General features: G+C 38.9%; 1 protein-coding gene and 1 long non-coding RNA gene across 3 annotated transcripts; both read left to right on the forward strand.

The window, feature by feature from the left end:
• USP25 (ubiquitin specific peptidase 25) lies at window positions 9,255-101,857 on the forward strand. 2 transcript variants are annotated; one of them, XM_021403404.1, is made up of 26 exons: window positions 9,255-9,405; window positions 27,816-27,893; window positions 28,896-29,040; window positions 37,673-37,796; window positions 43,232-43,394; window positions 60,492-60,578; window positions 65,153-65,290; window positions 65,798-65,874; window positions 66,598-66,671; window positions 68,171-68,319; window positions 71,999-72,126; window positions 72,931-73,026; window positions 73,402-73,563; window positions 75,367-75,575; window positions 76,296-76,366; window positions 80,524-80,752; window positions 82,108-82,305; window positions 82,930-83,069; window positions 85,866-85,979; window positions 87,831-87,926; window positions 91,516-91,694; window positions 92,543-92,621; window positions 94,500-94,579; window positions 99,326-99,449; window positions 100,131-100,326; window positions 100,814-101,857. In XM_021403404.1, the coding sequence occupies exons 1-26, from the start codon at window positions 9,361-9,363 to the stop codon at window positions 100,984-100,986; spliced, it is 3,354 nt and encodes a 1,117-aa protein (XP_021259079.1). In that variant the 5' UTR covers window positions 9,255-9,360; the 3' UTR covers window positions 100,987-101,857. The 2 variants fall into 2 exon arrangements, with proteins under 2 accessions (XP_021259079.1, XP_021259072.1); XM_021403397.1 differs by lacking the exons at window positions 85,866-85,979; window positions 87,831-87,926 and having other exon boundaries at window positions 9,256-9,405.
• Window positions 115,754-117,521, forward strand: LOC110401946. The gene is made up of 3 exons (XR_002440707.1): window positions 115,754-115,894; window positions 117,056-117,216; window positions 117,465-117,521. It is a non-coding gene; the product is annotated as an uncharacterized LOC110401946 (long non-coding RNA).

The following is a 144,179-nucleotide window of genomic DNA, read 5'->3' on the forward strand; positions in this document are numbered from 1 at the left end:
ACCTTGCCAGATGAGTCCTCAGATCCATGACTGCTTACACCAAAATTGACTTTACAGTCCTTACAGCTTGTCTTCAGGTGTCCAAAGTTTTCCTTCCACCATATTCCCCTAATGAAGACCCAAACATTTGTCATTACTTGAATCAATAGGTACACCATTTGAATCTTAGAAGTTTATGCTGAGATGTTTCATTTGTGTATTACACCAATCATAGAATCATAAAATGGCTTGGGTTCGAAGGGACCTGAAGGATCACTGAGTTCCAGCCCTCCTGCCACAGGCAGGGCCACCAACCTCCAGATCTGGTACTAGTCCAGGTTGCCCAGGGCCCCATCCAACCTGGTCTTGAACATCTCTGGGGACAGAGCATCCACAACCTCTCTGGGCAGGCTGTTCCAGCACCTCACCACTTTCTCTGTAAAGAACTCCCCCCTGACATCAAATCTAAACTTCTCCTCCTGGAGCTTAAAACCATTTTCCCTTGTTCTATTGCTGTCAACCCGAGTAAAAAGTTGATTCCCCTCCTTTTTATAGTCACCTTTTAAACACTGGAAGGCTGCAATGAGGTCTCTTCACAGCCTTATCTTCTTCAGGCTGAACAAGCCCAGCTTCCTCAGCCTGTCTTCATAGGGGAGGTGCTCGAGCCCTCTGATCATCTTCGTGCCCTCCTCTGGATCCTCTCCAACTGCTCCACATCTCTCCTGTATTGGGGGCCCCAGACCTGGATGCAGTACTCCAGATGGGGCCTCACGAGGGCGGAGTAGAGAGGGACAGTCACCTCTCTGTCTCTTCTGTGCCTTTCTGCAGAGACTAGAATAGAAAAAAAAGGCTTAAATTCTCTTTTACCATGTAAAACAAGCAAAACAACAACAACAAATCCCCATACTATATAAGATACGTTTACATGAACTTATCACCTTATTGCATACGTAGATTTGGTGGGAAGGGGCATTTTGTGTCTCTTGCTCTGTTTGTCTTGCTCTGTCATTGTGTGCATAGAACTCATGTTTCTAGTGTGGCACCACGAGTTCTCCAGCACCACATGAAAGTGTCCATTTGGGAAGCCTCACGGAGCAGGGGAAGAGCTGTGGTGTCATGGCTAAGGCCACCCAGCCTGGGGCACACAGAGTGCCTGCCCATTGTCCTCTACTGCAGGGATTTTTCCCACAGTCTCTCACTGACATTGTGTAAGACCTCCTACAGTTTACGTATTGCCACCCCTTTGTACTATTTAGCCATGCCTTGGCTAATAAAAATAAACAGAACCCTCAGAACTGATAGCTCTACTTCTGTTTGGTAGATGCACCACTAAGATAAATATATGAGACTTCACTGACCTGTAATGCTGACTTGCTACAGTTAGAAAATTTTTTCAGTTTTCCCTGCCTTCATGCTTAGATAATTAACCCATACCCTCTTCATGTGATGGATGAGTTCATTGTCTTAATTTTGTCTTTTTTTACATTAGATTTAAATTTTACATGTATAGCATGCTTGAGCAGTGCTGCACAGTGTCCTGGGTGCTGTAACACTCCCCCCTTTCTCTACAAGCTTTGACATTCATGCCACCAAGGCTGGCCCCCAGAATGGTTTTCCTTGGAAATGTGTAATAATTGTGTAATAGTATAAGAAGCTGAATAAAGTTTTAGCAGGTTTTTTATTAAACATTCTTCCAAATGCTGCGCAAAGGATAGTCAATGAAAGCCCCCACTGAGAAGCAAGTGCCACTGGAGATCATGTGTCATGCAGTATGACTAACACAATTTATGACCCCATCTCATCTCATCAGGCTCCAGTTTTTCAAATGTGTCACCCTTTCAGTCTTATGTTTCACCCCAGCTGTTCGTGTTTTAACATTTAAAGCCTTTGCGTCTGCTGTCTGATGCGGTAGTATCAGTGAAGGTCACTAAACTGAGTGTACTATTAGATGGGTTTCATTTCTGTTACCAGACGTGATGAGGAAGAGTCATAGTCAACTGTTCACAAGATAATCTTAAAGGGTTTCACGTATTAAGTGATTGACTTCAGTTGGTCTGTTCACTTCAAGTGGGACTAGAAATCTCATTAGAATATATAAAGTGACAAATTCTGTGGTGCCAGCTGTACTCTTAGTGACCAATATTGTCCTTCATGTGAATACAAAGAGAAAATCATTGCATATTTGTTTAAAGCCTGTCATCTGTCATACAGCTATGTCCAGAGTGCCCAATGGCATCAGCAGCAGTTCTGCCTCTAAAGAGGCTTTTAAAGTGCAGTTTTATATTGACTAAAAACTTTCTTTTTCTTTCCTTTTGGTAGGTAACCTTCCCAATATAGATTATTAAAATCTTAACTATTTAATCAGCAAAATGGACACTGTGCCCAGATAAAAGAAGTCAGATCACAGAATGACAGATCTGTAGGGGCTGGAAGGGACCTCAGGAGATCATCTTTGTCCAACCCACTGCTAAAGCAGTTCCTACAGTAGGTTGCACAGGAAATCATCCAGGCAGGTTTTGAATATCTCCAGAGAAGGAGACTCCACAACCTCTCTGGGCAGCCTGTTCCAGTGCTCCATCACCTTTACAGTAAGGAAGTTTTTCCTTATGTTCAGATGGAACTTTCAGTGTTCCAGTTTGTGCCCATTGTCCCTTGTTCTGTCACTGGGCACCACCAGTGATAGAGCCTGGCGCTATCCACTTGACACACGCCCATCTGCACTTTATTTATAAATGTTGAAAAGACATAAATACAGCAGAGATGTGAAAATGATCTGTAACTGTCAGCATTGTTCTGTAAAAGTTAACTGAACCAAGCTTGTTGATTAAAACCATGAGAAGAAAACAAATATTATGTCATTTTCTCAGAAGCCCACTGCCTTACAAAGCTGCTGTTGTGGCAGACAGTAAATGCATTTAGATACCATGTGTCATTGAAGTAACATAAAGAATATATTATTTCCTGCCGAAGCGAAACAAAAACAATTTGAAAAAAAGTAATGACTGCATCTAGACTGGATAGTGAGAAGTTCTGTGTGATGCAGACCGAGGACTATTAATTTTAAAGAAGCTGTTAAGCTGAGGACATAGAAATCTTATGCTACAAAAATCCTATAGTATTCTAGAATGTTATACATCCTTAATAGGCTTTTGTTGTTGTTGTTGTTGTTGTTTTAATCCCTTGGAAAAATAACTGAGGTCATTTATGAGAACTGTCCCAATTGTTGTCGATGTTTCTAGTGGCTCAACCTTTTGATTTACCACAACAAACCTTTTGCTCCACCACCATATTCTCTATAAAGTTACCTGTCTGCAGTTAGTTTGATTGAAAATATGGATCTAAAAGCAAAAAAAAATCAATCATCCCACCTAAATTTTAACAATGAAGTCTCCTAAGTGCAGGTGAAGGTCTGTTTCTGTGATGTGCTTCCATCCTGCCAGGGCAGAGTGCAGTTTTCCTAAATGAGAAGACATGTTCCTCAGTTCACCTTTCCTGAGGCTGCTGATAGGTGTACTTTGAGCATGCTGGCAGGAGTGAATCAACATGACACTCAGCAGCCTTGGGTGCTTACATGAAAGATACAGACTGCAAAGGAGCTGGTAATGATGTTTTTTTTTCTTAATTTCATAGTGTTTCAAGTCTTCTCTCAAGAGGTGGAAAGATGTGGGTGCTGTGTCCTCCTACATCACCAATAGTTTGGAGCCCTAATTCCAGAAGAGTTGCCAGATATGGGGGCTGTAGACTGTGCTGCGATAAGGAAGTGGTGTGGTTGGAGGTGGTTATGAATCATTAAGTGTGAGCTGTAAAACATGAATTTGGACATAGAACAGCTTCCCACCTGTCCAAAAGTAGATTTGCAGTCTGTGGTAGGGGTAGGATATTAGGCTTGTGCCTCTTTCAGCATTTTAGCAAGTCAGAGTTTGTCATATGCTGTAGATCCCATCTTGTGGTATCTAAATTCCTTTGATATCTAGAGCAGGGAAATTAGGTAACTACTTGAAGATTTTTGGTTACCCTGAGAACAGAATACCTAAACATAGGTTTTCATCTATTCATGTCAATAAAATAATGCACTGCTCTGGATCCTTTCATCTCTCTACCCTTAAGTAGCAGTTTATGGGTGATAAGACAAACAGGCATCAAAAACTGACAGAAGCAAAAAATATGAATTTTATACTGGTCCCATCAGCTTTGCCTTCTGGTTTTAGCTGTCAGTTACAGGATCCGGATGGAGAGCAACCTTGTTTGTCCACATAGGCCATCAAACCTAAGGTCATTGGCTAATGAAGCAATTATCTTTCATTATTTAAGGAACATGTAAGTTAAGTGCATGTACGTACATGACTGTGTGCATGGGAAACTTGTCCAGGAGGTACGAGAGGGTGTCATTATGTTCAATGAGTATTTACTTGAATAGAAAGCAAGGAAATAACTGAGAAGATGAGAATGTGACATTTTATTCAGTTGAAAGTTCTGCTATTTCAAAAAAAAAAAAAAATTCAAAGTACAAATAATTAATAACAAATGATAATTTTCTGCATAACTGGTTTAATTATTCTGTAATCTAATAGAATTTGTTTAGACCTTGCATATGTGAATGTTAAACACTCATGATGCTAAAAATTTTAAATGTTTGAGCTGATATGCTTTCAAAGTAAACACTGCAAAGAATCATTAGCTGAAGTTTCAGAAAGGTTTTTTTTTTTTTTTACAATTATCTTATTATTATTTTAGTGCTATTTGTATTATTTATTCATTATTTATTGCTATTGAATTTCAAATTCAATTGAGATAATAATCTGCTGTGAAATGTCTTCCATTAAATAAGTTACCTTTTCAATGAAAGAAGCATTTTAGGGAAAGGTTCTGAAATTTTCTGTTGCTTGATAAATAATGGGTAATGCCTAGTGGAAGGACTGGTTTTCATCGTTGAGCTCTAAATTACCTTTAGCCACATTGGAAAAAACCTTATTGCTTCTCAAGAAGGCTGTGTGAAATATATGATCAATGCACAGGAGTGGTCAAGAAAGTAAATAAAATGTGAAGATGACTAAGGTTAAAAGTAAGGTGCCTGAAGCAGGTTTTCAGGCTCTCTGAGAATCCACAGGTGGATTCTGTGGAATTCAGCTGCGGTTGTTTTTTCTGTTTGCTTATTCTGAATGTAGTACCTGACTCTTAGGAGGCATACGAATAGACAGCTGCTGTCTAGAAGCAAGTGGAAGGTGAGAGACCTTCACATTTAAAATATATATATTGTAGAATATGTGGCTCTGTTTTGTACAGTAACAAAGCCTACATTCATATCATTTTAGTTTTACTTTTGTTTTTAAAAGGCTTTCCTGTGGTGATTGCCCTCTTCCATGAGTTACAGCTTTAGTTACCTTTTGGTTTGATTCCCGCAGACAGTAACCAACGGGAGATTTTGTAGGCACAGAAGCAACATTTGAACACTCACTGGTGATACAGAGAGTAATTGTTACATTTTGGTTTAAAAGGTGTTGCACTTAAAAGGCTTCTGGAGCGGTGTTGCTTTTGTTTCCTGTGACAGAACTATTTACTGCAAAGATAAAAGATCTAAGTAAAAGTGTTCCAAAACAGGCTTTATAAATGCAGATCTATAGAAGCTCTTCTCTAGGGTTAATGCTGTGTGTCTTCGTAGCATTTACTGTTTCATAGCAGTGCTTTCTCATGGCTGATATAACAGGTCACACATTTGGGAAAAGAAAACCAAGAAGTTCTGACTTGTACTTCCTCAGCTGTAACCAGTGTAGCTACAGTATAATTAAAGTCCTTAATAAATGATGTGCTTAAAGACAAAAACAAACCTACTGGAAAAAAAAACACACAGGAAATAACGAGCTATTTCTTGTTGTACGCAAACTTTTTATGTGACAAAGTGTGCTAAAGCATTTGTGGTTGGCTGGGGCCTTCTTCTCTTTTCATAAAAATGGGAAGGTCATGAGAATTGTGAGCAGGAGCACAGTGTGTGTCCAGTGGGCAGTCTGCAGACAGGCACAGTCACCGCCTGGTTTAAGAAATGGGTGAAGCAAAGCTCAGTATGTGCTATTGCTGAGCCTGTGTCACCCTCTCTTTTGGGCTGGCACAGCTGTTCAGATGCCAGCCAGTGAACCATTTTGGGGAAGTGATCTAGCAGAAAAACAACCACTGTGGGGTGGTGGAACTGCAGCTGTCCTTCAGGTGGACCTGCTCTCCAGGGGGCTGGTGGGCAGGGTGAGTGCACAGGACAGCCTTCCTGAGGGCTGCACCCAGACACTGTGCAATGTGGTTGCCAAATGCTACCCTACCCTGGGACAGTGTTAAAGGGTGAGGAGAGACTAAGTGGAGATAGGATGAACTTCCAGGACAGAAATATTTAGCTATGGCTTGTACTATTTAAGATATTAAAGGTACAGTAAGGTACATTGCCCAACCTGTAGCCAACACTATACGGAACAAGGAAGGGATAAAAAAAAGGAAATAAATTTCAGCTCTTGAGACTCGTATGCAAACATAATCACACAGCCTTCATTTTTCTGTGGACCAAAAGCTCCCTTTATGACCACTTCTCATGTCTGTGCACTGTCATCAATACGGCTAGCAGTAAACACTCCCAGCTCTGGACGTGTGACAGCTAAATGATCGCTGCAGACTAGCAGGGGGAACGTGGAATGTTAAGGCTGTGGGTTCCTTGTTAAGGTGGCACATCTCAGAAACAGTACTTCTTGGGTACAGTTCTGTGAGAGGTTAGATGAAATTACATAATTTACAAAAGCAACCACATGTATGATTGTTTTCATGCAGTACCTACAGGAATGACAGTTTGTGGACATAGAGTTACTGCGCTGAATTCTCTGTTGCTCATGCAAAATGAATCTGGGTTCCAGTCATTGGGATTTGGAGGTAGAAAAGGAGTGAAGGGTCCCTAGAAATCAAGCAGCCTTCTTGCTTAATTCCTTCCGAAACAACAGTTCCTTACATATACTAAGGAATACTATCACTGATTCAAGAGTTCTTTCTAAACGTGGTCCTGATAAAATCATCAATGTTTTATGACAAAATACAAATTCTAGTGCTAACTGTACCTCATGTAGAACTTATGCCACAAATGCAACATGATACTCAATTCCACCAGTATTCCTGGGCTATGGCCCAGGTTGTGTTTCAGTTGTAAATCCCTGTCTCAGGAGTGTATTCATCAGACTTTTTTTTTCTTAAAGGAAGTGGCACAGCAGGGAGGAACCCTCAAAAATGATCATTTTTTTATTTTTGTGTTTTTGTTTTTCTTCTTAGGGCGAGGGGAAGATGGGTGAAGGGAAGAAGGGAGAAAAGGGAAGGAATTTAATGGAAGATGATACTTTGTCATCCTATCCTAATTTAAGTTAAATTGGGTAAAAAATAAAAATTGTTTTCAACACCTTTTTGGATCCGTTCTGGGATCTGTTCTACCAGGGAAACAGACTGGAGCAAATTTTTGCAAAACAAATTCTGATATTGTTTTTAGTGCTACACTGATGTAAATACTTTCAAAGAATATAAGCAGTTAATACCTTTGGTGAAAGTTCTCTGATTATGAATAGTGCAGCATACATTAAAAAAAAAGTGTAGAAAAAGCTGTAAAATAATATAAGAAAATCTATATTTTGGAAGGGGACATGAACTGCTCCAGCACTCTAGACCATCAGTACAACAGGAAACTTCTCTTAAAACAAACCAAAGTCCTGCTGTTAGCAGTCTTACACAAATACACTGGTCTAAGAAGAGATAATTTCTGCTTATTCCCAGAAAAGTAATTTGTAAGCTGTTTTTGATCTCATTATATCATCTTCATTGTTTCTTGCCTTTTGTGCAATAAACTCTTTGGGAACATTAATTTTAAAAATTGCTTTGTATTTTGAAGCATAAAAAGCAACAGCATTAAAACTGATACAATCTATGAGCACCAAACTTAGAAGAGGAACTATTGACCAAATTGCAACATCTCCTGCTCAGAAACTGCAGTGAATTAAGGCAATATTTAAAGGTTGTCATGAACTTTGCAAAAACCAGCGCTTTTCTTAAAGACCAAGAGCTTGCAGAGATGTCATTGCCAGATAACCTCACCTTTCATGGGGGAAGGAGTTGAATTACTGGGTCATAAAAGGCTCTGTGAGGCGGACAGGCAGCACACAACTCATTTCAATGAACTGGGCTCACAGCTGCAGAGCTTTTGGTACATGGGTGAGCCACTCTCCCAAGCTTTTCTCACAGGCCAGGCTTCACCAGTGTGAGAAATCCACCTGGGACAGAGCTACCATCCCCCGGGTTGTACGAGGCCCGCAGGCCCATCCCTGCAGCACCAGGGGCTGCCAGGGAGAAGCAGCTGCGGCTGTAGCCAGCCAGGCCCGCGGCCTGCAGCGTGAGGAGGGCAGCAGGTCTAAGTACCCCCCCTGCACTTCCTATGACTTACTTTCTCCTGGCTGCAACGATGCTCCAAACTCAGCTTCTTGTCGTTTTCTTGACTCCACAGACTGGTCTTTAATAAATACATATATTTTTTTTTCCCTAATGCCGTTTACCTGAGGTGCCACAATTTGCTGATCTGAACACACACACACAGCGTCATAAGCAGCTCCCATTTGTTCCCATTTACCCCTCGCGCTGACTACGGCCACCTCTCAGCCCTGCCGGTCAAACGTTACGGGGAAGGTGAGGCGCGTCCTCAAGCCCCGTGTCAGGACACCTCCCGCCCGGAAGCCGCTGTCCGGGCAGCAGCCGGGAGCAGGTGGGTACCGCTGCCGCCAGGCCCTGCACGGAGCCCGTTCTCTCGCGGGCGTTCGCCGGGCTGCGGCAGCTCCCGCCTCTCCCAGCCCTGGGCCGGGGAAACCGCAACCCCCGCGCGGAGACATCGCCGGGCCGAGCACCGGGACCGCTCCCCCGCCTCGGGCCGGGCCGTCCCGTCCCGCGGGGGCGGGCGCGGCCTCCGCCGCCAAGATGGAGGCAGGCGCTGCCGGCAGCGCTGCCCGCTAGGCAGCCGCGGGGCGGCCGGCCCGGGCAAGGGCCGCGAGGCTTCGGCGAGGCAGGTGCGCGGGGCGGCACCGCCGGGAGCCGCGGCGGAAGGGCTGAGGGCGGGACCGGCGGCGAGGCCGCGCTCGTGTCACGTTGGGCAGCGGCGGCCGCGCTGGGAGTGACGGCGGGGCCTGAGCGGATCGGCGCTGCCCCATGGCGGCCGCCCGCCTCGGCGGCCCGCCCGCCTGGCGGTGACTCGGGCTCCCCCTCCCGCCCCTCCTCCTCCTCCTCCGCCGCCTCCTCCCGCTCCGCTCGCCCAGCCCGGGCCCGGCCCAGCCGCCGCCACCGCCGCCCGCCCGCCGAGCCCGGGGCGCAGCCGGGAGCCGCGCGGGGGCCATGACGGTGGAGCAGAACGTGCTGCAGCCCGGCGGCGCCGCCAAGGTGAGAGCGCGGCCCGGCTCCGCAGCGCCGAGCCCGGCCCCGAGCCCTCCGCGCGCCCCTGCCCCCGGCCGAGCCCGGGCCTAAGCGGGGCCGCCCTGCTCCCTGCGGGGCCGCAGCTGCCCGCGCCACCGCCCTCCCCGCTCGGGGAAGCGTGGCCCCGCCGGCAGTCAGGCCTGCCCGCGGACGCCCCGGGGTACGGTCCCTCGCGCTGCGGGGTCTGACCCCAGCGCCGGCTGCGGGGAGAGCCCTGAGCCGGCCGGGCGCTGCCCCGGGGTGGGTGTGCGCCCCTGTTGCGCTCCTGGCTGCGGACGGAGGGGGAAAGGCGCGGTGCCGAGGTTGCGGGAGGGCCTGCCCGCAGCTCCGTGCGGGTGGAGGATGCTCGTGTACGCGGCATGTTGAGGCCGAGCAGTGCGTGCGAAAGGTGACAGCTATTTTGGGGCTGTGACACATACATGGCCGTGACGCTCTCTTGCTGAAGTAGAAAAGTGGTGTATTTAGGGGCCGTATTAATGCACGTTATGAAATAGGGGTGAGCGAACGGCAACATTACACACCTTTTAATGTGGACCGGGGGTTGCCGAAAAATCTCTTCAGAAATGGACACCCTCTGTGGCTCTTTGCATGTAGCTAATGGGACTGGCAAGGGGAAAAGGATCCTGGAATCCGACCACGGGGCTCTCAGTTCCCCCCTGAAGGTAACTGTTGCTGGCTCGTGTACCTGCCGTGCTTACAGGATAGACCTGCCTCCTCTCCCGTGTTGTATTTTTTTTTTCTGCGGCATGTGATGCTTCCGTGGGATTGTGGAGGTAGATTTGCATTGGCATAGTCAGGGTGGAAGTCTAATGGCAATGGTCACGCTTCATAAGCAGTGATGAAGGTGTAATTGATCCAGTTGGTGCAACTTGTATTCACAAAGCTCTCCTGGAGGGTAAGGCAGGTATCTCCGGGCTGCTCTCAGCTGGGAGCATGTATTTCGGCAGCCTTGGTAGGAAGGAGAGGGCTGAATGGACGTTTTTGTCCCTTCCTTCCTTTGTTGATACAGATTTCAGTTGCAGAAAGCTGTCAGACTGCGTGCCAGGCTTGTGCTGGTAGGGCTTGTGTTGTGCCCTCTGTATTTAAACACTTCTTTATTGCTGCTATTTATCTGACAGCTTTCCTGAGAAGGTGGTCTTCTGCAAAATGCTCTGTTGATGCTTTACTTAAATACCCCTTAATTAGTGTATTGGACATTCTGTTACATAATCCTTGCTGGGCACTTCTAGGGCTGGACAGTCTATCAGCAGTGCTACAGAAGAAATGTTATGGATAAACTATTGCTTCCAGGTCAGGAGTTCAGGAGGATTACAGTTTCAAGAACTTCTTTACTGTGAGGGTGACAGAGCACTGGAACAGGCTGCCCAGAGAGGTGGTGGGGTTTCCCTCTCTGGAGATATTCAAAACCCGCCTGGGCACTTCCCTGTGCAACATACTCTCAGGAACTGCTTTAGCAGTGGGTTGGACAAAGGTGGTGTCCAGAGGTCCCTTCCAATCCACCTTTACAATTCTGTGTAATGAGCTTAAAAATTGGTTGGGGATAGGTCGCTGGGTGCTTTATGCTGGAGCGGAGAATTTAAGTCAGCAAGAATTCTAAAGCTGACATTTCTCTATGAATGCAAATTACTGAAGTATCTACAGAAACTGTATAAAATTACAAACTTTTTTTTCATAGCACAGGTTTATATTTATTATTTCTGTTGAACCATCTGATTATTGTACTGTCTGATATTCCTTATTTCCTACTTTATCCTTAGTTGCATTCTGGGGAGAGGGAAACAAACTTGACAATATTTTGCAAAAAATAGGGTTTGACACTGAAGTGTACCATTACTTAGTAAGGCAAACAAACAGCTAACTGAGTGACAAAATTTAACATTCTGCAGTTTATTCTCATTTAAAAAGAAAATTTATGGAAGTACAGTGGCCTGAGGCATGGTTGGAGGGATTACTGTGCCACTAGCTCATCATCTTCCCTCAAAAGAAGAAAATCCCGTGCTCTGTAAATAAAGAGAGTTTGTTCTGCAGACCTCAAAGTTTGTCATGCTTGTTTTCTGTTAGTGTGAGGAGACCACATCTAAACAGAAGAATATTGGATTTCCAAGAGATGGCTGAGTCACCAGCATACCTTATTCACAACTCTGGTTCCCAACATTGTTCATCAGATGTTTTCTTGTTGTCGTACAGGAAGTATGTGTCAAGCTTCAGCAGCACTGGGAGATGCAGATTTTTATTAATACCCCAAGTACAAACAGACCACTTCTCACTGAAGCTGTCTCTAGTTTACTGTACAGTCGAAGAATTTGGATCTGTTCAAAAGAAATTCTTTCATGTTGAGTGATCATCTTGACTACTCATTGGAAGTAGTAATTTATCTCCTGGAGCAAATAATCAGTCTTGTTACTCTTGTCACTCTCAGCTCCCGTGTGATCCTGTGGTGTGGTGGGGTGTTTGTAGGCTGTCTGTTCTCACCACGTGAAGCCCAGAGAATTTGAACGTGGCTGCAGACTGTGTCTTGTGCTGCAGAGGCCCTTCTCTGGTCTGTGTCCCTGGAGCAGTGGGTGCAAGAGCAGGGGTGGGGCTAAAGGTAATTTTCTAGTGATTGGAAAAAAAAATGATGTGGAGAAGTCAGACATGCTTCAGCAGTGTGTCAGCCTAACCATAATTACTGCGACGGTCATCTTGTGACAACAGATTGGAGAAACTGGATTTCAGAGGGCAATAGCTGGCATCTGAGCTATGTGTGTCATCGAGTTCTACTGCTTTTGGAGAAGGGCTGAGTGTTGGTGCATACATGGACTCAAAACGTACTTCGTCAATCCTTTTGTTTCCCATGAAATGAAAGGATATTTGTTTCCACTCCACTGCTATTTCAGACCTGTGATTCAGCACTATATTGGCGGTTTAATCACAGGAGTAGTGGAATAAAGTTAGAGGTATCAGCTTTTTAATTTTTTTTTATATTTTAGAGAAACACATACCTTTGAGGATGTTTAACGTTAGAAACAATGCATGGCATTAAGCAAAGTCTAATACTATTCACTTCTTCCCTTTTGCTCTTTTTCAGGATATTGAGAAAACTGCTAGCTGGTGTATTTACTTCTACTGTGCTTGACCTATGTATTCGATGTCCTTATTGGAAGAGTGTAGTGCTATGGGAGTGACAGCTTTTCTTTGCTGAAAGCAATAGTCACTAACTTCTTAATGCTGTGATGTTGTCCATACCTGAGGTGATGCAGTCACATGTCTCCAGCAACAGAGATAGTGATGTTTATTCAGTTCTGAATGGCAGGAGGTGATCTCAGAGAATATCCCCTCGGCATTTGGTACGCGCAGAAAGTATTTGAGAGTTGTGCTGTTTTTCACCTTGATAGATGATGATCTTCCCAGGAGCCATACAACCTTCGTAATCTCAGTGTTATGATCAGCTGAGCTCAGGGCTGCCTGACCTGCCATTTGCCCCCTGGACCCATGTCTCCTCATGTGACCAGAGCCTCTCTTGCAGGTGTTCTCCATCATCTGAAAAGTGCACCCTGGGCCACGTAATAGGGCCTGATGATGCATCTCTCCATGTGCAGGCTGCCTCTGTTTGAGCTATATGGCAGGCCAGCTAGTCACAATGGGCTTGAATATGGGGAGTTAGACCTGCTTTGGCTGACACTGAAAGTTTTGTGACCTCTTTTGGCAAGAGAAAGTAGAATAACCAGACTGATGTACTACCTGTGTTGTCACCAGCTACTGAGTAGTTTTCAATGATTATTTGGAGTGTGCTGTTGAGTCACCAATTTAGATGTACACATCTTGTTACAGAATTTTAAAAATGTTCATTAAAAACCTTCATGTCGAACGCAGCTACACCTTCTGTCCGGACTCGGGTTTGTGTCTTCTGGAAGTCAGAGCTGGGTGCAAAGACCAATGACACAGAGTAATTTTGGAAAGTCTCCTCAGGCTGGCATGCTGAGTACTTCTCATACTATGAATGTTCTGGTGGGTTTTGCTGGCATTTCGTGAGCTGTTAGAATTATTATCGTTTTGGTAGCTATGCAGTTTTTTGATTCCTGTGTTTTTTTTCTTGCTGCTGTTGCATTAATATAATATGGTACAAATCTGCACCTTTTTGAAACCTTGTGTGGTAGCTTAAAACGTACTGCGTTCTAGAAAATCTTTCACAAATATTCAATAATAATTTGGTGGTGGAAGCAGGAGCTTACAACTATAATACTATCATTATCAGCTGGCTGAAATAGCATCTTTTAAGAGCTGTAGGTCCCCACTTTGTAAAGAAAATTCTACTTCAGAATATTAAAAGGTAAGGCTTATACATTTTTTTTTTCTGTTAACCCTTTGCAGTAGTTTAAAATGTCTTTACTGCTTCCCAGACAATCTTCAGGATGACCCCATATCCTCAGCTACTAGGAACGGTAGCTACAAAAGATGACACAACCCATCAGCTTCTGTGAAAAGGTCAAAAAGCAAATTACTCGTATCTTAAAATAGCAAAATATTTCACATTTTTAAAAGCTCTTTGTAAAGATAAGTGGGAGGATAATAGAACTGTTGCTTTTTTGATCTCTTACGTCTGAAAAGATTTGTTAAGGGAGGAAGTAGCGTCTCTCTAGTCCTGTGAAATTGTCAGTGTTCATGGGCCTCTCTAACTGAAGATATAATGAAATAAGCAGGTTTGTCAGACCTGAGTTCTGATCACAAGCAAGGAAGGGAATATTGTTTTTTAAAACTTCTGTTCTTGTCTAAATCTTCTTTTATTTCTGGCTGAAGATCATACCTAAGCTTTACCAGTCCATCTATTCGGTTAATCCATGGGAATCTCACCCCATAACTTCAGTTTTTAGAGGGTCATAGAATCGTAGAATGGCCAGGGTTGAAAAGAACCTCAAAGATCATCTAGTTTCAACCCCCCTGCTGCAGGCAGGATTGCCAGCCACTAGAGCAGGCTGCTCAGAGCCACGTCCAGCCTTGCCTTGAATACCTCCAGGGATGGGGCATCCACAGCATCCTTGGGCAACCTGTTCCAGTGCGTCACCACCTTCTGAGTGAAAAAAATTCCTCCTAATATCTAACCTAAATCTCCCCTGTTTTAGTTTAAAACCATTCTCCCTTGTCCTGTCACTATCAACCCCTGTAAGCAGTTGTTCCCCTTCCTGTTTGTACGCTCCCTTCAGATTGGGACGAGTTCAGCCTTGTGGTCCTGGGGCTGGTGCAGGTGTGGAACCACCCCGACACCCTACCCAGTTCAGGGCTGCCCTGTCAGGACAGATCCAAGTCTTGGTAGAGCTGACAGGGGTGCCCAAGATGAGCATGGCTCACGGTGGAGCTCCGAAGGTCAGCCCAGTGGTGTCAGTGATGGTGTTTTCTGGGTGCCTCTGGGTTCTTCTGTTTTGCTGTTCTTTGCTTTCTGTGGTGAGGAACTGATCTGCAGCTCCCAGAGTCTGGCAAAAGCCGAGAGCCACACATGACATTCCTAGAGTTACTCAGCAGAAAAAGTAAACCAGAACCTTAAGGGCAGTGTCTTCACTAGCATGTTTTCACGTAGGAAGATGTTCCTTTAAAAGGTCAACTTTTTAAAAATACGATTTTTCTTGTTGACATCTTGTGGTTCACTTACTATGGCTCAGGGATCTCAAAATTTGGAGTGATGGGGCAGTGTGTCTTGTCTGTCTTGCTGGGGCGTGGGCTGAGACAGGGAAGTCTGTCCTTCTCTCACATTGAGTTGGAAAGACCTTTGCGAGAGCAGCTTTGCTTTCCTGGAAAATGAAAGTGTCCTGAGTGCTTTCACTTTCTTGTTCTCCTGCTCAGTGCAATTGTGCAGTATGGCAAAGGTTGCATCAAGGCAGAATGAAGTCTATGTTTTTTCATTCCTTTCCTTTTAAAAAAAAAAATTATTTAACGGACATGCTAAACTTCCCTGCCAGTAACCAGTGTCTGAGCTGCCGATGTGATATTCTCTAGTCAGCAGTCAGACACCCGTAGTTTGTGAGCGATCAGCCTCTCCCCAGAGGGCTGCTGTCTGTCCCTGGGGTGAGCAGAGCAGTGACATGCTGCAGTAGCAGGCTGGAGCACCAGGAGAGGCTGCTGTGAATGAATTTGGGATAGACTTCAGTTTTCTTCCTGCCAGGAAATAAAGGCTACTTCCATTGGGTGGTGATTGCACTTCATCAGCTGGGGTACTGCTGAAGAACCTGCCCGAGAGTGGAAAATATTTGGCTGGAGTGCATGTTAATTTCACTGAACATGATTAATGCAACGTGCGCACAACTTCTGCCTGAGAACTGTGTGCACAGCATGTATAGGGCGGTAGCTGAGGCTGTCCTTATGACGTGTGGTAACTTCTGGTTAATAAGGCAAGGGTAATTGATTGTGGAAAGCTGGTAACCTGAATCATAGTATGTAGCTTTATGTAAACAAAGAGTGAAGTTGGAACTTGCCTGGTATACTCCACCTTTTCTATTTCAAAAAAAAAAAAAAAAAAGGATTATTTAAAAATACAAGAAGATACAGTGACAAAATAACTTGAAGCTGAGGTTGAGTGGAATAGTGGGGGCATGCCTTGCAAAATGGGGCAAACTCAGGCTTTGTGATAAGCAAAGGCAAGTATTTTTACTTGCATCCACTTGGCAAATGGCATTTCTTAATGGTTTTTTTTTTTTTTGGTGAACACTTGTAACTCTTAAATTGGCAACAAGGTGTTCTGAACAGTGTATGTGAAGGTCTGAAGTATGAGTCTTACCAGGAGCAGCTGATGAAGCTGGGATTGCTTAGTCTGAAGAAGAAGAGACTCCGGGGAGACCTTATCTCTCTTTACAACTACCTGAAAGGAGGTTGTGGCAAGGTGGGAGTTGGCCTTTTCTCCCACATAACTAGCAGTAGGACAAGAGGGAATGGCCTCAAGTTGCACCAGGGGAGGTTCATGTTGGATGTTAGGAAAATCTTACTCTCAGAAAGAGTTGCCAGGCGCTGGAATGGGCTGCCCAGGGAGATGGCGGAGTCACTGTCCCTGGAGGTGTTCAAGGAACGTTTAGAGGTTGTACTGAGGGACATAGTTTAGTGGAAAAATATTTGTGGTAGGTAGACGATTGGACTGGATGATCTTAGATGTCTTTTCCAACCTTGGTGATTCTATGATGGCTCAGATTTTTAATGTCTTCAGCATAACATTAATATAGGTAACAAATACTGCCAAAAGCTGCATTCTGCTAATGCACCTTAGCTAAGGTTGTAGAAAGCAGCCTTTGTTTATGCTGTGGTTGAATTCAGCCACTACCTAAAATGTTGCACTCCTACAGCATTAAGAATTCCATGTTCTCATGGAACTGTGGGCTTCAGTTTCTTTGGGGCATCAAAACTTGCAGTAGATGGACTAAGGTCTCTACAGGCCATCAACAGAAAATTTTTATGCAACTTTTTTAGAATAACCCTGCCAGTTTTTAGAAATGAATAAAGGAAAAGTAAATCTGTTCATGTGTGCTGGGAGTGACTGAGGTGCACGCACTGCCTTCTGGTGAGAGCTGTGGGGCTGTATCTTCTCATAGATGACAGTATGGTGGTTTTCTTGGTGAATGTGGTGATGTCTGTGGTTTTAGACTCAAAAGTCTAAAACATTTTAAGTCAATAGTAACATTTCTGTGAGGGTAGAATTTGATCCTAAGGTGGTGTAAAAGAGAGATTGACACAAAATGTCATTGCAGTAATTTCAGTTGTCTGTAGCAATCCTAGTGAGTTCTTGTCTGTGTGACTGTGGATTTCATTTCCATGTATTTAGGAACATCACTGATTTCAAGCATTGTAACGTTTTAATCAATGTAGGCTTAGAATCTTGCCATTTAATAAGGCATTCTTTTTTTTTTTAGTTAGGTTTCATAGTTGTTATTCTTTTGAGACTATACAAAGAACGGTGCTGCTCTGAAAGTAATGCCTCCTATTTTATTATCTTGGCCCATGATGTCAGAAGCAGATGGTGGTGGTATGGCAAGAGAGGCTGAACTTTCCCACCAACATTCCATCGCATTTTGTTCTGTGCAACAGATAGCAGCAGAGGGGCAGTCTGACAGAATGGTGTCTGATGTGGAAGTCTGGATGAAGCAAAGGTGTGTCACTGAATTGCCCATGCAGAAAAAATGGTACCTGCTGACATTCATTGATGCTTGCTGAATGTTTATGGAGGCCAACCAGTGGATGTGAGCACAGTGAGGTGGTTGATGGTGCATTTCAGCAGTGGCAGCAGCAATGTGAAAGACAAGCCATGTTCTGGACAGCCACACACAGCTGTTGCACACCACAAAATGAAGAACATCTCAGTCAGCTCATCTATGCAAGTCGGTTAATGGTGGTGACTGTATTGAAAAATGGTGTTTTGTGGCGGAGAATTTGCTCTATCAAATAGTATTGCGATGCTCTTTGTATCTCATGTTGTCGTTCCCATGAAAATAAATAGATGTTACTTTCAGAGCGACCTATGTGACTAGTTGAAATTCTGGAGCATGTTGAAAGCCATCAGCATGAGAGTTTTCTTGAAACCAGGTGTTGTCTTATGATGGGACTGTTGTGAGAGATTGCAACATTGAGTTTTTACACTTTTAACAGAGCTCTCCTAAGTAAACATGTTAGAGAAATGGAATCCAATGAATGTGTGATGTGGAATAATTTGAAGGCTGAAGTGCAAGTAGGTTAACTCAGGAAGCAGCACCTGACATCAATTTGTGTATGTAAAATATTTTTTTTAATGTAGCAGAAATAGCCGTATGCAAATTTTTTATTCTGAAGCATGCAGCTTTGACTTGATGCTTTTGCTTATTGTAGATTTTTGAATAATTTTAATTGGTAGGTTCTTGCTGAAAAAAGCATACACTGCATGGCATTTATTTTAAACTGTTTCTTATCAACAAAATCAATTTTATCTAGTTTAGTTTTCAAGTAAAGGTAGATCGTAGTTATAACATCTTTAAAACCTTCTTAGCCATGTAGTAAAAGCATGTACATGTGAGCAGAAAAATACACAGACAGAAAAATACATTTGATGTATTTAATAGAAGATTTTCAGAGAGCAGTGCCGTTTTAAAGGCTTGTTACATTGCTGTTTAATTGACCTGTATATCTTGACTCCATCTGGGGGGAATTTGTGGAAATTAATGCATGCCATATAGTGGCATTATATGTCTCTGTAGCTCCTTTCTACCAGTTAAGTTGTCGTAATTTCGTTTGTGTTGAACCCCATAATCCGCATGGTTCCCTTTGATTTAAACAGGCTGTTTACTTGTCATTAGGGTCTGAGGCCTGAAAGTTTTGAGCTGTGAATTGTGTAGCTATGCTTAATGCCGTTTATTCCTTTTGATGACTAGTGAGTGCTAGGCTTGAGGTTTGCACATGGTTTCTGTGATGGATGCTCTTCTCACAACTGTACAACCTCAAGAAAAGTGAAGTGCTTGTCTCTATTCTAAGACTTAGTCTGAATTTCAATAAAACTGCTTTTTCACTTAGAGACTTTGCCACTAGTGTTTTCTCACATTACATTACATAAGAATCTCCTCATTATTTGATGGCAGTCATCTGCAAGCTTGTTTGATTCAAGAACCTAAGTTTATAGCTTTTTCTTTTTTATTTTACATAGGATACTGGAATTAAGCCTTCTCTTCACCTCAGTGTTGCTTTATTTGTTTGGAAATGGAGAAACATCTCCCATCATACTGGAAGGCTTTAAAAGTTCACTCTAGTCCTGCATGTGTTTTATGGGAGTCATACTGAAAGGCACAGAACATGTATTGTGACAGCCCTGGTTGAGCCATAATCACCCCTCACCTGAAGCTGACTGGGCCTGCTGCATTAAGTACCAGTCTGTTGTCCTGCTGGACAACCTCTGGGCTTCGTGATGTTAAAGATGGACAGAGCTCTCTGTTCATCACCAGTTCCAGATCCTGTTGCCTTGGCATGGTGCCTTGGAACTTCTAGAGGTGTTGTAAAGAAGACAACTGGTAACTATGCCACCTCCTTTCTGTTGCTGGCTGAGAGTGTGTGTGCTCTGTAGAAACACTGCTGTGTTACTTGTAGACCAAGGAAGGATTTTGCAGCTGCCTTCTACTCCCAGCAAACACGCTGAAGGCTCTTTTGCTTCTGAGTGGAAAATGGTTGACCATTTTGCTGCTGGAGTTCAGTATTTCTGTTGTTTGATGGGGAATGTGTTGACATCACGCTGTTGGTAGGAAGGCAATGCAGTTTTAATTTGCATAGAATCATAGAATGGTTTGGGTTGGAAGCAGGGCTGCCCCCCACCAGCTCAGGCTGCCCAGGGCCTGAGCGCCTCCAGGGATGGGGCACCACAGCTTCTCTGGGCAGCCTGTGCCGGTGGTAGCTTAGGTGCTGTCACAGGTTGTGGATGACTTGATGCTATCAGGAGTCTTGCTCTTCTGCAGAATTTCCCCATCCTTTCCACCTCCGTCAAGCTAACAAGGTACATTTTTTCAGGATGTCTTTGAATATGGTCTGTAGGGGCAGGATACGCTATGAAATAATTTTACTGATTGCTGCAAATAGTGGCAACTCTCCTTTCTGATGGACTCTGTTTGATAATACAACCCAGGTGAGAAGTCGTGAAGGTGGGAAGAGACCAGCCAAGGCAGCCATGTCCTGGGAGCATCTCGAGGCAGTGCCCAGCCTCCTCTGTGTGCTGCCTGCAGGGTAGGGGCCAGCTGCTGCTGCTGCCCTTCTGCCAGAGCTCCAGAAGGGCGGGAGCACTGGGGATGCAGGGTCCTCTTCTTTAGGCAATCAGGTTAGCAACTTTTTAATTTAAATTGTACTAAATGGAAAATCCTTTAATGAAGGGCTTTCTGTATTTTTTTTTTTTCCTCCTGAAATCGGGTAGTGGAGTGAAATTGCTTTCCCTAAATGTCTTCCTGCTATTAGATACCGTGGACTGTTTGTTATAAAGATTGGTCTTAGAAAGTGCAATTTAACTTTTTATTTAGGATTCTCATGCTGTTCTATTCAGAAAGACAGTTGAGTCTGTGAAATCCTTCCTGATCTCAGGGAGCTTACGTGCAGTGTGCTCTTTGATGTTGGTCATTAACAGCTGCAGTCGAATTGATCATTCTGGACTGGAATACTGGACAGCATGCAGCTGCAGTATGTGCCGGAATGGGCTTAGTATTTGCCTGGTGTGCAACGCACTATATAGCTATATCAGGAGTATTAGATCACTGCAAGTGCTGTGCTGCTGTATTAATTTTACGTTCATCTTTTGTTGGAGTAAGGTTTCTGCAGTAGTGCTGAAGTAGGGCAAAGATTGTGAGAGACTTTTTTCTCCTCAGTTTTTCTCACTCAGTTAAAAACGGGATTAAAAAATGAGGCAGAGAAACAATTCAATCTCATAAGACTATTGTTTGATCCAGCCTAAAGAGTTGCAACCTTGGTCTTATCCTCTCTCTTGGACCAGCTCTGGCTCTCACGAAGTCAGCAGGAAATAAATTAAAAATGAAGAACAGTTTTCTGCTAGCGTAGCAAGAGCCTGTGCCAGGCTGCTGGAAGTTCAGGCGATGGGCAGCACTGGCTGACAGGAACGAGAGGATTGCACCTGGCCGCACACGAGAGGATTGCACCTGCATGGCCTGGCAGGAGCCACAGCCTGGAGAGCATAGCTGCCTTTTCAGAAACTGCTTGCGGTCTGACAGTACCTCAAGACCTTGCAGACTGGGGTCTTGCTGGCTTGAGCAAACTCAAGGCTTCCAAAGTTTGTCTGTTTATTCCTAGAGCAGTTGTTGTCATTACTGTAATGGCAGAGTTCAAGAAGAAAGGAATCACCTGATGTTCTTTTTGTGGGATCTCTTCCCTACTGTGCAAGCAGGGTGTGAAATCATGATGGTTCTCTGGGAAAAAGTCATTTAAAAATCATTTAAACAAAACCCTGACCTGCTGCTGTGAGTTGAGATGTAGGTCTTAGCCTTTTGGTGACAGATGGATAATAAATGAGTGATGATAGGGCTGTAAAGTCTCTCAAACATGAGCTAAAATAACTCATGTTTGGCATGAGATATTAAACTGTGGTTGAGATGCAAAGAAAAACATCTCAGAGCAGGAAGTTAAAAATGTGCGGCGTTGTCTTAGACTTCAGAATGACAAGTTTTCATGTTGTTGGTTTTTTTTAGACATTCAGAAAGACTTTTGTAATGATCGATACAGTACAATTATGATATCCTAGGCAATAGTTTTTCCTATGAGGAGCCTGTACCTCAGTGGTGCTGCATGGGCTAATACTGTAAAAGTTAAAGTTTAGCCATGATGATGTGTATATATATACATGAATGGAAGGGGAAAAAAATAGAAAAAAACACTTTTACAAAAGAAAATGACCAGGAGTCATTATAATAATAATTGGAATTTATAATGATATATACCTGAAGATATATATCATTGGCTGCATATCTGTCATCTTCTAGCCTCTTTTTTTCCTTCCATGTATATAGTGTTGCCAGACATTGAGCCCATCTGTTTTAATTTGCTGTGGCTTGCATGTACTGTTGGCAGCTCTCTTGATGCTTGGGTCCAAATACGTGGATGTATGATGAGGACATGAACTGGGACTCGAGCATTCTGTCAGGATGGGCATTTGCACAGCAGCTGTCTGTGGTCAGGTTCCCTCTGAATTTTATGTAGTTTGCTGATATTTGTGCTTTGGAAAGCCCACCACCAGTAGCTCTTATAACCCAACAGATTTGGAGAGGAATACAGAGATTTTTGCTAATTATTGTCACAGTTATCAGAGTTTGTAAGAATCAAAAGTGATCTCGTGAAGAAGCAAACTTTTACATGGCCTTTTGATTGACTGTAACTTGAAGTCGAACTTAGAACTAGTTAAATGAGTGTGCGGATCTCATTGGTGTTGCAGTGATTAATTTTTAGAGTTGATGTTAGTATGAAAACAGGAGAAGGGTAAGCAGTAAAGACCTGGCTTGACACTGTTTTGCTGGGAAATTCTTTCTGTTGCACTGAGCCGAATGTGAGAAATCATGGTCACAGAATCACAGAATGGGTTGGGTTGGAAAGAATCCAAGTAATAAAACTGTAGGGCAATGGAGTCGGAATATAGAGCTGAGTTTCAGTGCTCCTGTAGTCTGTTAGGAAGTGATAGAAAATCCTCTGAACGTGTTTAAGGCAATGTGTTTCTGTTGCTTTCTGTGTGCTGTGTTACAGTATGTATATGCTCAGTAGTACCTAAGCATTTTCCTGAGAAGACCATATTAGAAGGAGATACTTCCCTCTTCTTTTACTCTTCTCTCTCAGCAGCTGCGTAAGAAATCAAATTTTGGGGTTTCCTTCCTTTTCTGTTCTGTCCAGGGGAATGTGGAGGGGAGGATGTGAAACCACTTGGCCTGCTTAGGGATAGAATAGCCTGAGAAATCACCAGCTGTGAGCTGACAGGGTTTTCTGCTTTTTGCAAGGATGGCTGCTATCTAGGTGATAAATGTGGCTCTTAAAATCTTATTTGGAAGGTTTAAATAAATGTGAATGTTATATTTAGAAGAGAGTAAATGGAATCATATAATCATAGAATCCTTAGGGGTGGAAGGGATCTCTGACGGCCATCTAGTCCAACTCCCTTGCAACTAAAAGGGACATTGAGGCTCAGAATAGTGAGTATTTGTGTGAATGCGTGCTCCCTGTTGTGTAGAGTCCTTCAAGTCAAATCCTGAAATTCATTGCAAAGTCACTCAGCATTTTCAATTGAAGTAGTGCATTTTTGTGATTCTCCGTGGAAACTGTAGAAGTGCAGTGAGTATTCTTGAGTGTAGTCTTACGATGAATATAGGCTATATAGCACTATGACTAAATGGGATCCTGCCTTTAACTTTTCAGGGAGGACTGTATGTACGGAAGTAATGCACTCAAGCATTTTCCCCCATTAAACTTCTGTTTGATCCAGGCTGTGGTTGGTTGAAAGTTATTGCTGTGTCCTTCTGCTTCCTTGAAGTACATTTGCTTTCAGCATCAGCTGCTGCTGTAATTGGCAGCCTTGGCAGAGCAGTCACAGGCTGAAAACCTCCAGCCTCTGTGCACATCCTTTTCTCTCTGCAGGTGATTTTTTTCTTCCAAGCCAAAGCTGGGGTGCATTTTGTGTGTGTATAAAAATAAAATATTTTTACTTACTTTCTTGACAGATACGATGTCGTGTCAGAGGTTTCTCTTTTCATGACTGAACAAAAGGAAACCCAGTTAGGAGATACCAAGCAGGGGAACCCTACTACACTGTGCTTTAGGAGGGTGCTGTAAGGATGAGCAGGTCAATGCCAGTGCGGAGATTTAACTTCGTCTTTGCACAAGCCAAATATTACATTCTTAAGTGTGTGTGTGTATAGATCTATACATACGCACTTCAGAATTTATATATTTATGTACGTTTGTTCTGTGTACGCAGAGAAGGAGAACGGTAGGACCAGGGATGTGCAACAACACCTTCTGGAGCTGGCTGTGTGTTATCCCAGTGTTGAAATGGGGATCTTTATGGAAGGGACTACTTTTTATTTGCCTATGTGGAACTTGGCCAACAGCTTATCTAGAGGATGGTTAATGTGCGGTGTCTCTAGGGGTTTCTTCCATCAAATAGCTCTTTCAGATCAGTGTTGCTTCGGAAAGAAAAGCGAGTGGGTTTTGTGTGGAGGAAATGAGTCAAGGTGCTGTTCTCGGCATTTGTCTGTGATTTTTATTTCTTTTTTTTTTTGTGTGTGTGTGTCTGTCCCTAGTATAAGTGTACATCCCTTGGAAAGGAAAGGGTGCAGTAGTTCATTTTTATGTACTGTTCTTCAAATGACCTGTGCAGTGAGGCAGTAGGTCCCACTTTCTGTTAATAATGGTTGGACCATCTCATTTATTTCAAAACATACCATTTCTTTATTGGAAACTTGCATGGCATGCTTTTTTGTCTAAGTTTTAAAGTGCTTGTGTTGCAAATACAAATATTTCAATGTTGTCATGAATAAAGCCAAAGCTTATATGTACTTCTTTAGGAGTTGTGGAGATGAGAAAATAAACGGCTTAAAAATGGCTATTTTTAAAATTCATTTGCAGTGTAATTCAGAATTAGTTGTTTTTTGAGATTTACCTTATCCAAATAAGCATTGAGACATTGTCAGAGTTTACAGTACTGTTGCGGAACTAATTTCAGCATAGTATCTTCCTAAGCAGATAATAGTGTAGATCCTTTTCTGCTTCACTAGCACTGGCACAGCTACTGAATGTGCTATTGTGTGAGGTTATAAACCAGATAATCTTAAATGGGCGTTTCCTGAGAGGAAGAGAGGGATGGCTGAAAAAGGAAAGAATTGGAAATAAGGGCATGCATTCCTAATGTACAAATCTGGCATTTGTCCAGGAAAATGTAAGAATTTCCTGTTAGTTTAAATCTGCCATGAGCTGAGAGCCCTGAGATACATACCACGTACCTCAGAGACGCAGAGGAAGGGGGAAGGCTGGGAAAAGCTCACACATGAAAACCCTGGGGAGCTGACTGCTGCATGACGTGATGGGGCAGAGGGCTGCAGGGCTGTGAGCAGCTGGGGATTGGGGCATCAGTAGGTCTTTGTTGGCCATCATCTCCTTCACCCCACCCAGGATTTGGGTTACCCTGTAGCACTTAACGCCAGCGGAATCTGATGGCATAGAGCAAGTCCTGGAGTCGTCTTAGAGCTTAGTCAAATGCTATTGAAGTGTGTGTATATATGTATTTTATATGTATGCATGTACAGTGTAATATGTGCAGTGGTACATGTACGATGCGGGTATGTGTAGAGTTCTTACTAACTAAACTGCAGGATCTGAATTATAGATCAACTGTGGAACCTATCATGTAAATTTGGAACTCCAAGGGCGAGGATGGCAAACAGGAGTGGACGTAGGCAACTAGGAGCTGAAAGGATTGAAGTGGATCTCTTAGCACCAGTGGCTGTGTCGGGCTCTGTTGACTTCGATGCAGATTCTACTACAGATGCACTAAATTAGAGTGTAGTTTTGAATCTTTGAATACAGATACGATTGCATTTCTTAAACTTCTTATGTGAGTGGAGAAGCAAAAAGAAAATGAAAACTTATCCACCGATGAATGAGGAAATGGTGTGGCTGTTGTTCCTAGATATTAATTGTCTGCACTGTCATTTGTAATGAAAAGGAGCAGAATGACCTGTATCAATACAGGCCTGGGGCAGCTCCCTGTAAGGCATCCAGGATAACTGTTAATTTTCCTCTTAATTTCCATCATTTGGATTTCACTTAACTACCAGCCAGAAATTCTGGATCTGAGTGCCTAATCTTTTGGCCTTTATATATCTCTGTATGTATTTAGATATTTAAGTAATATCTTGATGACGAAGGAGCATCTCTGGGCCTGGTTCTGATTTTTGAATTGCCCATGTCCTTGGGCAGGGGGCCTTGAAGTGCAACTTTGCATCAGAATCCTGGAATCTGGATATAAACTGCAGATGTCTAGGTTTAAATGGCACAGCTGTGCTCATAAATTAACAGCCAATATTTTGAGCTGCTAAGAGATTGTTTGTTGGTAAACTGTCTCTTCTGCCTTTTTCCAGTCTCTGTGAACAATTGAATTATCCTTCAGTCTTCTTCCTCAGCTTTTCCAAGTGTTGTATATATTGTGGAAGATACAGGAATTGGTCGTAACTTTGTGTTGTATTTTCTATTACAACTACTAATCATCTTGTCGGTAAGAATACAAAAGCAGTTCTGCTGCTGTTCACTGCCCTCGAGTTGCTCCTGCCAGTTTTAATACTTTTCCAAGATATTCTTTTTCATATTTCTCCTATTTTTTTTCTTTGCTTTTTACCAGACTTTATAAGGGAAACAAGTCTTGCCTTTGTACAGTGCTGTGAAATGCAGGGAGTAAACAAATGAGGGGGCGGGGGACAGGGAGAGAGTGGGAGTTTGTTTGCCTCATCACTTCTCTTCCCTTGTGCCAATAGCAGGGCTTTTAAAAAGAAAAGAAAAAAAGCAAATTGGATTGTTAGCAGCGTCCCTTAGGATCATAAATGAAGGGAGGATTGTGTATGTAATTCATAAACATCCTGAACTATACGCCTTCTATTTCAACTTATTAGGGCATGAAGTGGTGCCTGCCAGGTTAATTTCACACTGGGGAGTTCAGCATTCATGCAGCACTTAATTTCCTCCTCTATACAAAGCTGTGATAAGGAGAGAATAAGGCTATTTGAATATTTGATTCCAAATAACTCAGAGTAAAGAAAAGTGTCTTAGAAGTGGTCGCAAGACAATTATAGTTATTTTTTTAATTTGAGTCTGGAGAGTAACATGAGACCATTTATTTGTCACTAATAGGAAATATGCCTTTTGTCGAGCAAACCAAACCCTGTATTTGACAAAATCTTCTTTTTTATAGATGAAATTATTGTTTGGAATTCAGCATGTGGTGGACAAGCAACAAAAAAGAAAAACCACTTGCAAATACCACCAAGCTCTTCTCTTTTTCTCATCTTCCAAAGGAAGAATGGAATCGTTTAGTTTGGAACAATGGTCAATCTTCTGTGTTTTCATGGTTTTAATTGTTAAGATGGTTTTCATATTTTAGAGAAGTGCAAGGACTGTCCCAGCCTAGTGCCTATTTTTGCTTCTGTGATGCGATATCTGAACATGAGTGGAGAGAGTCAGCTGTTGGCTGTAAACAGGGCTGGGAACAAATTTTTATTTATATTTATATCAAAATTCGTATGAAGTGAATGTCTAAGTTACAACCTTCTAGCGCTCTGTTCTAACTACAAGAGTTGTTTGAAGACCTACCGTGGATGCTGACTGAGTTGGATTCAGCTAGTCTGGGAAGATGGTTAAGACTGATTCCTAATGTTTTCCTTTAGTCTTTTTCTTAAAAATAAATCATTTTTATGACATTTCTTCTAAAAAATTTTGGTGTTCAGTAAATATGACTTTCCAAGTTTTGAGGTGTGAATGGCTAGAAATTGCTTATGTTAAGGAAATGCGGAGTTGAGAGTAATGAAGAGTTGAAGAAATTAGTTTTGGTGGGAGTACAATAAACTATTTCTCCTACTGCCCTTGAAAACCAAGGTAAAATTTCATTTGTTTAGGAGGGCTAACTGGGGCTTTGCGTGGGCTCCTTTCACCTGTGTTGTATAACTCATCTTTTTTTTTTTTTGTAAAAACAAACAAAAAAGACTGTTAAATGTGAGAATTAATTGTCCAAGTTGCACAAACTAAAAGAAAGTAAAGGCTCTCCCACTTCGTGGTATATAGAGCTTATACAGAGATATTTTTTGATGTTTGTAGAAAAGCATGCCCATCAGTAATAGTGGTTTTGCTGTTATTTGACTCTTACCTTATTTTTTATCTGCTTCTGTTTTTAGCATCAGCAGACATTTTTGAATCAGCTGAGGGAAATCACTGGTATCAATGACATCCAGGTACTACAACAGGCACTGAAGGTAAGATGGCTGTTAGGAAGTTTCCTACATGTAGCTAACTGTACATCTTGTCATTAGCTGATGCTGAAAGCCAAGAAGTGCCATGCTTGCTTTCTTTTGTCTTCCTTTCCTTCCATCCTCAATCTGAATTACTTTTAGATGTATTTTAGGGGGAAAAAAATTAATGATGACTTATTCACTTCAGAAGCAAGCCTGATCTGTTTTGGTACTGAGATTAAAAAAAAAAAAAAAAACTAATCTGGTGATCAAACATGAAAAGACATGAATGGCATGGCTTGCCTGGAAGGCAACCTTTGGCTAAAGTGTTTTGAGTACTTTGATGCTAGTACAGCGGCTTGACACCTGGTGAGTTACACTCTAGTTTTCTTATCAAGGGGTAGATAAGATTTTCTAGCACGGACGGATCCTGCTTAGTGTGCAGAACAAAGAACTCTTCCTGAACTTGTCACCTTTTGCTATTTTGGCATTGTTTGCCTGCTTCTGCAACCATCACACATTCCTTCACAACACAAGATGATGCAAGAATGGCAGATTTCTCTGTGTTCTCTTTCCCCGAATAGATACAAAGAAACATCCACTCTTTTAAGCAGAGCTTTTTAGCCATTTATAAATGGTTAATGAACATTTAGTCTATTTAAAACATGGATATAGTTGTTGCTTCTGATTCAGCTTAAGTAATGTACACAATGCCTTTCAAAAGCTAGTATTTCTGGACTTAAAAATGAAATAATATGTTTTTGGAAGAATATGTTTAATTGCTGTTGAAATCTGTGAGTGTGGTCATTATGCTAGTTGGTGGGTTGACCTATGCTACAATGTCCTTATTTTTATAGAATGCTTTATATTTATTTTGGTTAGAAATTGTGAAATATGTGGAACATACAAGCTTGGAAACTTTGTTTTTTAATGAATATTTCACCTAAAAATATGATATGTCATTGATCTTTGAAAAAAAAAAAGTGGAGAAATTCTCACTTTTTTTTTTAATATATATGGTTAAAGGACAGCAATGGTAATTTGGAGTTGGCTGTGGCTTTCCTCACTGCAAAGAATGCCAAGGTACCCCAGCAAGAAGAGGCAACTTACTATCAGACAGCACTTCCTGGAAATGACAGATACATCAGTGTGGGCAGCCAGGCAGACACGAGTAAGTATTTTCTCTTTTTGTAAGTTTATTTTAAAGGCAAGGAAATTAAAAACTTGCCTGTAAATTGACTGATAAGTCTTACTTAATAACTCTGAGACTATTACTTATTGTTTCATTCCTTATTTCAACATCTTGGTTATTTTTTAAATTTTTTTCTACTGATATACTGATCGGAGGGTGAATACCTGGGTCTTCTATCTTTTTTTTTTCCTTTTTAGAGGGTTTATTTGTGGGATATGCAGTACATAAGTAAAGGCAAAAACCCAGTAGTCTGACAATTCAAAAAAAAAAAAAAATTGTTTAGAAGAGTCTGTGAATGTGTTTCTTAATGTGCTTAGGAGTAGATTTGCCCTGGCAGGGGTGACTTTGCCAGGGAGACCGATGCGAGTTTAGATTTGCATTTTGTAGTGAAAAAGTAGGTATTCAGTATGTGAAATTAGTATTGAAAATGTTTCTTTTTAAACAACTTAATGTCATTGATATGTGAGGTCTCACAAAACTATATTTTCCTGAGCTTTGTCGATTCAATTACTTTGCTTAGGTGGGTGCATAGCTAATTTTATGGAGAAAAAATAAAGAAGAAACGTTAAAGTAGCTGCACTTTTTATACAATGGTGATGAGAAAACTACTGATAGGAAAAGCTCTGTCTTGTTGTGGTTCTGCATATTAACTGCATGTTAAGTTTGTTCTGCAAGTAAATATAGGAAATAACAAAAGCAAACTTGAAGTTTTGCAGAAGGATTGTAAAAGTTAAGTTTATTGATGCTGTATTTCCTTTCCAAAATTTTAAACCTTGCCATACAATATTTTTCATTAAAATATGTATTAATCCTTTGACTATGTGGGTAGTACATCTCTGTAGCTTTTATGAAATTAGTGGAATATTTAGCTTCAGGCACAGCAGGACCTTTTTCCTTTATTTCACTATGATTGGGTTGGCTATGGTGGCACTATTTTTTTTTTTGTTTAAGAGTTTATTTGTAACTCGTTGTTCACTGTACAATTATCTTTTTGTCCCTGACACCTTGAAAGAAACACCTTTTAAAAAATGTTCTTTTTTTAAATTGGGGTTGAGTTTATTCTCAACATCTCAGATGTGAAAACTGTGTTTCAGTTGTTCTTACTACTAGCATCCCTGTATAACATGCACTTAGGAAGTTGTATTATCCCCTCACTTTTAAAAAGAAAACACACATTAAATCCCACATCTGCTCAATATGTAGTGTCAGAAAATCAGTTGAGTAAGCAGAGACTATTTTCTATGGACTTACCACTGTTGACGTGGTCTCCAGTAATGAAGATCTCCTGTGGCAGTAGAAAAGTAATCTGGAATCGCTTGCAGTCTGCATTTGATTAGATTTATTGTTAATCCCACTAATTGAAGTATTTTGCTTTGGCATCACTTGATGTGTTATTCAACCTCATTAAAGGTATGAAGTGACAAGGTATATAAGACAAGGAGGAGTCAAGCTTGCAGAGTCAACAGTAACCATGACTGATGGTCAAATTGAAAAGAATAAGTCTTTAGTTGCAGATTCCAAACTGGATTTCAGGATATTCTATTTTCTAGAGGGCTGAAAGCAGGCCTGAATTCTTTACTATTCCATAGCACTGCAGGCCAGTAGTCAAGGCATCCTGGCCAACTCTTCTTCACATTGGAGGGGCCCTGAGGCAAGAACTAGATGTCTAAATCAGTGCCGAAGTCTAAACCAATCTGATGATATAGCCCCTCTCCATCTGTAGAATGGAGTTCTAGTAAAAGCTTCTTGTAGAAACTTGCAGTTCTCTCATTATGTTTTGTTTGCCTGCAATTATTTTGATTACGAATCTCAAAAATGCAATCTGTTTAAGATGGACAAGTTTCAGGGTCCTACGTTGGTAGGTAGTGCCAGATTAGGGAGTATGGTGAAAGGCTGTGGATCATTCAAGAGAAGAGAGTAGAAGGCTAGATATGGATGGGAAAATATTCAGTAATGATGGCTTCAGCCATCAACGCTCCCTTCTATGAAGAATGTTATTACCACATCTCAGTAACTATGTGGATCTGCTGACAGTATCTTGCCTTTTAAATTTGACTCTCTTTTACTATCGCACATAATTGCATGAAGATAATTATAACTCACTCTTATCATTCCTTACTGCTTAACTATGTGTATGTATTTGGCACTTAGGAAGTTATGAGTCACCTAGGTTTGCTGTGCCACCAAGTTAGATAATTCAAGCTGAGGATGAGACAGTAATAGGTAAATATCAAAGCTGTTTTTTCTACCACAAAAAACCCTCCAGTCACTTATGGAAGTTTTTGAATATATGCACTGCATTAAAAGCATATCTAAAATATTTAGTGGGCTTGATTGACGTTTCTTTGTAATGGTTACTTAGTTAAGGGGTAAAATAAAAGTGTATATAACAGGAAGTCGTATCTTAACAATCAGCCTGGATTGTGCTGCGTTGGCTCTTCCAAAAACTGATGATGGTCACTCAACTGAGCACTTAAGGTGCATTCAATATGTTAGGAGGTGTAAAGAAAATCATTTTTTGTTGTTAGCTTATGTAGTATTTCAGCAGTTGTGAAAAGTGGGGAAAACAGTTTGCATAAATATTTAGTCTCTTTAAAATCAAAAAGTGACTTGCAGTTATTGTTATTCACGATACTTGCCTTTTTGCCTGTTCAAAACAGTATGTGCAAGCACCTGCAAGTGCAGCTTTTTCATGCCAAATGACGCATGCTTCCTCTGATCCCCTTGCAAAGGTGGTATTACTCTGCAGTCTGTTAGAGAGCAGCAAATGCTTAAATATTAGCATTGCAACATACATGTGAACAGCTTTTAATCTATGATCACTTTAATGTTCTGCTTAGTTATGTAAATCCTAGGCACTGTATTTAAAACAAAACAAGAGAAGTAGTAAAGTAGTACTTTACAATATTTTCACTTCATTGATATCTCCAGAAATTTTTATTTGCATTAATTCAGTGTAATTTCATCTGTGGCTGCACATTAGAATTATTGCATTGCCAAGTGTATATGAATTTTCTTTCTCATTATTTGAGAAACTTGCAGAACCCAGGGTTAAAGGAAGCAGCAGAATAAAAAGAAGACAGAAGTATTGTCTTTGAATGAAGCAACTGTCAGGACAAATTCTCTTTCACTCTTCTTTTGAAAACTCAGGAATTCTTTGTTGAAAAAAATGAATTGCCCATTCTACAGCCAAGTCAAATAATTTGAAGCCTCTTTAGAAGGACATAGTACAATTGTAAAATGCCACACACCAGTTCTAGAGAGTTCATTCCTTCTAGGGACCTGTTTTTTGTATCTTCATGTTCCTTCACAGTGGTTTCAAAAAGTCGTTCAATCAGCTGATGTTTATATAACCTGTTTCTTAATAGCTCTTGTGTTCTAGAGTCTCTGAAAAGTTTAGAGCAACACGTTTTGGCATTTCACAGATCTTTCTGACTGCTAATATCTTACATAAATTCCTCTTTTTCTTCACGTTTAGCTCTTTTGCTCTTTGTGGTAACCCCTGTGGAGATCAGAGTACAGTTCATCCTTTTTGTCTTAGCTGAAATGTTGCATGGCTGAAGATGATACATCTTGGTGTCTTCTCTGAGTTTACTTAATTTAAGAATGAGAGCCCAAATTTTCCAAACCATTGCCTGCATTCTACACCTAGTGCTATTTTTTTTGCCTCACATCTAGATCCTCTCTAATCGTTCTTAAACTGCAGCACTCTAAACAAGAACCAAGATAGCAGCTGAGTTCTTATAAAAAATGGAGTAATTTCTTTAAGTGTCTATATACTATTCTGTTGTTATTATCTCAACGGAATGCTTCATATTTTCAATACTGTGATGATGTGAACTGCAAGGTGAGAGTGGATCAGCTGTAGCTTCTAAGTCTTTCTTGGCATGAGTCCTAGTCAGTTTCTGTTCTGTAGCTGTGCGTTTTACTGTTTCTGTGAGCAGAATTTTATACTACTTCATTCTGTCACCTTAGCCAATTTGGATATCACTATGTGTCTTCAAGACACTTCGATCTATTTCAGGGGTTATTTGTGTCATCTCCCATTCAGGTTCCTGGTAATGTCTCCAGCTGGGTGTGGCAAGGTACCCTGCTTCAACAAAATGTCAGGAGTCTTGTACCTCGAGGCTCTCTTTTCATCTTACTGATTCACTTGTTTCTTTGCTCTATGGCTATGTCTCTCCTTCCCATTTCTGCTGATGTAAGAATCATCAATTCACTGTGCTATGATCCTGAGATAGTAAGGATGGAAGGAACAGCTGAGATGAAGAAATTGATATGAGATAGCGGTGGTTCATATTTGCTAGCTGTTTCATTAATGGGCAGTTTTTGTCAGACCTGTTTGGGTTGGCTAAGCGCGTACCAGGGTGCTGTGTGTTCTTTCCCCATCCAGTTTTAACAGAAATTGGCAAGTACAGCCAATTAAATTCCTTTAATCTTCTCTTAGGAACCCACGTCCATCATGATGTTTAACACTGCATAGTAGATGATAGAATACATCTTGCTTAGCTCTGCAAATGAAAATAATCTTACTTTTTCTTCTTGTAATGTTAGTGTGTTGAAATTGCAGTCTTGCTGGATTTTTGTACTGGGCACCTGCCTGTTGAACCCATCAGGCCTGCCGTTCCATTTTCCTTTCTGTGTGCTCGCAGTTGCATCACTCTGGTTGTTTATCGCTTGTCCTTGTGTTTAATTGCTGCTCCAAACCTGTCCCTCATGCTGAGTATCCCTGCTTACTTAAGTTTGAAGATTTTACTCTCAGCCTCCTCCTGGTACAAGTAATAAGACGATAAGACAGTAATTATTTTAATGACCTAGGCAATTACCAAGTAAGAAGCGTTTATTTAAATTATGATAGAAACTTCCTAAGTAAGCAGAACGATAAGGTTTTATCAAAAAGATAGATGTGGGTGTATATATGTGTGCATTTACTATGTATACTAGTATTTTTGTCACAAATCTCTACATAGAGCTAAAAATTGCTTTTTCATATAATTACAAGCTGGCTTTATGGACCAGAAGTATATGTTATTGTGTAACATTTTTGTGGAACAAAAATACCTCAGTTAGTAGAACAGCTTATTAATTCTACATGCTAATTTTGTTAGAATAAACACCATAAGTATGCTAAGCTGAACTGTTTTGATGAGTAGTTTTTCCTTTCATAAAGACTTTTTCAGAAGCAAACTGTCCTTCTTTGCTTTGTAGTCATGGCTTAATTAAGAAAGTTTGCATTTTCGAAGGTGGTGATTTACAATAAAAAGTACTTTTATGAGTTTAAGCCACTGAGAACTGTTCTTTAGCCTAATGGAGAGGGATAAACAAAATCAAGTTAAAAACCATGTGACTGAATTTAGAGAAGTGTCATTTTTCTTCTTACCTTTATGAATTCCATCCTTCAGACCAAGTGATTATATAGGTTAACTGCTGAAAATTGGACATCTTTTCACAAAAGAAAAAAACCTCTCTGTAAGAATTAACAAAACATAGTTACTAAAACAAAGCAACAGCAACAACAAACCTGCATGAATTTCAAGTATTATAAGTACATGCGTATTGTCTATGACTTGCTGACAAAGAGGCAAACTGTGCTGTTGTGTAAACTGATTTTTTAAAAAATTAATTATTTTTCTTAAAAGAGGAGTTTTGTCTCAGATTGTTCCCCTTCTATTATTGCTTCTATTGAGATCTCTTATTTATGCTTACGATTCAAGTCATACCTGAGCTGTTGTAGCTTAATGAGTTACTGTGTCATCTGAGTTGTTGAAAAAGATCTTGGACGTGCTCCAAGACCAGCAAACAAGCTAAAATACATTGGCCTAAATCTCCAAAAGATTTTATTTTACATTTGCTACAAGCTAAGAGCTTACATGCAGCAGGTTACCCTGGATCATCTGACACTGAGAAGTTTATTTTTCTGACATAAGTTAACAGTAGGGAAATTCTGTGAGACATACATCTATTGCACTGATCACACGTAGTAGTAGTATCTGGCAGCAGATCTTCACCATGGTGTCTTTTTTTTATGCAAATCATGAACTCTGTATTCACAAGACTAACATTTCTAGAGAGAATCCTCCAATCCTTGCATGCCAAAGAAAACTGTTCTGTTGACTTTCTGAAAGAAAGTAAAAGTCAGGGATTTGGGGCCTTAATATTTAAAAGGTATAATCGCTGTAATATGAATGCAAAAATGTTTTTAACACGTAAGATTGTGGTATAAATTAATAAAGAGTGAGGAGCTGGGGAGTTGTAAAGAAATTGAAAAAAATTAATGGAAGCTTGAGTTGGATTTGACCTTGCTAGATTTTCCTGTGTTGGTTTTTATAACAGTGGGAGCTTTTGCTCACTGCAAAACATTCAACTGTGTTATGAGTTCTTTTCTGGAAAATACTGTCCATCTTTCTTCTTTATTGTTGTATAAAAGTTTCATCACTCTTACTTTAGAATAGGCTAGCTAATGGGTTCTTCTTCTCCATAATCAAATGATTAGAGTAGTCCTCTACTTCACCACCAGCACGTGTGGCTAATAGCTTATTTCATGTTCAGTTGTGATCACTATTGTAACTCTCAGAAAAACAGGTAGTCTCCAGTGGAGATGAGGTGTTCATGTGGAACTACCTGCGAATGCGTAGAAACTAGAACATAAGCGATGCGTTTTAGAGTGTAATAGGTAGCATGCCTAATCACAGGACACTATCATTGCTCTTGACCTTTGTACCCTTGCTCCTGCTCACAGGCTGTAGAACAAAGGTATGCCTGTGTATGACCCAGGTTGAGGTACTATTTTAGTCTAGATTATATTGTTCTCACCATGGCTGCTCACATATCAAAACCCCTGTGAACTCTGTTGATGATTCCTATAGTACTTAAGAAAGAGAAATTCAGACATCTGAGTTAAAGTATCCTTCTAACGTGCTGGAATGTCTGAGCTGACTGTATAAACCATAAGAACGAAATTATAAAGTGTGGACTTAGTGTTTTTTCGTACTTTCAGATTGTGACATTTCATGGTTTAATTTGCAGGTAAGAGGACTTCCTTTGAAAGCTCCCTAAGTGAAATTGATATTCAGTCATCACTGTTCGGGAGAAGAAAGGCCTAAGTTGAAAACTAGTTTTTAAAGATGCTGGTGTTAACAGAAAAGTTCCTTTTACAACTTCTCCTCAGTTTCAGCTTTCTGTTAGGACAAGCCATCACATTTTCTATTAACACACAATTATAATTTTTGTATCATGAGTTCAGTGTGAGAAGCGTCAGAGAAAATTAAGCCTGAGGACACAGTGCAAGCTGTTGTGCAACAGTGCAAGTCTGAAGCAGACTGATCCATCCAGGGAAAAAAATCAGAATCTAAACAGAGAAGCTCTTTGGGAATTAATTCATCTCTCGTCATGACTAGCCATCGACTTTGAATATGTTTCTCTTCCTCCTGTAGTCTTTCAACTTCTAACATTCAAACCCGAGGCTAGAGAGCAATCCCTTTTGTAGCTCTTTAGGTAAACTTCAGCCTTTGAGTAGCGAAGGAAACAGGCAGGGTGCCAGTGGTCCATGTGGGTCTGTCTGCTGTTGCAGTTGAAAATCACTTTTGCACTTTCCCCTTTCTTTCTCTCTGGCTGACTTGCAAAATGCAATTTTTGGCCCTTGAAATCACAATAACCAATGACCTTGTTTCTTTCTGAAGGCCCCTTACAGCTGACAGGCGGTCCTCTTGGACTTCACTGTGCTGAATAGTGTGTCTGTGCCCAGCTGGGGAATGCCTGGTTTAGCGCTGTAATCTGGACAGTAACACTACTTTTTATTCCGGAGGGGAAAACAAGCTTTTACCATACCCAGGAAACGGGGTTGTGCAGTAGGTGTGAGGACCTGATTCTTTAGATAATCAGAGCTGGAGAGGAGGTAAGAGTAGGGCTGTTTACAGTTTATTACCTGGTTAGTAGCTCATCCAGCATTCCACCCTTGTATGGATCCTCTGATTTCACTGTTTACTCACTTAATTTTCCTGTTGAGAGGGATACTTCTGGCAGAAAGAAATTAGATTTAAATACATTCAGAAAATGGATACATGAACAGAACGGACAGGAATTATGTTGAGAAAGGAACTCTCCCACATGTAATGAAAGTGTGTAAAAGTTGCAATGTATGGAAAGGCTTGTATAATTTGGGGCTTCTTCCTGTATTTTGGGGAAGGTAGGCACACTTTCCTCTTTGAAAAGGAAAGAATTCAGGTATCATTTTTAAAGAGAAGGCTGTTTTCACCATGTGTACTCTGGAAGAAACCGATTATGGTAGCTGAAGTAATACACTTAAGTGCATTTCTTTGAAAGGGCTTCCAGGAACAACAGGTATTTAAGTTTCACAAAGCAGTGGGATAAATTGAAAGTCATTAGGAGGGAGAATGACTGTTGATTCTCATATCCTAGGAAGAGCAAACTGCAGAGGTTTTCTTTGGTTTTGAGGTGGTTAGCATGGTTAGTTGTTGGAAGAGAACAGACCACAGGAGGGGTGGACTCAAATGCAGCTCAGCAGTCCTCGGGGTTCTATCTCCTCTACAGTAAGACTTGCCTTTCATTCTGTTTCACGTTTAATTTTGAGAAAGATAGTTTTGCTTTTCAGATGTGATTGATCTCACTGGAGATGATAAAGATGATCTTCAGAGGGCAATTGCCTTGAGTTTGGAGGAATCAAACAGGGCATTCAGGGAGACTGGAATAACAGATGAGGAACAAGCCATTAGCAGGTAAACAAACAACTTATGTAAAGCAGAAATTAAAGAGTTGGAGATTGGCCTGTATTGCTTTTTTATTATTTTTTAATTTAACATAGAATAACTTGTTTGTTTTCACTTGTGCTACTTATATGCCTGGCTTCAGGATGTTGCTTTAATGTTTTGTATGTTCTAAACTGGAAAGTAGTTTATTATGTGTGGGCTAGGAGCTAATAGTATGTTTCATGCTGATGTATCTGTTTAAATATCGAGGAAGTGAATGGAGATCGAGGGTATGTGGTCATATTTAAGTAGGACTTAAAAAGTATCTCTTTTTATATCAGGTAACAAGCAATGAAAAACAAACAAAAATGATTTTAAAAAGCTAATAAATAACCTACCCTGTTTGTTACACTGCTCATTTTATAGTAACAATTTCTTACTTCCGGTAAGGCTGAGGCTGGGGGAGCGGGGGTTGTGATGCTATGGCTTGAGTACACAAAGAACAGCTGCTATGTTTTTAGCTGATAAAGTATGTTACTAACTTCTTTAACAAGTAGGATTTATTAGATTTACATGAAGATAACTTCTTGTTTTAAAGTTTTATGAACATTTGCAGCTTGGAAGTGATGAGAGTCTGCAAGTTAACCTTGATGAGATTTTACAATATCTTTGTGTATTGTGTATTTATATATAAATATAATCATGAAATGTTTGAGACTTGGACTAAGCCTGTGTGTGGGGTTGTGTGTGAAGGGTTATGCTTTTTTTTCATCTGTGGCTGGCCTTGTTCTGCGGAAAAATGGCAATGATTTGATCCTAGGGTTGGGAGGTTAAGTACTGCTTGCTTGTGCAAATAAATAAATAAATACATGGGGCAAATTTACCACTGTAATTCTTTTCCCCAGTACACTGCATTAGGCGGACAAAATGGCTTATCCATTTAAGTCCAATTCTGAGAATATGGCTAGAGTTATTCAGAGTCATTTTCATTTTCCTTTTGAAAAAATAATGTGCTAATTTTGAGAATAAGCATTCCAACAAAGTATGCCCTGGTATTTGTGACAGAAACCATCTAGTTATTTGAGTTTAGTGTTAGATATTTTTGGAAAGGAAAGGGGAATGAGAGAGATTTATATTCTCATTAATAACTGGAATATGATTTTAAAGGGTAGTTTTTCACTAAGACCTCAGGATATGCATGTGTTCAAGATAATGGAAAAAGTTCTCTCCAATTTTGATCCAGAAATGCAGCTCTTACATGTTCCTTTTTGAAGGACAGAATTGTCATAATTAGAGAGTTGTGATTTAGGCAGTCACTCAGAAATATGGACCTATTTCTGTACACAGAAGTCTATTTCTCTTTTTTACCCCTGCCCAAGCTTTTGACTGCTTCTACTGTGTTTGCTTCTGTGAGCCTAGAAGATCTAGTTTTTTTCCTGTAGCCATTGTTTTTCATTTCTCAGACTAAAAAGCGCTTTTTAGTCTTACCTGCTTACCCCATAAGTAATTATTTGACTTAAATTATAGTGTGTTTTTTCTGGTTGTAGAATATGGCGGAGTAGTGTGAGTTCTTTTTCCACGCATAATGTACAAAAGCATATAGACGCTTTTCAGTTATATATAGAGAATAAAAGTTGGTCTTTTATTTTCATGAAACTGTTAGAGAGGTATATTTGGTGGCAAAATTGCACACAGCAGTGTGTGCCAGTTTAAGAGCTTGTTCCTACCGAGAGGGTTATGGAATTACCGCTTGTAACACGTTTTCTATGCTTGCTGTATTATTCTTTGGGGCATTTGTTGTATCAGTCCAGCTCCAAGGCCAAACAAGAATATTCAGGAACAGATCCAAAGTATGTCATGGCATGAGAAAAGGGATGGCATTTCATTTCTGAACAGAGGCTGAAAGGAGTGAAAATGTGGGATTTTGGCAACATTGAGGTACTAGATCAATTTGGTTACATGTCAGGGTACACCCTGAGTTGATGGGAAATTATTTCCAAATTGTACAAACACAAGAAACAAATAAATTCTTGCTTTGAACCATTCAATCAGTTTCATTAAGGGCAGGAGTTCAGACTATTTAAAAAAAAAAAAAAAAAAAAAAGGACTTTGTAGTTAACACCCCACAGAAGAATGCTGGCATTCCAATAGAAAACACAATATCTGTATAGGACTTGTAAAAACAAAAAGTAGAACAGCATGGTTGTAAACAGGTCAAACTGCAGCCATTTGGTTTTGTTCTTCCGTTTAGTTAAATAGGAAACAGAAATCAAATAGCATCTCAGTAATATTTTTAATAATGTAGGATGTGTGCGTATTTAAATAATTTAGGTGTGGAGGAATTTCTTTCAAACTCTGGTTTGGAATCTGACTTAGACTGATTTTGTTAAAGTTTCCAAGGGAACCCTAATGGAATTTCTTGAATTGTGTAATTAATGTTGTAATGCATGTAGAATTTGTCTTTCTGAATGTAATTGCCTTGTGCTGCTTAATGAGTACAGATCTGATTACTATGTAGGTGTTAAGAGGAGTGCAACTGAAATGTCCGAGTGTCTGAAAGCTGAACATCTTGTACATGACGTGTTTAGAGCTGTTTACTCTTCTCCCTTTAAATCTCCAAGGGAACTTTGAATTTTCGGTATATTTACGCATATGAAAAAGCCTTTCCCATTTGTATAATTTTTCATGGATTGAAGGAGTTCGAGGCTGGCCAGATAGGGCTTTACTGGGAAAGCCAGTAAGGTGATTGAAAGGAGAAATTAGCTTGTGCCTAGAATAGTAGCCTTGTTAAAATGAAAGCCTGTACTATATAGGCATAAGGATGCATACAATCCCTGAGCATTTTATTATTATTTTTTTACACGGTCATGAAAACTGTTGAGGACTCTGCACTATGCATTGTCTGTATGTATAAAAGGTGAAACTGGTGAGGAATGTAGGGTTGGGGTTACTTCTGGCTGTGCAGCTATAGGAAAGTCACAGTCTTTTTACTGAGTAGCCTGCTAGCGGACTTCTCTTCCTTCAGCACGCTTAGTGAATTTCCTCAAAATAGTTTAGCTGAACTTTTATTCTCTGGACACATTTTGCCTGCCCTAGGTTTTTTGCTTTATCTAGTTAGCCCCATGCAAACAACTCTGGAATGCAGCTTAGCTATGCCTAGCTCGTTGTTGAGAGAAACGCTGCTTTCAAGTCTCACGCAAAGCCTGGCATTAACTAACCCTCATTTGAAAGTTACCCTCTGAACAAGATTCCAAAACTTGGAGGTGGGGAAGCCTTTGGCCCCATGAGGTTAGAGACATGCCGTTCATTGCACATAGTTGATGGCTGTGCTGCTGGCGACAGCTGCTGTGATCTCTGATGGTTGTACAGAGGGTATTTCAGCTGTTTAATCAGAATTGCTGAGTCCTCGTGCCAGCTTTCTGTAAAGTTACTCATCTTGTTGAAGAGCAAAGTACGAACAAGGTGTTTTGTCAAGGTAGTATCTCAGATCAGGACTTCATAGTTTTGATTTTAGTCAATGTTATAGTAAAACAGAAGGTGCATACTTGCTATGCTGGAAAGTATATTTATTTATGGAGCTTTTGAGCTGCTCACCATGTTCCATTTGAATATGCTCTTTTATTTCAGTTTGTATCATAGCTCTTGTTGCGGCTCATTGCATGTTCTCTTCAAAGACAAATAATGTTTTAGGTAAAAATGAGGAAAAATAAGAAGTTCTGAGAATCAGTTACATTATTAAGATGTGAAAGCAGATTTGAAGTGGTTCTAGAAATGAGGAAATCCCTCAATTGCTATAAATAATAATAATAAAAATATGAAAACAAATACAATAAATAAATTTGTTAGAGTTGTTTATCAATTTAATTGCCTATTCTTGTGCTCTCTAAACAGTTTGAGAATATTTATGTTCAGAACATTAATCTAGTAATATTACTGATTTTGGAGGGAAAAAAGTTTGACTGTTCATATGCAATGAAGGTGGTATGAAAGGTGTTTTAGTCTGTTGCAAAATTATTCTAAATTTGTTTCAGTCTGCTAGTCTTCTAGGCAGTTTGAAAGATCCCTTCAATTTAGTTTAAACAAGAATTTAGATAATTCTTCCTAAAAGAGAAGTTATTTTAAATACATAAGACACTTGTTTTGATTTGATTTTAATGTCCTCATCGAATAACTTTTACTCTCAAAGCAGAGTTATGCGGGCTGTCTAGCACTTTGTCTAACACTTTTTGAATGAAGGACATTTTTTTTTTTTAAATTTAAAATTTTTTTTTTAAATCCTAAGGAGTTTTGTCCCTTCATGCTTCATTATTCTAGTATCTCTTGTAAGATATCCTTTGCTAATTCAACAAGAATATTGCCCTAAAGAAAAAAAAAATACTGTTAGGAAACTGATGGCTATGTAGTGTCAGCTTTTTCCTACTCTTTTGTGTTTTTTATTATTATTTATTATTTTTAATATCTATTTTTAATAAGATGTTCAAATTTTTGTCCTTTAGGAACTTAATTCAGAAACTAGCCTAAACCTGTCCTTTGATGTTTAGCGAGCCCAGAACCAAAGAGGGCAATCCTTCAGGCTGCACAGACTACTTACATGTTTGTCATACAGCCCCTGAAATGCTGTGCGTGCCAGACTTAGTAGTTCCTTAGCAGCTCAGTCTTTTGTGTAATAGCTGGACTAGGTGGTTGGGGATAGTTGCAGTGTCAATGATGCACGCACCAGGGAGCTTTGCTTACGATTTTGAGACATTGTTCTATGACCTGAGCCTATTTCTGTTTTTCAATTTAGAATACATAGCTATCACAAATTACCTTTAAGGTGTGCTTTGTCACTGAACTAAGGATATGTGCTGATGTGAAAATGCTATATTAAGTGAAACCTGAGTTTGGGAGCATAACATTTAGCTGATCTTGTCACGTGAAATGAGGACATTCTGCAAATGTGGCTTATAAAGTAATTATTTACTATGGAAAGCAATTAGTACTGTGGCATAGGATGCAAAATGGATATAAAAAAGGTTGTCTGTTTTTGAAATTTACCAAGGTAGCTTTTGTTTCCTGTCAGTAAAATAATTATTGATGACTTTATGCTCTACATGCCAATGAAAGCATTTATAGATGAAAGTGCTGCAGTAATAATACTGCCTAAAAGTTCTTTTTGTCCATCATATTTGAATCTGATTCTTAAATAATTAATGACTTACAGATATGGCTATTGTATTGATAGTTCTTGTAGGAGTGTCACTCACTCACTGATATTATTTATCCAAAACTGTAATATATCTAACCGTAAAATAGTGCCATTTTTGAAGTGATAAGATTGTGTGTAAATCCACTTTAAAGCCAAGCTCAGTACAATCATTTATCAAATGATGCAATTAAGATGTCTGATTTAGTAATTGAAAGTGTTTTACTAAGTCTTTTTTTGCTTTGGCTCACTTTTCCTTTTCCCCCTCCTTTTCTCAAAGAGTTCTAGAAGCCAGTATTGCAGAAAATAAAGCAAGTTTAAAGAGGACACATCCAGAGGTATGGAGTGACTCTCCAAACCCTTATGATCGGAAGCGGCAAGACAACTGTCCGGTGGGATTGAAGAACGTAGGAAATACATGCTGGTTTAGTGCTGTCATTCAGGTAAGCGCCATCTTTTATCAGCTCCTTGTTGTATTTAACATGATGTGAGTTATCTTAAGGGGATAACTTAAGATATCTATTTTCCTAGGAAGCTTAGGGCATTGAATGAGACATATCTGAGTACTACTTTATTTACTGTGCATCTTAACATGCTCACGTGTATGTCTGAAGTTTATAAAGTACTACAGCATAACTAAGTAAAGCTTCAAAATTGTGAGTTTTTAATGATTGTTTTTATTAAAAAGTTGTTGAAGGCCAGGAGTTGCGTCTTTGAAGATCTTGAGTGCCTGCAGGTCATGCTGACATAAATGACAATGTGGATGCCAAAAAGCATGCAAATTGGATTAGGAATGAGGAACAGACTTCTTATATTAAAAGCAACATACGCTAATGACTGGAAGGTGGTGGCTGACTAGGTAAAGGAAATGAGATCCTCTCAGTCATGAAGTGCTTACCAGCATAGCTGTGTGGAGATATAGAGCAGAGTAGGGCAAAAGAAGAAATAACTGGTAGAGAATGAAACTTGAGAAACAGGAAAGGGAAGGTGTGATGTGGATGCCTGTGCATCTGTTTTGAGATTTGTTACTTAATACAGTCAGTATATGTGCTCTTTAGTCTGTTTTTTTGTGCATATATAGCTAATAGCTGACTTGCAATAATTGTTTAGCTCAACTACCTACTTGAAGGATTCTTGTATCACTTAATTAAAAAACACTTTATTTTTTGAACAGATAATTAGATTAATAGGTAAATGAGTTCAGATACTGCAACTTATCTTGTGAATTATAATGTTCTAATACCATATAATGAATTTCTAAATCCATATATGTTTTTGTAGATACCTTCAAAGTCATCCAAAACCACAAATATCTGTGGCTGAATCTAGAATACAATTTTTTGTTTTTTTATTTATTTCCAAGAAGCAAATTCAGCATATTTTTTCATTGTCAGTGATTTTCAGGGGAATCAAATGCAATGTTTAATACCCATTTTTAACAGATTACTAACCTGCTGAAGCACTTCCAGTGAGTTAATCATTTCCATAACAATGGATGTTGTACTTCTGGCCAAGTCTATTTAGATCTATGTTCTGCCTACCAATTTACATAAATGCATGCTCACAGAGAAATACAAACAGAACAAGTTACTGTTCTGTTTAAAAATCACATCAAAACCTTCAGCTACTTTAATCTTGAGACATTGTTTCTTGATCCTTCGAAGTTTTAGTTGATAATCCTCCCTGGATTTCTCTTCTATGCACTTGTCTCCCTTGAGCCTTCCAGTCTTCTTTTGTTCACAGGGTCCTTTGTGTAGCAATTCCATAGTTTTGGTCCCTACTTCTTGAAGAACTGCCTCTTTTGTTTTTTTGAACCTGGGTCTCACTAGCTTTTTCTGGTGACCTTAATGTCAGCTCTAGACAAGATAATTAAAAGTTGACTGCTGTTACATTTCTGTAGACTTCTGTCATGTTTCTCTTTCAACAAGTTGTAGTGTCTTTTTTTCAAGATGACTCCTGAGTAATTGTCTATATAGAACCTGTTAAAACCTCTGATCTCCCTTCTTGTCCTTCTACAGTTCTTTTCTAGTTTTAGTAGCTGTTTTGCTAAGGGACCAAAAAAGTTCTTCAGCAGCTCTGGGAGCGGAGGGGGGGGTATGAATTTGAGTGGTACAATGGACAGATACAGGCTCTTCAGGATGGACAAGCAGGGATGACAAGGCAGGGCATTGCCTTTCTTGTGAAAAAGCAGTTCAAATGTACATAGTGCTTATGTTGGACAAGATAAACTGATGAAGATGAGTTTATTGGTCAGGATCAAAGGAGAGGCTCATCACAGACTAAAAAGGGTGCCACGTTTACAGACCACCTGATCTGGTTGAGAATATGGACAAAGCCTTACTTATGGGTAGTAAAGATCTGGAAATAAAGATGGGCTGCTGAGGAGTTTGGAAACGTTGCCCAAACATGAAAAGGTGGTGTTAGGAAAGTGAAAACTCAGAGTTAACGCTGTCACTATGATAAAAAGAGGTTTTTTTTTCTTGGGCTCATCATAAAAAGCTGAACCAGGAGAACTTGGGACTACTCCTGAATAGATCAGTTGACTTAGTGATAGCAGGCTCATATAAGATTGAGATACTCAGTGTCTGCTCTGCCTCACTTCACCAACAAGGTCTCTCAGCTCCTTGTGCCTAGCTGTGAGTGATAAACTATGAACAGTGGGTGAGAACTGAGTCAGAGGTTATTTGAAACAGCTGGGACCATATAAGTCTGTAGGACCCACTGAACTCTATCCAGTGGAGCTAAGAGAAGAGGGCAAAGTCTTAGCAAGGCTGCTGACATTGAGAGTCAGAAATTTCCAGTAACTGGAGATAGGCCAAATTGTCAACCTCAGGAATGATGGGATGGTTGGCCTTTGCTGATCAATGAGAAGCTGGAGCCAGGCTTTTCACAGCAGTGCATGTTGGGAGGACCTCATGAAGTTCAAAAAGGCCAAGCGCAAATTCCTGCACCTGAGTGGATGCAATCACAAACATTACTACAGTTTCAGTGATGACTGGATTGAGAACAGTCCTCTAGAGAAGGAGTTGGGGTTATTGGTGTGCGAAATATTTGACGTAAGCCTGTAGCCAGAAAGCCAGTTGCGTCCTGGGTTGCATCAAAAGATTTGTGGTCAGCAGATCAAAGGAGATGATTCTCCCCCTCTTTTGAGATGGGCTGACACTGTTGGAGTTGTTTAGCCTAAAGAAGGAAAGGCTCCAGGGAGTCCTTGTAGGGACCTTCCAATACATGAAAGGGACCTACAAGAAAGATGAGGAAGGACTCGTTACCAGGATGTGTAGTTATTGGACAAGGGGTAGTGGTTTGAAAGAGTAGATTTAGATTATAGAAATTCTTTACTGTGAGAGTGGTGAGACACTGAGACAGATTGTCCAGAGAAGCTGTGTATGTCCTGTCACTGGAAGCATTCAAGATCAGGTTGTGTGGGGCTTTGAGCAACCTGGGTTCTCATAGCAGGGGGTTGAACTTGATGATCTTTAAGGTCCCTGCCAGCCCAAACTGTTCTGTGGTAGACAACATGTTTAAGTAGAGATAAGAGAGATTCAGCCTGGATGTAAGGAGCACTTTTCCCCATTAGGACAGGCAAGTAGTTGAGAAGGCAGGAGAAAGCTGCCCAGAGGCTGTGCAGGCTTTGTTGAACCTGTGAAGGCTTTCAAGAGCTGCACAGTTAAAGCACTGAGCAACCTAGTTTGATCTCATACTGTCTTCCTTTCTTAACTATTTCTTAATTATTCTGTTTGAGTTTTGACTACTGTAATGCAAAAGTGCCAGTGTTTCTGCATAAGATATACTGATCCCAAGGAAAGTAAGCAGAGGAAAGTTAACATTTATCAGTTTAATAAAGAGGTGCTCATGTTACTGGGAGTGACTGGCCAGTCAGCCTCCATACAGGTGGTGGCTGGATAGTATAGAGTCTGTCCTGAGACCAGTCCTGGCAGATACTTGTGGCAGCAGGCTGGCGGGGTGTTTTCTGACCCCCAGTAGTACCGTGAACATATATGTAAGTAACAGAGACAATAAAAGATCATGTATCAGAGTAAACAAGAAGCAAGGAGACTTGTATACAGCTACAGAGCAGTTTCTCACAAATGGATTTCATCTAGCTACGTACAGAAAGCTAGAGGCAGTTTACTTGCATTCCCAAGCTGATATGAGCCCTTTCTCATGGGCTAGTCACCTGTTCAGGCCAGGATCTGTATTTTTTCCACACAACTACTTATGCTGAGTGGATGTTTTCATGGAACTATTTGTCATAAATTCAAAGTTCTACTTGAATAATAGTTAGCTTGGAGCCCATCATTTTCTTTAACTTTTAGGATTGTTTTCCACCATGTACCTCACTGTACATTTACATGTGTTGAATTTTGCTATCTTATTACATAGTCACTCAGTACCATATGATCCTCCTGTCAGTTCAAAGAATCATCTAGGTTTGAAAAGACCTCTATCATCAAGTCCAGTTGTTAACCTCACACTTCCACTAAACCTTGTCTCTAAGCACCACATTTATACACCTTTTAAGTACCTCCAAGGATGGTGACTCGACTCAACATAGGTTGCTCTGAAAGCAATGCCTCCTATTTATTTCCATGGGAACTACAGCAGATACAAAGAGAGCAGTACAATACTATTTGATAGAACAAATTCTCAGCTACAAAACACCATTTTTTTTTTTTTAACATAGTCATCACCACTAGCCATGCATTTTTGTCAGCGATGAGCAAGAGCTGACATTCTATGCTCGTAAAAATCTGCATGGCTGTCTGTAATGTGGCTTGTCTTTCAAGTCATTGTTGCCCTGCTGAAATGCGTCACCCACTGCCTCACTGCTCACATCCACTGTTTGGTCTCCATAAACATTCAGCAAGCATTGATGGACGTCAGTTGCTGCAATTCTTTCTGCATGGAGGAATCTGTCTTTATTTCAGCAGCCTATTCCAATGTTTCACAACTCTTTCGTTGAAGATTTTTTTCCTAATATCCAACCTAAACTTCCCCTGGTGCAACTTGAGGTTATTTCATTTTATCCTATTGCTTGTTGCTTTTGGGAAGGGACCAGCTCCCACCTCACTGCAACCTCTTTTGAGATAGTTGTAGAGAGCAATAATGTCTCCTCTGAGCCTCTTTTTCTCTAGGCTAAACAACCCTAGCTCTCTCACCCACTTCTCATAAGACTTGTTCTCTAGACACTTTACCAACTTCATTGCCTTTCTTTGGTCATGCTCCAGCACCTCAGTGTTTCCCTTATAGTGAGGGACCCAAAACTGAAGAGATTTTGAGATGAAGTCTCATCAGAGCTAAGTATAGGGGGACTGTCACTTCCCTAGTCCTGCTGGCCACGCTATTTCTGATGCTATTTCTGTATTTGTTCTCCCTACCACCTTGCTCACCACCTAAGTTTTTTCCTGTTCTTGGACATCTAATTGTCTAATGAACTATCACGTTTGAATTTTCTGTTTTCCTGGGATCTTTTGAAGCTTTACTTTACTCCACTCTCCTCCCTATTCCCTCTCACTCATAGCTCTTTTTTTCAGTAGCAAAAACATCTTGGTGATACTATAGAGGAACATTTCATTTCAGTAAAGGTCTTTGCAGAGATAATATGATTTGGCATTTTACGTTCTCTTGTGTAATCAGATTTTACATTCCATAACAGTTCAGAATCTCAAGACTACTGATTTTGTGTGTATTTGTAATTTCATAAAATATTTTTTTTCTTAATAGGAGACTGCAGATTTTTAAAGAAATATTTTATAGGGAATTTGAGGTTTAATTCATCAGCCACAGAGATAAGGACAAGGGGCTAGGGAATCTGCAGTAAAATCTAGTAAAATCTGTAGACCTATGATCTCATGTTATTTATGCCTGACATGCAACTTTATACTTTGAAAACTGGTTATAAAGAGGACTAGCTAGTTCTTACGGTCATCATCCTTATTATATGAAAATCTGTGGCATTGGGAATTATAGTGGTTTGGCCCTAATTAGGTCTATAGAATGTAATTCAAGTAAACCATTGAAGGATTTATAACTTCAGTTGGTTGAGAACTTAGGTTATTAATATTGTCTGTCAGCAAGAAAGACTTGTGTTTCAAACAACCACCCCAGGAAATTTAATGCACGTTAATTTAGAGCATTAGCTAATACCATATTTATTTATCCACAGGGACAAATTGACTCCTTGGGTTCCATTGACTGTGTGGAAGTATTTTCAAGCTTTCTTTAGGAGTCTTTTGAAACTTCACACATCACATAGGTCAATAATATCTAAATGTTAACTACTGTCAATCACAATCTAAAAGTGAACGGCAAAGAAAAAAGATCCTTCTATTTCAGACCTGCTTGTTTAAAAAGGAGTATGTTTTTCACATGTCGACAGTTTCCTTATGGTTGTTTTTATACCCACCAATTAGTTAACTTAGTCAAATGCGATTATCAGTGGTTTGTTGTATCTGCATTACGAGCATGAAATACTTGAAAATACATTTGCAGAGAGTGACAGCAAACACTAACAAGTTTTAAACACTTCTAGAAATACTGACTTTTATTTACGTATTAGAGAAATATGCATATGTGGAGTTCATTCTCTTTTGTAGGGTAAGAGGGAAGTCTCTCATCAGATGGCTCAGAAACAGAACTTTGTTTTCAACAGCTACATTCAGTATCACTAGAATCAACATTAATATTCTTCTTGAGTGTAAATTTAAAAAGTCTGTTCTGCAGTTGAAAACTTAATAATAACTTGAGTTTAGAAAATAGTCTTCAGGAAAATATGTCAAAACAAAACTGTATTAAAACATATTCAGTTCTTTTGTATCTGCCAATAAACTAATCAAGTCCCTGAACAATTTCCTCCATCCTTTGGGCTTTCAGTAAACCTAAATTTTTGAAGAATTCACCCGGGCATACTGGATACTGTTGAGGTAGATTAAAGTTTATTGAGCCTGTCCAGTTGTCTCTTTTTTGTCATGCTAAGCATGAATGAAGTGCTTGCAGGACTTAAGATGTAGAAGTAGTATAATTCATAGGGCATATACTCTACTGAGACTGTTGTCTGTAGGCTTGCTTCTTGTGCATGTTGTTGCCAAGATTGTTTATTTTAAGACACTGAATAAGAGTAACTTTATATTTCTGAGTTTGAAGCAGGATTTCCGTCATATGCTAGAAGTGCTTACCCCCTGAAAAAGGTGTCACAGGAGATATATCGAGTAGCTGACTGTTGAGTGAATGCCATGCAGTCAGTGCACTAATACAAAGTTCTGATGGAAGGAAGAAAGGGTGTGTATGGAATCGCATGAAAATTGTACTGTAGGTGCTGTTCTATTTCTGCCACCCCTTGTCCCATATTTAAAGTACTACGTGCAGTGTTTATTTGGGAATCCTGACTTCCTGAGTGCTTATTTGGATCGTAGCTCCTCACATTAGCAAATGAGTTATCTCAACAAGTCAAATGGGGTTTGATGTCTCCATGCTCTTTTCTATGGGAGTCTGTCAGAGTCTAGTTAGTCTCTCAAAAATATGACATTTATATATTTTTTCCCTCCCTGAAACTGCATAGCTTGCAGAACCAAGGATTAAGCTACAGTCTTTAAAAGCATAATTCTCCATGGCTGCCCCTTAACTATTATTTTCAGGCTTTCTAACAGTACTTCAGGTGTTCTACTCTTGTTTTCTGTTTAGGAGAAACCTAAACAGCGTTTGGGGCTAGGATCTCATTTGATCCTAAGCATTTAGTTCTGAGAAGAACTAAGTTCTAAAGTTTTCTTCATGGTTGGTGGCCCAGCTACCATTTTTACAATGTTTGACGCAGTTTACAGTGAGAGTCTTATTTTTTGAATTATTTTGTTTTTCCTATTGGTCATGTTGAATTAAGAGGATTGTGATGGGTGATACCAAAAAGTATATTATTATGTGAAAGAGTTGCTTATATGCTAATTGCAGACAACTCTTGCTTCCCTGGGCATGTAATGGAAGACTGGATGCTGACGGGCTTTCAGTCCACAATCTCTGAGTTACAGTTGTCATTGACGTAATATTTTCTTTCCTCTAGGAAAGAATACGGATGCTGGGAGTCTAGGTTCTCTCTTTCCTTCCACTACTACTTCTGTTAACACTGCTGAGTAAAAATCTACCTGTTTCTTCTGTGTTCAGGCATCTCGTGATGCTTTCAGCTGGGGTATTCCTTTTCTTGTTTTTTGTTTTTCTCTGTGGCCCCAGTTTTCTCTGATTACTGCTATGGTGTTTTCAGACTTCCTTTACATGTAGAATATAGTGTGAAGTTTATTTTGTGAAGTATTGGAAGGCCTTTAACTAATAACACGATTATTTAATGAAAAGAAAGCATACAGAATAGAAGTGCTGAGTTGTGAGCCTTTGTACAGTTACTAGGTTCAGAAGGATATAAAGCCGTGAAATTGCTTAGGTGTATCGTTTGCTTGTGCATTTAAGCAAGAACTTCAAAACTGTAACCATATTAGGAAAACTTGGCTGTTACTTCATGTCCTAACTTAATTTTTTTTGTTGCTTTGAACATGTAACAGAGGAGTGGTTGAATGGCATTTCTTATTATGTGCCAAGACACAAGTATAAGATGAGTTATTCTGGAAGCATTTCAGATCATGCTTATCTGTCTTCTGAATTACAGTCATGTTCTGAATATGTTGCTTTAAATGAGTAAACATTCTCTAACTGCAGGCTGGTAGTACTATGGTGAGCTGTTGATTTTAAATGTTGACTTAACCCAAGTGTGCAAAAGTTCTTAGGTTAGTCTGACTTTCTAGATCAAACAGTACGAAAACTGTTTTCCATCTTCTTCCATGTTACAGCAAAGCCTAGAAAAACAAGACAGCTTAAAGCTGGTTTTCAGCAGTTTGGAATGCTGAATTGTTGAACATTTATGAATAAATACGCATTTTGCGGTGCTTTCCAAAGCTTTTAAGATCTATGATTGAGTGTCTCTCTGACTTTGAAAATTCCGAGTTTTTTCCTGACTCCACTGTGCAAGTGGAGTTGTTCTGTATGAATTCCAACTGCAAGATTTCTCTCTTCTCCCTTAAATGCAATATTCTGAAGAACGTGTGGATTTCCAGGAAAGCCAAATTATCAATGCATAGGAAAAAAAAGCAACATCAATATTATGCTCTGGGTGATTTCCTCATTTTGTAAGGTCTGTTTCTTTAAAAGGTGGAATACAGTACACAGGGCTACTAAGTGCCTAGGAGGAATCACAGAATCACAGAATTGTAGGGGTGGAAGGGACCTCTAGAGATCATTGAGTCCAACCCCCCTGCCAAAGTAGGCTCCTTACACCAAGTTGCACAGGTGTGCGTCCAGGCAGGTCTTGAATATCTCCAGAGAAGGAGACTCCACAACCTCCCTGGGCAGCCTGTTCCAGTGCTCCGTCACCCTCACCATGAGGAAGTTCTTATGCGCATTTGTGCGGAACTTCCTGTGCTTCTGTTTGTGGACATTTCCCCTTGTCCTATCGCCACGCACTGCTGAAAAGAGTCTGGCCTCGTCCCTTTGCCTCCCACACCTCAGATATTTATAAACAGTGATCAGATCCCCTCTGAGTCTTCTTTTCTCAAAGCTGTACAAACCCAGTTCACTCAGCCTTTCCTCATAAGAGAGGTGCTCCAGGCCCTTTATCATCTTTGTGGCCCTCTGCTGGACTCTGTTCAGGAGATCCCTGTCTTTTTTGTACCAGGGAGCCCAGGACTGGACACAGTACTCCAGGTGAGGCCTGACCAGGGCAGAGTAGAGGGGGAGGATCACCTCCCTTGACCTGCTGGCCATGCTCTTTTTAATGCATCCCAGGATGCCATTGGCATTCTTGGCCACCAAGGCACACTGCTGGCTCACGACCGACCAGTTGTCCACCAGGACCCCCAGGTCCTTCTCTGCAGAGCTCCTCTCCAGCAGGTCATCCCCCAACCTGTACTGGTGCATACGGTTATTCCTCTCTAGGTGCAAAACTCTACACTTGCTCTTGTTAAACCTCATCTGGTTCCTCTCTGCCCAAAGAAGGAGAATGTACTTAAAATTCTGTTTTTGTTAACACTAATTATTTTCCACACTGTAAGTAAAATAGATGTACTTTTATATGCAAATAAATACAGTAGTTAGTTTCATTCTAGTTTAAGCATTATTCTTTGTATATACTTCTGATTCTTGTATTCTGTTTACTGAATGTTTTACTGATATGTGATGTATGTATCAGCTTAAATATAGGTGAGATGACCGTATTTAATACCTTCCATCAGTCACTATTCCAATAAACACGATTTGTCACTTACCATGAGTAAGACATGAACAAGTGGAATAGCAAGCAGCCCCAGCATAAGTTATAGGGATGTGCAGGGTGGGAAGGAGCACAGGGCATAAGCAGAACAGTCAGTGCAGGGGCAACGAACAATCCTGTTCATGGTCTTCTGTTGTCAAAAGAGTAGGTTTAAGAATATGAACTTTCATATGAATATGAAAGTAAAGTCTGTCATTGAATAGAAAAGGCGAGGAAGGCTTTAAAGATAAGAGAGAAACAGTGCTGCTGAATTAGTGGTGTAGAGTCCAAAAGACTTGAGGTTTGGAGATAAATGAATTTATAGCCAGTGAATTTGCTTGTGTTTTTGCAGTATGACACTAATGTTCAATCTTCAGTCTGTAGGAGTGCTGAATCACTGATAAGTGCAGTAGGATTTTATTTCTGAATCCTTAACACTTCAAATATCAGTAACTAGTAAGGTTAAGTATATGCTAATGTGTGCAGGTGTTAGCATATATTTCGTATTGTTCTGCATTTTCTTTGGCGTAGGTTATAAGCATGAATGAGAAAGTTAACCCTAATAATGTCCAGCTGACCCCGCTAATACTAGCTCCGTGTACCGTAAAACACCAAAAATTGTTTATAAAGTGAAGCAAGAATGTAAGTCTAATATGTCATGTTGGCCAAGAAAAACTATTTTGAATAATGTACTTAGTGACATAGGCAGAACTCTATTTCTGCTCTTTACTTTTAGAACAATAATAGTGTATTCATTCTTGAAGATTGCTCTATGCTTGCTGTACAGAATGAAGGTACATACAGTCTCTGCTTTGTGGCTTCAAAATCTGAATAAATATAAAATCAGAAATGCACAAGATGACTAAATGTTATCGTAGTGAATGAGTATTTTAGTGTGTTAATGCATATGCAAACTTCTGACTTAAACAAAATCGTGTTTTAACTAAATGCCAGTACCTGAAACAATTTATTATAGAATTCTCTATGAATTCATGCTTCTTTCCCTCTGCCTAAGACTTGCTTTTTAAACTGTACTAATAAGACGTCTTTTGATTTTTGGCTTATACCAAAATTAAGTCCATAATTTTCTTTGCCAAAATTCAGGTTTGTATTTTTCTCCTCTTAAATCTTAAGCCTTAACACTAATGTGGACAAATTCCTTGCTAGTATTTGCTGCAGACACATTAGTATTGCTATGCACATATACACTAGTGGTGATATTCTTGTCCATTTTAAATCCAGTTCTCTTTGGTAAAAGGGAGCCTACAAAATAGCATGCCACAAGAATGGAAATTGCACAGCTCTTCTTGAGGCTGTTGTAAGAGAAACCTCAGTGATGACCACATTTTACAAAAGTCAGTGCTGTCCTAGCTCTCTGCCTGTAGGTACGTCCTATTTTGTTGGTTAAGCTTTTTTAGTAACCAAGATATTTTCTTTTTCTTGCTTATCACCTTAGGAAGAGCTTTGGTTTTCTGCAGCGGTTATGACACTGGTCAAGTATTCATTCTACTTAAACTTTTTTTTTTTTGCATCCTGCAGATTGGTTTAGAATTAGTAGTCTGAATCTCTTCAGTATGAGCTTCACAGAATAATTTGAAGGTTCTTCCTTCTGACCTTAATCTTTGTAATGAATAAAAAGATGACTGTGTTCCTTGTATTAGAAAGTTGTACATTTTCATGTAAACTTTAGAAAGGTAATCAGTATTAAAAATTCATCAGCTCTTGCTCAAAAATTTTAACTTCTTTGTCTTCTGTGGTGGAAACAAATACACAATTTTTGATCAAGGAAAACAATGTGTACGTGTCCCAGAAATAGCTGGTTTTAGCGCCCCGTGCTTTAAGAATCCATTAGAGAGTGCCTGTCCTAAGATACATGCAACAACTTGGTAAGTTTTCTTTTATCTAGATGTAGAATTACTGTTTTCCTACTCTCCAAGTATGTTTGATGGCAGTACCTTTACTATTTTGGGACTCTTGTTGGCAGCTGTTAATGATCTGTGTTGCATACTAAGCTTTTATGGATTTAATATGCTAATTTATATTCTTGCAGTATTAATAAAACATCACAGTACTTGAATGTTAAGAATTAATCCATTATTCTGCCAACCTAAATTCTGCCAAGGTCCCTGTTTTGATAATCCTAGACAATAAGAGGGGAAAAGGGGATAGGCAGGATGTTTTAAGTGAAACCAAGGCTGCTTATATTCTGAAACTATTTGGACTCCATGTAACTAGGTTATATGTTACTCAGAAAAGTGAATGTTTTTAATGTCTTATATTCTTGAAGCTACAACTACCAAATTCACATTGACATAACAGAAAATACGCAGGTTGCTCTGAAAGCAATGCCTCCTATTTATTTTCATGGGAACTACAACGTGGGCTATGAAGAGCATAGTAACACTGTTTGATAGAGCAAATTCTCTGCCTCATAACACTATTTTTCAACATAGTCACCACCATTAGGTGACTTGTGTGGATGAGCTGATCGAGTTGCTCTTCGTTTCATGGTGTGGCAGCCGTACTGTGGCTGTCTGGAATGTGGCTTGTCTTTCATGTTGCTCTTGCCACTTCTGAAACACACCAACTACTGCCTCACTGTGCTCACATCTGCTATTTGGTCTCCATAAACATTCAGGAAGTGTCAATGAATGTTAACAGGTGCAAATTTTTCTTCATGGAGGAATTCAGTGACACACCTTCGCTTCATCTAGACTTCCACATCAGACACCATTCTGTCAGACTGCCCCTCTGCTGCCATCTGTTGCATACAACAAAATGTAACGGAATATTGGTGGGAAGGTTCAACCTGTACTGCCATGCAACCAACATCTGCCTCTGCTGTCATGGACTGACGTAGTAAAATAAGAGATTTTACTTTCGGAGCAGCTGCCGTATGTCTACATTGCTACCTATACCAAGACAGTCGCAGACATTCTGCTGCCATTCAATACTGTTAGTTTGAGCTCCCTGAACTGACACTGAATTTTTTTTTTGCTTGTTCATTTGCACTTTCTGTTATTCTTTTGTTCTGTCCCAAAACAGACACAGTAAGAGACAGTAGTCAAAAAATCTCTTGATTTTCATGATAATTTTAACTCGTATTACTGTCTCCCATATCCGTGTGCCTAGCTGTGGGAGAATAACTCTGAACAGTGGATGAGGACTGAGTCAGAAGTTGCTTGGCCTGTGTAAGTCCATGGGATGGTCAGCTTTAGCTTGGTAAAGTTGCCAGAAGGCGATGAATTGGGAGGCCCAGTTTATACTCTTGATGGCAGAGTTGCTATTTGGAGAGTCTTCTGCAGGCTGCAGGAGCGGTCTGAAAGGAAAATTATGAATTATCAAGGACAAATGCAAACACATGTTCCCAAGAAGGAGGAAGGTCTGTGCCCGTACTAGCTGGGGAGCAGCTCTGCTGGAAAGGCACTGTGGTTCCAGGCCATCAGCAAGCTGAGTGGGAGTCTGCCCTGGCAGCAGAGAAGGCCAGCAGCATCCTGGTCCATATGAGCAAAACCACAGGTGCTAGATCCAGGGGAATGATTGTGCCTTTCTATTCATGGTGCTCTGATTTGGACCTGTGGTACAGGAAGCTCACTGACGTGATGAGGTGAACTCACCAAACTGGTTAGGGCCTGGAGCACTGTGGTTGTTCAGAGTGGGTAGGAGATGGCTTTGGAGAGGACCTCTTACCTATGGGAAGGCCACTGCCCAGATGGAGCCAGGCTTTTCACAGCAGTGTATGCTGGGAGGATGAGAATCAAAAGATGTCAGCTGGGGCAAGAGATTCATGGTGGATATAAAGAGCACTTTTCTCCAGGAGGAGAGACAGACAATGGAGGAGGCTGCCCAGAGAAACTGTGTGGGCTCTGTTGAATTTCAAAGGCTGTCAGAATCTGCCTGGAGAATGTGCTGAGCAGTCTGCTCTCATCTCGTGGCTAATCTGTGTTGTGGTGTAACCTGGCAGCAGCTCAGCACCACCACATGACCATTCCCTCCCCTCAAGGTGGGATGGGGAGAGAACTGGAAACAAAGCAGAACTCATGAGATAAAAACTCAGACAGAAGAGGAAAGTGGAAACAAAAAAGCAATGATAAAAATATATGTGGCTCACTGCAATTACCACCTGCCGACTGATACCCAGCACCAACACAATGCCCTGCAGCACCACGAGGTCTCACCCTGCCGAATGATACTCTTAGCCCCCGAGCAGTGCTGCTCCTGGCCACCTTCCTTCAGCCACATGGCCTTCTGTGTGGTGCCACATGGTATGGATGGTGCCACACAGTACCTGTGTCCTCATTCAGGCACTGTCCTGGCCCCACCCTTTGCCCCATGCCATTATGGTGAGGCTCTCCCCTGCTGAGTGGCCTAGTCCAGCCCTGGGTGTGCACCCAGGAGGGACTGGAAGAAAAAAAAAATCAACCTTTAAAGGAATTTTTATTGCATGCATTACTTTTACATTTTAATTTCAATTTCAATCAAGGCCAGTAGATATGAAATATCCACCTTTTAGATCAGGCTTGTTTTCTTCTACCAGAAATTCTTCAGACCTGAGGCCTCCAGCACAAGAAAGATGTGGAGCTGTTGGAGTGGGTCTAGAGGAGGGCCACAAAGGCTATCAGAGGGCTGGAGCATCTCTCTTGTGAAGGAGAAGAGAAGGGTCCAGGGAGACCTCACTGTGGCCTTCCACTACTTGAAGGGAGCTTATAAGTAGGAGAAGGACTGACTTTTTACACAGTCTGATAGTGATAGGACAGGGGGAATGGCTTTATTCTAAAAGAGGGGAGCTTTATATTAGGTATTGGGGGAAATTTTTCACTGAGATGGTGCTGAGGTACTAGAACAGGCTGCCCGGAGAAGCTGTGGATGCCCTATCCCTGGAGGTGCTCAAGGCCAGGTTGGATGGGGTCCTGGGCAACTTGATCTGGTGGGTGGCAACCCTGCCCATAGCAGGAGGGTTGGAGCTGGGTGGGCTTTAGGGTTCCCTCCAACCTAAGCCATTCTATGATTCTATAACACTGCTGCAAGGAGGATTTAGGTGAGCTCTTTTATGTCCCCTGAGATTCTTCTCTGAAGTACTTTCTGCATAAAAATAGGCTGGTCTTGGGCACGCTGAGATTGTACACGTGGAAATTCTCTTTTACTAAATAAAGAGAAATTTCCTGAAGTTGATATTGCTTGGCATAAAAAGAGTCTATGACATGAGACTGTCCTGTTAGCATTAGTATTGTGGGCAGTGAATTACTGTATGAGTGTTCTGCTGCATCTCAAAACAAACATGCACAATGTACAATGTAAAATTGACTTCTGCTTTTAAAGAAAAGTTTAGTAACTCAATACCTTTAAGAAATATCCAAAATAATTTTGAATGGAATAAAGCTAAAGAAAAGGAAGGAGCAGTCCTTAATTATCCTCAGCCATTTGCAGAAGAAAGTTAGTTCAGTTTGTTAGAGCTGCATGTTCACAGTTGATAATTCTGGATTAAAGATATGCATGTGAAAAAAATGTGGATCAAATGCCAGGCAAAAATGATAAACTTTGGTACGATTTTCTGTACTTGGCACTTTGATAGCACTTGGGTTAGTCATGAAGTCAATCTTCGGACATTATATTTCAACAGCTGTTTTGTTTTGTACGTAAGACATTGCTATGTTTTGCTTGACAAAGAGCCCATCAGTGGAATGCTGTTACATCATAAGACATAACTTCAATTAGTATGAACCTCTAGAATGTCACTTGAATTAAATATTAACATTTTCTGTGCTTTGAGTAAGTAAACAAAGAACTTGGTGTTTTAATCTTCACTCTCTACAAGGAAGGATAAAAGGGGAGCCTGTATTCTGAGCATCAAAATAAGAAGGAAAAAAAGAAAAGCTTGCCTACTTGATTATATTGGTTTAGCAAGGTCAGAAAAGTCTTTCCTTGGTGATGTTTTAGTAGGAGTGTTTTTTTTTTTTTTTCTAAATCTGAAATCTTTGGGAAGGACAACACCAATAGCCTTCTGATTTTGGAGATGCTCTGTACTCTGGTGTATGGGAAAATATCAAATTCATGAAACGCTCTTTTATGAAGAGATTTGGGAATGCTGCAACTTCTCATAAATTCATCTTTTCTTTGTTCCAAAATGTTTTAAATTCTTAGAATAGACCCAGTGGATCTTCATAATATCAATTTCACTTTCTTTGCATTATGGAGTTGAAGTCCTGTGAGATCCACTGTGATCTGTGACTTCCATCTTTACCTGTATATGATACGTTGCATGATCAAAGTCAACTGCCAGGGTAGGCAAGCTCTGACTTTCCACAATAAATAGCCAATATGTGAGCAGGGAAAAAAAATGTTATAGAATGTATGTTTGTACAAAAGTCATGAATAAAGTTGGATGAATAAGAGAGTCTTTCCTGCATTTCTCTGAGCATACATAAGATAAATTAGATCCTTTTTGTAACCCTTTCTTCATCAAAATGCTGGTCTGTTCTAATGAAATGATATTATTAAGCCTAAATTACTTTTAAGAAACTCTAGAACTTCAACTTAACTGAAGAAGTTTCTTCCTGTACTGGAAAGCAAGGATGCAGTTACATAAGCGCTGAGGACATTAATTCTCAGACACTGCTTTGAACTTGTATTCTTGCGATCAAAAGTCTTGTTCTTGTATCTCTTGGTTCCACACTCTGTACTGCAGTATTGTGTTCTTTGTAGGTGTGCCCATAGAAACCGGTTTTCATGTCCTATTGTTCATAAAACAACAGCAGTTCCTTGCCAACTTGTATAGCCCAGTTTCCTTACTCTAATGTGCAGTATTCATATCCTTCAGTAATGGGAAGAATTGACAGAATGCAAAAATTATAAATAATTGCAAGTGGATTTAGGTTGTGTGTATGAAGATATAGCCACTCTCCATTGAGGAGGTAGATTATAAGGAGCCACAAGACAAATTTCACATGGCCTAACAAGCTTTCATTTTGATTGGAAAATTAATGGCTATGCGATTAATAAAACACTTGTTGTAGAAAAGTAATTTCTTCTACCTATCATATGTTGTTCTTGTTCCATTTACACGATTGTTAAGGTGTTTTAAAATTACACTGTGGAGTTGTTTTTTTTTTTTTTGGTAAAAATAATTGTTAAGTGAAATAATATAGCTTCTGAAATGAAACTTCAGAGTTGTATATGTTTAATATCTAATTTATTGTCACATTTGGAAGAATTTTTTAGAGTTTTCAGAAGTGCTTGAACACTTTTTTCTTTTCCTTTTCAGTCATTATTTAACCTACTGGAGTTTCGAAGACTAGTTTTGAATTTCAATCCTCCTGCGAATGCTCAAGACTTGCCCCGAAACCAAAAGGTAAATTAGAAGCTGATTTCCCCTAGTGGTTGATGAGGACATTTCTCTGTTGTAATTGAATTTTTTACTGCTCTGTAGCTCAAATTAGCGTGTTTTATAGATGCCAATTAACATTGCTCTGAGCTTTCTATTATGGATCTTACCTAAAACAGGTATGCAATAGAGTAGTACTTTCTTAACATCCTGGCCCGTAGAATTGATTTGCTTAGTGTACTGCTTTTTGACTAGATTTGTTGAATGGGTTTCTCTGATATATCTGTGGTAGCACTGATGCTAGCGAGTGCGCAATTTTAATGTGAAAGTAGTTTGTATGAATAAATATTTTTTATTCTGATCCTCTCACCCTGCAGATATGGGCATACTTTAGGGTTACTCTGCATGGTTTTGATCAGCATAGTTGTACCTGTAACATTGTTACTGTTGGCCTGGCTCCGTCCTTTTTTGCAAGGGGTGTTTGTTAATTATTTGCAACTCAAGATCTGAGAATAAGCTGGTGATGATTAGCTACCCTCTTCTAGCCTTTTATCAAGGTGATTGTAAACATAAATTCTCCAGCGTTCACTGTGGTATTCCTATAGGATTGGGGAATAGAGAGGTTGGCTCAGATTTCCTGTAATCTCAGACTAATGTGGAGGAATGGGCATGGACAAAATAGACCAAGTTATTTTCCTTTAGAGGATATCCTCTGAGGAAAGATGCCTGGGAGCACAATGATTTCAGGGTTACACATTCTTTTATAAGGAAGAAATGGGAAGAGGAAGTTCCTTTATGCTATGTAAAGGCATTTAGTATCCTAATATTCAGCAATTCAGAGCAGTGAATTTTTTGCATATCCAGAAATAAGACTATAGTCTTTTGCCCATTTCTTTCAGATTTTACAAAGGGAGTGTGTAGGCAGCCTGGTTTAAAGTTGTTTGGCATTGGAGAATTGACTGGAATGTTCACTAGGAAAAAAGAGCTGCAATTTGAAAAGCAAAAGAAAACAAATAGAGATAGTGTCCATTTTCTAAACCTTTAGGTATGCACCATAAAAGGAAAGCTACATGTTCAGTCAGAACTGTATAATCCTCCCTTCCCACCCCCTTCCACCCCCCTCCACTTAAAGAACAAGTTGTCACTTGTTTTCTTTAGGAAAATTGTTTGCATTAAATCATGAGATTTTGTGAAAATACAGCATCGATAGGAACATATCACAAGAGGATGACAGACTGGTATATTCTAGTAAGAAGGACAGGATAAAATCATGCTTTGCTCCACCAAGGCAGTTCACATGTAAGAGATTGTATGAATGACAAGCTGTTGTCTTTGAAAAATATCTTACCCAAGCATTGCCACTAGGAGCTGTATGCTTTTAGCAATTCCAAAGTGCTATTTCTTAGAAATTCTAATCATAACAAACAATTTTAAAGTTGTGTGTAATGATAAGACAACAGACAAATCATAGGATTCGTGTAGGAGCCTTGCTTGCTTGCAAGCCTACTAGTAGGAATCTGGCCGTAGTTCATATCCTCTCCTCTGTTTAAAGTTAACTTAGATTCCAGAGTGGAATTGTAATTAATTCATATACTTGTATCTCTTATCTGAAGCTGAAAAAGGATTGTTTTAGTGTTAAAATATCTGGGGGGGGGGAGATTTAGGAAAAGAGAGCATTCCAGTAGTTGAAACAGATAAACAAAAGAAACAGACATGCATGCACCCAAATATGGTGCTTTTATTTCTTTATGAGGTGAAGACAAATAGAGTCAGATGGATTTAGTTGTAATGTAAACTGGTATTTGACAAGAATAAAAAAGCCCTGCAATTTACTTCTGTCTGCTTACTTGTTTTAACAAATATCTTGACCTACTGTGGTGTTTTTTGTTTGTTTTTTGTAGGTGGTGGTGGTTTGTTCTTGCTTTGTGCGTGTATGTGTGGTGTGTTGGTTTTTTTTTTTCCCCCTACCTAGTATTAAGTACTGGATGTGACTGATATTCCTTGCTAATAGAACAAGTTTTAATAAGCTCAGATTTTCAAGGCCTTGGTTTATATCTTGTTTTGATTCTTCTTGATTAATGCTAGGATTGTGACAATGTCGTGGTATAGAATTAAAGCATGTGGTTGCTCTTCAGTGCGCAGTGAAGTGTTTCTGTTGTCTCTTATCAATATATTGAATTCAAATACTACTAATAATTTGGTATGCAAAATTTTATATCCAGAAGTCATTGGTGAAATTTGTGACATAACAAATAAAAATACCACCGCCACAAAAACAACAAACACACATTTACTTCAGCTGATTGAATTTTGCTTTTCTTGATTTTTAAACTTCAGCATACACTTAAAATCTCAAATCAACTTTTCTTCCTTTTTGAAATTCGTCTTTATTGGTGTGTTACTCAGCTTCTTCCTGTGGAACAAAATAAGATTCTCTGTAGTTACTGTGTCCTATATGCTCTCCCAGTGCTCTTATCTGTTCAGATGACAGCATGAGGTATTTTTTGCTGCTGACAAGGAGGCCACGTAAATATTTGATGTAGATCTTCAAGAAACGTTCAGTTATTACAGGAAAAGAGTTAATGTGCTACAGGTTAGGACATCATTCCCTGTTTCGACATTATTGGTATGCCAGTGTGCTGGCATAGTGATTGGCAATAATGAATGCTTGTCTGTATTAAACTTGTGGATTGTTTTAGAAGTATTTCTTAATTCATAAATTGTCCCAACATCAGTGCATTAAGAAGTTGCTTAGGCAGGCAAGACAAGTGATACAGAGCATCTTAAATAATAACTCTCCATATAACTTTTATTTTAAAATTGAATTTAACTTTTTTCTTGTTGCATGTAGAGTGTGCTTTAAAATTGAGACCTTATGCTATGCTGCGTTTACTTCATCAGTTCTTTTTGATCTAATAGGCAACTCCTTGTCTTGTTACCTGGCTAAATCCACTTGAAGATTTTAGTCTTTGTTTAGTGAGAATCACTGTTTGTTGTGATAGTACCCGCATATTCTGGTCAAGGATCATGACAAATGCATTAAAAGAGCACTTTGAAAAAAAAAATTACTAGTTTTAGAAAAACTTTTTAGACTTTACAGATGTATTTGTTCCAAATAATCTTTCTGAAATCAATACCCTTTTGTTCAACCTAAAGCTACAATTGTGCCTGAAACTCAGCCAAATCAGTAGTGTAAATCTGGGTGATGCAGTAGTGCTCCTTGTCTATGTACTTGCCATTTAACATAACAAAGGTGATATCTAGAGTATTGTGGTCAATTGTCTGTATAATGCATATGAGTAGATAATTGGCAATACAGAAGATTCTTCATAAAATGTGGGTAAAACTTGAAATTCTGTTCATCTTTAGTAGATCACTCTATGAAAATAGTAAAAAAAAAAAAATCACAGTTTCCCTGTTTTATAGTTGTAAATTATTTTAAAAATGTAACTGGAAGACTAAATTTTATTCTTAAATTGTGGAGATTTATTGTGGAATTAGGGTGGCATTTGATGAAGCCTTTGACCTTTCCTGTGAACACTGATTATAATTGGTGTTTTGCAGAGTGGACTAAAAGAGCAAAGAAAATTTGTTGAGAATTTGCATGACGAGAAGTAGTTTTTAGGTATTATGGAGAACGCATTCTAATTCCTCACTGCCATGGTATTTAAAGCTGAAATAAAGCCTTTATGTACTAGAAGCTTTATGCATACTGGATTGACACAGAGATGACTAAACAAGTCTGTTCTTTGATAAGCATGTTTGTCATCAAGTAATTCCTGTTTGACGGGCATCTGACAACTGTGGTCTTTAAATGATACTTCGTTCTAAGTACAAGTGGATATTACATGGGTTTTAGTTTCACAAGTGTGTCTTCTGCCCACTGAGTACTAAGAGTGATATCCAGTCTCCACATTAAACCAGTGGATTAGTCTATGTTGTGATTGATCGTGTTTCAGTTTACTTATTCTTCATTATAAAGGCCTAATAGAAATAAGCATAGAGAATTTGGGCTTGTTGCCCTGGATGTATAAGATTTAGTAGTAAGTAAGCTTTGGGATTAACAGATGTCTTAAACACAACTCAGTTTGTCCACTTGTTTATTCAGCTTTATTTCAAGCTAAACAATCACATCTAGATGTGATTTCAAGAAGCTTTCAGTTTCTGAAGTGTAGTTTTCTTTCCGGATAACTACATTATTTTGTAAATAGGACATTATTTTGTAATAATAACAAGAGGTCTTGGGCACAAACTGGAACAGGACGTTCCTGCAACATCAGGAAGCATGTCTTTACTGTGTAGGTGTCTGAGCTCTGGCAAAGGTTTCCTAAAGAGTTGCGGAGTTTTCTCTTTGGTGATTTTCAAAAGCTGAGTTAGGGGTTGGAGCAGATGGACGCAGAGATCCCTGCCAACCTCAACTATGCTGTGGTTCTATGATAAGTCTGACAAGTAAAAGGCAACACAACCTTGATAGTAATGTAAATAAGCCTAAATATTAGTATGAAGACTGGCAGAATATATGCTTGGTTCATTCACTAACACTTTTGTAAACTGTATTTTTGTTACTGCTTTATTAAATATTTTTAATTCTTCAAATACAGGAACATAGGAATTTGCCTTTCATGCGTGAACTGAGGTACCTGTTTGCACTTCTAGTTGGTTCAAAAAGAAAATATGTTGACCCATCTAGAGCGGTTGAAATTCTTAAAGATGCTTTTAAATCAAATGATTCCCAACAGGTAATTTATATGTATTTTTATTCAAAATTATGTATGCTCTCATATGGTCATATAGCAGTAGGAGTTTGCTTTTTTGAGAAACACTTTGTTTCTTCAGAAGCTTTGTTCTTCCTGCATGAGTTATATGGTTAAGGTATTTAATTACAACAGCATGCTGAATTTAGTGCCTGGTGAAAGTAATATTAGTCACCATTTGTTGAATACCAAAGGGTTTGAACAATAGGATTCATGAGATGCCTTTGAACTGCTATGGTGTGAAAGCTGAGTCCAAGTAATAAGAATCACAAGACTCTGTAGAGGCTGAGGAGCCCTAGAACTTTAATGTGCTCTACGAGCTTCGCATTATAAAAACAAACACAAAACCAAACGATGGCATAGTCTTCAGCAATGTGTGACTTTGGAGTTCTTGTAGGGGGGAATACTACTATGCTGATATTGTAAGGTGACGCTTCATTGTATTCTGTAATATATGTGAATGTTTACTGATCTTTTAATATTTTCCAACAGCAAGATGTTAGTGAATTTACACACAAATTATTAGATTGGTTAGAAGATGCCTTCCAAATTAAAGCTGAAGAAGAGAGGTAAGATTTTTTTTTTCTAGCCCTGTGTATTGAACATTTAGTTGAGGAAAAGACAAACCAAATAAAAATCTACTTTTAACTGTATGTCTGAAAAAGATCGAAGCCTATAGCTTGTATTACTTAAAATGTAATTTCCTTATATGCTGATACCTTCAGTTTTCTGTGAGTTTCTTTTTCACTTTTTTCCATGTTAAAAATCTTACTGAATGAAGTCCAGAATATACAAGCAGTAGAGATATATATTGTCAATAATGTTAAGCTTTTTTTTCATTTGAATGCAGTTTACTTTTCAATACCATAGTTTCAATTCTTCAAAACCTTGATCCAGTTTTTCTTCTCAGATGATGAATGCTCATAGTTTGTGTAAGTGAACATCTATCTGTAAACTGTTTTTTGAGCATATAATCGTTTCTGTAGTGTTGGAAGAAGTAGTTTTTTATGAAGGCTATGTACAATTTAACCACTCTCAAATTTAATTTGATTTGAATTCGATTTACTTAAGTTTTCCTGGAATTAAGTGCTTCTGAAATGTAATTTTCAGACTATACTTACCATTGCAAGTATGTGAATCATTGTTATTATCATTAGAGGAAAGTACAAAAGAATGAACTGTAACTGAGTAAAATAGTCAGCACTTCTATAATAAATTTTAAATATCTTACACATTTTTGTAAGAATTTATGTCTTTGTGTGATCTTGCACTAACACACTTTCTGTTTTCAGGGATGGAGAGAAACCAAAGAACCCAATGGTGGAGTTATTTTATGGACGATTTCTAGCAGTTGGTGTACTTGAAGGTATGTGCCTGAATTTACTGGGACTTTTGTGCAGGTGTCTTTTCAGTGGTAGTCCAAATACACAGGTGAATGATGCAGTTGTAACATCTTAGCTATCTGCAGAAATACACTTGGAGAACATACCTGCAGTCTGTGTCAAAAGGTTTGTTCTGGGAAAATGAGACTAACAGTGAATGTAATGAACTTCAGCCATCATGAATGACTGTTTCATTACCTTTCAGGAGTTGAGTGTGTCCTGAAGTGTAGTAGAAGTTAAGGTGAGATGCAGACCAAAAATGGTATACAGAAGACTAGTGACTACATTTTATTGAGCTAGTCCCTCTCAATCTTGTTCATTTAACATAGTTTAAAGTTTCAGTTACATTTGTCTGCACAATTTCTGGTGTGGATAACTCATCTTCTTAAAAGCATTGTTCAAGGAACCATTGGAAATTTGCTCAAGGGCAGTGTCAGAGAGTGTGCTGAGGAGTCAGAGAACTCTACAACAAGCTTCCCTTTATCTAACCTGCATATACTTTGTGGAATTGCAGCATTTTATATTTCCAGGTGGCCAGCCACTGTGAAAGCTTTTTTGATCTTGCTGATTCTGTCCCTATCCAGAGAGCGAATAATTATTGAGATGCATTTGAATGAAGCACTTATAATCTTTAAATTGGCTTCCAGATTGTCCCTTGGCCTAGAACACTTCAATGTTTTGTTGTCAGACTAAAAAACTGTTCTCTGGATTCCTTGCTACCAGCTAGCATTCTGACTCCTTTGCAATTGGGTTATTTTATCCTTCACAATCACATCTCAACAGAGGAAATTAACAAACAAACAAACAAAAAAAACCAACCAACCAACCAAACAAAAAACCACCAAAGAAACTGTCTGATGCGGGAAGACTTGTTACTGACTTTAGGATAAAATGAATTGAAATTATAATTGAAATCAGTTCTGAAATCAGAAGCCAGTTATATTTCTCTTCATGTTTGAGCTTGTATCTTTATACACCGTTACCAAATTATGATCTTCTTTTCAGGACAGAAATAATGAATGTTCTCTTTTTGTGGGTAGTTTTTGCAAAAAAATACTTGTACAAAGGGCTGCTTCTTACCAGGAATTCCACTGACTTCACTGATGCTGTGCAGGGTTCTGTTACTCAGCTGCTGTTTGCAAGAGGGATTTGACTTGGCAATACAGTTTTACACGCATAAAACATTTTGAGTTATGCTCACTACTGTTACATATAGAAGCAAAATAAAAAATGATCTAAGGAGGAAAGTATTACCTTGTTTTTGTACATGAGTGAATTGCTCAATAAGAAAATATGAATATTGTTCAGCAGATTAGGCCAGGTGACCTAGAATTGTTTGTTTGGTGGCTGTAATCATTTTTGTTTTGCTTTGTGTTAGTTTTCTTTTATGTTTTGGTGTGTGTTTTTGTTGGTTGTTGTTATTATTGTTTTAAAGGTAAATGTTAATTCCTGAAACCTTAACTGTATAATTTCTTCTATGAAGGTAAAAAATTTGAAAACACAGAAATGTTTGGCCAGTATCCACTCCAGGTTAATGGCTTTAAAGATCTGCACGAGTGCCTAGAAGCTGCAATGATTGAAGGGGAAATTGAATCTCTCCATTCAGAAAACTCTGCAAAGTCTGGTCAGGAGGTGAGTTGAATGCTCCTGAGCACTTCCCTCAGAATGTTGTAGTCCCCTATATTTTTCACTGGGATTCTTGTGTTGTTTTTTTCTTTGTTGTTTTTGTTTTGTGACTACTATTAATTCTTCTGCACATTCTGATGTTTGGCATAATTGGATTGTTAATTCTGGGGACTTGTACCTTCTTTTGAGTATCAAGGGTATTATTTTTTGGTATGATAGCACTGTTTACAGTGATTGGCACAGGCTGGTTCCCACCTGTTGCTGATATTTGATCTCCAAAGATGTCATGTTCATAATGCCCTGTGGTAGTTGATCACTGCTTTTACTGACATACTGCCCTGTGCCATGCTATAAACAACATGTGCACGCTGCCTGTTTGGCCATTGCTCCAAAGAGTTGTTGTTATTCCTCTGTGCTCTTTCTTGTAATTCCTCAGCACTCTATACTTCTTCCCCTCTCCCGTTTTACTTGCTTTTCCCAGCATCTTCCTCTGCCTATTGCAGTAGACTATTCTCCTCCCCTTCATTCACTGCAGTGCACAGACAGCACTTGCTCTTAAGGGTTGATGTTCCTCCCAGTATATCTTCCCAAATGTCTCAGTGCTGTTCCTCCCATATTACAGAGCACGCTGTAAGCATGGATGGAGGGAATAAGATGGAACCCCTCTAGGAGGTGGGATAGGCAGTTTGTGATGTTGAGTCAAGATGACGAATGAAATTTCTTGTGCAGAAGTAACAAGTGAGGGAAAAGAGGTAGTTAGACTGATGGTAGTTGTAGGACAAAGAGATGTATTCTGGTTTGTCCCTTCTTTTTGTTGGCATGCTTGTATACATCCAACATTTTTCTGTAGCAGGACTCCTTTCAATAACCTGTGGGTTACTGATGGGGAAATAAAATAATTCTTATTTCTTGCAAAGGCTGAACTTCTTGTACTTCTCACAGTCACTCGCATTTCATCACAATTACTTTAAAGATGTAAAATCTTAAGAGGTTTCTTCTACTTAAATAAAAAATTCATATATAGTTTCTTCCTTGATGCCAGTCTTTTGCAATAACGAAATATTGCAGCCTTTAATAATCTCAGTATGCACGCAGGATTTAATTACTAACCCCAGTGATGCACCCTGATATCATCCTCCAATTTGAAGTTTTACTTAAATTTTGTGTTAACAGCAGAAGTTTTGTAGCACTTCTTTTGCAGTCACTTTTTCTGGTCATCTAATGCTTATCAAATATTGATCAACCAAATTAGATGTTAGCAAATGTGTGTGTTTTCAGTCATTGCATTTTCAAATGTCTTTATGCATCATACTGTATTCTTCTCTCCCAGGGTGCTTCAAATTCTTTTTTTTTTCTTTTCTTTTTTATTCCAGCACTTATACAAGTGACTTCTTAAAATGAGTATGTTTTCTGAAATATAACAAGAAGAAAAAAATTTACGTAAATATCTTGGTACAATTCAAAGTTTTATTTATTTAAGCAAGGTAAAATCTTGTATGTAGGTACAATAAGAACAATATTGTCCATCTTATAGACTGTAGGCTGTCTTGAACTTAAAATCTGTGTGCATTCATGCATAAACCGTCAGTTCAGTTGTTAATGCTTGACTAGAAATGTCAGACTATTTTGGGTTGTTTTTTTTCAACGTTTAATAGTTAAAAAATGTTTCCACAGGGGATAGAAGCAGAATCGTGTACTGTTCTAGAGTGTTAAACTTTGAGCTCTCTGAAACTGTGTTTTAATTAGTCTAGGTTAGCATGTGAAAATGAAGTGAAATAATCATATTGACGACAGTGGCAAATGAGAAAGGTAACATTAAGTCCTAATCTAGAGAACATTATTATTACTAAACAGGTTATATTTCCCTGGACTTAAATAATGTAGTTGTAGTGGCTGCAGCTGTTAGTTTGCTTAAACAAATTAGAAGAAGTGGAATTACTGAAGGAAGCTGAATGTCTTGTAGTTTTAACAGAGTGTCTCTACTGAGTTAGTTTTCAAGAGGCATTCCTAAGAGTTGGTAGATATCAAGCTTAAAGGTAATGATATTGATGTGGTTGTCGTGTGTTAGGATTCATTAATCTTTTTCCCACCAATGCTTTTAATAGGATATTTAGCTAGTTCACTGTTTTTATAAAAGTAGTGCATAAAAGGCTCAGCCTTGCAATAGGGGTTATGCACATCTGAGTTAATATTCAAATATGGAAAAGAGAACATTGCCTATCTAGAGGAACTTAAATCCAAATTCTGGAGAAGAGGAGGTTAATGCATGTACATGGGGTTAGAAGCATGGAGAAAATTAGATCAAATTTATCAACAGCATTGTCAGTGAGCTTCAGCACATTAGTAGTTTAGTCATTAAATGGTTTGGGGAACTTGCAATAGAAGGGCTTTAGGGAAGGATTGTGATTTGATTTTGCTAATTTTGGCATTGAAATTTACTGTTGTGTGAAGGAGTTGGAAGCTGTAAAGTAGAAATTGTCTTCTTTAAAACAGAGGATTAGTCAGTGAAGGCTGGCATAGGCAAGAAAAGGGAAGGGAGTTCATTTTGCATGCAGGAAGAGAAGTGATGCTGAAGGTAATCAACTAGGAAAATTCTGCAACTTCCTTGGTAGCTGTTTGTGTGACTGCTAAGGCTGGGCAAAGAGGAAACATTGCACTGAGATGTGAAATGGTGAGAACCTACACTGGAATTTTAACCATGAGCAAAGAAAGGAAAGCCTGCTGTGGAGGTGTTATATGAAAAGAATATTTGAGACATTTCACTAGATAGAGAGCTTGAAAGAAGCCTCACGTCAAATGCATTGGACACTTACATCAAAACTGTGTGACAGTCATGCCCACAGCAATCGGAGGCTTGCCTTGATGGTTACACATACAAAACATATTGCACATACATAAACGGATAGACCAGGCTATTTATTTTCAAGAACGGAAGGGAAAAAGGAATTCTAATGCTGGGGATGGAGCTGAGTTTGTCTTGCAGTTGTGTTTATTTAGAAACAAAATATAAAAAGAGGCTAAAGATAGACTGCTGTTGAATACCCAGAAGAAGCTGGGATGAGGTGATAATAACATGGGTTGGTTAATGGACGGGTTAGCAGTGATCAGAGATATGAAATTTTAAAAGGTGTTACTTGTACAAATGAGATTTCAAGAAAAAGTATCGGTTTTATAGCACTTATCTAATGTGGCACAGAGCACTTACTGATGTTACTTATGAGGAGGTCATTAGAAACTTTGAGTGTTATCAGTTGAATGAAAGGGTCAGAAACTCAAATCTGAAAGAACTCGAGGGAAGAGCACTTTGTAAAGCATAAACAAGTCTTTCAATGGCCTTTGAGAGTTAAAGGAGAATAGGACACTTGGAAAGGCAGGGACATTCAAGTGCAGATTGCTTTTAGTACAAGTGAGATGAATGTGAAAAAGTAAGAAGCCTTCCAGTCTGCTTTGATTTAGTGCAATAAGCAGTAGGTAAGTTGAAATGCTCTGATGTGCATGGGTAACGTATCGTCTCTATTTTCAGTGAAGCTGAAAAGATGGGAACTTTGGAAAGCTTGTTGCCGATGTACTCTCTAAAAGCAATTTCTTCCATACCTGTGTCAATATGCAAGTATTGTGCCATTCTTGCTGAAGTTCTGTTACTGAAAGCATTTACTGTGGGGTTTTATCTTTTTGTTTTGTTCAGCACTGGTTCACCGAGCTTCCTCCTGTCTTAACTTTTGAGCTGTCAAGATTTGAATTTAATCAGGCTTTGGGGAGACCAGAGAAGATACACAACAAATTAGAATTTCCTCCAATTTTGTATCTGGACAGGTACAGTATAATAATACCAACAAAGTCTTAGTATGAATATAAATTTAATCTCATGAGTTTGGTAAAGTTGCTAGTGTATCTCATACAGTAAATTTCTTTATTAGCTGAAAAAGTTGTAATTTCATAGGTTTTAGTGACTGTTTCAGAATATATACATAGATGACAATTTAAGACATAATGCTACATCATGCCAAAACCTTCTTGTGCTTCGGTCTTTAACTTATTGCTAGATAGTTGTATATACAGGCAAAATACTCTGAAAAATGTCACTGTCTTGCAGTGTTTAATGGTCAGTTCGGGAAAGAGGGGGAGAAGTCAGCTATTTCATGGTGTTCCAGATAGACTGCATGGTATGAAGATACTCAGAATGTAAGGATCTGCAGCATCAGTGCATGGTGTCTATATGTAGAGGTGAACTATCATCATGGCTTTCAGTTAGATACTAAATATTATTTGTGAGCCTAAACAATGAAACAAGAGTATTGCTACATGGCTGCTACTAAAACCACTTAATTTAGAACTTTTCTAATATGTTTGTAATACATTTCTACGACACATCCATGTTATGAACGGAGCTTTTGATGCTGGGGATAAAGTCTCTACTGAAAGGTATGGTGGGGAGGCTTAATTGGCTTACTGTTTACTTCTCAGCTCTGTTTTACTGGTTAACATGTTGTAGGTAAAACAAGTTCTGGAGAGTGAGAGTAGTTTTTTAGCACCAAGTGGCGTGGCTGGCTGCAGACTTCTGTTTCGGTGCTGGAATGCTACGAGCTGATGTATCTTTGTAACCTTCATGTTTTACAGATACATGCACAAAAACAGAGAATTAACAAGAATTAAACGGGATGAAATCAAGAGACTTAAAGAGTATCTCACGGTTTTACAACAGAGATTAGAACGGTACTATAGATAACTGTTGACAATGTAAATGTATATAATGTTATAGGCTATGTAGAACAGAATAACTCCTTTCAGCTCTACACTTTTGAGTGTAGTTATTTGCTCTAAATTTCACTGCTTTATCTCTTTTCTTTTAGTGTTTCCTTTGGAAACTATTTAATTGTGGTAGTTGTGGTGCATGAAACTTGCTAGGAAAGGTGTGCTTTATGTAACTGCAGTCAACCAGAAAATAAATCCTTTTTGTTTGGTTTTTATTCTTTTTTCTTATGTGTGTGTGTGTTTTGGTTGTGGCTTTTTTTTTTTCTTTTTCTTTTTTTTCTTTTTTTTTTTTTTGTATATGTGAGTGATGGCATTAATACATTTTATGGTTAACAGATATTTAAGCTATGGTTCTGGTCCTAAACGATTCCCCTTGGTAGATGTCCTGCAGTACGCCTTGGAGTTTGCATCCAGCAAGCCGGTGTGCACGTCTCCAGTGGATGACCTGGGTGCTAGTGCCCCCTCCAGTGGGACGCTGCCTGCCCAGACCTCACCCAGGTAAGGGCACCCTCCTTCCAGTGTGAGATGCAAGTGATGTGCTCAGTGCAAACCCAGCAGCTAAGAGAGAGGGGAAGAAGTCTGTTTCAACTAGGCATCTACTGAGGGTTACAGTGTAAAGTTTTTCTGCTTTCTCCCTAGATGTATTTTTCAGTGTGATAGACTTAAAAATAAATAAAACCAAATGTTAACAATCCAGAACTGTCTAATGCACTTACAAGTACTTCTTTAGTGGAGAACTACCACTTTTAAACAAAACACAAGAACTACAGTGCTTGATGTTCCTAAATGTTAGTACTTGTATAGTTTAACAGCATGTCCTTGTCCTTTGCTTACCTGAAAGGACACCTACAGTTCCAAATAATCACATTATCTGATGAGGTTATTGTTTCCCTGGTGGAATGTATTAAGAATCTATTTGAGCAGCATGTATGTGCTGCAGAGCTTCCAGGTTTCTGGTGTAGACTTTCTTTCAGTTTTGCCTGAGACTTCTCTGCTTTGCTCCTTACGTTTCTGATTGAGATTTTCAGGTACCTAGTGGTATGAGTTTTTAAATGTGTAATAGCCAAAGTGCTAGGAAGATAAATGACCAATGATGTTATTCTTCTCATTGTTGAAGCTAGAAACTGTTAGTAATACTTAATAAAGCAGAGTATCAATTAGTATAGGTGGACACTAACAATTTCTAACAGTGCTCTTTATTTTGCATATTGGAAGTAGGGTTCTGAGTTCTGGTTCAGTCAAGATGTTTATCTTAGCGCTTCAGAGAAGTGAAGAAAATTAGTCTAAAAAGCTTTTGAAGGATTTTTAAATCTTACTGGTATAATGCTGATATAACTACTGTTGATTGGTAAGAGAAGAAAAGCTTCTGAAAGATACCAATGACTGCATGACATACCATGTCAAAAGTGCTATGTAGAAAATTTATTATGTTAAAATGCAAATACTATGACTTTTTCTGTCAGCCTGTAGAAGCCTTATGTGGAGTGACATTGTAAGGTCTTAATGTTCTAACAATTTTCTCAGCTACTGAAGACTCCAGATTCCTCAGGCTGTATCATGATGCTGTACCCAAAGTAAACAAGTAGTGTATTGCTAGGAAGATCTTCAGATTCATGTTATACCTAAGATTACAAAAATACCATCTCTTTTATTGGGAGCAGAAAAATCTGTAACAGATTTTCAGTGTTCTGCTGCTTTCATACAGTTTTCAGAAGTTGGCCACTTTGAGTTAGAAGACTTGTTTGAAACAAGTTCAGATGGTTTGATACTAAATTCCCACTTTGCCATAAGTATTAGGCTCTTTTGTTGTTGCTGTTCAGTTAACATATGCTGTAGCTAGGTGATCAGGAAAAGAAAGCCTGCTAGGTATAAGATATGAAAAAAGTTGTTAAACACAGAACTATATTTACTGGATCTCATGGTCGGTAAACAAGTTGCTGTAACTTTTCTGTCTGCAGTTTAGCAGTAAATGTTTCAAACTACAGTGATTACTTTTGTGACATTATTTGAAAGTGTTGAATGGCACTTCAAGTAATGCAAATTGTGGCTTGACTGATACAATTCCTTTATCTTTGATAATAGCTACCACAGTTGTCATTGTGCTAATATGTACACCACAAAGTTTCCTGACATTATGAAGTAATTTTTGTATTGATATTTTAGGTGCCTTTTTGGATTGCTCTTTTGGTAATTACCTTTAAAATGTTTGTCTTCAAGTGAAAAACTTATTTTTATAGTGTGGCTTTTAGTTTGTGTGCTTGTTGATTTAGTTTTGGTATTTTATGTTTTGAATGAATGCAGCACAATAGAGCAGCAGGGGCCTTCTTCTTCAGATGTTCCAAGCACATCTCCTGTACAAAGATCTGTAATACATAAACCATTCACACAATCACGAATTCCTCCTGATCTGCCAATGCATCCAGCACCAAGGCACATCACTGAAGAAGAGCTTTCTGTCCTAGAAGGCTGTCTGCATCGCTGGAGGACAGAAGTAGAAAATGACACTAGAGGTATTGCCACAAGCTGGAGAATGTAGTTGCAGTTGGAAAGGATTTATGGAATTTGGAAGGGAGATAAATAGTCTTAATGTCTATGTGTGTGCTGAGCTGTTTGTTTCACACTTGTAGAATTGCCTCGAGAACATAGGAAGGGAAGTCAGTTACACATCTTAGTAGACTGGAGGTGTATGAAGTGAAGATGCTGAGCATTTAATGTAGTATGCATTGACGTTCTAAAAAAGGTTTCTGTGTGCATGGTAATGGAGAGAGCAAAACGGAAGTGGGATCCACACTGAAGGACTGTCTGCTAATGCATTCTAGCTGTCAGTGTGATAGTGGGCTGGGCCTGTGTTGTAACTTGATGTTCTGCAGAGATGTTTAGGGCAGAGTGGCCCCTTCAGTGAGAAATAATCCAGCTCATCTCTGAGCAAAGTCTTTTTGGAATGGGTAGACCTTATGGTCCGTTTTGATGCCTTGGGGAAAACTAATGAAGCAGTTTTTCCAACAGGGGGGGAATTAGTTGAGCTTTAGGAAATGAGCAACAGTGGATCACAAATCATTCTGTCTACTTTCTCATTCGAGATTTGGCATTTGGCCTATAGGAAGTTAAGCAGATGCAGCAAATGTGAGATGCACCTTTGTTTGAGGCTTTAATGAGAAAAAATAAATATGTAGCCTGGCACAATTATGCAGCCTAATAGAAAAGGATTTCTATTCTTATTTTTCTTTCAGATTTACAAGAAAGTATATCTAGAATACATCGGACAATTGAATTGATGTACTTTGACAAAACAATGATCCAAGTAAGTACATTTTCTGCATCAGATAATTAGATGTTTTTGTCACTTCTACTAAAATTCTTAGATGCTAGAGAAGTGAGCAAGTATACAACTGTTATATACAGTGGCTTGAGAAATTTCTTGGAAAATCATAATGGGTTTTGCAAGCTTTCTAATTATGCACAGTTAGATGAAAGACAACATTATTTTACACGTGACATGAGATGCATATAAGGTGACATACATAAGTTTTAGCAACTTTGTGATGAAAAACCAAAATAGATTCCATCGTGTCTTTTGACTTGAATGCAGAACTTTAGTTTTCATACAACGTTAAAATTTTCTCACCCTAATTCTCCCTGATTGCTAGGTAGTCTAATTTCTTTATAGTGGTGATACTATTATTTTTTTATACTTTATACTCAATGTTTATTGCCATTGCAAATTCCAACTTCAGTACTGAGTTTTGGGAATTTACAGCTCCTGCTTTTAATGAATAATGTAGTTATAATAATCATTAAGTTAATGCCAAAGTGAATCTCTTTCTTTTTTAATGTTTTGGTTTTTCTTTGTTTGTTTTGTTAATCTAAGGTGCATTTTAGGAAAATTCTTCTGCTCTGTAATCAAAATAGCAGTTTTAGAATGCTTTACTCTGGAACTGTGGCTCCTGCAGCATTTCTCGTGTACACATGTTCATGTTCCCTCACTTAGACAGGTTTTAAGGGTAAAGCTTACTTCCTCTGTTACTTTCTGTTAGTAGCAAGAGCTATTTTCCTTCCAAGGTAGATCTGTTCAGCTTAGTTTTTCTTGAGGTGCATTTTCAATTTGTACACAGTTTGTTCATGGCAGCTGAACTTTGATGCTAAGAGTTTCAGGCAGACTGTTCTAGATGGCTTTCTTTAATCTTGTTACTGGCAGGCTTTTTATTTTTTATTAATACTTGTGACAGGAAGGCTACGGTCTATGTAATGTAACACTACAATGAAGTAATTTGTTGTTTTCACTCTCAAATAGCTACCCTTTGTTGGCTGATATTTTTATAGGAGGAAACACATTTGGATGTACTCTTCCTATAACTAGGATAGGTCAACAATCATTACACTGAAAAAATTAGATTGTTTAGTAAAACACTTTTTCCTAGTCCGTAATTGTGTGGTGTAGATTAGGTTTTATTTTATTTTGAAAGAAAATTCCAGAAATAGAGGAGGATGTAGTTCTGCAGAGGGTCTTTCTGTGCCACACCTCAAAGCAGCAATATGTGTTGCTAAGTGATTGTTAGGGGACTTTTTTTCACAAGTGACTCAGGACATCTGTAGTTTCCTTAGAATAAAAGGAGAACATGAGGAGAAAATAAGGAGCTTCTTAAGTAGTTCATACAAACACTAATATTTATTCTGCAAATAGAAATACTTTCCTTAAAAAGTCTAATTTTGTGTTTCCAGACCTTATTGACTCACAAATTAAAAGCTCTTTCTTCCTGTAATTGTTATCATTTAGAGGAAAAGATCAATACTGCAAATCTTCTGCTGGAGAATGGAAGAATATTAAGCTATGCTGTTGCTCAGGTACATAGGGAGGCAAGGGAAAGGAGACAGCTATACGCACTCACCTCTTTGCTGTTGTGCCAAAGTACCCATGCAGATGAAAAAGCTGAGCTGCAGAAGAGTAACCTTCACTTCTAGCCCGTGATTTCAGACAGGTTCAATAGCTAAATATTCCCTTCGTGACAAAAATTCTTTATTTTACTTCATCCTCCTGAATGAATAGACTTCATCAGCTGCTTATTTCATTCCGCTTTTATCTTCTTCCTTCCATGAATGTGCTGTGGGGGAAAATGAGGTGCCAGTTAGTGCTAGAGAAGCAACATCTAGTCTCAATTTGAACTAAAGAAAGCTTCATAGCCTGTTTTCACTCTTATGGTTCAAAGAACTCTGTTGTATTTAAAGAGCAGAGTTGACATCAGTGGTTGTTACACTGATACCGCAGATGACTTCAGCAATAACCTGTATGATAGGTTACGGTGCATGTCTTAAAGAAGAAACATTACCCTCTGTTTTCTAAGTTGGTAATGTAGAAACCAAAAGGGGAAAAATATACCCAAGTTAGCTTGTGATAGTGAAGAGGATTGCTGTAGTGACTATTCACTGAAGTTGCTTGGACTGGTAGCTTTATCCCCTTACGCTGGTTTTGCCATTCAAACATGTAACATGCAAGTTCACTGTCAACTGGATCGGGTAAAGTCATACAATCAGAGATGTCACAAGTGCCATTTGAAAATGTTGCTCGTCTAAAAGTTTATTGTTTCTAATCTTCCTACTCTTCTTAAAATAATAAGCTGGCCAGTGGTGCACACTGTGAAGTGTTCTTCATGTCAGCCGTATTGTTACCATTGCAAGGATGCCATTCTGATTTTCATAATTTTTTCCACCAGGCTGCTATTTTGGTTTGGGGTATGTTCTTTTTGTTTTGTTTTGTTGCTCTGATATATCTGTTCTGTAACTGCATGTGAAGAGGGTATTTAAGTTCCATTTCTGTTTCGTAAGTAGTAAGTGTAAGCTGTGAAGCTTAATGCACTGTTTGCTGGGTCTGTTGCCCTTGGCCTTTAATTGTCACTGGTATATAGCGTATTGTAAGAGATGCCTGTGTGTATTGAACTTGCGTGTCCCTCAGTCACAAAGTCGGGGGGGGCGGACATTCCTGGAAACTGAGTGTGGATGACTGCCAGCCAGCCCTCCAGAGCTAGAGGAAAGTGAAAGGATTTAAATTCACCTGGGATTGTACTGTTCTGTTTTATAACGAGGAAATTTTATCGCTGAAGTCTGAAGAGACTTCATTTACCATTTTTAATTAAGATCTGCATATGTTTATATGCATATACATGGACTTGCAGCCATTTTAAGAAAACTTTCATGCTGTTTTGATGAGATGTTAAAACCCCCCAGCACATTCAGATTTAAGGATTTGCTTGATTTTCTTCTTGCGTTTGAGAGATTTACCGTGTGGTTTGGTCTCTGGGATGACAGTCTGTTTGACTTTAGCTACAGTGCAGTCAGCCAGCTTTGCAGTTCAAGGGAGGTTGCAAGATCTTCAGCATTTCCATATAGTCTGAAAGAGGTTGATGAGGTTAAAAATAACTTCAGGGAGTTTAAGTCGTAGTTGGACATGTATTTATGGTTACTGATTACTTTGGTGCTTAAATGATATGTAAAACAAATATTTACTACAGTTTTTTAAGTAGCCATTTTTATCTACAGTACAGACTGTTACTGCAGTAAAAGTTGTAAGGTTTTTCATCCTAGCTAAGCTGCTATCATTCAGGCGTGCTGTGCATAGCAGGGAAGATTACTTTTTCTGTTATGTTGCTTGTACTGTTTCAGGAGGTTAAAACAGGCCAATCACTATGATGCTTGTAAAATGTTTCTAAGTAAGGAAGCACTCACTCTACTTCTCTCTTTTCTTCAAGTTTCCAGTGACTTAAGTAGGAACTAAGTATTCCATTCCTCTTTCTTGTCAATGAACACATGTAACCTGTGATACTTTTTACATTGGTCCAAAAAATTATCTTCCTTCCCTGCAGGAGGATAAAGAGAGGACCACTTTATGTGCTCCAACCTTCTTTTAGCAGTGCTTTAATGATACACTTGACATACTGGAAAAACTATTGTAGTTTTCACTTGAAGAATTACACCTTTTGGAAATGGAAGTACTAAAATCTCAGTTACTCCTTTAAATAAAGTCACTTTATAGCACATAGAAATCATGAAGTTTATAACCTTGAATTCATATATACCTTACAAAATTGAGTATCAAGTTATTGAGTCAAGACTGGAGCAAATCACAGATGCTCAAGACTGACATATTGAGTTTTTTTCCAGAGATAAAAGAACAGTAGGAATATTAACAAATTATCAGAAGAGGTTACCTTGCAGTAAAGATGGCAGACCACATTTTTACTGCAGGCTTACTAATGTATATAAGATCTCTTTTAACTCATAATGGTAATTTAAATCATTCAAAGTCATTTTGCATAATGGTTTGCTGATTTTAGCTTTTTGGTTTTCCTCTGTAATGTTTTGATCCTCTTTATTTCTGTTACATTTAATGTAGCAATTACTCTTGGTGGGTAGTCAGAACAAAATGCTGATAAGGAGAGTTGATTTTTTTTTTGTTTATTTTCTTAGGTTCCTTATAGATTGCATGCTGTGTTGGTTCATGAAGGTCAAGCTAATGCAGGACATTACTGGGCATATATTTATGACCACCATCAGAACAGATGGATGAAGTACAATGACATTTCTGTGACAAAGTCAACTTGGGAAGAGTTGGAGCGGGATTCTTTTGGTGGTTACAGGAATGCCAGCGCATATTGTTTGATGTATATCAATGATAAGGAACAATACTTGATAGAAGGTAATGTTACGGTTATGTTTTCAGCATGATATAGAATTACTGAATGTATTGATAAGGAGAGCTTTCTCCTGGTGGACTTCCAAATTTTTGAAATGGCTTTAAAAATTATTGAAAATTCAGTTTATACTCATCACTGTCAGTCAGATTATTTCTGCAGATTAAATAATTTATTTTCAACTTTCAAATTAATAGAGATAATTTCAGTGTTTTTGCATTATTAAGAGAGCAAAATTAACTAAGTTTGCTAATTTCTAAAGATTTTGGATCATCATACGCTCAGTGTTTTGGAGGTGTTATCTACTTAAGAGTAGAATAGAAATAAGGAAATGCGGAAGTAACCCTTGACATTAAAATCTTCTTTACTTCATAAGCTTTGGAACTCAAAGGAGCTTCACTGGAGAATGGAAACATGACACTTTTTGCAGGATATTGAAATATATATAGCATAGCCATACCTACCGTATGTTAAACCAAAGAAATTTATGGATTTGGATTTTTTTTTCAGGTCATGTAGTTATATGTGATTATAAGGCTCTTAAGGAAATATTTGGAGGGAATGGAAAGGCCCTTAGTATGAGTTTTATAGGCCCTGTGAATGTTTGCTAGGAGGCTGAATGAAAATGGCCAGATTCATAGAATCATAGAATGAATCCTAGAATGGCTTGGGTTGGAAGGGACCTCAAGGATCATCAAGTTCCAGCCCCTTGCCACAGGCAGGGTTGCCAGCTGGTAGATCAAGCACTAGGTCAGGTTGCTCAGGGCCCCATCCAACCTGGCCTTAAACATCTCCAGGGATGGGGCATCTACAACCTCTCTGGGCAACCTGTTTCAGCACCCCCTCACTCTCAATAACAAATGACTGAAAACTTTAATGTTCCTGTCTGTTCAGGGGGAAAAGGGTAGAATGTGCATTTGTTCAGTTTTAAAATGAAAACTTGACATTTCTGTACTGCCAGATTAATAGTAGACTTGCAGCCATCAGATTTATGAGCTCTGTAGTAAGTTGGAGGCCTGTTTGCTGGGGGAGCAATTAGAGCTGATTCATTCCCCAGTACCTGATACTCTATCACAGAATCATAAGGATTGGAAGGGACCTCTGGATGTCCAGAAGGCTTTGTTGTTCAAAGTTGTAATGATCTGATGATGCCCAAGAATTTGTCCAAAGACTGAAAGAACAGTAGCAATGCATTCTATTAGCAGAAGAGTGCCCAACAGATGTTAAGAAAAGTTAAAAGTAAGACAGTTTGGGAGATTTGATGTAGTATTACCTGCTTTAAGTAATTAACTTGAGAAAATTTAACATATTTTTTTGCTCCCTATTGTTTGTCTGAAATATAATTTGTATTTTACTACAGAGGAGTTTAACAAAGAAACAGGACAGATACTTGTAGGAATGGACACATTGCCTTCTGATCTAAGGGATTATGTTAAGGAAGACAATAAACGTTTTGAAAAAGAACTTGAAGAATGGGATGCGGAACTTGCTCAGAAAGCACAGCAGGAAAAATTGCTATCTCAAATTCCCAGGGCACCAGCACCCTCACCTGCTCCAGGTTAGCTGTTTCTACTTGTTTGTAAAAGGAATAGAATGAAAAATCATTGGTTTGCGTTTAAATTCTTTGGCTGCTTAAAAAGGGAAGAAATACTAATTTGTGTAATCTTGAATTTTAATTATTTACTTGACCAAGGTAACTGCATTTGAATTTTAATCTGAATTTTTTTGCATTTTATTTTGTTATTTTATTTTGCCTTTTCCCTCCCAGTTTTGTGCTTATTTTTTATTTTGTGATTATTTTGCAAAGTGAAAATACATCTGGAAGTCAAGTGTCTGCAGATCATTTAGTATACAAGTATACTGCTAAAGTCTACTTAGACCCTCATTTCTTTTCTCAGTTGTCCTTAACGTGATTGAACACCCCTTACTCAAGCCTTAATGGATCTCTAGTCAGTACAGGTGTATTTGTTCCTAATGTAAAATTATGAGTCAATTTATATGAAAGTGTTCAAGATGTCATGAGACACAGACTGACGAAAAGTTGGATTTGTGAATGATGTGACCTACCCTGCATCTTCTGTGTGTGTTACCTTATCTATGAGATGATGATCCAAATAAAACTGATGAATTCAGAATTCATGCTTCTGTTAACATATGGAATTATCTTATTTCTGTCACTAAGTTCAAGCAGGAGAACCAGAATATTTAGAGCAGCCGTCAAGAACTGATCTTTCAAAGCACTTAAAAGAAGATTCTGTACAAGCGATCAATAAAGCTTTAGCTGAACAAGAAGATAGAGCTCCAGAAGCTATAATGGATACGGTGAGGATATTTTCAAGCTTGAAATACCTCTTTCTTTTATTTTGCAAATGCAAAGGATAATAGCTCCTCAAAGGTGAGGGGGAGGGGAGGAGAAATAAAACTGAACTAAAATGTATTTGTTCTTCAGGGACTCTGGAACACTACAAGTCCATCCAGAAAATGTGTACTATGTTAATGAACGTAGTAGAAGTAAAATACTATAAGAAGATGTACTCTGTGATTAAAGTACTTGCCGAAAGTACAGTATATTGCTCAGGTGACAATCGTATTTGTGCCCACCATCAAACAACTTTTCAAAATGTTAGGTGGTTCAGTTCATTTTAAGGAGTTAAAATTGACATTCCATATTAAAGACTTGAGAAATGCCACTTTAAACATTGATTTTTACCAGAGTAATTTGAGAATGTAGGTTATCTTGAAAGAGCTGTGGAATTTAAAATAGCCTTCCAAAAAAGAGATTTTTCTCAATATTATGTTTATGGAAGAGAGCTCAACAATGGTCAAGAAAATCTGTAATATGATAAAGCTCTTAGTTCAACAGTATTCTGTAGTTTTAGTGCAAATTCACAAGTTTATGAAAATTAATTTTGTGATTAATCAGATGCATATGTTAAAATGCTAAGAAGAATTACTGTTGGGTGATACTGTTTTTACTTCGTCTGAATAAATATTGAGAAGAATTGGAAATTAACTACATCATGAACTGTTAGAGAAACAAACGTTTAAGTCCTTTCTTTCAGCAAGTATGTTTTGCTTCTCTGTTTGAATAGCCAAAGTATTTGCCAAAAAAAAAAGTCTTTTAAAGTAACATATTCATCTGGCCTGCAGCCATGTCCCAATGAGTGAGACATGCTAAGTGTACAGTATAGCTTCTTTAGACGCAACTAGTAACAAATAGTGATACACAGTGATCTGAACAGTTCAGATATGCTCAACATTTCAGATGTACTTCCTAAATTCTGATATGAATTCTCTTTAGACAAAAACAGTCTGGGTCCAGATAGCTTTGGGGCCAACAGGAGTCTTTTTAAAGCTGTTGAAATTGATGTGACAACTTGTTAGCTTTTCTACCTGAAATGTATTCCATCCCTTTCTTCTGTGGTGTGAGGAGAGCAAAGGAGCACGCTTTCCCTGCTAAATCAAAATCAAAACCAGCAGGGAAATTAATCATGTATTAAGAAATACTCTACCACTAATAATTTAGGCTACTGCATACTCGACTTTGTTGAGTTCTCAGAGCAGAGACCAGCTAAGGGGGAGCCTGCTTAATATGAGTTACCTCTGAGGGGGTAGCCATGCTGATATCCAGGTCATGATAAAATGTCTTTCCTGATGCTATCCTCTTTCTAGGATCTCTGGGTATCCTCATAGTGCAATGTGGAAGATTCTTAGAAACTTGATTATGTGGATCAAGCTTTTCTGCTTAGGCTAGATGTTGTGCACTATCATCAGCCTTAGAGCTTTGCAAGACAGTGGCGGGGAAACCACTGAGTGAAGCAGAGACAGGCCTCCTTATTCCAGTTTTTCTGGTTTCTACTGCCTTGTTCTGCTACAAAGGGAATGGCTATAATAAAAACAAGAAGAAAAAAAACCCACTACAATAAAACAACCAACTAACCAAACCCAACAACACAAAAACAAACCAAAATCCCACAAACTCTCTTATTTACAGCATCATTATGCTGTTAAAATATAAAGCTGTTTGCTAGCTAATCTGAGGCTACTCTATTAACGTATAAGAGCTACCCTCTGTTTACCTGAATTCAACTTAGATAGAACTATGCTTCCTTTGCAGTGTATCATCACAGTCTTTAATTATTCTGCTTTCATCTGCATTCTGACATGCAGTCACATATCCTTTTCCTCCACTTTTTGTTTGTCCATTTTGGACAAAGGAAAAACAAAATCAGAACGTATAACCACCATGATTATAGGTTACTCGCCGCATGGTCATTTGTGTCCATTTTCTGCCCTTTGTTCTTTTTATTTATTTGTTTCTTTGCAGTCTTCCTTTGTATTTCTACAGTGCTGGGTGTAAATGGATACTGTGTGCGTTTCTGGAATTTTTGTTAGAAAATAAGGCCATTGTAATTGCTGTAGAATAGCAGCACAGCATTCTTTCTGCACTCCGTGATTGCTTAGATTAGAGTCTGAAGTGCTGCAAGTGTTGTAAACTGGCGATCATAAAGTGATAGACCGCAGTAGCTGAGATCATTTCAGTTGTTTAAAAGCTTGCTTTAACATAAGAATTTCAGTGACTAACGTGATCTTTCCTGGGTTTTCCGTGCAATTATTTCTCTAAAACACAGGCCGGTTGAGTTTAATGCACCTTTAAATATTCTAATACCTTAATGTTAGCCTTTGACTTTCTGCCATTTCTTAGCATGAATTCTTCAGATACCTCAGTTATATTTAGTAACTTTTTGGTAGAGTGTATGACAATATGAAAAGAAATGGTGATTCACAGACTCATCCTTAAGAAAAAGTGCTTTGAATTTGGAGCTGTTGCTACAGAGCTGCAATAGTGGCATACTAGCCTATGAAGATGTAATTAGTGAATAAAGGAAAAAAATGGAATTTTTATATAATTCTACCTTAATTGTAAAATGTGCTACTTAAAGTAAACTGTAAGTAATTAGAGAATAAAAGTGATATTTATCATTTTTGTCAGAAATGCACTTCAGCCGTGCACTTCATTTTGTTTGATCAGCCTGTTAGTTTGCGTCTCTCTGTAATTTTCTCTGCTGTGTGATTCCCCCTCCCAACACACATACTGATCATGATTTTCTTCTGCAGAGCTCTGATAATGCCTCAGCTCAACCAGCTCCTAACCAGCGAGTTGTAGAGGTGGCGATTCCTGATGTAGGGACTTTTGTGATTGAGTCAGAGGAGGGGGGTTATGACGATGAGGTACATTTGATTGCAATTGTGTGCACCGCTCCTACTTGGTGCTTTCTTGTGCTGCCTGATGAGAATTTTTGGCATGTTTGCACATCATGGCACCTAACAAATTTGTGCATAACTATACGCTTAACGATTTGTAACCGTAGCGTTGTCTTAATTTGTAATGAAGTTTGAAAGGAAAGCACTAGCTACTCTAATTGGGCACGCTTTGCATGATACTGTGTACACTGGAGGTATATTTGTCTTTTTAGCTGTGGAAGTTGAATGTTTGTGCTAGGCCAGATAGTCTTTGAAATGCTAGTGGTGGACTGTGGACTACTGCATTATTTAATAAGTATCAGGATAGTGAGTGGTGTTCTTAATGTTTGTGCTTTCTTGTCAGTCTGATAAAGGTAATGTTCAAGTCCAATCTCTTATTTGCCAATGTTAAGCTTTTTAGACTTTAAGGATTTAATTATCCATGGAAATAACCCGAAACTGATATGGCTGCTGGAAGTGACTTTTTTCCAAAGCTTAACAAAGTAAATTGTTGTTGTTGTTATTTTTTTCCAATTCAGACACAGAGTTGTAAGTGTCCCTGGTACTATTTGAGGAACAGATGATAGCTGCATTATTGCAGGAGACAGTATTTTCTGCTGGCCTGATTTAACAACAGAAAGCAGTGCTGCCAGGGCATCAAACTGTCTTGCCTTAACACTGCAAATTCCATGTTTGTTTTGGTTTGGGGTTAGAGTTGATGCAGCCCATATTCTCAGCTGTCTGAGCATGTGTTATTGGTAGGCTATGATAAGCTTTTGCTTCACTGCATAAATGGATATTTCAGGAAGTTCTGTCCCGTGATTATGAGCAGTTGCAACTGAGAGTGGGGAATGGGGGATAAAATGATTTAAATGACATCATCACACTGAGTTAGTCTTCTCTGAAATGTGCTGTCTCTACCTTTAAAGACATGCCTGCCTTAATTTTTGAGGCACTGTTGTCCACGTGCCATCATTTTTCTAGAGGATGCTAACTTTTTTCATAATTTTACTGTTTCTTTTGTAAGTGTGTTTGCTTTTTTAATGCTGTTCTTATGTGTGGGGAAACTTCTGGAGAGTTTAGGGCTCTTCATCTTCTCTTCTTAAAGGCCAGCTATTGTTGGTGTGCCAGTTGTGTTAGCTAGACTGGGCAGGGAAGGAAGGAGTGTTTTTCCTTGCTCACAGATATCAAAGGGAAAAAGCCTTTCTGAGTGTCCTACAGGTATCAAATTGTTTGTGTATAACTGATGTGAGTAGCTGTGAGATGTGTTTTTTATGTTTGGTTTTATGTTTGTTAAATGTTTTGGTTTTGATTTTAAATATTTGTCTGGAAATGCTTCAGGGACCAATTGTGATCGTAGCAATGAGTCCATTTACTTCAATGTTGAAAACGGTATGAAATACACAAAGTGTAGTTCATTATGTTTGTGTCTGGTATATATGAAGTGTGATTGGATGATTATTTGAAACAGTTTATTCTATCCTTTGGTGGCCATGTGGTAGCACTCATTCAGTATGAAATTCCTGATGGATACTAATGCTGAACCAATGCATGCTCCTCTCCTTGGAGGTTTTGACCATGTACCTTTTAAATTGTGTTTGACACACTTGTTCAGTTTTGTTAAGCTTCCTTTAAGTCATATGTTTCGCAGTAAGAATATATACACATGCCGTGATTGATTTGCAGAACACGCACAACTGATCTTGTATTGAAACGTGCCATTTCAATGTATGCATGCCTTAAGTTGCTTTTTTATCTTGCATGAGACTAAAAGCATATTGAATTTAAACCTTAAAATATTAATCATTCCAAACTTTTACCTTAAATCCCTTATGGCAGGTCATGCTGACCCCGAACATGCAAGGTATTATCATGGCTATAGGTAAAGCCAGGAATGTTTATGACAGGTGTGGGCCAGAAGCAGGGTTCTTTAAGGTACAACTAACATTTTCCATTTTTTCTCTGACTTTTTTTGTTAGCTATACCTTCTCCCTTCACCCTTTGATGCATATTAAGACTGTTCCAGCATATATAAGTATTCTTCTATGGCATCAGTCTTCCATTTAAATATTAAATTATATACTTCGCTAGGGAGAAATAACTATAGCTATTTCCATCTTGTTTTAGCAATATGCTGCCTTAAATTCAATAGCTTATATACCTTCTTGTATTTTACTTCTTAATAAGAGCCACAAGTAGCATGAAACCTGGATGTGTGATCAATAAGAATATGCATTTTTTCCCCCGTTCATAACAAAAAGTATGTCTTCACTAGACTGCTTGGAACATCAGTGTTTCCACCAAGGCACATCAGTATTTAGTCACTTGTTTATTTCGAAGAACCATTCTTGTTTTATCCTCCTTAAAAGATTTTTAGTAAATCATAATCATTTTATTTAATAGCATTGATATCAGTACAGTTTATTTATGCAGTGTTTTATTATTGGGAAATGGATGTTACGCTCTTTGTGGTTTTTAGTCTACACGCTAACTAGATTAAGGAAGTTTTTTAAGGAGGAAGTTTTTCACACAGAGGGTGGTGACGCACTGGAACAGGTTGCCCAGGGAGGTTGTGGATGCCCCGTCCCTGGAGGCATTCAAGGCCAGACTGGACGTGGCTCTGGGCAGCCTGGTCTAGTGGTTGGCGACCCTGCACTTGGCAGGGGGGTTGAGACTCGATGATCTTTGAGGTCCTTTTCAACCCAAGCCATTCTATGATTCTATGATTCTATGATTCTATGATTCTATGATTCTATGATTCTATGATTAAAACATGCATTAGTTTTCTTAAATACACAAAATTCTGAACATTTTAGCTTGTAATCTTTTGAATTTTCAGAGTATAAGTGAGGGAATTACTTTGACATGTTGTAGAATCCTCTCAAATGTGATGTTTTATTTTTAGCTGCTGGAGGAGAGGAAGAAGTTTCTTGCCTGTCCTCGAGTAACATTCTGTTTTCTATTTAATTTTTATGATACAGTTATACTAAAAGAAAACATTTTGAAACCCCCTCTGAAAAACAGCCAAATCAAAACAAAAAAACCCACACCTCTTTAATCCCTTGTTATGGAAAAATTTAATTCTCATGTTTGTTTGTTTGTTTTTTAATTTGTTTTTTTATTATTTTTGTGTCGGTTTTTTTTTTAAATGGATATTTCGAGAAGTGTTATGACCGTATTGCATTTGCCTCTGTTAAACATGCCCACCATCAGGCATCAAAGAGACAACTGCTGTAGCCTTTCTGTAATGAAATAAGTTTTGTTTGGGATTCAGTACTGTGTTTTCAAATTTCTCACTTAATGACAAGCTGTTTTAATTAAAAAGCAAAACAAAAAACCCATGCTCATCTGATCAAATCAGACTTTTTTCAGAAAGGTTAATTACACTGATTTATTTACTTATTTTTAATGTGAAGTGTGTTTTGATGATGAAAGCTTTTTGATGAAAAGCTCAGTTGAAATGTGGAGCTTGGGGGCAAAATTTGTCTTTGAGAAAATGTTTTTAAAACTGAATTGTTGTAGAGTAGGAACATCTCCTTACTCATTTTCTGCTGAATCCTGTTCAAAGCAACTTAGCATTGCTGAAACGTGCTTCGTTTTTTGAGTAATATATTAGCCTGGATGTTTGCAGATGAAGTGATTCTACTTAGTACCAGATGTAGTATTTTGAAATGTCTGAGGTGAAATCCCCTCCTATTCCTTACACTTACTATAAAAGGTTCTGTGATATTTTTATACTGCTGTACTCTGGTTTTGTTCGTGTGTTTGTTTTTTGTAACAAGTGTTTACAAAAGACTGAAGTTTATTTCTGTGGTGTGCCTATTTAAGTGTAATACAGGTAAAACCCATTTGATGAGAGTCATTGTTACTACCAAAGTTTCATTCTTACTTTATGTCTCAGACTTCAGACTTAACCTAGTGCTAAGCAACTAAGGTGTTTATCGATCAGTCCTACTCTAAACTTTATACACAGTTCCTTGCAGTATGTTTGCCTTAAGATCTTTATGTAACATTCTCAGTGAGAAAATTAAAGCTTATAATACCTTTTTCTTCCACTCATTTTTCCTGTATTCTGTTTAAAGGAATAATACTGGTCTTTTTCAGTATATAGAATTTATGAATCTGTAGCATACCATTTGATTTTTTTCTAAATATCTATTTGAAATTCGAGATTTTCTTGCATTTTTCCTGTTTGAGTAATTCTCTGAATAATTAAATGCAAAATAGCAGTAGCTTTTTGTTTTGTGCCTGCCCCAGAAAAGAGGCTTTAATAACTTAGTTATCTATGTTGGTTTTCTAATGGTAGAATGTCTTACGATGTAGAGAATAGAAACACTATTTGTGACTTTTGATAATTATCATTGGTTCTCCAAAACGTTTTTTTTTTTAATAATAATGTATATCATTAGTATTTAAAAATATGATTGCAGAATGTTCTCTTAAGTTTTAAAGTTCTCCACACACTCTCTGTTTAAGCCTATATGAATAGTATCCTACTCATGTGTTCAGTCTCCAAACATGGTGTTTCGTGGTAGAGTTTGGTAGCCCAAATTTCCAGTAGTTAAGAAATATTCTACTGCCAGATATTTTAACATAAAGGGATTTGGAATATTGAGTAGGGCATTTTCTGCCTGGTTTGTAACTTTATTTTGTCTGTATATGATATTGAAACTATTAATGTGTGAAGCTACTGTGTTAAGTCATTTGTTTCAAGTTGATAGTAATGCTAGCCAGCAATTTGATCACCTCTGTATTTTGAGGGAGAAATTATAGAATATATTAAGATTTGTCACCATTTTCTAATTATTTTTCTTGTTGTTGCTCTTATTTGTGCTGTGTAGTTTCAGTGGATAATTTCTAATGGACATAACAGATGAGGTTTATTAAAATCTAATGTGCTGGCAAAGTGAACTCTTCCTATAAGCTCTAAAGTTGACCTAAAATATTCAGTGAGGAGTCTGTCTTTGCCCTATGGGAGGCTTGTACTAACAGTACTGAAGTATTTTCTTTAGAGATCATGCAACTTGGTTTTTGTTGTACAACTTTTTCCATTCGGACTTACTGTTTTCAAAATCACACGTTCATTAAACTTTACATATAATTTGTTTTATTTATGTATTTGCATTTCAACTATGTATTAGGGGTACTTTTTGATCTTAAGAGATTTTAAAAAAATCCTTTAAGTAAAATGTCTGTTATACTGCTTTAGGACAGTACACGCTTAAAGAAGTCTCTTTGGGGACTGGATAAACCTCTCAGGGTGATATACTGCAGAACTGGGATTGCTTTTGAAGTGCAGGTCCACTTGGGGTTTTGGCAGCCCTACCTGGGGAGAGACAGGAGTAACTTTACCATTTCTCTATTTATTTTTTTTACTGTAGTTCAGACTCACTAGAGGGGTTGGGTATGGAATTGTTAAAAATTCTTTTGTGGTCAGTGGGCCATGGGCATGAGTTGTTCCCAGTGTCTGAAATGTCTGACTGAAAAGCCAGAAAGAATAATGTATGTTTTTAAAATTATTTAGGCAATTAAATTGGAATACACGCGACTGCTAAAATTAGCCCAGGAAGATCCACCACCTGAATGTGATTACCGTTTGCGTCATGCAATAGTTTACTTCATCCAAAACCAGGCACCAAAGAAAATAATTGAGAGAACGTTACTGGAACAGTTTGGAGATCACAATCTTAGCTTTGATGAAAGGTAATAAGATCAGCATGTCTCTCTTCCTGTGCTTGTGAGCATTCTGTGATGTGTAAAGACACACTTTTATATTCAGATATGCATGTAGTGGAAAGAAGAACAGTTTGTAGATTTGGCTTTATCTTTTAGTTAATAACTTGAAAGTATAAAATGCATAGAGGAATAATTTTATAAGAATTCTAATCTTTATAAAAATCTCTATAAAAAGAGTAAACAAGAAGTAAAGTTTTTATTGGTAGGAAGTAAGGAGAAATCCTCACTGTTGCTCCCAATTGCACACAGTTCTCTGTACCTATTTTTTGGGACACTGTAAGGCCATAAAATCTGGCCTAAAGGCCACCAGTAGAAAACAAAGCCTGGCATTTCTTAAAGTGGGACACCAGCCTAGATGAATAATTTATTTGAATGCAAGACAATGTCTCCTATTCTTGAAATTCCATGTACTTATTAAAAAAATAAAAATTGAAGGGTAGAGAGTGTTTGTCTGACTTCTGCTTATTGACAATTGTAAAATCTCTGTTTCTAATCCTCTGATCTTACTTTTGCAAAGTAAGCATTGGGGAGCTTCAAGCCATCTGAACTTCAAATTTGAAAGAAAAAAATGAATAACACAGCAGTTTAGTTAAATAAAACAGGAAGTAATTCTTAAATGGCATAGGTGTCCATCACATGTACTTGAAAAGTATGCCTTCTGCTGATTATACAATATATAGTAGAAATCAGATCTTCCACAGCGTTTCCATGCTGTTTTGTATAAGGCTGTACTCTATACTGTTTGAGTTTGCTGTCTTTGTATAGATAATATCCTTTGAAAATTTCTTTCATGATTTCTTGTGGCTTTTCATAAGGTGCCGTAACATAATGAAGGTTGCTCAAGCTAAGCTTGAAATGATAAAGCCAGATGAAGTAAACATGGAGGAATATGAGGTCAGTATTTCTTATGCTGTAAATTAAACTGTAACTTACCAATAAGCTGAATTTATCTTAGCAAATTTCTTTCTGTCTTACACTCAGAAGATGAAACTAGTTCCTGAAACATTATTTATTTCCAAGAAAGCTGCTTTGACCAGTTGATCTAAAGCCATTTTTTCACATCTGTAATTCCAAGGTCAAATTTGACTTCAGCCACAGATACATGTCAAGTTTGATTCTGTCCTTCCTCCCTAACGTGCTTTGACGTCACTAACAGTATTTCATAATTTAACACCATGTGAGCCAATTGGCTTTATCTAGTCAGAAACTACTTTGAGTTGAAGGAATGAAAAGGATCTGAGGCTAACCTTAAACATCTAGAGAAATGGGCCACAGGGTTCAGGATCACATTTGTGTTTTTCCTTCAGCTTTTTTTGCATCCGTTCCCATTCTCTTATTAGCACTAAATTCTTTCATTTGCTACAACCATATATTACCAAGTTATGCATTTAATTTTTCCTCCTGTGCTACTTAAAAAAAAAAAAAAACTTTGAAAAAAGGAGTAAATCACAGACGTTACACAATTTTGACTTCTTTTTACCAAAATACTTCATCTCATATTTAAAGCTAAATCTGTATCTGTCATTACAACATGAGTTTCAATTCTGTGTGATACTGTTCACTAAGGCCTCTGAAAAGGCCTTATTTATACCCTGAGTGGATTCCAGTGTACCACTTACACCTCACTGTTATGCATGTAGGTGCAAAACATCTTGCTCAGGAGGACTATGGGAGTAATCTTGCTCTGAAAAACAACAGCAAAAAATGTCTACTTGTCATTTATGTTTACCAGGTTTAGAACCTACAGTAGATGTTCCTACATTAAAATGTGCCCTCGATGGCTGGGAGGAAAGAACTCTCATAGTGTTGTGTTTTTAGGCTGTGCAAGGCTCAATATCTTACTGTTTTCTGAAAGGCATTGCACAAGTAGAATCAACAATCCTGGACTTAGCTTTAAGTGAGGGAGTGGGAGGTGTCTTCTTCCCTTACAGATACATGCCACGTTTTAGTTCCTGAGGCAGATAGTTGGTGATTACTCCGAAGACTATATCACTGATTGTCCAGTATAGTGGATAGACATTTCGTGGAACCTTACTCATGCTTTTTGTGTTGAATCTGTAGATGGCTGTGTATTGTGGTATGTTGCCCCTTATTTAACTATTAATGAGTGATTAAAATCTGGTTAACCAACTGCAAAGAACACAATCTTTTCTCATAGAGCAGTCACCTGTAAAGTGTATTAGTAGTCACTTTCTGTAAGTGGTGATACAGCGAGATAGGTGTTTTGCTCCAACATAAATATCGCCACAGTCTGAAGTACTCAACAAGCTATACAAGCCATTTTGGGTTTTTGTCACTTCTTACTGAATGTGTTCAGGTTTTTGTCAATTTTTCTTTCTTAAATGAAACTTAATATTGAGTGTATAAAAAAGCTTTCTTTCACTTTCCGAGTAAATAGCTGTGTGTAATGAAAAGAAGAAAAACAGTCTATTAGCCTCTCCATTTCGGAGGGGGGAAAAATAGTGAATCTCATAATTCTGACTGTGGTTCTCCAAAAAAAACCTTTCTATTCCTTTCAGTTCAAATGGTAATGCATTCCTGTGTTTTGTTTTTTGTTTTTAATAAAAACCCCACCTGAAACTCATCTAGAAATATTGTAGGAATTTAAGAATCTTATTTTTAATGAGGGAGGGGGGATTCAGACTGACTTTTCCCACATACAAACTTAATAGGAGTCCTTATCACTTACTGTGAGTATTCAGCACTAAGTGTATAAAATATTTGTATTTCATGTTTGTGGATGAAATTCTATATACCCTTTCTTATATGCAGAGATGGCATCAAGACTATAGAAATTTCAGGGAAACAACCATGTTTCTCATGGTAGGATTGGAGTTTTTCCAAAAAAAGAGGTAAGTGGTAGTATAGAACTCAAATGTGATAGAGTGATTTGAAGGCAAAATGTAACATTGATAAAGTAAAAAGTTTTTATTAAAATTAAGAACTGTTTAATGTGTTCTTCAGTGTATTTAAAATCTATTCAGTTCATTAATTTCTTCAGTCTCACATCTTGATCAGTTTCCTACAACTTCCTACTTTCAATCTCCATTTCTTCTTCCCTTATCAAGCCACAAACTCTTTTCAGTGGCCCACAAGCACTTGTATTTCTCCTTCTCTCCTACTCTGAATGGTCTGTGTATTCCTCAGACATCTTTCTTCTCTTGTACCGTATGTGCACATGTATGTGGACCTGGATAAGCTCGAGAAGTGAGCCCACATGAACCTAATGAGGCTCAACAAGTCCAAGTGAAAGGTGCCGCACCTCAGTTGATGCAATCCCAGATAAGTGTACAGATTGAAACACGTGGAAAACAGCCATGCAGAGTAGACCTGGGGGGTTCTGGTGGATGAAAAGTTTGACGTGAGTAAGTAGAGTGTGCTTGCAGCTCAGAAGGCCAACCGTATCTTGGGTTGCATCAAAGGAGGAGTGGCCAGCAGGGAAAGGGTGATGATTGTCCCCATATATTCTGCCCTTGTAAGGCCTCATCTGGAGTACTGCATCCAGGCCTAGGGCCCCCAGCACAAGAAAGACATGGAGCTGCTGGAGTGGGTCCAGAGGAGGGCTATGAAGATGAGAAAAGGGCTGGAGCACCTCTGTGAAGAAGGGCTGAGAAAGCTGGGCTTGTTTGGCCTGGAGAACAGAAGGCTCTGTGAAGACTTCGTTGTGGCCTTTCAGTAATTATTTGGGCTTATAAAAAGGAGGGAGGCTGACTTTTTATGTGAGGGGATCGTGACAGGACAAGGAGGAATGGTTTTAAACTAGAAGAAGATTAGATGTTAGGAGGAAATTTTACTTAGAGGGTGCTGAGGCACTGAGACTGCCTGGAAAGGCTGTGGATGCCGCATCTCTGGAGGCGCTCAAGGCCAGGTTGGATGGGGCCCCGGGCAGCCTGAGCTGGTGGGTGGCAGCCCTGCCCTTGGTATAGGGATTGGAACTAGATGATCTTTGAGGTCCCTTCCAACCCGAGCCATTCTGTGTTATCTATATGCCAAACTTAGTTTCTTGTCTGTCTGTTGTGTAGCAAATTGCTTCATATTTCTCTTTCTTGTCTTGTATGTTTCCAAAGAAAAAAGGCTCTAACAAAATGATAATAACGTACTTATTTCTGTAACAAACAATGTGTTTATGTAGTGGTTAACACAAAGAGCCCATAATTTTGGTTTGCTACACTGTATTAGTAAATGTTAGTACATTTACTAATAATCTAAATTGGCACATCCTACTCTGTTAGTATTAAACAGTTTGTATACAAAAGTTGGTCAGAAGATTGCCTGGCTTAATTGAAAAAAAAAAAAAAAACAGTCTGGTATTGTTGGATCCCTTAAAGGGGAAAAAAAAGACGTCAGTGTGGTGTGTAGGAATCCTGTTTCTCCTGGCCATTGTGCATGCTCCAAGCATGAAGTTCTTCAGGTTCCTTAACACTGGCACTCCAGGATGACAGCTTTGGCCACAAAATTGCAGTGTTTTCACTGTTCCACTTCTTACCGTAATATATTCTACTTGGGCCAGCGGGAGGGAAACAAACAGAAACCATAAACAGGTTTCTGTTTGTGCTGAACAGTATTTTTGTTATGGCTCTCTTGTTTATAAGTTGATTTGAAAAATTTGAGTGACCCAGTTAGAAAACAAGACTATAATGACCAGTTGTACACTCTGATGTTGGTCAGAAATGTGAAAAAATACGATATTATCAGACTCATCTAACATCCAGGAATTGTAGTGTTCATTTCCTTTGGCAGTAAATGCAATTTCATAAATAATTCAAGGAGTATTTAATACAAAGACACTAGGATTAGAGGTAAATGTGCTTTAAAGGATGGGTGAGGATCAGGTATCCACTGACTGACTTTAAAGGTGTCTATCAAAATTACACTCCTATTACAGGTTCCCAAATGCCTGAGGTAATTACTGATGTTTACAACTTGTTATACTCTTAGAGGGCAGTGCTATTGTCCATATTCTGAAAATGAGACTGAACTGATAAACTCTTCTGATTTTCCTTCAGTCTTCCTTTAACTGTGAATCATAAAATGTAGCTTTAAATATTTATGAAAATATAGACTTTCGTAATTGAAAGATGACCTTCAGTAACGGGACTGTTTTGAGGTTTTGTTTTTTTTTCCTAGAAACCCATCTCCCTAAATTGACAAACTTTTCTTATTTGAAAAGTCACTAATTAATGCCTTTTAGCAGTAGGTCTCTAGATTGAGCAAAAAACTGCCCTTTACTCAGGGAATCTGATTTTCTTAATAGTGCTATGCTGAGCAAACACAAAACAAACATTAAAAATGTTTTTACCTTTTCCTTCTTCCATGCTAATAGCTTACTTTTAGAGGAATTGGTACTGGAGTGCTGGGCATGGAAGACTGCACTTTGAAGGCAAAGGAAACAACAGTTTCTCAATATTTCTGAAAATTACCTGGAATGGTTTTTTTGCTCAAGTTTTTTGCTGAAAGTACGCATGACTTATGAGTCATGCCTACCTTCAGAGTTCACTCATGATCCTTTATGGTGGTTGACAAGGCCTTTTCACTGCAGGTAAAGAATTAAAGGGTCTTTGAGGCATACCTTCTCTGACTGTACTATTGAGTAGGAAACTGCTGTGGGTGAGGTGAATGTAGTCAACTAAAGAACCTTGGCAAGGCTTTTGCTTGTAGCTTCTTCTTGTGGTAGTGACTGAAAAGTAAACAAACTCTACACCTTAGCAGTTGGATTCTGATTTTTTTGGAAATAGCATGATTTTTCAGCTTTGACACATTTTTTTTTTTGTAAGCTGTGTTAAAATTTTATTTATACATACCTGTACTTTCCAGACTCTAGACCCAGTGAGCTCCATAATTCTGTGAGAGATTTTAAGTTCAGACTTAAAAAACTGGAACTTAAATGCAGTTCATGTGTGAAAAGCTAGCATCTGTTAGCTTAATTTAAGTTTAAGTAATATTCCTGGGACTCTCAAGATATATAAGATATTTGAGCTTGGCTTTACAAAAATAATGATGAAAAATGCCCAACCTTCCTGTGAGGTAGCACTATTGCTGGTTCAGGTAAGGATTACACAACTCCCAGACAGAGCAGGAAAAGAGGATCTGGGAATAAGGCTGCTGCCAGGTGCAAGTTTTTAATTTGGATCAACTGAGTTGTTGACACTGTTAATTCAACCTGCAGATCCACAAATAACTGAACCAAGAATGAAAAGGAATAGAAGATCCAGCTCCTCTGGCTTTGTATCCATCAATCCCAGTTTCTTGCAGTCATGTTTTTCACTATCTTCCTATATTAACTTTTCTGCCATTTAGTCAGTTGCGTTGGTTAGTGGCTTGGAGAGATTTCATGAGCAGAAATAGACTTGAGGGCTATAGGACTTCTTGCTTTAATGAAAACAGTTCTTCATTTTGAAGACAAAAAGGCAGAGAGTAGCGATTGTGCATACATCATATATTACTCAAGTAGGAAATAGTTAGGATTACAAGAAAAAATAGTGGTATTTGAAAGTAAAGCTTTAAGCAAACATTGCTATTTAAAGTAACCTTTTCCCTTCTTTTTATGTTGTCTTGTTGGGAGGCCTTACTGTAAGTCTTGAGTTTGCCTACTTTGGAAAATTCTGACATGTATTTTTCATGTATCTTGTGCTCTGTGTGCTCACACATAATTTTTAGCCACTTTTAGTAGTTTGATGTTTTGGTAGTTTAAGCCCTAACCTTGACCTTCTGTTCTCACTTGGAGTGTATAATATACTGTCTTCTAATACTCCATTAGAAAATTTATCTCCCTAGATTTTTCTAGTTGTTTGAATAAAAACGAGACATCTAACTGCTTGTTTGTAAGATAGTTGCCTGAACTGCTTTCAGTGGCTGTCTGTCATAACTGGGTTTCTGCAAGTCAGAGAATTAACAGTTTAAGGTGTTTGCTGGAAATAGTATGCAGCAGCGTGACGGGAGATGATTAATTGGGGCATGATGAGATCTCTGTTGATTATTATCTGTTAGGTTCTTAGGTCATCTTTTACTCATCCTTTACCAATTAGGCATGTATTTATTATCTGCATTTAGATTAAAGAGAGAAGTGCTAATAGAGTGCTGATACTTCTGATTTTGAAATGCTCTTGTGGCATCTTCCATCACTTTAGACTTCAGTATTCCAGAAAAAAACTTAGTGAGGCTAAAAGTTCACAGTTTATTTTTTAGATTAATTTTTATTGCTCAGGCATAGAATGCTATCAAGGTAATGGCAATAGAAGATCAATTCTAATGTGACATAAATACATGCAGGAAAAAATTAAGTTTTTATGTATATTCAATGTTAATCCAAAGCCATTTTTGAAGCGGGTGAAACAATATAGATTTATTTCAGTGAGCTTTGGATCAGGCTTCATGTGCAAGTCATCTAGCCCGATAATAAAATACATTGTTCTAATGTATACAAAAGAAGAAAATATGTGGTAGAAAAAGCAACATTATGAAGAGATGGATGGGGAGGGTTGGATTTACAGTCAAACAAGTAAGTGAAGTTACATATCCTCTGAAGAACACAGTAGTTAACTTGAAATAGGTGTTATCTGGATTTGATCTAACAACTCTGTTTCTTTACTTTGCTTTAGCTATATGGAAGCCTTGCTCTACCTTATCTATGCTTACCAGAATAACAAAGAACTCTTGTCCAAAGGCCCATACAGAGGGCATGATGAAGAGCTGATATCTCACTACAGACGAGAATGTTTGCTAGTAAGTGAAGGGTGAAATATACTGCAAAAGTTGAACCTGCCACATAGCTTTAACAAAACTTTCAGACCATGTTGCCATATTTTTTAAAAAAACAAAAAACCAAAAAACTTTCATAAAAAATTACAAAGATTTCAGTAAGAAAAAAGTGAGAGGAAGAAACGGATGTAGTGAGAATAAAGATGTGTTTAAGTAATCAGTTTCTTTATCATTGTAAGTTGTGTGCTCACTGCCATTGCGTCTGGGCTAGGTAGAAGCAGCAGTGGGTGAACAGCAACAGTATTGGTGGGTGAACTCGCAATGTTACTGCAGTTGGACAGGGACACAAATGTTTAGAAAAAGGTATCAGCAGAAAAAGGTATCAGCAGAAGGTGAGGTTTTTTCCTTGATTGTGTCACCTGTTTTTTAGCAATAGTGAGAAAAGGCAAGAGCAGGTGGTAGGACCTCAGTCTTGAAAAGGAGCAGCTGCAAAGGTTGAGCTGGCAGATATCAACTGAAGTGGTGAAGGTGTGTGGTGAAGGAATAGTACAAGATCAAATGGTTTAATAGAGTGTATGTATGATTGCTGTGAATGTTAAAGCTCAATTGTTATTGCAAATTTGCCATAAGGCAAGCAAAAACTGAATGGTAAAATGTGAAATGCTGTGTACTTAAAGAGTTTCTTTTTTGTGGTGGTATGTGAAGAAACTAAATGAACATGCTGCAGCACTGTTTGAATCAGGAGATGATCAGGAAGTAAATAATGGCCTGATCATCATGAATGAGCTTATTGTCCCGTGTTTGCCATTACTACTGGTGGATGAAATGGAAGAGAAAGATATTGTTGCTGTGGAAGATATGAGAAATCGTTGGTGCTCCTATCTTGGACAAGAAATGGAACGTAAGTATTTATTAAAGTATAAGGCTCTCACGCACTCCTGATTTTTATTGTTTTTTAAAATGTTTTGGTTTGTGTCTTGAATAGAGCCTCTATCTTTTGTGCTTTGGTAACATATTTTGAATTACCTTGACTTTTGAATAATACCGTACACATTTAAATGAACAGCAGTTTTTTAATATTGGAGTTCTGCAATATTTTCCATATGTAATGATGACCTTAAAGGAAAACTTCTTTTTTCCAAAAGGAAAATGTTCATGTTGATAGACACTTTGAAGGGGCATTTATGTTAACATCTTCCTAGGAACCAGTATGTCCTTCAGTAGTCACTGAAGAAAGTGCATTATTCCAAGTGAAACTCTTCATGCTCCCATCCCAGTGAAAAAAAAAAAAAAAGAAAAAAGAAAAAGAGTCAGTTTGGGGCAGAAGGAGGAAAACTGTACCTGCAGACGTAAAAGCTTATGGTTGTGTTTTTTTCTTTCATTTGCAGCTAACTTGCAAGAAAAGCTGACAGATTTCCTGCCAAAACTACTAGATTGTTCTACAGAGATTAAAGGTTTCAATGACCCGCCAAAGTTACCCTCCTACTCCACACATGAACTGTGTGAAAGATATGCCCGAATCATGTTGTCACTCAGTCGAACTCCAGCCGATGGAAGATAAATTCTGCAACCTTCCCGAGCACATTGTATAAACTTTTTTAGTTCTTAAACCTTGCCTTCCTGTCACAGGGTTTGCTTGTTGCTGCTATAGTTTTTAACTTTTTTATTTTAATAACTGCAAAAGAGAAATGACTGTACAAACTTTAGCCAGACTGCAGACAGTTAAAGCTGAGAATCGCATGGCGCTCAGTCGTTTCAACCAGAATTGACGCAACTTGCAAGTCTGATAATTACGGCAAAACTGCTTTTTTGCCACTTCTCTGTTACAGTATTACTTTGCTTTTATCTTAAGATCCTTTACTTTATGAACAGCTGTCTGGATCATTTTGTGACTGCAACTACTTTAAGTGTCCAGTGCTGTGTAAATACATGGTACTTGGTAGCTTGTAAATGAAATGAAAGAATAAAGTTTTATTTATGGCTACTTCTGTGTTTGCAAGCAGATACCTTGTATATTAGTGTAAAATATGGGTATTTTTAGGAGAGATACAGTATATTGAGGGGTAACTCAGTTTTATAGACAAGATTCTTCAGGATTTATGGACAGTTAGATGGAGGTAGTCAGAGGTTACTGTATGTGAATATACTGGAAAACCGTCGCAGTATTATACACTGTTGGTTGGGGTTTTTTTGTATATACTTTTCTGATCTTTATGATACTGCACCTGAACACTTTTTTTGTGTGTGTGTGTGGCTATGTCACATATATTCTGATGACAAGGACTGGTTTCGGAAGCAAAACAATAATGGTACCTTCCTTCTATTCTTAGAAAAAACTTTATATATATTTTCATTAGAAGTATATTACAATCTATGAGCAAACTTTTAGGAGTTGATTTGAGTAGAGGAAATAAAGATTTTGAAAAAGTGGACTTTGTGCATCTTTAGGGTTAATTAGAGGCTTTTTTTTTAACTGGTATTTTAGTTATATAAGTGACCAGAAATAAAACCTTAACTAATTCCTTACTTGAAATGTGTTGCTATTGTTGCAACAAAGTATCTCAGAAATCTTATGTGTGTGCTAATTAAACTTTGGTTGGAAGTGAAAGAAAAGATCTACAGGGCTTGTTTTGTAGAACTGAAATTCTGTCCAGTTTAAATGAAGAATTTTATTTATTTTGTGGAGAAAGAAATTTAATGTGCCCTTAATTAATCCTGTTACCTGACACTATTTTGATTCTTAGTCTTTATAGAGAACATTTTTTGTTAGAACAGTAAAATATGTGAATGTTTGCTTGTTGGCTTTATTGGAGCGGCACTGAACTTCTCATGGCAAGCTTTCTAGTGGAGAGCATTCTAATTTCTGCTAACAAAATAACAGAGGGAAGAGGGAAGGAGGAAGGATTGATTGAGTTCAGACCACCTAGAAGTGTAATGGGAATAAATGTAGGCAACTCACATTCAAGTAAAGGCTAGGTTCTGTCTTAAAAATTACTCACTCTGGAGAAAACACTGGATTGTAATATATAGTAAATAGAATGTGGGCTTGACTTTAAAGGGTTTTTTTCAGGAGTGTTGTCCTCTTGTTTTTCAATACTGAAGTGCTTCATAATTGTCAATCTGCATCTTATGATGCATTTATGAAAATGTTGAAGATGCATTTTAAAGGGTTTCACATTTTGTATCCATTGCACTTTCATTTGAATCTGAATAATGTGCCTTCTTAGCATTGTGTATCTTTTAAATACACAGTGAACATTTAAATTTGTCCTTTGCCTTTTAAAATAATGGTAAAATCAACTAAAAGTGAAAGAGGACTTTTATTTCTTTATTGCTAACAGCTTTTGAATTTGAATGTTTGTGAAAGCTTTTAAGGAAAGCTCCTCTCTAAGCCTGAAGGAGACAGTTAACCACAGCATCTATGTAATCTTCTATGACAAAAATAGGAGAAGCACTCTTTCTAAGGTAAAAACAGGAAGCAAATATTTCACTTGTGAAGAATATCTAAGATATTTAAGTTACAAGGGCATAAACAAGGTCAAGATTTTTATTATTTTGTTAGGGTTTTTTTTTTTCAGTTTTTTAGAGTATGACTTTAATTTTGATTAGAGCTGAAAAGGTTTGTCCAGTAGAGCGGAAGTAAATAAATATGTATAATATATACATATTTTACTATTTACTATTATATTTACTATTTTAATATCTTTGGGGTATTGTATATGAATCTAAACCATCAGTGAAGTCATTAAGGCACTGTTTTGTCTTTAAAAGCTTACTTATCTCACTGTAGTAATACAGCCAGTATTTGCCATGGCTAGCACAAAACCTATGCAAGCGACTGTAGGGTAGTAATGCGTGCAATTAATTTGGCTCCCTAATATATAGAATTTTTGTCTTCAGAATGGAGCACGTGAGATTTTTATTGGGCCTTTTCAATTCATAGGGGAATTTACACGACGCTCATTTACTGAATCACCTGCACCAGGTATTAAATGCAAGGGTATTTTTTCTGTATCTTGCTTCATACAGTGGAGGACCCCCAAAGGCACAGTGCTACAGTCTTTCAGTTATGTGCTTTTTTTTTTCATCGTGATTTTTTTTTTAGGTGCTTATCATACTGCTTTACTTTCACTAATATTTTGGTATTGTCAGGAATCCTGTAATTTCTAGTTAAAGCTCTTATTGCAGATGCGTCAGCTTCAGCCTAGCAGACCATGAGCAGCAGGAGGATTAGTCTGAACACGTGAAGAGGATTGGTGGAGTGAATTTGTAATTGTTAGAAATGATCATCTTGAAATCGCAACAGATACAGGGTTCTATACTGAAAATTCATTACTGAGTCATCATGGCTTTCTAGACAGTCTGTACTTTAACTGTGGTTAATGGCTGATACAGTCAACAGATTTGCTATAGAAAGCATGGAGAGTATGTGCATCGCGAGAAGCACGTTTCACATTCAAGCATTAAAAACCAAACAAAACTGAAACCATGAAGTCTGTATTATACCTAAGTATCTTCTAGATTATTCTTAGTAATAAGATGGATTTACCTCTAGCATGCATGTGAAAACTGCTGCTCCAGAAAAGTAGCTGGGATAAACAGTAGCACACAGGAAACAAGCTGAGAGTGTCCAGCAAAAGTCTGTTAAGAAGGATCATGGTGGTGGTTCATAGTCTTAATTTTGTTTCTTTTTCTAAAAATACAGTGAGTCCAAGTGTCTGTGGGAGGCATTATATAATCACAGGTTAGGAATGTTGATGAAAAACTCCAACACTAAGTATATAATAAATCAACTAATGCATGCATAATTTTTCAAATTATGTACTTTTAAAAATATATCCTCTTTTTGTCTAGAATGATGCAAGAAAAGAGGATATCATACATGGCGTTGCTTTTGGAGTGGAGATTATTGCTGATATGTAAAGCTCTTATTCGAAGAGGTCTTTTAGCAAAATGCACATTCCTTCAGACAAGACAAAATTGTTTTTCCTGTGATTGATGCCCTGTTTTCCTTTATGTATTATGTCCCACGTCCCTGAAGATCTTTGGAAATCCAAGGCTTAATGGATAAGCTTTTAACTGAAAACACTCTGATCTATAAGGATCATCTCAACTGGTAGGCAAACCAACAGTGTCGGTATAGATTTAATTGAGTTTCCATCAGGAGAACCTTGCTGCATGGCTCTGCTCTTCTGTTGCAATTTTGATTCTTACAAGAGCCATGCCAAAAACACTTTTGTAAACATCTGCATTTTTTTTCTGTCTCCAACCATACATGTATGCTTCAACTTTACGGTCGTCCTTTTGCAATCTTGGACTTGATTAGAAACTTTTCTCCATTGCGGATTTCACATCTTCACTGTAAGTTGCAGAAAGATGCACTTCTCAGAAACAGCTTGAGACAGCACTTTGAGAGTACAGCTGGACTTGCCTTCTGGTGGTTAGGATGAACTCAAGTACCCCTCTCACTGGCCAGGAATTCTGTAATGAGACAGGCTTTTTTTTTTTTTTTTTTTTTTAATTAGGATAATGTTAACAGCTTGCTTGGAGTCATCATGACTGTTATGGATGAAGGTCATCCTTCATCTTTCCCTTTATGTTTAATTGAGGTGTCTCTCAAATAAAGGTTTTGCCTTCATTCTTACTTATTTGTTTCTCCTGCCCTGTTGCTCCATTTTAACTCCTAATTTGCCTTCATTTCCAGGTAGAACTTGTGGTATGGAACAATGTTGTTCTGTTCCCATCTCCATATCAGTGTAACTTTTCATCTACAGGTACTGGAGTACTTTCCTTGGAACCATTCTGGTGTGTCTGCATGGGCAGGATCTGAGGCTGAAATACCACAGTCCAGACACACGCTGTCTGGTAGCTGATGTTTTAGAAGTGCAAGGTGTACTCTGCTCTAGGTTTATGAAGATTGCAGAGGCTATGCCTGGCATTGAGTAATTTGATCCCTTTGCTTTGTCTAGAATGCTTAAATTGCAGTCAAACATAAACTCTGGCAAAAAAGATGCTGTCTCTTGCTCTACTGGCTTTTGCCTGTATATTCCCTACCTCATATGTGTTCAGTATCCACGTATTTCCGATCCCTCTGGGAGATTCTTGTTAACTGTATTAATTTTTTCTGAACCCATTTATATTTCATGTGTACGCAGTCAACAGGGAGGGAAACAATTCTGTTGATTTCCTTCAAGGAACAAAGGTTGCATTTTGTCTATGAACTTAATAGGTGACAGAGAAACTTGTAATTGATCTGTGGACTAAGGACTTGAAAAATGTGTGTGTTTTGTGTTTTGCCTTCTTTTTCTTTTGATAAAGAATTATAAGATTGAAGGAATTACTACATAAACATAATAAACTTTTATATGGGTTAGGCTAAAACAATGTTTCTAAGTTCAAAGCAAAATAATTCAGAGTTGAATATGCAATTTGAAAAAAACTCATGTTTTCTCAGCAAAGAGGTTGGAGAGTTAAGTTTTTGAGAGAAACTGATCTGTGAAACTGGATATCTTGTACATTTTAATAGCCTAACATAATTTATTCTTGTAATCTACTTATGAAGCTGTTTTGTTCAGAAATATTTTTAAGTGTTGCATCTCATGAAGCAGATGGTTTACAAAAAAAAAAGAAAAAAGAAAAAGGAAAGAAAAGGAAAGAAAATAAACCTTTCCCCCAAATAATATAATAAAGTCCCCATTCGTTGAGAGAGAGAATACTGTTGTGAGTAGGCCAAGTTGAGTTTGGATGGTCAAAAGTCTTATTTCCTCCTTTCCATGCTGACAGTCTACATTTAACAAGTAATTTCTGCTTTGGTATACATACAGCTCCCCTGGAATTTCTGAAAGGGAATTTATTGTCTTCAAAACCTTTGAATGTGAGGTTAAGATCTGGCATTATATAAGCACAGATGCATGTTCACTTTCAGCCAATGGAGCTTTAAATTTTGTGGTTGTTGGTATTTCAACAGATGATGCAGACAATTTTCCACTTCACTGACCATCTGTTGGATGGAATCCTTAATATGCTTTTCATACAAGAGTTTGTGCTATGCAAAGAAGTCTTCATCCCTACTTTTTTTTTCTTTTTTGGTCTGGTGTAGTCCACTTATTCAAATGCTTTGCACTGAGCAAGTAAAATAGTACTGATTTTTTTTTTTGTCATCATTATCTGTGCTTTTAAGTTTCTTAAAAGACTTTAGAGCTTTATGCTCTGTAAATTTGTTTAAGTGAAATGGAAAGTGATGGACCTAATTCTATGCTTATCGTAGTTGATGGAGAAGAACCATAATGTTTTTTTTGATTAGTTACAAAGTAAAACTAAATAATTTTTTCCCTTGACACAGTGCCTAACAAACTTTGGAAAGCTTAGCAATTTTGCTAAGAAAATTGAAATCACTAGGTAAAAACTAACAAATGTTTAAACTGGCTTTAATCCCTTAGGAAGGATAGATTGCATAGATAACATGTTTATTCTTCTGTCTTCTGTCATGAAGTAGGCATACAATTAAAAATACTGACTCAAAGATATTTATGATGTACTTTTATCTGCTCTATACTGATTTAAGTATTTATCTTTATATATGTTTGCTTTAGTGAGGCTTGTTTTTTATATAGATGATGTCAGTTCTTGTTTATAAGCAAAAAAGTATAATGAGTTCAGATGGCGATTATCTATTGAAGTACAGTAAAATTGTAATACTTTGCATTTATCTCCATCATACTAGCTGGATAACTACTTCCCCTCCCTCCAACCAAAACACTTCTGAAACAAAGCAGTGGGCAGACTATAATCTTTCTCTTTTTGGGGGGAGAAAACTTGGTGGAATGTTTCAAGAGAGTTCTGTCCAAGGCAACAACCAAAGAATGGTTATCACTAAAAGTTATCACTAAAAGAAGCTTGTAATATAGCCAGTTTTAAGCTAATCTTTTTTTTTTTAATTTCTGCAATTAAGAGTGAACAGATTGGTTTTAAATTGTGTGCTAATTGTTATAAATACTGTTTACAAGCCTTCTGTAACAGGGTGCTGTATAAAGAATGTCTAAAAGGAAGTGCTGGACTGTGAGTAAATGGCAAAGGCTCCCAACTACTGTAGTCTAAAATATCTTTCTAGGGTGAAAGTATTATGGAGTTTCATCTCAGCACTTCAGTAAACAAATTAGAGGTGTTAACACCTACAAAAACACTCAGATTTGTGAACAGAGAGAGATATTCATATTCCATCAGGATTTCTGCAGGGTGAGAGGGAGTAAAGGCTGCTACGTTCCTTCTTCTTGATCAAGACTCAAGGCATCAGCAAAGTAGACAAAACTGGGTTTTGCAATGAGAGGAGTAACAGTAGGGCTCCCTTCTGTAGGAGAGGGAGAGGAAGCGGGCATGTCTTGGACGGGAGTCTGAAGGAGTCAGGCATGCCATTTCAGGAGGTGGGAATGGTACTGATAGCTGGGAGGAGCCTCCTCTTTCCGATGAGTAACCGACATAGGTCATCCATCCCCTCTCTTCTGCATCACCAGCAGGATGGTAACTCCAGGGCTGGTGGGCTGGAGAAGTAGGCACAATCCTGGCAGATAAATGATGTTCGTTCTTCCTGAAGCAGAGGATGCTATGTTGAACCTGCGCTCACTGCGTAATCTCAGCTATGCTGTAGTTCTGAATGACTCATGGCAATGTATGTCTTTCCTTCAAATTTTATAGAATTTTCAGATTCCATCAGTTATTGCTTATATTTCAGTTCAGTGATGAAGTGACATGACTCCTCCTCCCTTCACTAGTAGTGCTTCCCCTGCAAAGTAGTTCCCAGTAACAAGAAACCTGTGTCAGGATTCCACAAAAACTTCTCTGGAATAAACCATCAGCTTGCAGTCTTACAGCCTTCTCAGGCAGAGCCATGGGGCTGTAATGGGAGATAGGGCTTTGGGTGGTCTGTGCTCCCTGCACAACCTCTGGCAGTTGGACTTGCAGTAGTGCTTTGATACCAGCACAGTATGCTGCCTTGCAGTCCTTTGTGGTTCTCCAGAGCAGTAGCAAATGGCCCAACAGTGCTGACAGAAGAGTTGTCTGGGATTACCGGGTTGCATACAAGAAGCTATTTCTGTGTGCTAAGTCCCCGAGTTACGTTTCAGCACTGAGGTGGGTTTTTTACACCAGAGGAAGATGAACACTTTTGTTAACTGGCATAAGACAGACTGCAGATGAAGACAGATCTGTGAAACTGAAACATTTGATTTTTTGGAATACCTTACATGGCAACAGCCTGACAGCAAGGAGTCCAGTTCAACTTACCTGAAGTTCCCCGTTTGCTCAGTTTTGACCCAACTCTTACATACCGTATTGTAGTATTCAGAAAGTTTCTTACATTGTCTGTTTCCCTGCACTAGAAATCTGGGAGGCTTCACCGCAGTGCTCAGTGAAGGTCTGTCTGTAATGTATTTTAATGGCGCATTCCTGTTGAGCTTTTCGGCTGACCTATTTAGCAAGTCATTTAAAATGAATGCATTCATTTGGATAGCTTTCCTTCTCTAAGTGGATAAAATGTATGTATTATTTACAGTGCTTCTGTGCTGAAGATTTTATGGTGCTGGCTGGTTTTCTCTGGGTTGGTTGGTTGTAATGCCCATCATGGTTATGCTGTTGTGTGTTCCAGACGGCCCCGTGTATCAGCAGCCGTGTCAGAAACTCCAGCGATGATGTGTTTTCTCAGGGAACGCAGTCTGCTAAGGCCTCGGGTATGTCAGCACTGCCTTCAGTGAGAAACGCAAGTGCTTGCTTTCTTCAGGGATGGAGACAGACGCTTCTTTGGTTCTTAACCTCAAGGAGAAAAAGGCTGAAAGTACCCAAGTCCGGCTTCGGGTGACGAGCAGCCCCAGATCGACAGCTGGGGACACTGCTCCCTCCTAGCTCCATCCCCAGGCTGCTGCTGTCTCAGCGCCCGGCCGAGTCCAGCCGGAACTCGCCGCCCCGTACGGGGGCCGCCGCCCCGAGCTGCTTCCGCGCCCGCCGGGCGCCGCGCCTCTCCCGAGCTACTGCGGGCCGCGGGCTCCCCCTGCTGGCCGCTCGCGGCCTCGGCCGCCGCTGCTGGGCGGCTGTCCCGGCGTCTGGGCGAGTTGTGCGCAGGTGGCTGTTCATGCCCCGTTCTTGGCCGAGCACCAAAGCTGACCGAGTCATCAGCAAGCTGGGAGTGTTTTAAAACGGATTTGATTTTTCCGTTGTTAACGCCGTGCCGGCCCTGCTGGGTGGAAGGCACGCTGCAGTCCTGTGGACATTAGTTTTGCTCCTGACGTTTCACTTCTGCCTCTGGCTGTAGCGACAGGAAGCGGTTTTGCACATTTTGCTGCTGCTGGTGTCTTCCTCTGAATCAGAACACTTTACTCCTTTTCCCTAATCCCTACTTTGAGTTAGAAAGGAGGTGTAGATTTTAACATAAAAAGCCTTCAGTGATTGGCCGTGGTGTGGTGGGCGGCTTCTTGCAGCGGTTTGTTCTCATTGGTGTAGGCAGTGTTGCTGTTCACTCACTCACTCTCTGCTATCTAAAATGGCCAGTGGCGGGCAGTACGGCGTTCTGAGTGACTGGGCCTTCTGCTGTAAAATTCACTTTCTGATTTGTGCCAAAAATACGGCTTTGGCAGGACCTGCGGGCTCCCAGGAAGCATTCCCAAGAACCTAGAAGGGCTTTCTGAGGCCTGTAAACAAGAGGGCCAGGGATGGTGTACTGGGAGGTGTTTAAAAGTTACCCAACATCCTGCCAATTTAATCTTTCTACCTTGGGGCCATGCACCAGTAACAGACTCCGGCAGCCATACACTGGAAAATTTTAAGAAATTTTTTGGAGCTTAACTTTCATAAAAAAGTTGTTCGTTTAGCCTTTTTTGTTTACATATTTATTTTAAATTTTTACGATGGCAGTTGATCTCTAGCATGAACAGGCAGTGTTCCTTCTGTGATGGAGCAGGGTGTCAGGGGATGCCTAGAGCCAGCTGCCAGCTAGCTAGTGTGTTAGTAACTAACTAACAGGATTATTGCCTTTTTGGAAATACATATGTGTGAAGAAGCATTAGTGAAAACAAGATGATCTGGCATGGTCAAAGTAAGGAAGGGAAAACATCCAGAGGAATACCGGACAGAAGAAATACAGCTACTCTATTCCAGTGTGCATGGCAGTGTCCTCTACCTGCCTCCCAGCACTGATGTGTCAGCATCCCATCTGTTACACCAGGTCTGTGGCTTGAGCTCTTCTGCTTTATTAGATTTGCTCTGAAGAAGGCTTCCTCACAGTGCCTACCTGAAAGCAGAGGTGGTCAGCAGTCTTCAGCACCCTGTGCGGTGCCTAAGAAGAAATGTAGATGAGATTAATCTTTATTATGTTTACCTAGTTTGAGATTAAGTAGACAGACCAAAGATTACTTTAGCTAATTAGACTCTGTAATTGGATTTGAAAAGTTATTAACCTTTTAAATAGGCTCTCCAGAGTGGTATGTCAGCATGCACTGAGCTAATTTCCAGCCAGCTTTGGTTCTGCTTGCAGGGTTGATGAGTGGAGGGCCGCCAAGTACCTCCTGCTGGTGGTGGGATGATAGGAGCAGAAGTAAAGTGTGGGTGGGGCCTGCCGAAGACAAGGTGGCACACAAGTTCAGGCGTTCAGCACATCTCCCTGGGCTGGGTACATGCCTGAAGAGCCTTAAGTCTTGCCTGTTGTATCACTGACCGCTATTGAAACTAGCTAGGGTTTTACCAGCGGCCTGAATAGAGAAAGAAAACTGTCCCCTGAGTTCTTCTGCCCCTTGACTCTGTCTTGCCATTGTGTTTACCTTTCCTGTGTCACATGATGCAATGTTTCTTCTTCCCACAGCCTGAAAGTTTCTCCTACATAAAGAGCTGAACATACAGGGAAGCAAAAACGGCCAAAGCTGTGGCAGGGACAAAAGCTACAAAGCAGCATCCTGCTATTTGCTGCATGTATTGGGAGATACAATTAGTCTTTTTCAATTTTTAGACCAGGACTGCTGGCAGCTTTTTCATTCTTGTTGAATTTAAGTTGTGCTCAGTGTTTGCTCCTTTGTATCATTTGGTCCCACATGTGCAAGGCTTAAAATAGCATTACGCAGACAGCTGTGAAAACGTGAGAGAGAACATGGGGTGTTTAGATGTACTTATGATCAACACTGTAAAGTTGGATGAAATGTGAGTCTGCTGTACCATCTCTACCAGGACTTTCCTGTGAGCATTTCTCCTTGCCATACGTGGTGTAGGACTTCTGAAATGTTCTTTCTTTCCTTAACTCCATGGTGTATGAAGTCACGTGGGCAGGAGAGAAGGTAAATGTTTATTAAAAAAAGACACACCACAACAACAGGACAACAAAACTCTTAAGACCTGGACTGCTGCATTTTTCCTTGCGTTCCCGTAATAAATATTCTTCCCCTGCTTGCAAGTCACAGCACTCTGCAAGGGCTACAGAACTGAGGCTAGCACAAGGCCATCCCAGGTGTCCAAGCAAAGGAGCATTGCTTGATGGGTTTTACTATTGCCACATCTGCTCTGTGCTAACTGCTTCCCTGGCTGAAGACATTTCTTTATCTGCTCCACAAGGAGCTCCATGGGGGCTGTGTCACAGTGTGGATGGCTGGCACAGTGTCAGCCTGATGGTGATGGTCTCCTGTGGCTTTGCACATGGAAAGCTTGGGGGCTGACAACAACCCTCAGCTGCCAGGGTACTCTATCAAAGCCTTGGCACTGAGCAGGAGGAAATATGGCATACTTCTGGCGTGGAGCTCCACTTCCACATGCTCTGCTGAAAAGGAGCAATACGTTTTTTCAGGTGTGCCTTGTGCTCATTAGCAAATACTCAGAGTGGTGCTTGCCAAAGCAAAGAACTGAAGTGGTGTAATGCTCGGCAACAGATTGCATGGGGAGATGTTCGTTCTTCTTCTCACCTCAAGGTGAAAACTGCAAAATGTTTGGTAAAACTCAAAACTATTTTAAACACCTCTCATCTTCAGCCTAATTGAGAGGGTGGTGAGAAACAGACTTCTTTGTATTTTTCTTGGTGAAATGGTGCCAAAGGATTGTGTGTCAAATCCTTTTATGCAGATTTGTTGGGCAAGCAATCTGTAACCACCAAACAGAAATATGGGATTTTTCCTGAAGGAGCCACCTGTAGTGCTCAGGGAAGTGAAATAAAACCAGCATTGTTTACAAGCTGCAAACAGTGTTTTTACCCTCTGTTATGTTATCACTAGCTGTCTGCAGGCCTTGTTACAGAGCAGATTGTTCGTTTTTTCATCATTATAGTCTTTCACCTTGCTGATGTGAAGCTGATGACTAGGTTGCTGGGAGGTATTTTCAGGTTGGACATTAGGAAAAGTTTCTTCTCAGAAAGAATGGTGAGGTAGTGGCACAGGCTGCCCAGGGAGGTGGTGGTGTCACCATCCCTGGAGGTGTTCAAGAACTGTGTGGATGTGGCACTGAGGGACATGGTGAGTGGATGTGGTGGGGATGGGTTGATGGTTGGACTAGATGGTCCCAGTGGTCTTTTCCAACCCTAATGATTCTGTGTTCTACTAATTCACTGTTCCGTATGGTGAAAATAACCAGTGCCCAGCACCATTCCTACTTTGAGGAGTGCATTTGTGATCAGGGTATTGAATTTTACTTGTAGAACCACAAGCTTCCAGAGAAGTTAGAAGGAAGCCCAAGAGATGTTAAAAACAAGACTTGGTTGTGTGCTGCCAAGCCAGGCTTCATCTGTTCCTCCTACAGACTAGGCAAAATAGCTGATGCCCATAGTCTTGGTATTTGGCACAAAACGTGTGTGTATATATGTGTGTGTTTTGATTCTTCCTCCACAAAGGTGAAAGTAAAATATAGTGCACATTCTGCAAAAGACAAAAGCCTGCTGTCTTGCATTTTAAGAATTCTGATGATCATATCTTGTCATAGGAGCAAATTTGTCTACAAAGACTCAATGATTCCATCTTGATAGTTGATAATCACCATTTTTGTCTGAAGATATTCAGAGCTTTCCAAATATGCAACCTTAAAATATTCAAAGATTTATTTTTTTTAATATTACATACTGTCTTTAAAATTCACTTTCAAAAGTAATGGAGCATATAAAAGCATAGAAGAAACTGTGAGAGCCCTGTATAGTATTGGTGAAATACAAGTGTGTAAGTGTGGGAGGGCCACGTGGAACAGGATCACATTTCAGAGTGCCTTCAGTATCTGATATATGCACAATCCAAGTCTCTCTTGGATAACATTATTGCTTTATAGGTAATATAAAAGAAAATGTTATTTAAAATGTAGTTTTAAGCAGAATAGCACTCACTCTACCATACAGTAGTGCAAAGTCAATTAAAATTCAGTGTTACTATGCCAGAATTAAAATGATTCCCTATGGTGCGCATGCTGCAATTACTCAGCTATTAGCTATTTCTGTGCTAAATGGAGTTTCAGCCAAGCTTTTTTTTTCAGGTAAATACTGAAGATAAAAGTGGGGTTTGAAGTGTTGGTTACAGCTTCTAGTTTACACCTTTTTTTCTTTGTTAGAGCCTTTTTTGTACTGTGGGATTCCAGCGACCAGAATCATTTTGTGCATGGCTTTTTGCGTGGCTACCATGGATCACTGTTTGCATAAACAGCAGCAGCAACTTGGATACCAGCACAAAACAGCCTTGTTGAGATGACCGTTCAGTGACAACTACTTCTGGGATCCAGCCTTTAGTCCTTATTTAGTTGCACTTCTCTCCTCCTGAAAGAGAGGGGGACGCTCGCAGGGAGTTATTCCCATGCAGCCAGTGTGCTTCTGTGTAAAAGCTTCCATGTGGGGCTGTGAAATTGCTACACAGCGCCCTGAGCTGGGAGTCCCTGTTGTGGTACTGACATGACGACAGTGAGTCTTGGTGGTCTTAGCATTGCTAATTTCTGGTGCTAAGTGCTTCTGGTGCCCTTATAATAGTAGTAACAATAAAAATGACAATAATTTGAATTATCTCTCTGTCGGTATCTTGCTTTAGAAAGTAATGCTAATTGTGTTTCTGTCATTTCTACCTTCAATTCCAAAATTTAATGCCCTTTTTGATTTTAAAGTGGAGAAAATTAGCAGTGTCTCAGGAATCCCGGTTTTGGAAATACTGTTACCCTCTGTAATTGATCATGGAAGGCAGAGAGCAACATGAGATGTATGTTTAAAACATGATTTTCTTTTCCCTCCAATACTGCAGCCCTGATAGCATTTTCTGAAGTCTTGTTCAGCAATTTGAGGATAAGTCTTAATGGCCAGAATAATTCAAGTACGAGTTAAAATATGGCTATAAAAAGAGTACCAAAAACATATAACAACTGTAAGAGACTCTTAAGGTGCTGATTTTTCCTTAACTGGTATTTTGATACTGGTTGTGTGTTGTGTAAGTAATAGTATAATTTATTTCAAGAAAACAGCACAGGAAGTTATTACTGTTTTCTGAAGGGAATGAGGCACTGGGGCCTTAAAATCTCAACGCTGCAAAAGCATCTTGGGTGCCAAATTCATGTGTGGAGATTTTTTTTTAATTTATTTTTTAAACCAAAATTGTTTCCTGTTAAGTTCTACATGGTTGGGGTGCTTTTGTAAACAGAACTCTGGTTTCTGTTTAGCTTAGGTATTTATATACTGTGAAAGAGACGGGGAAGGATTGTATAAGGTGATCAACAATTAATATACCTGTAACTTTTTTAACTTTTTGATTAGGGGTTAATCTGAGCTTTCAAAAGGGACTGCTGCATTAAATGCCACAGTATCATTGACACTGGAGGGCAACACTTGGTTTCCTTAAACCATCTCTGAAAATCCAGATGCTTTTCGAAGACATGAAGAAGTGATTAAGCAAAAGAGTGTATGGAAGTTGTCCACTCTTCCTTCAGAAGTGAGAATATGAACAATGAAAACTTTCACAAACATGTTCCTCTTACGTAGCTCTGCGGGTTTTGATGGTACCTAAATAACGCATGTGCAGTTTTGCAGTAGTCATGTGAGTTTACATATCTTTCTAGCAATAAGGAATAGAAGAGCTTCAGCTGTGTTGTTTTAAATATTGACTTTCTTTTTTTTAAAGTTGTCTCTTGGGCAGCTGAAAGTCGTATTTTATATGTATTATTAAATGTTGACTTCTCAGAACCTCAGCGAGCCTTTAAAGACATTGTGGAATTTTATCGTATAGGCTTGGGAAACATTGTACTCTTAACACATGTAATATTGCGTTTTGTTAGTAGTTCAGAAATTTGACAATACTATTCCTTCAAAAATAAAGTAACATTTTTTTTGTAATTTTTTTGTAATTTTTTTTCAGAGCTTGTGGGGGACATTGTAGCAAGAATGGAGCTTTTCTAATGGAAGATGATTTGCTCTTCTGATGAAAATATTTTCTAGCTCATCTCATTTGAAATGAATGTTTGTTAACAGCTTACAGAGACAACTTTTGTTCTTGTGCGGTCAGGTAAGATTAAGATACCTTCTTCTTTTGATAGGAGTTTGCTCCTAACCGCAAATTTTTGGTGGTTTGGTAAACCAGTAACTCGGAAGAACAGTTGTATATACTTGCATATTTTCAGGCAAGTTAAAAGCACTCTGGAATGTTTGTAATGGATTGCCGAACTTGGAACATGGTAATAAAGTAGTACCATTTGGTGCACTTCCTACTGTAAAAAAAAATGCTTTAACAATGGTTTTATTAAATGCTCTTAAGTGTATTTATCCTGTAGCCTCATATTATTTAATGGTTACAGAATACTGTTTTTCATCGTAGTCACCACCATTAGCTATGCATTTTCACCAGCGATGAACTATCGCTGTCACCACTGCTGAAACGCACCACCCACCGCCTCACTGTGTTCACATCCACTGGTTGGTCTCCATAAACGTTCAGTAAGTGCTGATGAATGTTGGTGCCATTTTTTGTGCATGGAGGAATTCAGTGACACACCTTTGCTTCATATGCACTTCCGTATCAGATGCCGTTCTGTCGGACTGACCCCTCTGCTGCCATCTTTTGGTCTCATCTAGTCAGTGGTCTCAGCTGTGCCATCTGCTTTGGTGGCAGGTCCTTCACCACACCGCAGGGCCCATCCAGAAGGGTTGAGGTGGCAAGCTACCAGGCACCTCCCGTGGTTGTTTCATGCTCATTTCTGTAAGAGCAGATGCAGCTGCGTTCAGTCTTTCATGCTATTTGGAAAGCATTCCCTGTAGGTTGCTTGGGTAAGGGAAGAAAAGAAAGCAGTCAAAATGAGAAATTTCTTTGGCCAGCTTTGCAGTGCCTCTCAGTAGAATGCGATTGTTGTCTTTCTCCTGTCTAAACCAAGGCTGAAATTTAATTTGAATGTCCTCTAGCCATGCAATTCCCCTGGGAATGAATCCTATAAAACAGGCTGTATCAGGCCTGTACGAATTGTAGACCTGTTTAGTCTGAATGAGCTTTAACTTCATTATGTTAGTACAGAATAATTAGTAGAAAACTGAAATGCAATTTTGTCTGAATAATGGCAGTTCGGAGGCTTTACCTCACCTATAGCCTTACAAGGCTTTTAGTGTCCTGACAAGCAATCTGTCAGAGCAGGAATGTTGAGTGCATTCATTTTTTACTTCAGTTCTTTTCTTACAGGAGCTCAAGTGACTCCACTGAAACCCTGGCATTTATCACAGACAAAATTAGGTCAGAAGAGAGCACAGAGGTACTGAACTGAAAAGAGATAAATTCATCCTTAGAAGGAAAAGAATGGCTCGAGCTGCAAACTTGGGTTTAATTTGTCTCCTCCACATAAGGTAAGAGTTTTCCTAAGTGATTTTCCAGCCAAGTTAGCAGTATCTTCAATATTAACTTCTACTGTTGAAATATAGGAAGACTATTAAATGCTCTTTGTTGGGCTATGTAACTAAGAAGAACAGAATAGGGTTTTTTTCCAAGATGTAAACAAAAGCAGTCTAGGGAGGAATCTGTTCCAGTTTAATGCTGTGGTTGGTGTCAGTAGCAGTGACAGTGGCAAGACTCATCTGTTGTCATTATTTTTCAGGACTCCAGTACTTGCATTCTGGTGACTACCAGCATAGTAATGAACCTGGTATATAGGTAACTACTGTTGGGCTATTTTCTGATGTTCTAAACTATGCCTTTCTAATTGACGGTGAAGGAAAACTGTAGCATCTTTGCTGTGGAATAAATTCCTTAATTGCACATTCTGCTATAGTTTAGGTAAGGTTTTGAATATCTGTCTGGGCCTAATTGAATGCAAACACACACAAATAGCATGCTCTTTGGAAATAGTCTCCTGAATAATATGCCTCTGTTTTTACCTAAAAATCTTTCAGAACTCACTGTCGTATTCGTGTTTTGCTCTTCCTCTCATGTCAATCTGAGATGACTCAGAACCTGCCTACAGGGCTCCTTCCCTTTTAAAATCTTTTGTAACCAGTTAAATCTCCTGTTGAATTAACTGGCCCTAACAATAAGCTGGCTAATGACTCCAGATTTCTCTGCATCCGTTGTTTTTGATTTAAAAAAAAAATAATAATTATTTTTATTGTAAACTTTCTTACAAGCAACTTATGGCTTTCTGCAAGAGAACTGTCTGGTTCATGCCCATTAGCAATACATATAACATCTAATATCCTGATGAATCTAAGTCTAAGTCTCTTTCTGTAGACTGGATGAGGGGAAGAATACTGGAAAGAGCAGGCAGGATAGTGGAGATGGTGTCTGACAATTTTTCTAGTGGTAATGTGTTATATCACCTCCTGTGTGCTGGCCCTGTTACTTCCCTTTATGATGTGACTGAATTGCTTGAGATTACTCACATGTGCAATCTTAAGCTTGCATGTGTTTGTGGGCTTGCTGCCTTCATCTGTGAATTGTGTGAACTATACACATTCATTCTGAATGACAGGGTACCTGAGTGCACGCTCCTGCAAGGGAAAAATAAGGCAGAACAAAATGCTTCCTTATGCAGGAAACCTACAGGAGGAAGAACTCAGAGTGCTGGTCACCAGGCTGCAACTGACAGTGAGCAGCCAAAGTGACCAGTCTCCTTTAAAATGTGTGCATATAGCATGAAGCAAGTCAGTCAAACACGTGTGCTTCCACATGTTCTGTGGCTTGTGTCAAATCACGGTTATGAAAACAAGCCACATCATCCTCCCCCTCACCCCCCCCAAAAAAAAGTAGTCAAATTTTTCAATTGTATGTGTTTTGCATTTAAAAAAAAAAAATAGAGATCTAGATTAATAATTATTTCCCTCAGGTATCTGTTGAAGAGCATCTCTTCTGTCCAGGTCATTTCTAGTACTTGCTTAGTTTTTTATATTTCTAACATGATAAGTTATTTTTGTAAACATATTTCATGAAATGTCAAATGCGTTAAAACAATGGCTGCATTTGTTTCTGTATCTTGAGGTGTCAGACCTTGTTAGCTGATTTATTTTAAGAATTATAATCTGGCACATTCCATAGTAAAATCATGTTCCTGAAAAGAAAGAACAGACTTTTTTGTAAGGTTGATCAATCAAAGTTATTCTGATTCTGTTGTTATTGCTAGAACATTTAATTAACCAGCATCTAAAGAATTATCACATCTGCATGTGGGAAGAATAAGTCACCGAGGTAGAAAGAACGAGAGCTTTGTAACGTCCTTGTAAATAACAAGGAAAATCTGAAGATTTGCCTGGGAGCTGATGTAAAAGAAAGATCTAGTTTAATGTGTTGACCTGATTCTGTTCCTCTTGGTAACTCTGATATAAGGTTTTAAATCAGATGGAGCATATTTGAGAATCTAACAGAAGGCAGTATGGATAATGAAATGCTTTAATGAAATCCAGAAAGACACTGGGAATTCTAGTTTTTGGTTTTTTGTTTTTGTCTTTTGTTTCAAATATAGAAAATTAACTTAGAGTGTAAGTGTATATACAAACCAAAATGTGTTTGCATGTGCTCTCGCTTAAATTTGAGAAAGGACAACTGTATGTATGTGTGATACGTATACGTATGTGCCTATACACACATCGTAATTCATTAAGATGAAAGATGACAATTGCTTTCTTATGAGTAAGGGAATACATTTTAACACAAACTTTAAGAACATCACGATGTTTTTCAGCTATAAATATCTCAAACAGCTGCAGCTATTTTTTTCTTCAGATTCAATGGAGAGAAAAATATGGACGCATCTTTACTGCATCATAAAACAGCAGCCACGTTAGGTACCGCAGCTTAAAAATAAGACTGAGAAAATTAAGCTATCTGTATAGCTAAGCAGTAATACATTTGCAAATGTATGATAATGTGGATTACAGCAGCTCAGTCTAACTGCACTGATGTCATATGAGCATGTTGCTAGAACATTTCTCTTTGAAATGTTCCCAAAGCTGCTGTTGCTCAAGGGCTGAAAGGGGCAATCATTTGAGACAAGGATAAGTCAAATGTCTCTTTTGAAGTGCCAAATTGTGTTTTTTGAGTAATATTCTCCAAATTGAAGATAAAGTTCAGTCTTCTGCAGGAGTGTTTCAGTGCAATCTGCACTTTGGAGAAAAATCGCTGTCATTTAAGTACGAATGACAAGGACTTCTGCTGTCCTAAAAGAAAGTTCATGACTTCAAAGTTCAGTCTTTGCCTTGCAACAATTGCCAGCTTTTGACATCTAGACTCTGAAGTAAGGTTGATCTTTGCTCTCAAAATTGCTAATTCTGTCTCAGAGGTTGAAATTATCAGGGAAAAAACAGGCCTCCCTAACGCTGAATTTTGGTTTTCATTTTGACAGACTGCTTCTGCATAAGGCTTGTCAGAGTGACTGCACAGTTTTTCATTTGCCCTACGTCTGCCTTGTATGAATGGAGCTGATTGGGAATTTTCTAATTAAAGAAATGTGATCTAATTCAGATTCATAAAAATTCATCCCAACTTCACCCCACTTCAGGGGTGGAAGAGAATAGGGGAAAAGAGGAATGTGGATGTTCTGCTGTCAAATACCAAGTAACTCCATCATGAGAGCTTCTATTGGGAAGCTGACATTCGGGCTGAGATTGCGCAGGAGAAATGACAAAGGAAGAGTTTCCCCCAGCCACCAGCTATCCAGGCAAGGTCTCTCATACTGCTTATACAAAGGGAAATAGCTGAGATGGAGCTGGAGACACTTTCTCCAAAATAGTTGGTGAACAGCTAAAAGCTTTGGGGTCTTGGAGACCAAGGTTCAATCTCCTTTTCTGAATCAGTGAGAAGAATTAATTTTTGGAAAAAACTTGAGCACAGTCCTTGTGTTCACAAAGGATTTTCTGCCCTGCAAAACCTCATGTCAAGCAAATCAGGTGCTTGAGGCTGTGTCTCTGACAGCTGGGAGGTGTGATCTGAGAGCTAGGGTGATTTAAATTCGAGTCCATAATTGAGAGTAAATGACAAACTTTGCAGGCCTTCATCCATCCTGATGTGAAATCAGGAGTGAGTCACGGTTCTGTAGCAAGTTATGCTGTCTGTGAAGTCCCACCTTTGCTTCGGAAAGTATGTAGGCAATGAAGGACAAAACTGGAAAAGGAGGGACAAAACTGCAAAAGGAGACAACGGAATTATGGACAAGTTGAGTGATATCAAATAACATATTAAAAATAGACCCCTCTACAAACTAAGTGAAGTCTTCAGTGAACAACTACAAAATGCTTAGCTGAGGAAGAGATGACTCTCTGACAGTGGATTTCTGTGAGCTGATAGTAATTTCAGTGGTTTTAATTTTCTTCATTAGTGGGAACCATTGTCCTAATTCTAGATCAATCTGTTTGGAGATGTAACATTTGCCTTACTCTCTTGCCTTTCTTCATTATCTCCTCCTTGTTTATTCCCTCGCTGTCCATCCCAGGCATCTCATCAAACTACTGCTGCTCGCTCCTTGCCTCCCTGTGTGTCCTGCCTATGCTGCTGGCTGTGAAGCACAGGGGAACCAGGCTAAATAGTCTGACCACACTATGCCTGGTTGAGTGTTCAGGTGCTGGCACGCTTCAGAAGGGGAGCCAGTGTTTAGGACAAAATGAAATAAAATCATTGCATTTTGAGTTGCAGATAATTTGTAGACCAGTCAAGCTTTCTTGCTTGCTAAGGTAGGCTTCTTTGAAAAAGATGCCTTTAAATGCTGTTGGATGTTGAGGTGCAAAACTAGATGTGCCTCGCTCTCAGACAAGCGTATCTTCCAAAGCATACTGAAAGGATTGATACATTAAGTACAGTTCTCTGACGTAGGAGAATATGAGACTACTAATGGTATGTGTAATGTTTGGGACACTGGGACTGTATCCAGTTCCAGCATTGTTTGTTAGTGCAGCCGTAATGGGGTTGTAACACAACTCCGTGTTAGCCTAGTGTTAACTCTCTGACAATTGCCACTAGGCATTCTTGCTTAAGCAAGAATGTGTAATGTATCAACATACAGTGCTACTTCTGAAGGATGTTTTCCTACCCTCCAGCAATCTGTAGCTCAAGAAAGCTAGCATCTTTTCAGTGAGAAAACTCAGTAGCTACCCATTTAGTATTTGTAATGAGGGACTGAACTCTGTAGCCAAATGTTATATGAACTCATAAAGACTCTGTGTTCAGTCTGTATACACAAGTAAGGGAGATGGAGAATTAATTTCCCCATTTGTTTCCTTATGAATGTTTTATTTAAAGACATTTATACTGTTTTTTTGGTTGTTTTTTAAAAAACAAGGATGAAGCCCTGTACCACAGTAAGGAGTGATGAGGGGAAACCTAAGAGTGATATTTGAAGTAACATTTAGCAATGTTCTGGATGTTGCAAACAGTGTTCCTTATTCCCATCACAACACTAATCTTTGAAGGTAAGCAAGATCTTTTAAATGTTGTATCCATTTTGTTCATTTTGTCGGTGAATTCTTTTATTATTACTAGGATATTTAATTCATAATGTAAGTCTATGATATGATAGCGATCATGGCCAATTATTTCTCTTTTGTATAATTTAATTGTAGAAGCTGATACAAATCTCTAGAGAATATTTTCAGATGGTGTGAATAGCTGTTCCATGTGAAATTTTCTCATGTTCCATCTCAATCATTCTTGTGGCAAAAACTGACACATCAGGTGTGTGAAAGGAGGGAGGAGTGACCAGACTCACAAATCCCCTTGGCTAGATTAAGGTGAAACAACACTCAAGGCCCAAACACAAAAATGAGTTTTAAGGAGAATCTCTGTACTATAATTATCTTGAAATTACTGGCAATTGTATCTATGTCAGCTGTGAGGTTAAATGATGCAACTTTATAAGAAATTAAAATAAGCTTTGCAATGACTTGACAACTTTACAAGGGAAAAAAATGAGAGAGAGAGAGAGCTGGGAGGGATAGAGATGGACAAAGAAAGAGATCCCTGGCCCAGGGCCCAGCACTGGTCAGCCAAACCTTTGCTCCATCCATGCTTCCATGTCAGACACCATTCTGTCAGACTGCCCATCTGCTGCCATCTGTTGCACACAACAAAATGTGACGGAATACAGTGGGAAGGTTCAGTCTTTACTACTACCATACCATCAGCATCTGCCAACATAGAAGACATTACTTTTGGAGCAGCCCTCATATATATCTAGTTTTGGTTCATCACTATTCAAACTTTTTTTGTAAAAAAAATTGACCTAGTAATAATTTATATGTTTATTTATTTTGTAGAGATGCATTGAAAAGCAGCAAGCAAAGATTAAAGTTATTTCTTTTGGATAGGAAGATTTAGAAAATAAATGTAGCTTAATTCCTACTGCAAATCTTTATATACATACAGTACACTGTCTGATTTGATTTCCAATTTTAGGCCCTAGTCCTGCAAATTAAAGAATCTAAGATCATGAGATAAGATCGTGGGGGTCTGCTGCCTCCAGATCTGAGCAGAACCTGGAAATGTAGGCTGTTCAGCAAATCTTTTGTAGAGCCAGAGACCCTCTGGAGAAACTTCCAACTTAGCTTATTTAGAATCTGGATCTTATCTAGCAGGAAGCAGGATTGTTCCAGGCCCCACTGCAGTGATTATTTTTACATTAAGCTGTTATCTGAAAAGTAGAAGTAATATTGGAGTTGAAATGAGGAACCATTTTATCTTTTCCTCTTGTGTGAGAATGGAGAAAGGCCATGTCATTGAGTTCTCTCCTGCCTGTGCTGCTTCTAGATCCATCCCTTTTCATCTTTTTATTTTACAGTTGTGCAGCTACAGTGGTAAGGATGGAAAGTATTCCAGTGTGCAGTGCATTCACTTGGACTGTGGAAGTCACAAGAAACCATTTTTTTAAATACTCAAGCAAATGGTGCTCAGGCATTCTTGAAGATAAGCTTTTATTCTTATTATTCATTTATTTATTAGGTTGTTTGGGAACTGCTGAGTCATGGCCTGAACCACTGATTGAGCATCTGGAGGAAAGACCCAGTCAGTCCTGGGAGCACAGGTGAAGGCAATTCATTTAGGCCTCATTTAAGGGCTGACTGCCCCTGAGGAAGGATCACTTTCTGGAGGTCCCTCGGTGGTGGAAGCTTTTCCCTGTGAACCCAGAATCTCCTCATATGGGTGAGCGATCTACTTCCCTTCCTTTGTAGCACCTTGCTGTCATGCCAGTCCTTCCATCTCTTTTGTAACGCCTTTTCCATCGTGTTGGTCTTTCCAGTCACTGCATAGGTAAACCTAAAGATAAGCTTTTTAAGTAGAGGAAATATGTTGTCACCTCCCCCTTCCACTTCTCTGACTTGTGCACTCAGAAATTCAGATGCGTGTGCAGATTTGTTTAGTTAAGCTGCTTCCTGGATCAGCCTTTTGAACGTCTGTGTCTAACTTATAATTCCTGGATTCTGTTCGTTTTAGGTTCTTAAATAGTCACTAGATTTGGTCTTCAGTTTGTCATGATAAATCTTATTCATACACGTAATGGCAAAGTCCATTCTTAGATTTTTGTCATCATGTGGACTAATTTAGATGTGAGTGATTTACTTTAATTCATATGATTCATTTCATTATTGCAAGAACCTCTTTGGGGTATTTTATTTGTAGCTGTTCGGTGTTTGTCAAAGGAAAAATTTACATGGATTTGGGAAAACAGCAATGTTTAGAGGCTAGGAAGGTGATTCAAATGGTCTGAGGCTGTAGAGTTTGTGTTACCATGGTTATTTGTCAATCAACTATCTTCTTTAGTTTGACAAATATATTCCAACTAAAGAAGATAGTTGATTGACAAATATATTCCATCAACTATCTTCTTTAGTTGGAATATAACAACTCTGGCCTTCTATCAATGAAACATTGTAACATCAGTCTCTGGCCTTTTCCTGAACTCTCAAGAATTGTGACTTTTCTTTGAACTCTCAGCTTTTAGTTCCACTGACCCTGTTGCCCATTTATAACTGGTGTGCCATTTATCACTCTCAGGCTTAGAAATATGGTTGGGGACTCGAGTGCAATTATTCACACCTGTAGACTCTTTGTACTTGGACTTCACAGTTTCTGTGCAGTGTAACTGATAGGGAGAGATTAGTTACAAAACTGTAATTTCATTGAAAGATAGTGATGGTACCACACCATAAACTGTACACGATGCTCAAGTGGTTTGACATCATTGGGGTTCTGAGATTAACTTACAGCATTTACTATCAGTCTCTGTCACTATCTGTTTTAGAAGAGGGTCTTTGTGTAACCCCAGTGTTAAATATTGGAAATTTAGTAAGTTGGGCAACTTGTTGTTGTACTTATCCTCATGTAATTTGTTGAACTCTAGCATGACGTAATCCAGGCTTGGTGAAAAAAGACATAAATATTTATTTTTATGTGATACAGAGATATTCTCTGTATTGACTGCTGACAAGACCTTGGCATATCAAACTGAATTGGGACTACTTTGGCATTTTAACTGTTTTAAAATAAGACAAAGCAGCATGTAAATGTATCAGAAAGAGTTACTAGTGAGCCTAGAGTATCATTCCAGGAAAACATCCATGTGTAATTTAAAAGAAAAAAACAAACCTATGTCTTACTCTCTTGCATTCTCTTCTCCCTGTATAGTTTCTGCTATTTGAACACACCCGCTTTTGTTGTGCTCATAGGAAATGTGAACTTTTCCTTCTTTGAGTTCTTCATTACTACTTTCTTTTGTCTCTTTTTTTTTTTCCTTCTCGCTCTTTTCTGCCTATTCACGTGAATTTTTCCATGCCTTAAGTGAGAAGCAGTTGAGTATGTTGTTCTGTAATGCCACTTTGGCTAAGGAATGCTTATTTTCTATTTGATTTGGCCTTATGTAGAAGAAATAAGGAATTGCTTCAAAACTCAATCGAAGTATGAGAGCGTTGTTTATATTGGCAAGAAATCTTTTTAGAAGTGATATGAGGGAGGCTAGGTAAGGGAGGAGTATGGAAAGCTGAACAGCTCCAGTTTTAAGATGTTGGAAAGAACTCCCTTGTTCTTTCGGTTATGAGAACAATAAATCCATGTTCAGGATTTTGTGCCACAAAAATTAAAAATGTTGTCTTTGAAAAATGAATTTTTTCTAGACTACATAATGAACCAATCAGGGAAAAACAGTGATTCAAATAATTATTTAATTTGGCATTCTCTAGTCAAATGTGCTGATTTCTATGTGCGATCTAATAAAAGTGTTTTGGCTTGACTAGGTTCAAGAGTTAATGACATTTGCCTCATTTGACACTCTCCCGTATGCCTCCTGTGTCCAGGCTCACTGGCTGGACTGCCTCTCCCATCCTGTACCTCTGTGATCACAGCATTTGATGGTGTGTTGTGGAGTAGGAAGGAAGGTTGCAGAGACTAATGAGCCCTTTTCCTAATGTCTGCCTTCACTGTGCTTTATAAGCATAGAAAAGTATTAAGTTCCTATGAAGCATTAAATTTATGCTTGATAAATACTGCAAGGAAAGAAACCCATCAAATTTCATTGTAAATTTATGCCAAAGCTTATAACACCTTATCTCATATATTCAGAACCTCCTTTTTCTTTATTACAAAACACAGCGTCCTAGTGTTACTTATTGCTACTGAAAGTTTAATGAAAACTTAAACAATTTATTAGAAGGAAGTAAAGAACGTAAGAGGCTGCCTAGCCTGAAGACAAGGTAGGCAGAGTCTCAGTCCACAAGAAAGGACTCAAAAAGGAGTGGACATTTTTTCTTTTTCAGCCTTGAATCCTTGGGGTGCAGATAGACACCTCCTTGAAATCTGTTTAGTGTCTAATGTCCAGGCGAGACATAAGATTGTAGAGCTGTTTTTAATTCTCAGCTTACCTAGCTCTAAATAGTGACATGCCAATATGCAGACTGTCTCCTTAGTAAGACTGTGCCCAAGTCTGACGAGGACCTGGTTATGGCACAAACAGCTATGAAGTTCATGTTTTTAGAACTAGATTTAAGTTGCACTTTGTAGTGATCACCATTTAGGATAAAGAAATGCTGTGATATCCCACTACAGATACTGGTTAGGGTGACGTACCACTTTTGTTTAACTGGCAGGTAATTAGCTATTAGTAATTGCAACTGTATTTACTGCAAGTGTTTATGACCAGTATTGTTGTCTTTAAAGGGTTTGTTTACTTTGCTCATTCAGGGTAAGCTACTTAAGCCACTTTGTTTCTGTATTCAAAGCTTGTACTCCAATGAAACCCTATAAATTTTGTTTCCCTCAGAGGGGAAAATAAAAATTACATTAACCAGCTGCCATTACAACTTCTAATTCTGGCTGCTTAAGATGATGTGTTTTAAACAGTGTTTCATAAATCAGTTGTGATTTAGTGTAGTTTTAAATCCTCTTTTTGGTTTTAAAACTAGAGCTGTAACTGAAGCAGAGAGACTGTGAAGGGGAAGGTTATTCTGGTTGAAATTCCAATTGGTTAATTGATTCTTACACCATTAACTGGAAGCTTCTTTGGCATTTACTTTCTCCCTGAATTGTGGCTCCACAGTTTTTAGTTCCAGTTATTTTAACTTACTGTTTCTTAAAGAGTGAGATGTATGTTGGCATAAACTTTAACAGATTTATATTGGAGGTTTTTTATTATAACGCTAACCTTCCTGTTTTACTCATACCTGTTTTCCACAGAAAACGCAAGAGATTGAAAAAGGGATCTCAGTTTATCTGTGGACCATTGACTAATGTGATTTAAATACATAAAAGTTGGTTCTCCACAGGAAAACTGTTTCATAACTCTCTGCAACAAATTATTCTCTAAAACATATGCACCTGTATTTTAGAGCTACCTGAGTGGCGTGAGCTTTATTTTTCCTTAAAGATTCAGAGAGGATGGAGAGGCAATCTGCAAATTGTGTCTCACAGGGACGTAACATCATACTCTTGACAAATGCTTGTCTCCTCAGTCTGCTTGGTTCAGGGGTAGCATTTGCTTTCTTTTCCTGAGACTGTAAACCCTAAGGAATTCCCTTCCTGAGTGTGCAAAAGGAATTAGGACAATTAAAAAGACAAGAAAGTTAGTTAACTTTTTTCTTAGTGGGTTAAGAAAAATTAAATAATTAAAGTTGGACTATAAGTAATGCACTGAACATGCTCTGCTGAGATGCCATTGTCCTTCTCGGTAGGAGGACAATTTATACTGTAAATAAAATGATTTCATTCTGTTGTCCAGAGACCACAGGGACAAATGTGGAGGGGGGGACTAGTGCAAGCTGCACAGTGGTAAGATCCAACTTAAGTTTATCAAACCTAGCCTTGCTTCTGTGGCTCCAAACAATGTAAATATGACTTATTTTGCATGTATATGTGAATTTAATTGAATAAACTATCTCTCAGGTGGTACTTCTTTTTTATCATATGGATTTTATGTTCTTGTAATAAACACCCTTAGCCCTTCTGCTTAGATTGAAAAATATTGTAGTGGCTGTTGATGCTGCTTTTTAATGTGCTTTTTAAACATTTTGTTCTTCAGATTTTAAGTTCAGGAAAAAGTCTTTTATTTTAGTGACAGCAAAATGCCTACAGCTTAGATTCCTTGAAAAGAGTGAAAATGCTTTGTGACATGAATGCAATTTACCCTCTTCACATTCCCCTTATAGTGCTCTCTGGCTCATGAGTGTTATCAAGTGGGACCTTAAGGCATTTTCAATGGGGTTGAAAGTGCACGGGAAGCAAACAGATCAAAGTGTTCTGAACCTCTGGGAGATGATCAGATTGTCCTGCAAACTGATGCATCTCAGCATTCAAAAAGACCTGTGAAAGATTACTCTCTCCTGGAACTTAATTGTAATTTCAGATTTGGTGATATTTTGAATGCTTGGAATTACATGTACATAGTAAGGATTCATTTTTGGAGTACATGCCTTTCTGACTATTACAGAACGTGCAAATTCAGACACAAATATTTTTTGAAATATTGTGTCTTTTTTTTTCCCCCTTAAGTTACTGTAGGAGAGCAAAAGGAAGAATGATAATAGTCAAGTGAAAGCAAATCTAAAATGAATCTACCTTGGGATTCATGGGAAAGTCATGAGAAGGAGGTGCAGCTTTAAGAAAAATAAAAACAAAAAAAAATCAGTAATGGTGCAGACTATTTATTTATTTAATAGTTGCATAACTTGACATGTGATTTTTATTTTTATGGAAAGCATAGAATCATCATGAAGTCATAGAGTGGCTTAGGCTGGAGGGAACCTTAAACATCATCTTGTTTAAGGTTCCAAACCCACTGCCGTGGTCAGGGCTGCCACCCACCAGATCAACATGGCCTTCAGCACCTCTAGGATGGGGCATCCACAGCTTTTCTGAGCATCCTGTGTCAGAGCCTCAATACCCTCTCAGTAAAAAACTTCTTCCCAACACCTAACCTAAATGTGCACTCTTTTACTTTAAAGCCATTTCCCCTTGTATTGTCACTATTAGACTGCGTTACTAGGTGAGAGGTCTGAATTTCTTCATGCATATCCTTTGGACAAGCAATGCTGCGCAAGCTCAGGGGTTATGTTTTATCTACTCTGAAAAATGTAGACAGACCGTAATTGAGATAGAGCTTTATTTCCCATGAAGAATACAACTGTTGAACAATGTAACATGTAATGTTACTATATGTTTCTGAAAGAATATGGGGCCATGTTCAGAGGGTGGTTTATTCTCTCTAATAGGCAACTATGTGTATAGGTAGCATTTTTGTCTACAGCTTCAATTTATGGAGAAATATTGATAGATATTCTATAACCAGTTTAGGATCATAAATCTTTTGTACTGAGACTGAAACAATTTATCAATTTCCACTGTCAAAACATTCTCTTTGATTATATGCCTTACATAATTTCTTCCATATGTTGTAACTGTTTAGAAAGAGAATAGATTAAAAGGACTTGGAGAGTTGTATATACTGTAGTTTTGCTTAAAAATTCCAGCCAAAATTGTGATTCTGCTGTCTCACTTTCCATATGTGCAGAAAGAAATGAAACTTAAGCTTCTTGTAACTTCATTACACAAGACTTCCTTTGATGAGAAGAAAGTAGAATTGTTTGCTTGACAGAGAGATCAGAAAAATTAAAGAATAAATTTCCCTGACCTCAGCACAAAGAATTTAGATGCTTAAATGTTTACAGTTACAGGTGCTGAACCATCAAACTGTAGGTGACCCCATGGCAGTAGGCTGCTTATGGACAGCTACTCTGTGTTTCGCTCCCCACACTGATACTCAGCTATTTCAATTATATAGCCAGAGGATTTGGAGTTCCAGAAATTGGAAATCCTGCTCCAGGTTTGTTTAACAAATATATTGCAAGAAGAATCTTCCAGACTTTCACTGCAGAGTTTAAAGCATCTCTTCTCTGTTTTGCCTAAGTTTAAGTCCATATGCAATCACTGAATTGTTGGAAAATACTTATTTATAGTAGAAACATAGCACAGAGAGAGTGTACCCCCCTCTGATAAATGAAAAGGCAGAGCAGGCATCCTTGGACATGGTGAAAGCTGAGATACTTAATGAGTTCTTTGCTTTGGTCTTCATGGCCAGTCAAGTGTGTCCATGAATTTCTAAGCAAGGGTCAGGGGAACAAAATCCCTCCAAGTGAAAGAGCAGAGCAAGTCCAAGATCACCTCATAGGGCTGACTGTGTACAAGTTTATAGAGCCAGATGACATGCATCTCAGGGTTCTGAAGAAACTGGCTGATGTGGTTGCCAAGCCGATCTCCATCATATTTGAACAACTGTGGCTTTCAGGCTAAATACCTTGTTACTGGAAAAAAGGAAACATCACTCCTGTATTCAAGAGAGAAAGAAGGGAAGATCTGGGGAACTACAGGCTGGTGATCCTCATGTCTGTGCCTGGGAAGATCATGGAACGAATTCTCTTGAAAGAGATGTTAAGGTATGTGTGAAATGAGAAAGTGATTGGAGGCAGGAAGCACAGCTCCTCCAAGGGCTGAACATGCCTCACCAATCTGGTGGCCTTGTATGATGGGGTGACAGCATGTGTGGACAAAGGAAGGGCAACTGGTGTCATCTATGTGGACTTGTGCAAGGCCTTTGACATGGTCCAACACTACATCCTTATCTCTAAATTGGAGAGAGATAGATCTGAAGGCTGGACTATTCAGTGGATAAAGAATTGGTTGGATAGTCAAAGTTGGAGGGTTGTTGCTCTGTACCCAGGTGGAGGCCAGTCATGAGTGGTGTCCTCTAGGAATCCATTTTGGGACCAGTGCTCTTCAACATTTTTATCAGTGACCTAGAATGTGGGATTGAGCGTAGTCTCAGCAAGTTTACTCATAATACTAAACTGAGTGGTACGGTTGACAAACAGAGAGGGACGCCATCCAGAGGGACCTGAACACACTCAACAAGTGGGCACACAAGAATCTAATGAGGTTCAACAAGGCCAAGTGGATTAAGGCAATCCCAGATATGAGTACAGACTGGGAGAAGAACTCATTGGGAGCAGCCCTGTGGAGATGGACTTGGGAATCCTGGTGAATGAGAAGCTGGACATGAGCCAGCAGCGTGCTATTGCAGCCCAAAAGGCCAGCAGTATTTTGGGCTGCATAAAAAGAGGGGTGGCCAGCAGGGTGAGGGAGGTGATTGTCCCTTTCTACTCTGCCCTCGTGAGGCCCCATCTGGAGTACTGCATCCAGGCCTGGGGTCCCCAGTACAGGAAGGATGTGGAGCTGTTGGAGCAGGTCCAGAGGAGGGCACGAAGATGATCAAAGGCTGGAGCACTTCTCCAATGAAGAAAGGTTGAGGGAGCTGAGCATGTTTAGCTTGGAGAACAGAAGACTCTGTGGGGACCTCATTGTGGCCTTTCAGTACTTGGAGAGCTTACAAGCAGGTTACTTTGCAAGTAACATACCTCCTTTACATGGTCTGATAGTGATAGGACAAGGGGGAATGGCTATAAAGCAAAAGAGGGCAGATCTAGGTTAGATGCTAGGAAGAAAGTTTTTACTCAGAGGGTGCTGAGGCACTGGAACAGATTGTCCAGAGAGGTTGTGGATGCCCCATTTGTGGAGGTGTTCAAGGCCAGACTGATGGGGCCCTGGGCAGCCTGATCTAGGGGGTGGCAACCCTGCCCAAGGCACAGGGGGTTGGAACAAGATGATGTTTAAGATCCTCTCCAATCTAAGCCATTCTATGTTTCTATGAATATCCAGAGTTGGAAAGGACCCATAACAATCATTGAGTCCAACTTCTGACTCCACATAGTACCACTCAAAAATCAGACCATGTTATTGATAGCATTGCTTTGTGAACTCTGACAAGCTTGGTGCCATGACCACTGTCCTGGGCAGCCTGTTCCAATGGCTGAGACCCACTGGTGAAGAACATTTTCTTGATATCCAACCTGAAATTTATCTTGGGAGTCTCCTTGTTTCAATTGGAAACAAATATCTTGTATCTAAATACACGATTTCTTTTTTTCAAAGTTGTTTGTCACTTGTCCTTTAAGTTACAAGTAATGCTGTTTCATTAAGCTGACATGGTTTAGAATACTTACATCTTGTCCAAAAATCACTGTTATAAAGAGGAAAAAAAAAAAAAACCCAAACTCCGTTAGCTTGAAAGTAAAAGGCAGAACTTTGAATGAAGTGCTTGTTAAGCCTCAAAAATCTTTGTATTAATTTTGTTGCCATTAAATACTTGTTTTGGCACTGCAGTAGGAACAAATTTTATGTCAAAGCCATAATCAGCAGGAGGAATATTTTGTTTTGTAAAGACAAAAAACATATTACCTAATAATTCTTTTTTTCTCCATGGCATTCTCTTCTCTTGTGCAAGCTATTTGGTTTCATCACATTTTATAGAAACAGACTGATGAAGCACAGTTGAAGTCTCTTGGGCTTCTGTCTAGCAATATGACCCTTGGCTATCATTGCTCTTCCTTCTTATTGCTTACTACCTATAAAATACTCCCACTCGATTTGTAAATTTTTAGAAATGGGTTTAAGATGAGGTAGAAAATAGTTCTGGTGTAAGCAATTTTGGAAGTTAGAATAGTTCTAAAAATAATCCTTTTCTAATAATAATAAATAATGCATTTTTTAATCCTTGCATCTTCTCTCATGTTAAATATTGGTAGACTGTTGTCTAAGGTAAGTACAAATTGAATGTCAATCATCTTTCAAACTAGCAGTTAATTTTAGCTTTGTATTGACAGACAGCACAAATGTCCATATTTTGAAACTTCATATCTATAAGGAACAGGAACAAAAAAACTCATTTATTTATATCCACTTTGGAGACTGCGTTGCCAGTCTGCTGCAGAGCTATTCAGTTCAAGAACTGTTCTTACTTAATTTATAGTACAAGATTCACTCTGTATTTTGAAGGTTTATTTCAAATGTCTTGTACTATAATCTTAAATGGGTACAGGAAGTCAAAAACAAAGATGTGAATGATATTCTTTAACAAACATTTTCTGAGTGCTGACATCTTTCCTGATTTACTTGACAAAATCAGATATTGTAGCTCATCTTGGGACTTCTGAGTCTAGATATACAGTCATTGTCTTTGCAACTGTTCTTAAGTATGGAATAAAATTTATTTCAGAAGACCTTACAGTGCTGAAAATCAAAATCCTTTATTCAGCCGGGTTACATCTATTTTGTAACTGAGACTTTGCAGATGCGAGCTGAAGAGCTGAGTTCATGTAGGTTGAAGCAATTCAAGGCCTCTTCAGTCTGAGCTCTACCTTATTTTCTCTTTCAGAAATATGACTGTGAAGTGGCGTTGAGGATCACAATTAATGTACAGTGGGGAAAAGGTGCTATATTTTTCAAGCTGTTCAAAATATAAATACTACAAATTCAAGCTGAGACTTGAAAGAGAAGATTTTTCATTTTATTTTCTTTCTTCTTCCTGCCCCTTGTTGTGCAGCATCCAGAAAACTTAACTGCGGGTAGATTCCTAAGATTCTTCAACTCACAAAGCCCTAAAAGGCTCATGAACTCTTTGCCATAGGATGTGGTTGCTCTCTTTTATGACAATACTGGAATGTCAGTATAGGGGGTACTTGGATAGACTCCCACTAATAAAATGTGAGAGGCACTACCATAAACATGTTTGTTATTAAAAACACACGGATTTAGCACCTGCTTGCATGCATTATGCTTGAGTACAACACTTGTGTGGTTGGCTTGCACCATACATACCTCCCAGACCTCCTGCCACCTTGGCTGCTGTGTGTTTCCCCTCATGCATGACAACACCAATCCTTTGAGGAAGTCATGCCAAGTCCCATGTCTCCTTGCTTACAGCGCAATTTGAAGAGTCTTCCTTCTTGCCTGAGCCAGAAGAGAGATGAGAGGAGATTGAGGCTGACCAGTGCTTGTGCTTTCACCATGAGGCCTGTTGCTCTGGGGGGCAAAGGCACTTTGTGTGCATGTGCAGCATAGGGTTCCTGCAGATAAGCTGCATACCAGGTGTCTGTAGAGCCTGCAGAGCATGGAGCTGTTTCCAGGTGTATCTTCTTCCTCCTTGCAGCAGCGATACCTGTTCATTGTGTGCTGCTGAGACGCTCATGGCTCTGTGGACAGCCACAGCCATGGTGTCTCTGCTGGTTCTCTCACAGGGAAATATTTGTCTTTGTTGTCATTCCCCCACAGATTCCTGCAGAAATTGTTCTTTCTGGAGCAGGAGGAGGAAAGGCATGCAGCTGTATCCTCACTGACACTGGGTGCAATGTGGGTGGCTGAAGGCTTAATTAGATATAAGAAATACCTGTTGTGGATGAAACTAACAGATATGGAAAGGATCAATGCTGGCTGTTTTTTTTTTTAAGGTTGCCTGCCATTTGCTTGTTTTTATTTTGTTTTTCTCCTAAATACAAAGGCTGCTCCAAAAATAACGCCTCCTATTTTATTATGTTGGCCCACGACGTCAGCGGCAGATGTTGGTGCTCTGGCAGTAGAGGTTTGACCTTCCCACTGGTATCCCACTACATTTCATTGCCATGTGACAGATGGGAGCAGAGGGGCAGTCTGACAGAATGGCATCTGGTGTGGAAGGGTGTATGAATAAAAGGTACCTCACTGAATTCCTCTATGAGGAAAAAATGGCACCCACTGACATTCATCTGTGGTTGTTGAACACTTATGGAGACCAAACAGTGAATGTGATCACAGTGAGGCAGAGAGTGGCACATTTCAGCAGTGGCAACAGTGATGGTGCGTCACCTCCGTTGGTGTAGATTTTTGACGAGCACAGCATGCAGGCTCTTGTTCATCCCTGACAAAAACACATAGCTAATAGCGGTGACTGTTTTTCAACATAGTATTTGGTAGCTGAGAATTTGTTCTATCAAATAGTGTTACTTGCTCATTGTATCTGTTGTAGTTTCCACGGAAATAAATGTTACTTTTGGAGCAACCTAAGAAATATGCTAATCAGAAGTAAGGATCTTTTTGACCCACTGTTACTGATGTTCTTATAATGGCGTTTCAGAGTTGATATTGTATTACTGTAATGTAATAATCACTTTTTTCTTTTCTTTACCTTTTCCTATGATTTCTTTTAGATTAGATCTAAGTAGTTCAGATTTAGAACGCAGGTCCTGCAGGCTCAGGACTGAAGTTTATTAAATACAACACAGAATGACAGTAAATATTCTCTTAAGGCCATTATGAGGTAACTAAATATTAAAATTTGCATATGTGATGGAGAAATTGAGTCACAGACTTTTCCAAAACTGTAAAGTATGGATATGCTGCAGGGTTAGGATACAGAAGCTTTCTTGGCCCCATGCCCCATCCACCACCAATAAATAAGGCTGCTTCTCATTAGAGCTTAAATATAACTTGAGCTTTTGATCTTGTACTGAGAAAGAAACCTGCCCTTGATTTAGAGATATATTTAGTAAGCTTGTGTTCCTTCATAAATGACTTATGTCAAGCAGATTTATCATCCTCTATTATGTAAGAAGGAAGTTGACATGTGAGATGTTCTGTAACTTGTAATGGCAGAAAGGGTATCCCCATCCCCACTTCAGCCTTCATAGTGCTGGATTTTCGTTTGGAGGAAACATCTTTCTTTGGGTATGCACCAATGTATGGTCTTCCATCCACGTGCCATTTAAATATAAATTACATCCAGTCATAGAATTATTAAGGTTGGAAAAGACCTCTAGAATCACTGGTTCCAACTCCAACCCACCCCACCGTGCCACTGACCATTTTTCTCAGTGCTACATCTCCATGGTTCTGGCACACCTCCAGGGACAGGGACTCTTCCCCCCACTTCTCTGGGCAGTTCTTCTCTTCTGTTGAAATAATGCTGTTGTTAATGCTTTCCTTGCCAAATGCCCCTGTTCTGAAAGATTCTTAAACTCCTCCAATGATTCCTCAGTCTTTCTGCAGCAGGCTAAATACTGGCTTTTCTGGGAGCTCTGTGTGCTTTGTCAAACTAAGACTTGGTGTCACTGCATACTCAAGATGGCTTCAGCTAATAGTGTATGAAATACACCCTTTCCTGCATATGCTGGAGCACTGGTTTCAGCTGCTCAGTTTGCATTTCAGTCCTACTGGATCTTCATTTTGCTGTTTCTTGCATTCGTCTCTTTTATTTTCACCTGTGTTCTGAGCAAAGACTTAAAGGAGGATATTGACTGGGAGGGCACTGTGAACATATCAATCAGTGTAATTTCTTAAGCAGAACTTTATTTAAAAAATGTGTTTTTCCAGAAAATGTGTGAATTCAGCAGACGCAAAGGAAGTTGGAGGAGTGTATCGTCTCGTATGTTCCTGGAGCTATAGCGGTTTCCAGCAGCAGTCTCACCAAGCATGTATTGATCTTGCAAGAGAAATCACAGGCTGGAATGGCAGCTCTGGCTTTCTGTATGCCTGGCAAAATAGAACAACGTTGCATTTGACTCGTCTCTAGCAATTACTGTAGCAAACACAAAAATTGCTCAAAACCTAGAACACTCTCTGAGTCTCTCGCAGGCTCACGTGCCTTTCACCTTTATGCTCTGAGAAAAAGGATCCTGGACGCAACGGTTTCAGGAGGCTCAGTTTTAATGTGTTAGTAAATTACATGGCTGGGTCGAAATGCAGAACTACAGATTTCATTAACAGTTTCCAAGCTAAGTTTTCTTTACGAGGATTTACCGTTGCTGAACTGTACAGCTTCTGTGATTTTTGGTGTGAACCTGGAAGGGCTCATTCCTTTCTAAGTGCCTTGGGCTTTAGCAGAAGATAGTTTTGTGGTTTTTTTTTTTTTTTTTTTGAATTTCACATTTGAGTTTTATATATATTTAAATATTAAGAACTTGAGGAACTCATGATATAATACAGGTGTTTGTACCCAGGGTGACTATAACCTCTTGTCCCCCTATACTTCCATTACCTTAATGGACATGCAAAAACTAATATGGATACATGATCAGATTTAAAAAATATTTTGCAATAATTCAATATGCTCACTTCTATAGCATTGTGTACGGTTGTCCTCTGTCACTTTATATAGGGCTCAATAAAGGCATTTGATTTTAATGTCCTCTTTAGTTGCTGACAGAATCGCAACTCTCCACTGCCGTACCCTACAGTGTCTCATAGTTAATGCTGAAAAGATACTGGGAAACACTTGTTACATCTCTGAATGATGTCCTGCTGCTCTGGGTTTGCTAACGTTCCTCTATTTCAGCCTGCGAACACTCAGCGCTTCCAGTAGGGGTCAGGATGACATTGTCAGATATTTCGTAAACGTGCTGACCTGAATAGGAGCCTTCCTGCACTCCTTATTCGCACAGACAAAACCTTTGGGTGGGTTTTGTTTGTTTTACTTTTTAATATGCAGATAAAGCACGATATAATTATGTTTGTTTCCACGGGATTTTAGCAGCAACTTTGTAAAGTTTGATGACAAATGTCTTGAGTTTCTTGAGAAACGATGAAGGTTGGGAGTAGAGGAAAGCAGCAGGAAGGAGGTGACCCTGAAGAACTAACACTGCTATTGAGGTAAAGGTCTGCTATGCTGTGTGTGTTGGTACGAGGGGGCCTGGGAAATGGGGTTAGATCTGTTTCTAATTATCTACATGGAACATGTAGATATAGGTGTATACGTGCATACATGTATATACACATACGTATGTATATCACACCTACACAGATGGACATATATGCACATGCATGCCTGTATTTTTATTCAAGGCTGTGCTGCTCATACACAGCTGCAATACTTAAGCAGCCTTTGCTTGGCTGCTCATTTCTGCTTTGTCATTGTAGCTGCCATGTCTTGACTTACATAAAAGAACAGATCTGGAAGGAAAAAAAAACCCTATACAACTGCAGGAAAAGAAACGGAGGAGGATTTTTATTTTTATTTTCACACACACCAATTACTTGATCAGTTTTGCAGAATAGCCATGCAAATAAAGGTACCCATGCAATGCACCGGGCTGCACAGGGAACAAGGGCTACCTGAGCTGCTGTCATGATTTAAAAGAGCTAGGGAACACAATACATGCTTTTAAAAAAGAAATATTCTAGACTCTGAAACATAATTTTGTGCCTGGGGTAGATTATGTGGCCGATTCTATAGTGCTGAACCACAAAGTACATGTGGCGTCATTGCTGAGGTTCTCACCCAATGCTGTGGATTTGCTAGAACGCGTATGAGGGCAGGTCACAGAAGTGGGCCCACGAGTACCTAATGAGGTTCAACAAGGCCAACTGCAAGGTGCTGCATTTAGGCCAGGGCAATCCCACGTATTTATTAAAAATTGGCAGAAGAACTCCTTGAGAGCAGCCCTGCGGAGAAGGACTTGGGGGTCCCAGTGGACGAGAAGCTAGACATGAGCCAGCAGTACACGCTGGCAGCCCATAAGACCAACTGTGTTCTGGGTTGCATTAAGAAAGGAGTGGCCAGCAGGGAAAGGGAGGTGATTGTCCCCCTCTACTCAGCTCTTGTGAGGCCCCATCTAGAGTACTGTGTCCAGGCCTCGGGCCCCCAGTACAAGAAAGACGTGGAGCTCTTGGAGCGGGTCCAGAGGAGGGCCACTAAGATGATCAGAGGGCTGGAGAACCTCTCCTATGAAGAGAAGTTGAGGGAGCTGGGCTTGCTTAGCTTAGAGAAGAGAAGGCTCCGGGGAGACCTCATTGTGGCCTTCCAATACTTGAAGGGAGTGCATTAGCAGGAGGGGATATGACTTTTTACATGGGTGGATAGCAATAGGACAAGGAGGAATGGTTTTAAACTGAGACAGGAGAGGTTTAGGTTGGATATTAGGAGGAAGTTTTTCACTCAGAGGGTGGTGACGCACTGGAACATGTTGCCCAGAGAGGTTGTGGATGCCCCATCCCTGGAGGCATTCAAGGCTGGGCTGGACGTGGCTCTGGGCAGCCTGGTCTAGTGGTTGGCAACCCTGCACTTGGCAGGGGGTTGAAACTTGATGATCTTTGAGGTCCTTTTCAATGCAGGCCATTCTATGATTCTGTGATTTATTTTGTACGGTCCACTGGTGGTGGACACTGAATTGTGTGTTTCTGTTTTCAAGCCTACTTTGCATTAGGGTCCCAAACACACACACATACGCATACATGCTGTTCAAAAGCAGTAATTGTGGTGTACTGCACAACTTCTTGAGATTAAGAACTTCTGGCATTCAGTCTTCTATGTTCTTGCTGGCATACCATTTATTGGCATGTCAGCAATTTACACGTGCATGCAGACAGCTCTTTTGCAGCAATGTCTGTTCTACTCTGGATGCCTCCACCAAGCCTTCAACTCCTGGTGCACTCATGAATCGCTCTATTCAGAGACACTTCATCCATGTTTAGAAAGAGCTACAGCAGTCTGTTGTGTACTGCTCCTTTGACTAGCCGTAAAATAGCTTAGTCCAGTTTCTGTAGGAACCACCTACAAAATGCACGTAAAATTCGGGTCCCATGCTGCAATGTGGTTAACTGTAAAGAGAAGATGATGTTCACCCTCTCTGAGTATATAAAATGTTATGGAGGAAGATAAATAACCCTGGGTGAGGGATAATAAGATGCAAATGAAATAAAATCAGCTTTTCCTGATGTCTGCCCTAAATTATATTGACAATAAGGGTTTTATCAGACTGTGGCATACTTTCCAAGTGGAAGTTGTGAAAGTTCGTATTGCTGGTGACATTAATAGCTAGAATGGAAAAAAAACCCACTCTGAGTGCTTAAGGGAAATGAATCAAAAAGTTCAGCAAGACATATGAGGTAGCTCAGTTGGTCTTCTTGATCTATTTATTGTGACAAAATAAAACTAAATATCATGCTTTCTCTCTGTTGTTATGGGAATTATTTTATATTCACATTGATGTTTCCTCTTTTTATTGGAGGCAAAAGTACTGTGAAATCAAGCATTTCTGGACTGAGATGGCTGCGAAGGAAATAAAGCAATACTCTTGCACTATATGCTCCTGAATTAATCAGAGTAGGCAAGGGTAGCTTACAAATGACAATGTTAGCTTGCATTTTAGGAGATTAGGTTTTCTTACCAAAAAGAAGGTCTCTTTCTTGTAGTGATTCTTACCACTTGACCTAGGCCATGAATATGTATTTACTTTCACAGAAATCCTCAGAGAAGTCCTTCAGTGCCCTGGGCATGAGGTGCAACTGCTGGGTAGAGAAAGGCAGCATTTCTCTCAGATTCAGGAATATTCAGCTCATTAAGGTCAATCTCCTTCTTCTGAGCTAGGAACGCTCTGTGTTTTGTGTGCCTTGTGCTATGCTGGAGTAAAGAGCCCTTTGTAAAACTGTCTGGTGAAACTCTCACTTGTAAAACTGTCACCCAGATTTCACCAGCAGAAGGTCTTGATCTCTTATACTGCTCCAGCTAGAACACTGTCCATTCCAAATGTTATTCTGTATTTATACTTCCCCACAGCATCCAGCAGGCCAGCGAGCAGGAATATCCATTTCAGCTTGGCCTGCTTCTAATCTTGCTGGCCAAATTCTCCTCTCTTCTTGACTGTTATTAAGTCTATGATATTTGCTTTGACAAAAACAGTGAGAAAAGTTGTAGGTTTTATTTGTTTGTGTGGTTTTTTTTTTAATGCTAGTAGCTAGGAGACATCTAATTCTAGCTCATTCTTTTGAATGTGTAAAAACCACAAAGCATGAAGTTAACATTATTAGCAGAGAAGACATTAAAGGGGAAAAAAAAATAAAATGACACAAAAAACTTGTAGAAGAGTGACAGTTTGTTCTTGGGAAAACAAACAGCAGCAGAAAACCACAACACTCATTTGCACAGTACGTGAAGTACCTGTTTTCCAGAGTAGTGTTTTAGGAATGTGCTGTTCTGAGGAAAAGGTCTACCATCAGCTGTAGTTAGCGCAGGTATTGCTGAGTAGTACATCAGTAATGTTTGGCTTCCAATTTAAATGAAGAAATCTGATTTATACTTGATTTTTATCATATTTGTAAGTTTCTTTTTCCCCCAAGATTATTTTACTTTTTTTCTGATTCCTTTTCAGAGAGCTAAAAAACTGCATTTTTTATTATTACTAGTTTATTGTTTGAAATTTAAATTTAAAATGGCATGAGCATCAAGTGAACAGGCACAACTCTCTTCTATGCAGAGTTCTTATCTATAATTGGGAACATGACCTTTAACATTTGAGGTCCACACAGTGCTCACCCTTCTGACCTCTGGTATCCAAATTACGTCTTTTGAAATACTTCTCAAGACAGATTTTTTTATTTCCGAAAATAATATAGCAAAACCATGAAACAGTGGTCTCTCCTTATGTAAAAATATTTTAAAATTCAGTTCATCAGAATCATTTAATATATCAAATATTTAATAAGAAAAATATTATAAGCAAATGCCATCATTTTGATAGCAAGAACACAGCAGCTTCTTTATGTTCTCTGTAGTGTAAACTGTGTGTCCTAAATTTTGAACATTTATCTGAGCAGGGTTTTTGTGGGAAATGGGATGAGTATAAAAAAATGTTGGATTCCATTGTGTTTAAATCTGTGTTGAGCTTTGTCCTGTTGTGTTTACTGTTGCCCCTTTCCATATGCTCCTTATTTATGTGCACCTGCCTCCCAATTTAATCTTCATTAACATGCATGTCTGCAGAAGCTCTACTTGCTTTCCTCCCACTTGAAGAATTAGATGTTTTACACTATATACATTTCCAGCTTAGTTTTTTTTTCTGAACTTCCGGAAGAAGCAAAGAGATGGAATATGCGAAAGTTAAAATCTCAGTAGTCTTGCTAAATTTTGCTCTGGCTTCTGTTTTGTTTGTATTAGTTTCTCATTTCTTTATATTCACTGTAAATGTAAACATTATTATTATTATTATACATTAGCATTATGCAATTTTTGGCCAACTGAATACTGATTGGAATAGTTAATTTTCTTCCCAGAAAGCTCCTAGTTAGCAGAATCTATTCAGACGTCTCAAAACTGTGGGACTGATTACAATGGGAAGCAAATTATCCACTTCACTGCAATGCTCAAGGAAAGTAAATTCACCTCTGCTGCCATTAACACTGTAAATAAATCATGTGCTGTACGTATGTTTTGTACATGTTCAAATGAACTTTCATTAAAAATCTGACTCTATAACAAGACATAACAAATGCCCACTGGTATAATAGTTGGTCTCTGTTCAGTAATAGAAGCACAAAACAAAAGCCTGGAATACAGAAGCTGAATTATTTGTTACTCCTAAGGAAAAAAAGAAATATAACCATTACTTCAGGTCACCACTGAGGTCACTGACAGCACAGCATGGGGGATTCAAGTATAGCAGCATGACTGCAACTAGCTCATGGCTGTGAAAGATCTTTAGTCCCTATTGCTGCTATGTGCCTAAATTAGAAGCAAGCAAAATAAAGAAATAAAATAAAAAAGATAAAGAAAACATTAAAAATGAAATTTAAAAGAATGCTGGACCAAATGTATACTGTTTCATGAAGACAATGTCTGTTAAATTAGTTAAATCAAGAGTGGGTTGGTGGGCAGACTCCTCTGCCATCCATGCACTGCTTTCTGTAATAATTAGATATGGTCCTGTAGTCCAACTGTAGTCCAGCTTTTATCATTCTTGGCAGACAGAGCAGAACAGCGCTCTGGTACTTGACCTGCCCATAAAAACTTGAACAGGAAACAGCAATAAATAATCCACTCAAAAGGCCCTTGAGAAAAGTGTTGCACTTGGTTCCTTATAGGAATTGTACGTTAATCTGGGGGAAAGTATGGGACTTTTTCAAAACATGAGCTTTCTATTGTTAGCAGTGATTTTTTTCCTATTTCTACTAAATATCTTGATGGTAGCTTGAAATACAAATGTTTTGTATGTAACAGAGCTGAGAAAGGCTACAAAATTGTTTCCAGTTTTATTCCACTTCTTCAACATAGAAATCAGCTAGCAGTGTGCACGTACAAAACCAAGCAGGTTACGTGAAGAGCACGCTGATATTTTTAGATCTTAGTCTGTTCACTGTGTCTGAACAGCTGATCTGAATTCAAAAGTTGCAAAAACATTCATCTGAGGGACTTCAACATGAATCTTGTCTCAGGGAGGCATAGAAAAAATACCTCATTTTGGTTGAATTTTTTTCCAGCTTATTTTCTGGAGAAAGGAATACTTGCCCTTTGTCAAGGAGGATCTGGTCAGAGATTGTGTAGGCAGCCTCAACACACACAAATCCATGGGCACTGACAGGATTTACCCATGAGTGCTGAGGGAGCTGGCAGAAGTGATTCACATAGATTCACCAAGGGAAAATAATGCTTTACCAATATGGTAACCTTCTATGATGTCATGACTGGCTGGATAGATGAGGGGAGAGCAATGGATGTTGTGTACCTTGACTTCAGCAAGGTGTTTGACATTGTGTCCCATAATGTCCTCATTAGTAATCTTAGGAAATGAGGGATAGACTAGTGGACAGTGAGGTGGATTGAGAACTGGCTGACTGGCAGAGCTCAGAGGGTTTTGATCAGTGGTGTAGTCTAGCTGGAGGCCTGTAAATAGCAGTGTTCCCCAGGGGTTGGCAGTGGGTCCAGTGTTGTTCAGCATCATCATCAGTGACCTGGATGAAGGGATAGAGTGCATTCTCAGCAAGTCTGCTGATGATACAAAGCTGGGAGGAATGGCTGACACACCTGGAGGCCGTGCTGCCATTCAGCAAGGAAGAGAGGAACCTTACAAGATTTAACAAGACTAAGTATAGGGTCCTGCACCTGGCGAGGAATAGCCACATGCATCAGCACAGGTTAGGGGCTGACCTGCAGGACAGAAGCTCTGCAGAAAAGGCCCTAAGTGTCCTGTTGAACAAAAGACTGACCGTGAGCCTGCAGTGT

Source organism: Numida meleagris, chromosome 1, assembly GCF_002078875.1.
Source record: "Numida meleagris isolate 19003 breed g44 Domestic line chromosome 1, NumMel1.0, whole genome shotgun sequence".
NCBI lineage: Eukaryota > Metazoa > Chordata > Aves > Galliformes > Numididae > Numida > Numida meleagris.

Excerpts from the sequence above, each read along its gene's own strand:
- USP25 (XM_021403404.1), top strand. The coding sequence starts at position 9,361 with ATGACGGTGGAGCAGAACGTGCTGCAGCCCGGCGGCGCCGCCAAG. Across the intron at positions 68,320-71,998 it reads CTGCAAAGTCTGGTCAGGAG|CACTGGTTCACCGAGCTTCC; the intron begins GTGAGTTGAATG and ends TGTTTTGTTCAG. Across the intron at positions 100,327-100,813 it reads TCTTGGACAAGAAATGGAAC|CTAACTTGCAAGAAAAGCTG; the intron begins GTAAGTATTTAT and ends TTTCATTTGCAG.